The following is a 144,179-nucleotide window of genomic DNA, read 5'->3' as shown; positions in this document are numbered from 1 at the left end:
AAGAGGCAACCGGGCCAGGCGGTCTGTAGATAAGGAGACCCACAATGAGAATACAATTATTCTGTCGAATTTTAAAAAACAGGCCCTCACAGGACTTATGTAGAGAGTTTGCAGATTCCCACTGACAGGATAAGTGAGACCTACAAAGAATCGCTATCCCTCCTCCTCTACCCACGGTCCTATCCAATCTAAAAAAGGAATATCCTACAGGGGAGGCTTCAATAAAATCTGGGATGGAGTCTGCATTAGCCCAGGATTCAGTAATAAATAGACAATCCAATTGGTATAGATTGATCACATCAGCAATTTCAGTCTTGTGTTTGGGGAGGGAACGTGCATTTATCAAGGCACATACCACAGGTTTTTCACCCGCCGTCCGCTTCGGGTGGGCTCCCTCATTTACTACTCGCAGCGGCGTGCAAGGGGAAGTACGAGGTGCCCATCCACAGCGTTCACATACCCTATCTATAATCCTCCCAGTATATGGAAAGAGCGGATGTTTGAAGCAATGAAGGGTATGTGCTGAGTAGCAAATGCACCCTGAAATCTCCTTAGGAGGCGCAGAATACCCGGCCCCCGTACGTGCGCGGACGGGCGCAGACGGGCTTGCATTAGGCGTGCCCGCTGCGCGCGTCCGCTGCGCTCCCGCATCAGCCCAATTAAAATGGGAATCCCAGCCGAGGAAAGCCCCCACGTGACAGGCAGCCACTAGACAGCTAACCTGCCCAAATCCTTAACTCGACACGGATCATAAATGGAGGGCGGGCGGGCTCTAACCCGACCCACGCTTCCTCTATCACCACGGCGAACGGCCGTGAAGTCAAATACCCACACAAGTAAGGAAAAAGTGCCTTATATAAAATACACAGCCCAAGAGGCAGATAAAAAAATTAAGTGCAAAAGGTGAACTTTAAACACACAATCTAAAATGCGGAAAAATCGCCTACAGAGGACTCACTTTCATTCTCTGCTGCGCGGCCGCATCAGCCTGATTAAAATGTGAATCGCAGCCGAGGAAAGCCCCCATGTGACAGGCAGCCACTAGACTGCTAACCTGCCCAAACCCTTAACTAAACTCGGAGCGTTAATAGAGGGCCGGGCGGGCTCTAACAGACCCGACCCATCCTCCCCACGCTTCCTCTATCAGCACGGCGAACACCTGTGAAGTGAAATGCCCACACAAGTAAGGAAAAAGGGCCAGATGTATGAACAAAGCCCTCTGCGAATCGCAAATAGCGATTTTTAAGAAATCGCTATTTCTGAGTCGCAATATGCCATGTAACATATTTGCGATTCGGAATTAGCGTTCTCTTAAAAATCGCTATTTGTGGTTTGCGAGCCACAAATACCGAATCGCAAACATTTTGCGATTTGGGAATTGAAAATCACAAATTGCGAGAACGCACACCTGGCAGAGCCTGATGACATCACAAGCAGGAAGTGAGTCATCCCAGGCAGTTTGCAGGTGCCACACCCAAAGGAGCAGTGAGAGAGACACAGCCCAGCCACAGGGAGCAAGTCTGTGAACAAGGCAGGACTCCACATCACCATGGAAAACTCTGCACATGGAAAGGAGAAGGGAGAGAGGAAAAGAAAACTCAAGTTCAGTGAGCAGGAACTGGAGGTGCTCACTGAGGAGGTGGTGAGGAGCCATGACCGGCTGTTCGGTAAGAGCTCACTCCAGGTCCCTGAGAGTGAGAAGCGCAAACTCTGGGCGGACATACAAACACAAATCTGTGCTGTGGGGGTTGCGCAGCGCTCAGTGGAGGAGATCAAAAAGAGGTGGTACGACATGCGTTCCCGTGCCAAGGAGAGGGTGGCAAGAAGACTACAGGAGGCAAGGAGCACAGTAGGCGGACCATCCACTGAGACACCCTCCACCCCGATGGAAGACCTGATTGAGTCAACACTCCTCCCAGAAGCTGTCAGTGGGGTCACTGATATAGACACATCCGGCACACCAAGCACCAGTAAAGGTAAGTGCAATATCAAAATGTAACCACATATGTGTATGCATAAATGTCCCTTAGGAATTAGCAAGAAGTGCAAAGCATTATGATAAGTAGTCCATTCCACATTTTAGAAGCAGCACAACAATGCCTTATGGGAATGGTAGTCCACAACCCAGAGCTGAAAGTAGCACATAGAATGTAATTAAGCAGAGCGACACCCAGAAGAACACAACACCCACTACATAGTGATATGATGTTACTGTACATTTATTACCATTGTGTAACCTTTGGTGATACATACATAAATGACATGCTTCACATTGTCGTTGCAGATGGCCCAGGCCCAGCAGCATCAGCATGTGCCGTTGTGGGGGATGCTGAAACCCACCCTCCATCAGACTCCAACACCAGTGAGTCACTGAATATTGTGCCTATCAGACACAGGGCAAGGGCTGTACCGCTCCCCAAATTGAGCCAGTACTCAGACGACATGCGGGATGACGGCCACACTCCTTCCCCAGTCGGCAGATCCACTGTATTGCAGGAGTCCCAGCCCCAGCGTAACTCAACACCCCGCAGGAGGCCTCAGTATGCAGGCACACAGCACATGGAAGCAGGAGAGGGCCCATCAGTCTTCGGTGGCCTGGAATCCGTAATGCTGAAACTGCAGCGCCTGCAAAACAGGAAGATAATGGCAATGCATAGGCAGATGCAGGCACACAATGCCAACATGGGGGGGCTGCATCGGCAGTTGGAGTGCCTTAATTCTAACATTTCAAAGCTGCATGAGGGACAGATCACAGCTTCCGAGAACACCAGGGAGCTGACAATTGCAGTGAGGGAACTCTGCACAGAGCTAAGGCACGACCGAGTCAGCCACCGCAGGCAGGAGAGGCCATTTATGGGCATGTTTGGTGGATTCTGTCGATCGGTCAATCACCTTGCAACATCAACAGCCCTCATATCACGGCGTGCTGTGGCCGCACAGGTGGAGGCAGCGCACAGCAGTAGGGATGCAGCACAGGGACTGGTCCAGATAACTAATGTGCTGGATACTATGCTGGGTAACCGCTCTGCGACACCCAGTGAACTTGGACTAGGGGAGACTGAGGACTCATCTAGCCTCAGCAGCGTAGCAGTGTCCACCACTGATCCTAGGCGTCGCAGTGCCAAGCACAGCAGTGCCACTGGGGCAGATACCAGAGGTGCCGGTGAGGCCACTGCGCACTAGAGTGGCTTGCGTGCCCGTAGAAAGTGACTGTAATGGCCACAGGGGACTGTCTGCTTCTTTTGTTATACAGTAAACTATGAATAAATAGTGAGACACTCTTAACTGCTTATTTTATGACACATGTTTTTTTTCTTTTGCTAGTGACACTTATGTTACCTGACATTAAGGTAATAAAGGTTCCAACTACCAGTACACATGTCAGTGAAGTTGTGTTGTTATTACTTACATCTGAAATGGTTGTGCGTGATGTGTGCATGCCTTTGCCTGCCCTCTGCTGCACTGGTCCTGTCTGCTGGTTGTAGGGGGGTTATGGGATCATCATCCTCATCTGAGTCTGAATCAGATATTTCCACAGGTATGCCCCTGGTTGTAGCTGTATTGTGCAGGATTGCACATGTGGCCACTGTTCTACAGGTCGTGTCCGGGCTGTACTGTAGTGCCCCTCCACTTTTGTGGATGCACCGGAAGTGACTCTTCAGCAGCTCGAAGGTGCGCTCCACCACATTGCGAGTTTGCCCTGTGTGCTGAACTGTATACCCGTTCTTCTGGTGTTGTAGGATTGAGGTAGGGCGTCATCATGTAGGTGCGCACTGAGTAGGCACTGTCTCCTGGAAGGAACAGAGGGTATAATGAGTAAGTGAGCCATCTGACGTCACAATGCCATCAATGCACCAGTGTACAGAGGGACAATACCTAGTAGATATCCTTCACCAAACTCCCCAGCTAGCATTCTTTTGTGAATGCCGCTGTGACGAAAGATGTATGAATCATGTGTGCTCCCTGGGTACCTGGCCACAAGATCAGTTATGATGTAGGAGGCATTGCATATCACCTGTATATTCAATGAATGTTGGTATTTACGGTTGCGGTACACATACACTGTGGCCGATGGTGGACAGATTGCAACATGCGTCCCATCTATGGCACCCAGGACGTGGGTGAACTGTGCTATCCGGTAGAAATCTATTTTTGTCTGCTGTATTTCCTGTGGGGTGTGGGGGAACCTGATGTACTGGTATCCTACTCAGCATGGCGTTGATAAATGCATTGAAAAATCTAGAGAGGGCACTCTGTGATACTCCTCCAGCTGCTGCTATGACCCCTTTATAGCTCCCTGAGGCAAGTAGGTGGAGGGAGCATAATACCTGGACATGGGTGGGTATGCTATTAGTCCTATGTGTTGTGCGCTGCAGTATGGGTTGTAACTCAGCTATCAGGTCAAGTATCATGGCTGAGTTCAACCTGTACTTCTCAAATATCTCCTCCTCAGTCTGGTCAAAAAAGGTTATGCGCACTCTGAAAATGCGCTCCTGTCTCCTCCTCCCTCTCCTCAAACCTGCCAAGATCCTCATTCTCGTTGCCATGACGTAGAGTGCAGCCATTGTGGAAAAGAGTCTGAGGCATTCTGGGCCTCTTTATATAGGTTGCACCTGGTTACCACCTGGTTTCACCTAGTGGTAATTTGCATGTGCAAAGGCCATTCTGCGAAAATTAGCAATTTGCGAATTTTTGATGCATCGAATTGCGACATGGTTTTGCGTGTCGCATTTTGCGTCTCTCAATTTCCAACTTGAAATACTGAATCGCTTATAGCGATTCGGTATTTCATGTCGCAAATTGTGAGACGCAAAATGCGACACGCAAAACCATTTCGCAACGCAAAAAATCGCACTTTTTGCGATTCCTTATTGTTGGTCTGTGAATGCCTTTCATGAATCGCAGACCACGTTTTTGCATTCGCAAACGGCCAAATTTTGCGATTCGCACCGTTTGCGAATGCAAAATGGGTTGATACATCTGGCCCAAAGTGCCTTACATAAAATACACAGCCCAAGAGGCAGATAAAAAACTTAAGTGCAAAAGGTAAACTTTAAAACACACAATCTAAAATGCGGAAAAATCGCCTACAGAGGACTCACTTTCATTCTCTGCTGCGCGGCCACATCAGCCCGATTAAAATGGGAATCCCAGCCGAGGAAAGCCCACACGTGACAGGCAGCCACTAGACAGCTAACCTGCCCAAACCCTTAACTCGACACAGAGCATTAATGGAGGGTGGGTGGGCTCTAACAAACCCAACCCAATCCTCCCCACGCTTCCTACATCAGCAGGGCGAATGGCCGTGAAGTGAAATGACCACACAAGTAAGAAAAAAGTGCCTTACATAAAATACACAGCCCAAGAGGCAGATACAAAACTTAAGTGCAAAAGGTGAACTTTAAAACACACAATCTAAAATGCGGAAAGATTGCCTACAGAGGACTCACTTTCATTCTCACACTGCTACACATACGGATTGAGACAGTTCCCCATATACATAACAGATGTACAGGCAGACGGACCTTCCTACACTAAAACCTTCACCCCCACAACCAAGTTAGCCAGCTTACCTGGAGCAAGTTCAGTAGTGTAGGTACACGTATGCACATGAGCCAACTCGGTGAGGGCACAAAAATAGGTTTGCATAGAACTTGTCACACATGGGATAATTGAGCATTGTCAATTGTGAACACTTCAGTGCTGCCAACTGATGGAGATGTGTTGTGCATTGTCACTCAGCCAAATCAAAGGGTCTCACTGTTGCATTTCACCTGCAATTATGTATGTCAAATTGGATGGGATGTTCAGGCCATATAGTGCAACCATGTTACCACCACAGTGGAGTCGATTGTGTGTGTGTAAGTATCATGTCACGTCCAGTGAAGGCACACGGACACTTCTTTCACATTACATAACGCATGGGAGATACACATTGAACAGCAAGTTTCTAAATATACCACTAATATCATGTCAACCAGCCAAACACCTGTTTTGATAGTCAAACAACCCAATGTAGAAAGAACATTACAGAAGTCTAGGATCCCACACAATACCACAAACACAGATGAGTCACAGACGACACAAGATAACAACTACCATGCAAAGTGGCAATCACGGTGCAACCAACAACAAAATACTTATCCTCATTTTCTCTTTCAGCTGATCAGGGTTACGGGATCCTGCCATGGATCATGACCCCAATTGCCAACCCAAGCACAGCAGCAGAGCGTGCCTATAATGAGGCACATCTTAGGGCACGCACCATAGTCGAGCGGACTTTTGGCATCCTGAAGTCCAGATTCAGGTACCTGGACATCACCGGGGGCAGCCTCCTATATTCCCCTGAAATGGTCTGCAAGATCATTTTGACCTATGCCATCCTGCACAACATCTGTGTGAGGAGGAACATTACCCTATATGAACAGGATCAATAAATGCCTGAAGAGGAGGAAGAGGAGTATGCTGTCTGTGAAAATGAGGGCGAACATCCAAACACAGCTGCAGGATCGCGTCGGAGACAACACACTGTACAAAACTTCTTCTAACTATAGGCACCATCACCACTTTGTTATCATATGTAATTAATTAAACACCTCACTTCATCATGCAGTCATGCTCTGGGTAATTATTTATGCATCACATGATCCCTAGGAATCATAATCAGAGTTTAGCCTCATGGAGCTTTGCAGAAATTCAAATTTGCATACTGAAAAAGCCACATCACATTTGATGGTTATGTATGTACAGCAAACATCACACACAGTGTTAATTACATATATCCTGTCTATTTCACATTTGAAGGACAATATCAGAGGACCACAGCTATGAGACACATCCATGTTGCCAACATGATCCATTTCAGCATATGACAAACAACTAAGAAACCATCAATCATAAGGTAAAAAAGTGCTTCATACATGAAGCAGTGGATGTGTAATTGCATTGGTAACAGGAATGTATGACCAGACCCTTGACAGCAGTAAGAGTGACATCAGCTATCTCTACAAGGAGCATGTGTGACAAGGAGTGCATCAAATCTGAAAATGGATATGGTATGACAAACATTTCTCACAAGACATGCCCTCTGCAGTCCATCCGAGGTAACAAGTCCTGCCACTACCATGCTTTAAGTCTCTCCCCACCCTTCTCTAGGGGGCGCTGTAAATGAACTATCAGTACCCCGAGAATCTTCATCTACACACACCTAGACTCCCATTCTGACTCCTGTGTGCTTCCCTCTTCTGTATGGCATGCCATAGTCATAGTTCATCAGTCTGCATGGACTTCAGGTCCGATAATGCACTGCCTGTTAGTCGGTAAGACCTGTAGTTAGCTATCTATTGCTTCCCATATGAAAGGTCCAGTTGGCCCTTTGAACTTGATTCTCAACTCCAGGACTTGTGAGAGACTGAAGGTGCACACACCTGTGAGCACTTCCATGCAGACCAGCCATTTGAACCTGCCCTGCCCTTGCTGCTGCCTGGAACTGCTTAGAAGCTGCCATTTTCTGAATCTCCTTGTTGTGCATTGGCGTACAAATCACTTGTGTACCCGGGCCCTTGGGGGATTGTGTAATAGTGTAGAACACAGCAGAAACTGTTTTTTGTTCCCACAGTGTTGTTCCTGCTTGTCCCAGTCGGAGTCTGCTCACTGTGTATTTGCCTTGTTCATGTTTGTTCCTGACAGAGCCTGCATCCTGTTAGCCAGACTGCTTCCAATCTTTGCGTTAACCATAGAGGTTCCCTGTGGCTACATTTGTCTCATAGTTGCTTTCCATGCCCTCTGTTTCCTCTTGGGATATTGTGTCTGGTAGGTCAACGATGAATCCTCAAATGTACAGTATAGTTTAATCAGTTTACTTATCGTATTCTGTTCTGGGACATGTATTCAAATGGCCTAATCCAGCCCCCATCCCTTGTCTGGTTTTGCATGTATTCATTAGTGCTAAACAGTGACAGTGTGCTATGGCTGGTACAGTGCCTACAGCACAACAAACAAGGGTTGCTAGTGTGTATGTAAGGACAAAACATGTTTGTGCCCTGACGGTCCAGAACAAGATTCACTTCTGCTGCCACCTTCTGATGGGACTTGCGTGGTGACTAGCTGTGAGATTAATCAGCACAGAGGCACTGATGTTCCCTGTTGCAGTGGGAATTTTAGAGCCCACCCTGTGTACAAATGTTGTGATGAAACCTGCCTATTTCCTATTACTGATCCATAACGTATTAGAGCACACCAAGGTTGCTCTGTCATCAGCCTTATAAACGTTCTGCAGTGCCATAGCTGGACTAGCCCCATGTGTGTTGTTAGTTGATCTTTGGCTTTTGGTCAATTCTGCCTTGAAGGGCACTCTGTTAATTCAAGGGTTGGCTCCACAGACTCATGACTAGACCTGCACGTAACTGTGACAACATGGAGGCCAATACTGACACAGGGTACACATGGCCACACACTAGAACTGGACACCTTTGTGCAATGAACCACTGGAAATATGTGAACACATGCAGCATGGTCTGCTGGTCCTCCACAGCCACAGGAGAAACATAGGTCATTTACATGACTCAAACTGTGGTCTACATAACAATTTTAGGATTGGATTTGAGACTCTGTGTCACAAACACTGTACCTACCTAGCATGTTCAAATGATGGACTCATAAGTAGTATACACTCAAATGACCATGAAGTGGTATCCAAAATTTCATTACATGTGAGGGGTAACATATCTGACATAGCCATTATCAACCATCCTCGATCTATCCTGTGTATAGTGCGTCATGAGAAATGTTTTGTCCCCAAAGTCAAGGAAGTACACACAGCATAAGACGCAACAGATAGAACAAACAAATATCATGACTGATGTACCTCAATGAATGGCATCTGATTGTTATACACATTTATAACACATTCATACATGCACACTACGCCAACATTTTCTCGTGACATTTCCACAGAGGCACAACAATAATTTGAACAGCTAATTCATAGACATAAACACACAGGCCATGAGTCTATTTGTTTAGTTGCGTAGCCTTGCTGTCCTCTATTGATGCAACACGTGCTCAAAATAGAAAATACCAATTTTATTTCCAAAGTTTGTGTGGCTGTTGCGTCAGTTAAGAGAGCTAATTCTGCACAACAACATGAGTATTATGTGCCGCAGTAGTATGGTCTGCCACATGTGACCAAACACTAGAACACACACTGCAGGTCATACCATCCTGTCTTTGTATAGTTATAGGCTGCATGCATGTAAAAAATAGAAAAATCACACAAACACAGTTTAAGACAGAATTGTTTATGCAAACGCGTCAAAATATAATGCATAAAAAATGACGTTCACACACATTATACATCAATTGGTCCCTAGCGTTGATTCCAACACCGCACCCCAGGAAATCGGTTATCCATTTAAAATGTATTGATCCTTGAATGTGGGGGAATTTTCATCCATATGCGTAAAAATAATATTGACGCAAACCCTGTCAGCGTCATAAAATTACACACAATACAAAAAAAAAGGCCCGCAATTGAGACAGGAAGTGATGTAAAAGGATATCCTGTTTACAGAAATGGTACAGTGGGTGTACTTTCACTTTCACTTTGCAGTCTGTGATTATTCTAGACTGTGTGGCTGTGTCTTGAGTTGTCTCTGAATATTGTGAATTTGTCTCCTGTGTTCTATTGCTATTATATTTTGGTGTTTTGTAAGTGTCTGTGGTAATCTGTGTAAGTGTTTTTTTGTCATTTATTGTGATTAGATTTGCCTTTGTACTGTTGTGACTGTGCTTTTGGGTATTGTTATTTGGGGTATTGTTGGGCTGTCTGTGGGTTAGTTAAGTTTCCTTTACCTACCTCCTTTCCCTGTTTTCCCTCTTTACCCTTTTCTCCCCTATTTTTCTTGATATGTTGGGAAGGCCACGTCTGGGGTGAACGGGTGAGGAGAATCTAGGGGCATTTGTGCGGCTGGTATGCCACTCCCCCCACTGAAGTTGGAGGCTGGGGGCGGGAGGATACAGGGGTATCACACAGAGGCAAGGAGGCTCAGGTGGGCAAAGGTGCTGTTCCACCTAAGAAGAATATTCAACAGCCAGCGCAACGACCACCAGTTGAAGCATCACTGGTCTGACCTGGTGGCACGAGAGCAGGACCTGCTGGACCACCTGGGTGTGGTGATTGGTGGCCCTGTTGGTGAGTACAAATTTGACTAATGTGTACAGTACAATACTCTGGAGTGACAGTAGTAGATTTTGTGACATCCTGCATGCAATGTTTGTGGACATGTGGAATGCAAGTTGAACAATCTGTGGCCCTGATTTATACAAATTTTGCAACGCATTACCATTATTTGTTGACGCAAAAGCTACGCAAACTGACAAAAGACAAATTTATCTTGTAAATTAGTGCAGCTTTTGGTGTAAAATAATGACGCAAATGCAGCACTAAAAAAGTATAAATATGGCCCTTCATGTGCAATGACTACACCTGTGCCCATGCATTCTGTCACGGATGATCAAATTATATACTGTCAGCATACATCTTTTTGTTGTTGAGAATCAGATAAGTGGCCAATCCATGTTTAGCGTAACATTGTCATCAAGTAACATACAGGATCCCTGACATCATTTTGTCATAGGGCGCATATACGGCTCTGGGTACACTGCCAATGTGGCATATGTAACCTATATACAATACTGGCACACATATAATGAACCACTGAAAGCACAATAATTCCTGAATGCAAATCAACTCATTGTCCCATGATGCACAAGCCACAATACCTGAGTCATTGGTATTGCAGTGCACCAGGAATGTGGCATTGCATATGTCTCACAATTACAAATGATGAAATGGAGTAGCCTCTGGAATGAATTAAGCACAACATTGAGTATTCATGTTTGGCACCACATTATTGTTAGGGCCAGTGCATGTGTGCATATGTGTGTCTATCACTCACTGGAGTGACAGTGTCAATGCATGTTTGCAATAGTATGTCTGTGGGGGTGTCTACGTGCCTGATGTGGAGCTCTGTTATATAAAATGTCACACACAGTGATTTGTTGTTCCAAGTTTTGTACAGTGAGCAGACATTGAGCACATATCACCCTTCCATGTTTTACAGGTGGACCAGCCCCCTACACAATTGGTGAAGTGGCTCGATTTGCAGACCCAGACATATCCAGTAAGTGTTAATATGTTTGTCCTGTGTTGTGTTTGCAGCTGTTGTGTGATTGACTCTTGTGTGTTGGACTCATTGCAAGGTCTGATGTGCTGGCACGTGATCTGATATGTGACTTAACTGGAGGTTGAGATTTTCTTCCATGGTAGAGTTAGACATTCTGCGGCAGACAGTCATATATTGGGAGTCGAGTGTTGCGTAAGAGGCATAGGCAGGTGAACAAGGTTATTTGTTGCTACATGTATGCCAATCATTAATTTAGAGGTGGCCAGTATCATAATTTAGTCAACAAGTCATACCCTAATTCACACAGACCAGTGATGCATAACTTTTACACACAGACTTGCACATCCCTGTTAAGTAATGAACATGTAGGACTGTATGGGTGACTTCCCCGAAGCATCTAGCCCCACATGTTGTACTCCATTTACATGGCACTTGAGTGAAATGTCATAGGCGTGCATGCAGGTCAAGGCCAGATGGGTGCTTGCATCAATGTGAATGATTTTGGAATGGTGTCAGTGAGATCTAATTATGTTGACAATTGTCCGCAATTAGAAAAATAAATGTAGATGTGATTGTCCAATGGTTGACTCAGTCCTAGTTGGCAGGCCTACTTACCTGTGGTGGACTGACTAAACCCATGGACAGCTGTCCAAAGCTTCGTGGTTGTCCTTGATGTTTGAAAGTATGTGTTGCATGTCCATCCCCCCTGAGGCACAGGGTTAGGGCTAGAAAATATGTGTACCTAGGTGTGATGATCACAGTGTAGATGACAGACATGTAATTCAAGCATTCATGTGTTCCAAACTACAATACCCCCTAATGATTACCAACTGCATACCATCCTGGCAGTTCCATATGCAAATCACAGGTCTTGTGTGCCTTGATTTTGATCCTGAAGATAGTTATTAGTCGGCCTGGCACATGTTGAGGACTTGCAGCATTTGTTATGTGACTAATAGCAGTACAAATATGCACAGATCGTTTAATTAAGTACACACCTTGTTGTGCATTGCTGTGCTGTTAGATAGTTGATGGGCAGGCTGCGTTGGCATGTCAATCCTCAGGGACATTCTGTCATCTGTACTGTGATTTGGACTGCATGTGCTATTTTTGATGAAGTGTTAGAATATCATCTGTAGATGTATCACATAATGATGTTTGGCTGTCTCTATTTTTACAGCTGCCAACATGAATGCCCAGGAGATACGGGAATTTCAGAGGTGGGCAGTGCGGTACCGCCACATACTTGATGTGGAGGCTGGGTTCCGCAATATGGCATGGAGATATCGACATGAGAGAGCTGCAGGGGTATGGAGGGCATTTGCCCAAGGCGGGGGGCAGCATTGCCCACAACTGCCACCACCACCACAGCTCAGATCACAGTGGCCCCAGGGATGACAGCCACTCCAGCAGGTCCCTCGACCTCATCAGCTCAGGGCCCACAAGCAGAACCTTCTGCACCTCCCCCTCCAACCACGGCACCAGCACCAGCACCAGCTTCTACAAGTGGTACCCAGACAACCCCAGCTGCTGTAGTGGACATTACAGAATTCCAGACACTAAAATGTGAGATTCAACGTATGTTGCGCCGAATGGACAGGCTGCAGCAGGAGGTGGCCCGCAGTAGCAGGAGACTGCGGGATATTAAGAAGATCCTGCGGAGGGCCAATTTGTGACTTTTGGATCCTCACCCATGATTCTCTCCCCTCCATCCTCTTTCCTTGTTCTTTTCTTTAGTGGGTTTAGGGGGCTTAGTGTTAGGTTAGAGTAGGCTGTTAGTTTAGTTAGTATAAGTGGGTTGGGGTGGAGGATGTTATATTATTAAAAATATTTTGTGGGTGGGTGGATGGGGGATGATGTTGGGGTTTATGTGTATAAAAAAAAAAATAACAAAACAAAAAAAATACAAAAAAATATATATTTGTTTAGGATAAGTTAGTATGTGTTTAGGTTAGTATATGTTGTCCTACACATGTCCCGTCATATAAGAGGGGTGGGGGGTTGATGTTTAGAGTGTTTAGTTAAATGTGGTAAGTACGTTTGGCTTAGGTTAGTTAGGGCCAGTTGTGAGTAATGTATAGTTAGGATAGGTTAAGTTAGTTAAGGTGTTTCCCCTAGTTTAAGTTTTCTTGAATACTGATATAATAAAGTTTTAGGTACTCCTTTACAGTATGTGTTATATGCTTGAGGATCAGGGCCTTTGCATGGGTGTACAGTGTCAATTTAGTATTTGCATTTGTGTTCCATCCTGCATCCAAATCCCATTCTTGACATGGTTATTCCCACTTCCAAATGAGCTGTCACACTGGCAGCTACAACAAAGCTACTTCTCTATGCATCTGCCATCCATTGCACCCACCACTCAAGGTAACTATGGTTCCCAATGTATTGTAAAGGTTGGTGTGTTTTTAAATCTGTCATCGTTTGAGTCCTGTGTTGGAATCTTGGGCACTGTGGGACGTCTGCCTGCAGCCTGATGTTCACATGAACCCTGATAAGCTGAGTGATGTTATGATCTTATGAAGTTCTGTATACATAACTCACACCTATCATTTATTACATTGTACTCACAGGTTACATAATTGTCCATACACTCGTACACATCCATTCCTGCTGTATGGTGTGTGTGTGTGTGTAATTAAAGTTTACAGTCAGATGTCACACACATAATGATTGTCTTGAAGGGAATGTCGGCCACATTGAATTTCATCTTGTACATACTTTGAAGCTGACATTTTCAGTTCTACACAGCATTATACTTCAGAAATAAGCCTAAGGAAGCACAGATGATGATACAATCCAGACCCCAGTGCATAGCTATCAGCCCACATTCTTTCTACACTGTTGTATTGACATTCTGTGGCCATTGACATGTTACATACATCACAAATCTCCTACACAGTTGACGTGTCACATTACACAGAGACAAAGTGGTTGTGTAAGTGCTATTTATTTTAAAGTGCTCTAGTGCAATATTTACATAGTCCAGGATTGTAAGTCCATTAGTGTGACGCCTTCTATTTTGACGCAACACAAGTGCAATGGTGGGGGACATGCCATTGGACATGCTGTGATGAAGTGTAATTCAGTGCAGATGAACATGAATTGCCAATGAGGTAGTGAGAGACAATTGCAGTGCATAGTGGTAAGGTAAACAGTGTGCTGGAGAACAGTGCATGTTACCAACTGTAGCAAGACTGGCATGTTAACAAGCACAGGACATACGAAATCTGTGCCCATGTGGCATGGACTTGTGCTACCAGGTACTCCTACGGGTGAAGGTGATCTGTTCCACGTCTTCATCTTCTGATGTGTGTGTCGTCTCCTCTGCCCTTGGTGGTGGTGGGTTTGAAGGGGCAACACACACTTCAGTGTTTGAAGATGTGGAGTCAGAATTCCCAGTAGCTGCCAACTGTGGGGCTATTAAGGGCATTATTGCAGCAAGGAGGAGCTGCTGGTTCTTGAGTATAGCAGCTACATCACTGTGGAAGGCAGCCAGGCCGGCCCTGAGGTGGTCATGATTGAATTTGTGCAAGCAGTGAAAGGTTTGGGATGCCAGGTGTTGTGGAAACTCCCTAACTGCTGTGGTAAAGTCCCTCACACATTGTTGTAGTCCTTGCAGTTGGGATTGTTGCGCTTGCATGGCTGCTGACTGTTCTGCAGATTACATCATGCACATGCGCATCCCCTCAAGGCTGGCTGCCATATTTTGCATCCCCACCACTCCTCCTTGGCCAGCTCCCGCTGTACTCCCACTACTGTCCTCTCAAAGGTGGTACCAGTGTCATCAGAGTCCTCAACTGATTTGGAGCTGGCAGGTCGTATGATGGCAGCTGCATCTGTGCTCCTCCTTGCAGACTGGTGGGGTCTGGAGGGTTCCAAGGACATCTTGGAGGGTTTGCTGGCTAATGGTTGTCAGCTCGTCATCCATGTAGTCAGGGAAGTCCAGGACAGGCATATCCACAGGAGAGCCATCATCCTCTGCATTGAGATATTGTACAATTAGGCCCATATTTATACTTTTTTAGCCCCGTATTTGCGCTGCTTTTTGACGCAAAAACGGCACAAACTTACAAAATACAATTGTATTTTGCAAGTTTGCGCCGCTTTTGCGTCAAAAAATGACGCAAACGCGGCGCTAAAAAAGTATAAATATGGGCCTTAGTGTGTCTGTGTTGTGGTAGTTGTAATGTGACATCACTGACTTCCTATTAGTGAGACATTGTAATCTTGGTTCCTGTTCATTGTTCCTGTCATTAATATTAGCATTCTCACAGGCCTATGCCCCACCTGCATGTCACATGTAGTGTGGGCAGTTTGTGGAATTGTCTGCGTCACATCCTCTAGGTGTAGGTTCTGCCCAAACTGTGTGTTGCCACCTTCTTATCCTACTCAACCCTCCCTCTACTTCCATTAGCATGGTGAGGCCTTGCAATGGCTGTGGGTGTTCTGATGCCACTTGCAACACACTTAATATTATGGGACTGACCCAGTCTCTGATATTTCACTATACGTTGCTGAGACCAAGCACATAGTATGTATAGCATTGGCATGGCACGATACAGGTGTCAGCATTGGTAGTGGTCTTGTTGATGTTTGCAAATGTGTGCTACAATGGATTGCACTGATGGGTCTGGCAGTGTTCCATTTCCTCTTATGACTGTGCGGGTGTGTTTCACTAGCTAGACACGTATGTCCTCCCTCTCAATGCTGTTGTCTTAGCGGTATGACAGGTGGGATGTTGCAAGGTGGCATTGCAGCTATTGTAACACAGACACGGGGTGGACCCTGGAATGGGCAGCATGGGTATGACATTACTGCTGTGTACTTCATAATGTAAGTAACAATACCTGATGTTTATTGCGCCTATAGACATGAGCATTTGACAGGATTTACACTTTTCTAGGAATTAAAGGGGATTGATAACATCGTCATCCTGAATCCTCTATTTTGGGTGTGTTTGATCCATGGGCACCTAACTGCCATTTGCTACTTGACCAGCACACACAGCACAGGTGGTAGTGGCAACTGTTGTCAACGGTAGATGCCGCTTTCGGATATGGCCTGAGACTGGAAATTGAGACCTAGTTCATGTTGTGACAATACCAGCTGTCCTGTGACAGCAGGTCTGTTACCTACCCTCCTGGACTGGCTTGGCCTTTCCAACAGCCTTGGCATGGCAGAGTACCCCCATGCAAAGTGTTGTGCTGTGCCCCTGGTTTCCACTGCATAGCCCATGCCCCTGAGAAAATGTACATTAACTTAATCATACACCATAGCTGCTAGGCATCTGTTTATCTTTATTATGTTGCCATGTGCTCGGCAAACCTTCTGAACTTCAATGTTTGACCTTGTGCTTGCAGCCTTGGGCTGAAATCTGCTTATCGCTGCCATTTACTTTTTCCAATCACAGTTCCGAGAATTGTCGTGCTTAATCAGTAACTGCCAGAACAGGTTCGTACAGGTCGTTGCCACCTCCTGCCAGCTGCATCTGTACCTTCTCCCACCACACGTGTATCCCTGAAATATTCTGAAGGCCGCAGAGGACCTTGAATACGCCAGGGCTGGAGTTGTCCTCTGACTAAGCAGTTTTGTGTGTATATAAGGTTGGGTGCCCCAGAGTGAAGGGGCAGCCTCCGTAGAATAGTCACTTGACTGTCCTGGGACTCTGTATTAGCTCGAGCTATAATCCATGTAATAAACTTCTCTTTATTCCTCCAGTTGGTGACTCCGCCTGATTTGTGTACTCTCTGCTAAACGGACACTGAGGACTATGGTGTCCCTCCACCGCTGGGAAGGAGACCCCGGGTGGGGGTCTAATCTTTCCTGGTTCCTCAGTTGGCGCCCGAACAGGGACCCGAGTCAGGAATCCAGGGGACCGGCCCGGTGACGGAGGACTCACGATTGGACTTCCAAAGGAGGCGCCCAACACCAGATTCTGAGCTTCGTTCTCTGTCGTGGACCTGCGGATCTCCACAGTGTGTCTTCCAGCCGGCTCTACTTCTCCTGGCGCTGTCTGAATTCGGGTCTCTGTTTCCTGTGAACTACTGGAGTCCCCAACTGTCGGACCATAACAGAAGTGTCAGGTAAGGACGGGAGTTGAAAGTTTCCTGTCTAAAATCGGTCTGTGAGTATTGTACCGTTTCTATCGCTCTTTGCAAAGATCAACGTCAGTGGTAAGACTGACCCTAGTTGTCATTTAAATATATAGGAAGCAAAAGGCATATTTGCCATTTATTTGGTGTATTTAAACCACTGTTGTAAGTATTTTTAAAATCTTAATACTAAAAAAATGCCAGCGTTCTGTTGTTTCAGGAAATTATGTTGTTGTCTTTGCAGTACGGACTCCCGCCTGGAGGAAACATGCCCCGCTCCTCCGGCCGGGACTCTGAATCATGATATATATGTTAAATATGGCATAGGTCCGATTATTTGGTCTGATATATGAAGAAAAAGAACCAAAGGTAATTCTGATTTGCAATGGCCTATTCACGGGACGTTTGATAAAGATAAGTTAGACTATTTACAGAAATGTTTATTTGTGACAAAAAGTAGGCCAGGGATGTTTGACTCACTACGGACTTGGCAGAAAGAAGCAGACCAAAGATGTAGGAAGGCAGAGAAAGAATTACAGAGACATAAGACCAGGACGGTGACTGAAAAGGTATATGACTCTGACGCAGCTGAACATCAACAGAAAATTTTAGAACATGACGAAGGCTTCACTTACAAACTGATAAGTGTTATCCTTCTAGGACAGTAGTGGATAAGCCACCTGAGGAAGACCCGCTTTTAAACGATATGTTAGATAAACCCCCGTTATATACTCCACCAATATATCCTACACTACATCCTCAACCTGCACCAGATGACCCTATTGTGCCACCCCCGGTTGGATCTCAGACGAATGCTCCGCCACCCACCACCACCCCTCCTGTCACCAGACCTATAGAGGATACACCTTGCCCGACTGTACCCACCCCTCGACTGGCCCCCGTTTGGCCCACCCCTGACTCCTGTCCGGATACCACACATACCCCCTGTCCCATGACCCCGCGAAAGCGCACCCTCCGCGGACACTTGTTCTCTAATTTACAAGAGGAAGATGTCATTGGAGAAATGACTCGGAGGTGGATGACTAATTGCAATGAATATGGGGTCAGGGACATTGTCCACACTATGAAACAATGGGATGGTTTAGTTCAGTTACATGCAGCTACCCTTATCTGCAAAATTATAATACAAGAATATGAGGATGATGGTTCCTCAGCTCCCGCGGGACTGGTGGACCTCAGAAAACGCGCCTCTACTGGACTGCCTTTTGGTTCTGGTCTACATGATTATGTTGTTACTCTCCTCGCATACAGGGACCGCCTGTGGATGTGTAGTCCTTCTGTAAAGGCATCCATGTTTCCCATGAGAGAGGTTCCGCCGGTTTGGCGAGAGCCGCTGATGGATGCCCACTGGCCAAGTTATTACCGCAGGGCATTTTCAACAAATGTGGGTACACACCCCATGGAAAAGATCTGAAACGTATACACTAAAAGCCGCCTTACCTGACCCCCGTAAGAATCCTGCAGGATATTATAAAGAACTGCAACAAATTCTTGAATCCTGTACTATGACATTGTCCAATATTGACATGTTAATGGCAGCAGTAGTCCCGCAGGAAGTATGGTCAAAAGTACGGAGGCACGACCATGCTGAACTAGGGGGCCCGTGGGACCAATTGCAAGCAGCAGAAAGGGACAGGGTTGGGGGAGCGAAACCAGACCCACTTATATTGGCTCTCCCACTGCGTATTTTGGATTTAATGAAGATCATACTTGCACCACACAGGATAAATTGGGATAAATTGGCCGCCTGTAAACAGAAAAAGGACGAGGGTGTTTCAGACTTTTATACAAGGTTTGAGGGTGTCTTTTCTGATTACAGTGGCCAAGACATGACTACTGAAGGGGGGATAAGACTCTTTGTTGAAAAATTCATGGACAATTTATTACCAGACATAAAGGGAAAATTGAAATTGTGTGAAAGCATGTGGCCGGTCTCTACTGCCACTGGAATACTGACAATGGCCCAATATTATGAGAACAGGGAGATAGAAGAACAAGAAAAGAACGAGAAAAAAACGAAGGAGTTGAAAACGAAGGTGTTATTTCAGCAGGCCTACCCTCAGCCCCGTCAACAGCAGTCCAGATCAAGGTCACAAGGACCTCCCAATGACAGAAGGCAGTCCCAACGCCCTCCCCGTTCTTCCCTCTCCTACAATCAGTGTGCCTATTGCAAGCAGGAGGGCCACTGGAAGAATGACTGCCCCAATAAGGACAACTCTACAGGCCGTCCCATGCCCCCACTGCAACAGGACAACAGACCACGCAGTAGGTCTGGTCTTGCAGACAGACCCCGCCAGCAGGCCCCTCCGCGGTCCCACAGTACTCCCGCCCGAATTATTTTGATGCTTCATCCCAGCGTCAATATTTTAATGACGACTATGATGCGTATGAAGGTCAGGGGTCCTCCTTTGACTAGGACAGCCTTCGACAGAGGGGGGTGGGACCATTTTCTATTCCTGTTAGGCAGAATGGCCCTCACGTTGAGGTACAATTAGACAGTACTCCACATGATTTTTGGGTAGACACTGGGGTCACCAAAAGTTCTGTTAAATGGGAAGAGGTCCAAGGGGTCCCTCTGTCTGGCAATATTAATGTCTCTATGGGTTTTTCTGGTGTTCCGGTGGCTAACCCCGTCTCCCAGCCACTGCATGTTGCTATAGGTCCTTACACTATTAGCTCCCCTCTCATTCTTACTTCGGCCTGTAGTGAGAATTTATTGGGTTTGGACCTATTAAAGAAATTGGACGCCACCATTTATTGCTCTCCGGATGGAGTGCATGTCACTTTAGGTCCCAATATTTCCCCTTCACAATTTTTGTCAGACATTTTATGGGTCACACATAAAGACGATGTTGGATGTCTGGACATACCACTGTATGTCATACGCCTGAAAGCCAATGCCAAATTACCTCGTCTTCTCCAATACAAATTATCCCAACACATTGAACAACAACTCAAAAATATTGTGACCCAGTTGATTGATTTGGGTGTCATTGAAGAAACGCGTGGTAATGATTGTAACAGTCCTGTCCTTCCTGTTCATAAAAAATTATCTGATGGCACCGGGTCTCCAGAACTCCTATTAGTTATTGATTTACGGGCGGTCAATAAGATTGTAATACCCCAGTTCCCTGTTGTTCCTGACATTATGACATTATTAACAATGATACCTGCCTCCGCTACTTGGTTCTCTGTTATCGATCTTAAGAATGCATTCTTTAGCATTCCTATTCATCCAGATAGCAGACACATCTTTGGGTTTTCACTGGGTGGTCGCAGGTTCCGGTTCTGTCGCGCTCCACAAGGCTATACTGAATCGCCTAGCATTTTTAGCCAGGCCCTCAAGGGTCAATTAGATACACTTGTTTTTCCTTGCTCCTCGACGCTGGTTCAATGTGTGGATGACCTTTTAATAGCATCCACTTCAGAACAAAATTGTAAAACAGATACTGTAGCCTTATTGAAACATCTTGCACACCATCACCATAAGGTCTCCCTCTCCAAATTGCAATATTGTAGACAGGAGGTTATATACCTAGGACACCTCCTGTCTAAGGAGGGACGTACGTTAACGGCTGAGAGAATACAAGCTATACGAGACATACCGGTTCCAAGGACACAGAGAGAGGTTAGGGCCTTTATAGGTATTACCTCCTTCTGTCGTCAGTAGATTCCTAATTATTCTCTTTTGATAAAACCGTTTTTGCATCTCACCCACAAAGATTGTCCTGAAAAAATTGAATGGAATGACGATTTTCAGTTTGGTTTTGATGAATTGAAAAATACACTCTGCAGAGCACCTGTACTGGGTACGCCTGATTATCGTAAAGATTTTCAGTTATATGTGAGCGAGAGAAATGGATGTTCACTATCAGTGTTAACCCAAGAGCATGGTGGCAAACAACGCCCCTGTGCTTATTTTTCGGCCCTACTGGATCCAGTGGCCCGTGCACTCCCGAGCTGTCTACGGGCAGTAGCCGCTGCAGCGGTCGCAGTGCGCCAGTCGGCCGGGATAGTCATGGATTCACCCCTCACCCTGTTGGTCCCACACACTGTTGACGCATTATTGAACAAAACAAAAACACAGCATCTTACTAATGCACGATTGACTACTTATGAACTACCTCTTTTAGCAAGTCATAGAACATTAAAAAGGTGCAACACGCTCAATCCTGCCACTTTATTGCCAATTACTGAAAAAACTGAAGATTCCTATGATGACATACATGACTGCATCCTCCGGACGGAGGATGAAACAAAAGGGAGAGTGGACTTACAGGACACTCCACTGAAAGACCCTGATGGCATTTTATACGTAGATGGCTCATGCATCAAGCTACCCGATGGCACTACCTCTGCAGCCTATGCAGTTACAACAGCTACCACTGTAGTTGAAACAGCTAGAATACCACACAACTCTGCTCAGGCAGCAGAATTAATAGCTCTAACACGAGCCTGTGAGTTAAGTAAAGGACTTAATGTGAATGTTTACACGGACAGTCAGTATGCATTTGGCGTAGCACACAATTTTGGTCGCTTGTGGGCAGAACGAGGATTCCTCACCTCACATGGGACACGTATTCAACATGGGACCCTTATAACTAACTTACTTTCTGCCCTGGCATTGCCCAAAACAATGGCTATCATGAAGTGTAGTGCACACAAAAAGGTGACAGATGAAACTGGACGGGGCAACGCCCTAGCCGATCAGACAGCAAAAGATACAGCGCATGCAAAGACAGGACACATGTATGTGGTAGATAGTACAGAGAAGGTTCGTCCCCATGAAATATTTGGGAACACGGTAGAGAGTGTCAGGAAGATACAGGATGAGGCAACTGAACAGGAGAGAAAAGAATGGGAGAAAGGGAAGGCCCAGTTAGATGAAAATACGCTGTGCTGGACAGATCTGTCACAGAGGGAAAGATGGATGTTACCCGATGCATTCGTTCTGCCAGTAGTGACTATGGCCCATGGTCCTGCACACGTTAGTGCAAAAAGCATCTGTGATTTGCTTGATCCGGTTTGGTCTAATAAAATTATCAGAAGAGTAGCTGACCAACTGGTTCAATCCTGCATGATTTGTTTACAACATAACATAGGGAAGGGTGCCTCAGTCCCCGCTGGGCATTTTTCACCACCAACGTGACCAACGTATCCCTTTGAAGTACTACAAATGGATTATATTGAGATGGAAAGGTGTAACAACTTGAAATATGTCCTAGTTGTGGTCTGTATGTTTAGTAAGTGGGTAGAAGCTTACCCTACTAAAGATAATACTGCCCTTACTACCGCAAAGGTACTTCTGAAGGAGTTCTTCCCACGGTTTGGGGTCCCAAGGTGTGTCTGGTCAGATAATGGGAGTCATTTTGTAGGGCAGGTGATGAAAAGGGTGTGTGAAGGGTTGGGCCTCTGCCAGAAGTTTCATGCAGCTAACCACCCCCAGTCAGCAGGACTAGTTGAAAAATATAATGGCACACTTAAATTGAAGATGTCAAAAATATGCGCAGAACGCGGTATATGGTGGCCGGACGCGTTGCCCCTGGCTTTAATGTCTGTCAGGATGACGCCTCATTCTAGATCAGGGTTGTCACCCTATGAGATAGTGATGGGAAGGCCAGCAAATGTCTGGGGGGTCCCTCGACCTCACAAGTACTCAGAACTAGAACATCCTGTTTTGATGGGCTATTTAAATGAACTCACTAATTCTTTGCGTTCTATTCACCAACAGGTGCGTGAAGCACTCCCATCTGTATCCACTGATCCAGGTCAGAAGATTCTACCTGGCGAATGGGTCCTCACAAAGAATTTCCAGCGGAAAAAGAGTCTTGAACCTCAATGGAAAGGTCCGCGACAGGTCCTCCTTGCTACTCGAACAGCATTTAAAGTCGAGGGAGCTAAGAATTGGATACATGCATCCCACTGTAAGAAAGTACCCCTGTTCGTACCCTCTGATGAAATAAAAAGTGGTGACCACCCGACGACTAAGGACAGTTTCAGCAACACTACGCGGAGTGATAAAGAACAGAACGACAGTGTGCTGCAGGAGGTTCCCTCAAATTTTGGTCACACTGAACAATTGTTTCCTGACCATACCATACCACAGTCCACAAGATACGATTTTCGCCCACGAAAATTAGAAAATGAACAATGAACTGATTGCTTGTCCCCTGTACTAAGTCTGACGATATCTGCAGGGCCATGATTTTGTCTGTCGGGGCGGACCAGAGTGTGTCAATAGGACTGCTGGAATCACCCCACAGTGAAGCAACCACCAGTCACGGGCAGCACCTAGGTTGGACTGAACTGCTAGTGGGACAAGTAATAAAGTGAAATGGGTGTTATACAAGAAGACAAGAGAAAAAAGAAGAAAATAAGTAATTTAAAAAGACTATTAGGCCCACGCATCGCTTGTCTCACCATAACAATACTATTTTTGGTACTTCTGTCCTGCATTGGGTGGGTAATACATGATTCTGATTCAGAGGTCTCACCAACTACGCCACCGCCTTCAGAACACAGCCATGTTTCCTTACCACCCCATGAGGAAGGACGACGTAAGGAATATGAAAACAATAACTTCATATCAATGTTACATCAACATCAGCTGGCTGTAAATAGAACAAATTGTTGGATATGTGGCTTGCTACCGAGTTCCGTGCAAAGAAGGTTGCCATATATTTCATTCCCTTTTTCTTTTGATGGCTCCTGCAGCGCCTGGTATGAACTATCAGCCATTTGGACTACCTCAATGGATGCTACTAATTCTGGACTATTGGTCACCCAACTATACCGGTTATGCTGGCCCTCTGGAACGAGAGTTTATGGAACAAAGGAAGAAAAGTCAGAATATGCTGACCGACGAAATCGGTCTACTGACATATATTTTTTATCCTTTAATACCACACCCCGGATTGGCCGAAGATTTTTTGTAACACAGGTCAAGGCTCCACTTTGTTTTCATAAAAGTGGTAATAGAAGTGTAGGTGCCAGTAACTGTAATGCTACAGTAATATTGAATGGAACTGATTGGCCTACCATGATACCATCACAAAACTCGTATTTTGTTTGTGGTAATAATGCCTACACCTCCTTGGTACCCACCTTGACCGGGACGTGTTACATTGCTTGGTTACTACCACCAACTTACACAGCTGGCCCTCAACACCACAGGACTCGGAGAGGGGTAATATCTGCAGAAGATACCTCAACACAAGAAGCATTGGACTACTTTAAAGGAGTCCTTCCATTTTGGGGCCCTATGATGAACAGTAGGGATATCAGACATCTCACACGAGTCGTGGAAGCAACAATAAATGAAACAGCAGGAGCTCTGAGTAACATCACTGCAGAGCTCGCTGCTGACCGCCTTGTTACTCTTCAAAACAGAATGGTTCTTGACATCATCTTGGCGGACCGTGGTGGAGTTTGTACTTTGATCGGATCGAGCTGCTGCGTTTATATACCGGACAATGCCCCTACAGTGTATAGAGCCATTCAAAGGTTGCATACAATAGCGTCCACAATACACCAAGACGAAGGCACATGGTCCTTGACCGACTGGTTTTGGGGCTTGATTTCCCAATGGGGCTGGAAGATACTAATATTCCTTTTTGTGCTCGCTGCTGTATTCCTCACCTGTTGTCTTTGTGTACAGTGCCTACCTGCTTTGTGCGGTTGCTGTATGGCATCCCTTGCCCCCTGGCCTGTTCGCCCTCCTCAACACACGGCTATGCTGTCCCTTGAGCAGGAGATAAAAGACCTTATGTCCATTAACATAGACACTGAATGACGTTCAAGCTTGCCTCACAATGGCAAAAGGAGGGATTGAGAAAATGTACATTAACTTAATCATACACCATAGCTGCTAGGCATCTGTTTATCTTTATTATGTTGCCATGTGCTCGGCAAACCTTCTGAACTTTAATGTTTGACCTTGTGCTCGCAGTCTTGGGCTGCAATCTGCTTATCGCTGCCATTTACTTATTCCAATCACAGTTCCGAGAATTGTCGTGCTTAATCAGTAACTGCCAGAACAGGTTCGTACAGGTCGTTGCCACCTCCTGCCAGCTGCATCTGTACCTTCTCCCACCACACGTGTATCCCTGAAATATTCTGAAGGCCGCAGAGGACCTTGAATACGCCAGGGGTGGAGTTGTCCTCTGACTAAGCAGTTTTGTGTGTATATAAGGTTGGATGCCCCGAAGTGAAGGGGCAGCCTCCGTAGGATAGTCACTTGACTGTCCTGGGACTCTGTATTAGCTCGAGCTATAATCCATGTAACAAACTTCTCTTTATTCCTCCAGTTGGTGACTCCGCCTGATTTGTGTACTCTCTGCTAAACGTACCCTGAGGACTAGGGTGTCCCTCCACCGCTCAGAAGAAGACCCCGGGTGGGGGTCTAATCTTTCCTGGTTCCTCACCCCCTTGCTGTGCCCCTTTGCCCTTTTCCCTGCCTGTTTCCATGGCTGACATGCATTGTGTAGTAGATATGTACCTCCCCCTGCTTGCAGTTAACATTTAGGCATTTTTGTCCCCCATGCAACTTACCTTGCATCTGTGTTGTTTCCTGGTAGTCTGCGCTGTCCTGTCCTTGAATTCCTGTGATGATCTCCTCTGAGATGGTGGCTGCCACCATCTCCTCCATCTGGACCAGGGCCTCCTGCGGTGCTGGACTCCCACCTCCAGTCTGCAGTGCTGCCTTCCTGCTCCTTGCCATTTTTCCTTGGTCCTACGCTTGCAGTCATGCCAGCCTTTCTTGAACTCAGTGACTGTTCTCTGTACCTCTTCCACACTGTTTATCTTGTCCACAATTTGTTGCCAAATTGCCTCTCTCCTCCCAATTGGCAATTTTGAGGTGACAAAAAGCTGATGCTGGTGTTCCGTCACCTCTTTCACCAGTATTTCCTGCTCCTCTGCACTGAAACGACACTTCCTTTTCTTCTTCTCCCTCTGCTGGGTCTTGTCGGGTCCTCCTGGCTGGTCGATTGGGGTCTCCCTGGGGTCTTCCTGGCTCCATTTTGGGGCTCCTTAGCACTGTTTGCTGCATTTGTGCTGCTTTCTTACGCTGTTTCGGGGAAAAATTGCGCGTATCCAGTTTGCGACGTCGTAAACCGGATTAGAGTCATTTTCTCCGTGTTAACGTCGATTTGCTTTACAACGTGGTGCAATGGTTAGAGTAAAAAAAAATTACTCTAACCATGGTTTGTGCCACGGAGCGTCAAAGTATAAATTTGACGCCAGGGTGGCACAAAGAAATGGTGTTAGCTGGTGTTAAACTTTTTGACGCAAAACTGCGTTGGCACAATTTTGCGTCAAAAAGTATAAATATGGCCCCTAATGTGCACCATTGAGCTTTTTCTAAAGCCATGACACTCTTTCTTGCCAAAGGTAAGGTAGGTAGCTGGGTTTTAAGTTTATTTGTTATTGTAAAAATATGTTTATTGTCTGCAATGTTTTATGGACAACTGTCCTAATAAATTTGTATTCTACCTAGCTTTTTTGCCAAAATGGCATGCCTTGAAACCCCTGGTCGGCTTGACTGGACTGAAGCTGGTTTCTAGATTGGAAACAACGCTGCCTTTGTCTTACTATATCATTCATGTGAATCTTGCTCCCTCTGCTGGCCTATTGCTGTTGGACCTGTTTATTGCCTTTGATACAGTGGATCATTCCATCCTAATTACTCCTCTTAATTAAATCAGATTTGCCAATTCAGCCTTAAATTGGTTCAGTTTCTTTTTACAAGGCTGTTCGCGAACAGCCTTGCCACTCCCTTTCTGTTCTAAGGAATGCCTGTGTAGTGCAGCATTTCTCCCTCTCTACATCCAACGTCTGGGTGAGATGATCAGGAGTTTTGGGTTTAAAATGTTGCCTTATGCTGACAACACACAGATTATTTCCCTGTGTAGTAGTGTAACGTCACGTTTCCTGACCTCCTGCCTCTCAGAGAAGGTCGGCAGTACAGCCACAAGTGACAACCAACTTTTTAAAGTTGAACGTGATAAAATTGGCATTTTAATCTTAGGTGACAGCAAATTATTTTGGTCAGAAGATCTTTCTCCATCACCTGGGAGCTCTCTTGCTCAGTGCCAAAAGCTGGAAGATCAGGGGTTCTTGTCTGACCAAAACACTTTCTTTCAATACTTAGAACCAAAAAAATGTAACCTCTATGTTCTGGCACTCGAAGCCCTGAGACAAATCCTGCTCTTTCTCTTTTGGGACAGGTGGACAGTGGTCATCATTTATTTTGTCTTGGCTCTGCTATGGGCCTGCTGTCTGGCTCTGGTTTCCTGCAATCAAAGAACACACCCAGGTCAAGGTCCTCTGACTGGTTCATTGGGACCATTGTCTTAAAGTCCCAAACGTTTGACTTCTGTAATGTGTCTCTAGCCAGGGAAACTCCTTAGATCAGGTCGGTTTCACTGCTCTTCCTCCCAGGGACCGGTCATCTGGAACAAGCTTCCTCTTGACTGTCGCCACACATCCTCTTACCAGATGCTGCGTAGAAAGCTGAAAGCTTCCAGCTTCTTTTCTCCCCACTGATGTTTCTGCAAGGTTGCTTTTTTCGAGTCTGACTCTTGTGTCTTGCTGCCTTTGTTTTCCCTTCCTCGCCTCCCTCACTGTGTCTTCAGTTTTAGCAGCAGGATGCTTGCTGGTGAGAGTTTGTGCTCTATAAAATAAAATAAATCTGTATAGTTGGGGAGAGGAGGTTTTTATAGTTTGACCGAAGTGGGTTAAGTTTAGTTTTAAAACTGGACTGTGGGTGCGCGCCAGTCATTTTTCTGCAGGCTTGGCGTTGCACATAGTATGCTGGTTGACAGGGTTGCTGTTGTTGGTATGTACCATCTCCATTTGGGAGACTTTTGGTGGGTGGATCAGTTGTTGGCTCACTTAATAGTGCAGCGTATGATGCAGCGCAGCCAGGGCGGAGGAGCATCGCCCCCCGGCAGCAGCATTAGCTGCAAACCTTTTACTATAAAATGATAATAAACTCCGTTTATTATAGTTTTGTAGTAAAAGGGCCGGGCCACAAGCTGTGATAAGCACTGAGAGGGGTGCACTGTGCATTCCCCCTCACTGCTCATGTATGTTTGTCCGGCCATCTTGGGCTGGCCAAACACACATGCGCACAGGGCTCTCTCCAGCCCAGCACTGTGTTGCTGGGCTGGAGAGAGCAGGCACAGGCTCACAATCTGCCTGTGAGCACCCTGGTTGGGCACTCCCAGCCAGTCATAATGCTGCTCTAAGCTCCTGGTATGATGTATGCAGATCTAGAATGAAAGTGGTGGGTATGTATGGGTGTATCGCAGCTACTGGGTGTCATGCGGCTACTGATGAGTTTGGATCCAGGCACCTACACTGCTGGATTTTTACTCTCTTTTTTTCCTTCCTAGAAGTTACTGCATTCTGTACAAATACACCTTAACCTTTTGTTTTTATTTTGTTTTTTTTCTTACCTTTTTTTGTCTGTCTTTTATTGCATGTAAGTGAAATTGACCCAAGAAAGTGTCCTTTTTAGTAAGAGAGACTAGATGAGCATGTCAAGAGAAGTTGCAGGGAGGAAGTCTGGTGTTGGTGAGATCTGATCTCAGACACAAAATTGTGTGAAGGAAGCAGCCAAGCCTACTTTATGATATTGAACCGGAAATACCAGCGGCGGCCACCGCAAATCTCAAGGGTAGGGGTAGGCGGGGTGGGGGGAGACAGAGACAGGGGGTGGGGGAGGAGGATAAAAAATATTTTAAAACAACTTACCTCTTCCTGTCGCTACTGCCTCCTGCCACCTCACGCCTCTTATTCTGGTGTCCCAGCGTTCACTGGGACACCAGCACAGGCTCCCCAGCAGTCCTGGAGCTGCTTTCATGCTAAACCTAGCATGAAAGCAGCATCAGGATTGGTCTGAGCGGCTTGGACTGCCACTCAGACACTGCATTGGGGTCTGTGCAGTTTCTCCAGCCGGGCTATTCAACACAGCCGGGTTGGAGAAACCTAAGTGTGCACGTGTGTTTGGCCGGCCTAACACGGCCAGCCAAACACACAAGCACAATTAGGTGCACCCTAACTTCCTCCCCTCTCCCACCTCCTGTGGCCCAGCTCGCCCTCCCTTTACATGCTGCTGGCTGAGCCAGCAGATGAAAGATAAAACGATAAAGACATAGGCCCTCATTACAACCCTGGCTGTCAAAGACCGCAAGGGCTGTTTCGACGCAAGCACCGCCAACAGGCTGGCGGTGCTTCCCATGGGATCACGACCGCAGCAGAAGCGCCGCGGTCGCACCGCGGGGACTGGCGGTTTCCCGCCACATTGGTCCGGGCGGTTGTAATCCTCCAGGGCAGCGCTCCCCAGGGGATTACGAGTCCCCCTCCAGCCAGCCTTTACATGGCAGTATGAACCGCCATGAAAAGGCTGGCGGAAAGGGGAGTCGCTGGACCCCTGGGGGCCCCATAGAGCTTTTCACTGTCTGCATAGCAGACAGTGAAAAGCGCGACGGGTGCAGCTGCACCCGTCGCACCGCCGGCTCCATTTGGAGCTGGCTCCCGTGTTGCGGCCGAGATCCCCGCTGGGCCGGTGGGCGGAAACTAGGTTTCTGCCCACCGACCCACCAGGGATCTCCAAATGGCCACCGCAGGAGTGCGGCTGCATTGGCGGCCGTACGGTGAATTCAACTTGGAGGGCGGTGAGGGCCATATTGTTTTATCTTTCAGATTCTGGCTCAGCCAGGGGACGACATTCCTTCTCCATTGCGAAGGAGCTGCCCATGGGAACTGCCTAATGAACTGGTGATGATGCAACGGAGGGAATGATGTGTGACACACTGGAAATCTGAGAGCTGCGCTGATCACTTTCCGAAAGCTCTGCAAGAGAAAAGCCAGTAGAGGAACAATCCCAAGGAGATAAGATGCCCTGGACATCATTTTCTGAAGCCTGCTACCACTGGAGCCTGCTGGAAAGTGGTGGCATGCCTACAGCTTTTGCAGTCCTGTGACTGTTAACCCATCATGCATTTTAAAATGTTAAGGAGCTGTGCCTGCTTTTTTTCTCTCTATCGCTTTCTCGCTCTTGATTGGTGGAGGACAGTCAATGATTTAAATAAACTCTGATCAATATTAAATCAAAAACAGAAAAACACAAGGAACCCATCTCCAGCCTCCAACCCCGTACCTCCTTTCCTCCCTCCTTCCTTCCACCACCACCTTTCAAGCAGTGGCTCTTGGGAGCTCTCGGGAGGTGGCATGCATGAAGGTTCAAGCTCCACCTTTCTTATGCATAGTTGAAAGGGGTATTTCTGTTTGCTTTTCTCTTCCATGGGAGGTTGAAGGGACTGGCCACCAGTGCTGGAGGTGAGGAACAAGACCAACACAGGACGAGGTACTTATGCACTTTATAAATAATCAGAGACCCCGTACCCACAGATCACCATGTTGATTCTTTGAGAATCCACTACTGCCAAGCCTCCTGTCTTCCTGCACACCACAAGCTGCCACCCACTCCCACATCTAAACTTGAAACATTCTGGGTGCAGGCAAGCCCCAGCATTTGGAATTGCACGTCTTTGCCTGTCTCCTAGCAATTATGTCAACATTTCACTCTAACCTCGTGCAGTTTATGGCCTTGAGCTCACATTTTCTCTGCCTGGTCCTTCAACCGACAACAGATTCAGGGTCACACTGTCACTGGGTCACTGGTCTTATGCTCTTTCTTGACCCAGAGAAGTCACTTTTCCAACACCTCGTAACCTCTAGTCTCAAGGGCCTCTTCCCATAGGGCCTAGTTCAACTTTAAGAAAGATGTGCTCTTATGGGTCCTTCCATTCGTTTTTGGTGGAGCAGGGAGGTCAGCTTGCCTTAATTAGTTGGATTGGCTTAGCTTAGCTCGCAAGAGACGAGGCTAGCTTAGGTGGGTGCCTAATTTCCTACGTCAGCACACTTTGGGCCTTATTACAAGACTGTCTCACTTGCGTTGACACTCTGGACTGCCGCCAATGCGGTGGTCTGACTGCCACGTTACAACGCTGGCAGTCGGACCACCAGGGAACCACCTGCTTAGGCAGTGACGAAGATCCTAATCTGCCAGGACAGTGCTGCAGGCAGCACTGCCCTGGAGATTACAACCTCAATCTCAGCCAGCAGTTTCATGGTGGTAGGCTGTCAGAGAACAGGTGCAGGGAGCCACAGGAAGGCCCCTGCACTGCCCATGTACTTGGGTACTTGGGTCCCCCTGCCAGCACCCCACAGTTTTCACTGTCTGCTTTGCAGACAGTGAACATTGAAAGGGTGCTGGTGTACCCTGCAGGTGACAGCATTGCCACCAGCTCAATCACGAGCTGGAAACAATGCTGTAGCCTGTTTCCCGTTAGGCCAGCGGGTGGAAAATTAGGTTTCCACCCGCTGACCTAGCTGGAGACCCATAATAGCTCTGGCAGGGAGGTTGCCACGCAGATGGTGGCCACCCTGTCGGGAGTTTGAAGACTGAGTTTTCTGTCCACCAAACTCATAATGGGGCCCTTTGTCTCAAGTCCTAAAAAAAAAACTTAGTGCAGCACTAGAAGAAAGAATTGTTGCTGGGGGCTCTTAGTACACTGTGCTGTACCCCCTTTCATTTTTATATCATCGGTTTAATGGCTCTACATGAATGTAGCACTCAGAACATATACTCCTGCTTTGTTCTGAACACTACACGTAGTAAGAGAACGTTGTGTTTTTTTGTCACTCTTTCCCCAACCACAATTTTGTATGCCATAATTTTGATTTCTTTATTTCATATTTCCCAGTTTTGGGTTGATATATTTGTGTCATTATTTCAGAATTATTTTGTTTTTTTAAACAATGTGTGTGTGTGTGTGTGCTCGCACAGTTTGTGTTGTTATTGTCTTTTTCTTGAGGTGGACTAACTCCCTGGAAGAGAAAGACAGAAAAGAGTCACAAAGGGAGAAAGCATGAAAGCTGCAACAGTGAACTGAAGGGGCATGGAGTGGCTTTAAATGGATTAAAGACCTGAGTTGGCTTCAGGATTGGGCTGCCTCAGTATTCAGTGCTCGCACATTTAAATGACGCGGGTGTTTGAGAGGAGAGCTTTGGCCACTGGCACGTTTTTATTTACAAATTAACAAATTAAGTATATATATATCTATATATATCTATATATATATATATATATATATATATATATATATATATATATATATACATATATCTATAACATTTGTGCGTGTTGCTTTTTTGTGAGGATGAAAACTGCCTCCACCCGTCTTTTGTTTGTTTCTATACCACACACATACATACATACATACATCTTACACTTCTATCACATCAATACGTATTTGATCCGAAATAAAGGTAGAATGGAATTGTATTGGTTTGGTGGGAAGCAACTTACGACTCCCGAACCACACCCTAAAAAAATACAATGTGACCACTGTGCAGGAAGGCAAGCTAGTACCCGACCATTGCAGCTGGCTGAAAGGAGCAGTTTCTGGTGAGGTGGCATACGATTCTAAGACAAAATGAATCTGCAGTCTTTGAGTGAATACTGCATGCACTATATTCGGCTCTTAATTATTGTGTGCCATAACACTGCCACTTTAAAGTGCAAGGGGACATCAAGAATGTGGATATTCTTTTTCGAAACCTGCCACATTTCCATTTCCTTTGTGAGTCTGACACTTTAATGCATGACCCCTCATCCTCCAACACTGACAACACTCCATGGGACAGATCGGGTGGGGCCCTTGACAGCAGGCAATCCTAGTGGTGTAAAATCAGAAGAATAAAGAGATAACAGCAAGAAAAAAGTTCATTCTTATTTTTATAACTGACAGATGTTGAATAGTTTAAACCTAAATAGGATGACAGAGGCAGAGATCTTTTATGTGGAACATTGTGAAAATGAGAAATTGGACTAGGCTGTAATAATGATATGGTCTTGTATGTCTAATGAAGTTACAGTGTCTGCTCTACTGTCTGCCCATTTTTTTCTGTCACTTACTTTTTGTAGCTGTGGAACTGTAATTCTTGACTAACCCTCTTGTGGGCAGTGAGGGGTGACAGCCAATTGAACATCTTCCTGGCCTTCATTTAAATCAATTTTTCTCTCAGGGGATCTCATTGATAGCAATGAATAGCCCCACCCACATGCAGGGATCCCGGAGCACTTTTCCATAGTAAATCTTCTTAAGTGTAGATATTTGCCTTTCTTCAGAATGGTCTGTAGAAACACTTAAGATAAGAACATAAAGCAGCCTATAAGAAAGGCTACAATGGCCACATTCTTCAGATTGTACTTAAAAACAGGGTAATAAAACCCATATAGGTATATACATTTAAAGCCAAATACGCTCGTAGAAATCTTAAATCTCCTTCACAAATCCTTTGTTGTAAAAGTAAAGAGATGAAGGATAGAAGGACAGTGTAAGTCCTATAGGCTGCGATTATGTAAGTCTAAAAACAACATCTGTGCCTTTAAGGGCCCAGAGACCACCAGTATCCCATCATGCCCAGCAGGTGACAGTTGCTTCAGGTCTTTTTTTTGGCTCCTGGTGACAGGATCCTGGAGGATGAGCTCAGCCTTTTTGTTTTTTTCTCTTCAAAAATCTCTCATAGATGAGTTAAATACTGTAAAACAACTGTTTCATTCAATGGTTTTCAAGTGTTCCTTTCATTTTCTTTCTTTTTTTGACAGAACGTTTTGGAAGTTAGTCAAATAAAATGCAAGTGTCCTGCCTATGGGAGAAAGAAGGCCAAGTCAGACCCTCACAAGGTCTTCTCATCTGCCTTCCTGAGAGCCATGTTCCTGACAAATGCCAGCACTGCAGGGAGTTCTCCAGGCGTACCTTGAGTGAAAGAGAAGAAAATTCACCTCCATGGCACAGAAGAGCGAAGCAGGCAGCAGGTACAGTCTGAAGGTGGGACATCAGGAGATGGAAGAGAGGAATAGTCCTCTACCAGAGCTCTTCCACCTTCCTCTCAGGACTCCAGGCGTGGGAGATCCAAAAAAATAAGTACAGCCCAAAAATGACATAGCTCCAGGAGGTTTAATGTTGAGAAAAGGTACAGCTACAACTTCTTCTCCATCGAGGGCTGGGTAAATGTCGAAGAGGAAACAGAGAACAACATCGAGATGTGGTAAGTCGAGATCAAAGTTGACTACACCATTGAGGCACACAAGGAGTTTGACATCCAGGAGTGTGTTGATTATGAGACATAGGAGATGGTCGACATCGAGGAGTGTGTGGATGTAGAGAGCATCCAGGCATGCAGAGAAATCAAAGAAATGAAGGCAGAGGCATATTTTGTCATCTCCTGACTCAGAATTCTCAAACGTGTACTCTCCGATAGCGCTGCCAGACTCTCCAAATCCTCTGTCTCTATCTCCTACCCCTCCATCACCTACACCATCTTCACTGCATCCTCCATGACCTCCTCCTCTGGCACCACTTCCACTGACGCCAATTCCTCTACCTCAACCTGTAGAAGCCCCTGTTCTGTGGCCTAGAATAAACCACGACCATTGGGTTCAAGAACTCGCCATCATTCGCCCTCTTCACCCCGACCATCCTCCAGATGCTCTCACCATCATCCTGTGTCTGGATCTAGATCACGTACAAGATCAAGACAGCATTCAACCTACTATTCCACCTCCTCGTTCAGCACAGGGAGATACACTCTAACGCTGTCGGACTCTCTACAACTGCAGGTTTCACCAGTGGATGATGTCACTACCTTCCAGGAGGTCCTAGTGAGGTGAGCGGTAAAGTTAAACATCCCAATGTCGGTTCCAACACCTTACACATCAGTCATATTCGAGATGCTTTATCAAAGATCAGTGTCCAGGCCTTTCCTTTCTTTGGTTCCAAGTCTGTTGGAACCAGCGATGGACTTGTTCCTTCCTCCAGCTTCAGCAAAGTCTGCTCCACCAAGACTACAAAAGAAATACAGACTTTGAGAGCAGCACCTGCTCTTTCTTCGTCTGACCCGCCCCAAGATTCTGTGGTCCCCCTGGCGGCTAAAAAACATCATTCTACAACTCTCTTGTCTCCTGTACCACCAGACAAGGAAAGTAAGAAGCTGGATTCAGTGGTCCGTAAAGTATGCAGTACAGCTCCTACCACCATGAAGACAGAGAGTGCATAGGCTCTTTTGGGCAGGTATGACAGGGCCTTATGGAAGTCCTTGCAGAAATCTGCAGATGACCCCCACATAAACAATGGTAGGGCTTTCTTGAGGTTGGTAATTAGGGGTTAGTGGTCTCCAACTAGAATATCAGTGCTGCAGCAGATTCATTCTTGCTAGCAGCCGATGAGGGCTGTCAGAGGGTGCCATTACGTAGACATTCATTGCTCTGTCTCATGGCCCTCAAGCATGAATCCCAACAATGGATCCTTAATCTACCAGTCTTGGGATTCAACCTCTTCGGCAGTCACACAGATGATGAGATGGCTTGGATGAAGTCCAAAATGGAAACTCTCAAGGCAGCAGGCCTCGAAAAACAAATGGAACAATGGAAGTCCTACATTCCTACCACCGGCGCTTTTTCCCTAAGGGGTTCAAACCCCTCATTGGTACCAAAGTCAAAAGCAAACCCAACAGCAAATCCTTACCAGCAACAACAGAGGCGACAGATAAGCAGCCACTCAACAGCCTACTCAGGGTGGAAAGCCTACTGCAGGCTCCAAGCCATCAATCTTTACTCTTACCCTCTTCTGTTACCCACTCCGGTGGGGGGAAGTATTTCCCATTTTATTTTTTGAGGTGCATTCCATCACAAAAGACACCTGGGTAATAAATATTGTATGGAGTGGGGATTGCCTCAGGTTCACTAATCCTCCACTGAATATTCCACCAAAACCAACCAAACCACTATCTACAGATGCTGCGCTCGGAAGTTAACATCCTTCTGCAGAAGCATGCAGTGGAGACGGTTCCTCCCATTCAAAGGGAAACATGTATTTATCCCAGATACTTTCTGGTGAAAAAGAAAGGTCCCAGAAACGAGTTCAGACCCATTCTTAGTTTGAAAATGGACAACTAATGGATTTGATGAAAAAGGTTTTGAATGCTTGCACTGCATCAGATCAAACCCCGGTTACACTAGGGAGACCAGCTCTGCTCAATAGACCTCCAAGATGTGTACTTTCATATACCAATAGCCAAGAAGCATCACAAAGTTTTGAGGTTCATTGTGGGTCACAACAATTACCAGTACAAACTGCTTCTGTTTGGACTCAAATCAGCCCCCACAGTGTTCTCGAAGTGTATAGCAGTGGTAGCTGCTCACCACAGGAAGCATTGAGTTTTCGTCTACCCTTACCTAGATGACTGACTAATCAAAGCGTCGACTCCTCAGGAAGCCCATCTGCATTACCAGTGGACAAGCGATCTCATCCATAGATTAGGGCTGCATGTCAATCACAGAAAGTCAACATCTACTTCTATTCAGACACTACATTATTTGGAAGCCTCCATTGACACCAGTCGAGCAAGAGTGTCCCCTTCAAAGGAGAGATTGTCTTCGGAGGAGAGACTATCAGTCCATCTGAAGTGTTTTTCATGAAAGACTCTCACCCCACAGTGAGGGCAGTGTCATCTCTCCTTGGCTCTGTGGTTTCAAGCATCTTTCTAACTCCGAATGCCCATCTCCACATGCATCCTCTTCAGGAATGTCTCGAGGATCAGTGAGACCAACTCTCAGGCACTCAAGAGGAAAGAATCACATTTTACCACCATACAACACAGTCTCTGAAATGGTGACGCTCACCGACGAACATGCTTCAAGGGATGCCATTTCATCAGGATGTTCCTTCCCAACCAAAGTGTCAGATGCCTTGTTACTAGGATGGAAAGCACACATGGGTCACCTTCAAATCCAAGGAACATGGGGCCCGATGTAGCAAAGGTTTTTCCCCATTCTATGTCTATGGGAAAAAGTGTTCGTACATTTGGCCCATGGTCTCCGAGAGCGATGACCTACCACATCAATCTCCTTGAGCTCTGCGCAGTTCACCTGGCGTTGAAAGCTTTTCTCCCATTCTTCAGTAGTTAATCCCTGCTTGTTCAGACATACAACAAGACAACCATGTACTACTTCAATAAGCAGAGTGGTCCAGACCTTTATCCCACAAGACCCAGTCAATTTGCAAGTGACTTATAGCCAGAAACCTGTGGATCATGGCAACTCATCTCCCAGGTGTTCAAAATGTTCAAACAGTCACCAGAGTCCTGCAGGAAAACCACAAATGGACCCTTCACAATGACTTTGTGCAAGATATCTTCAAGCTGTGGAATGCTCTGCACATCAACTTGTTCACCACTGCAGAAAACTAAAAATACCCATGTTTTTGCCTTTTGCTTCGCCTTGAGGTTCTTCCAACCAGGGGACACTTAAAATGCCCTCTGGATCGACTGGTCTGGCAAATTGCTCTACGCCATTCCTCCGTTTCCCCTGATTCCATCAGTCCTCATCAAACAGTCTTAATCAAGAGCCAGAATTACCTTGATTGCTCCAGAGTGGCGACATCAGTAAAGCTTCTCCCGATGGATAATAAATTGCATCCTAAATGTTACCAAAAAGGTAATAAGAATTTGTTCGCTAGACCTAAAGCTCACTCTACTAGGAGGAAAGCATCTACTGCCGCTTCAATGAGAAATGTCCCTATAGCCGAAGTTTGCAAATCAGCTACATGGAAATCTGTTCTCACATTTACCAAACAATATTGTTTGGATTCGGATGCTAGAACGGATGCTCAAGTACGACAGGCCTCCCGGAGACGTTTATTTGCTTGATCTGGACTTTTGGTCATTCCTCTGTCTCTTCCTACGTTCTTGGTGGGGATAGGCTTGCTTCTCTACTCAGTGCTTATGGCTATCAGTGGCGATCCCTTGAAAGAGCAGAAATGGTTTCTTACCTGTACCCAGTTCTCTCTCAGGGGAATCTCCATTGAAGTCATAAGCAACTCTCCTGTCTCCCCAGTAGAGATGACAGAAGCAATTATTGGACCTATCTATCACTGCCACCTCTAGTCAAAAAGAACTGAAGCAACTGCCACCTGCTAGGTGTGATGGGATACTGGTGGCCTCTGGGCCCTTAAAGGCACAGGTGCTGTTTTTACACTTGCATAATGTCATATATATATGGGTTTCTTTACCCTTTTCTAAGTATAACCTGAAGAATTCTGCTTCAGCCATTGGAGCCTTTCTTATATGCTGCTTAATGTTCTTACATGTTTTTACAGACCTTCCTGAACAAAGGCGAATATCTACACTTAAGAAGACATACTATGGAAAAGTACTCCCGGATCCCTGCACATTGGCAGAACTATTCAGTGCTTATGACTTCTATGGAGATTGCCCCTGAGAGGCACAGGTGCTGTTTTTACACTTGCATAATGTCATATATATATGGGTTTCTTTACCCTTTTCTAAGTATAACCTGAAGAATTCTGCTTCAGCCATTGGAGCCTTTCTTATATGCTGCTTAATGTTCTTACATGTTTTTACAGACCTTCCTGAACAAAGGCGAATATCTACACTTAAGAAGACATACTATGGAAAAGTACTCCCGGATCCCTGCACATTGGCAGAACTATTCAGTGCTTATGACTTCTATGGAGATTCCCCCTGAGAAAGAATTTGGATTACAGGTAAGACACCACTAAGTTTCCTTTATGATAATCCATATCTATTATATACCAGAAAATATGGGACAGTCTGTGGACACCTAAAACCTTATTTTTGTGATGGATACTTCCAACCGATGATTCCTCCCAGTAGGACTAACCCGAGATGCCACACTGGTTTCAGAGAATTTTACAGCAATGCGCTTTTGGTTCCTAGGTGACTTTGTACTTCCCTGGAAGTAACAGAGTGCCACCCCTGCATGTTAACGTCCATGCCTTTCTTTCCATACCATTTGATGTGGGACCAGAGCACCAATCTCAACTTTGATGGTCTTTCAACAACTTCAAAACTTACATCAGACAGTGCGCCACGAATACTGTGTCCCCTGAAAACAGGATTCCATCTGTGCCTTGGTTCCAGGAAGCAGATATTGGTCATTGCTCCTCACAGTGTGTTCCTTTGGGCTGGGACTTAAGTGGCGAAAAAATAGCTGCGCCTAGGCTTCAGGAGCAGCAGATCAGCAGGAAAGCAGGGTCCCAATGTGCCAGCCCTGGTCCGAGTGACAAGGTGACCAGGTAAGGAGGTCAGATGTGGCCAGGTAGCTCATTCCCAGTGGCTGGTCTGGGAGAAGGAAATCATGGGGCCATGGGAGTAGCTGAGTTGGGCAGGGTGTGAGGCAGGAGAGACACAGGAGGCAGTATCAGGAAGAAGCAAGTGAGAAATCAACTCAGAGGAGCAAAAATGCAGGAAAAAAGCAGTAGTAAAGGGGCACAGAAAAGAAAGGAAAGACCAGCAGAGATGAGACAGAACGAGCAAATAAAGCAGCAAAAAGTGAGATAAGTGGAGGAAATAGGAGCACGAATAAAGGGGCGAAAAGCAGAGCGATGAAAAGTAGCAAAACGTGAGAGAGAAAAGAGAGTGAAGAACCGACAGCGTGAGAGTGCTCACTTCCTTTGCTTTTCGCCACAATAGGTTTCAAAAGTTTTTTTTTCGACTCCAAACCTGCAGGAGTCTAACCAGACTAGCACCATTTCCTACCGCACAACCACCAAAAACATGATTCCACGTCTTAGAAAAGACAGGAGTCATGCTCACTGCTGCTTCTAAAGGTTTTCGTGTATGTCCAGAAACAATATTTAAATACAAAGTAGGAGATTGCCAAGGAAGATGCACAGAGTAAAAGTAAAAAGGGGGTAAAGACTTGACCCCTGAGGAACCCACCACAGGAAGGTGAAAGAAACGAAGCTGAGTTCAGCCCTGACAGCAATAAAGAGTGATTACAGAAGAATGCTTTAAAACAACCCCAACTCTAAAATAATTGCTTCGTATAACAGTTTTTTCATCTATTTTTATAGTCAGTTTTATTTACACCCTCACTTTTTTATCTCGTTCACATGAAAACAGTTTTCTGAGATTTTCTGATTTTCTGCGGAGATATCATCATTTGTTTGTTAACAGTCTGTCCATCTGCAGACTTTAAGGTGCTGCTGGGCAGACTCGTCTGGGGCAACAGCTGCTGTGTCTCTGGGGACCTCTGGAAACGTAACACCATCATATCAAATGTGATGAAGAAACTGAGGGACTAAACGTGGATGTGAGTCCCTCTTTCATTGATCTCAGGGAGCTACCAGATGCAACAGTGCTGCGTTTTTAGTGAGAGAAAACAAAGCTGAAGTGTAATGGCCAATCACTAACGCCGTGTCACTCGCAGGCTGGCTTCGAGTAAGTGTAAAAGCGGGGCCGGGGGCTCCGAATAACTCTCAAACTCAATTTCCTATAATTCTGATATAGGATCACACTGCGGGTAGGTTTGCACTTTTAGCAAGACCTGGCTGCCAATAGAATGCTGGCAATCATGCAGTTTGATTGGAATGTTAAAGGGATAACTGACTATAATCGGAATGTTTGTCAGTTTTATAGAATAATTGTTAGAAAATATGTTTCTCATTCTGGGAGACTCCATAATTATGTATTTACACAAAGGAGGGTGTGGCGTTAAAAGGTTTGAAGACTACTACTTTTCACTGTAGAACCAGATTTGACTATAATGAGAAGGAGGCAAAGGCCGGTTGGTGATAAACTATAGGATAGGCAAGGGTTCCTGACTATTGTTCATGTTCAAACTTAGTTTATTTTGAGCTTTCTTTTGCAATTTCCAATATTCATGATGAGACGCTTTCAATTCTAAAATGGCTGCCCTTTTGAGATGTGCCTACCTTCACAGACCTCTTTCTGTTTTGGTGGTGGCATACTCTCTTCAGTGTCTATTCAACATGTATGTCTCACACCTTTTCCCGAACAAATTATACCAAAGCTTTGCGGAGTTTGAAGTACAACAAATAAAGTGGCGAAACTGGGGGAGCACGGGGATAGAAAATGTTGAGAGGGTGAGGGGATTGGTCATAATGGATTGTAGATCACATGCCTCTCAGGTGACTGGAAAACAAAGCTGTATCAATTACCCATGCAGAAATTAATATATATGCATTAACTGAATAAAAAATATTGTAACAATGAACATTTCTAAAATGTAATGAAACTATGACAATAAAGTAATGAAGCATGGTTCCTCATAGATGGTTGATCACTTCGACTTGTGTTTTGATTTCTTTTGCAGATGCTGGTTTACGCTGAAATCTGAAAGCCGGAACCATTCGGGGGCAAGCAGCTCAAATAGGAAACTCTGAAAGAAAGTCAATGGGAAATATGTTATTGTAGCCCCACTGTCGGGAAGAAGCAGCTGAGGCAATCACCCCACTCAAGGTCATCATAGACCCTGTCTCCAATCCTAAACTTAACACCTACACATCTTTGAGTTCAGGTTTGTTAGTTAATTCATTGGAAACAAAAGACGACGCACTCCCAGAATACATTAGCCTATCACACAAAAGTCTATGACTGGAAACAGTGTCCATAATGACCTGGATGGAGGTGGTTATCCTTGAGGAAGGAGTAAGCTTCAACATGTTGGTGGCTTCGAAGCACACTGAGCTTCAGTCACACTTTGTAGTGAGAGATTGGGTCATGTTGAGTGGGTGGACTTTACACCTGCTTGGGACTCAGCGGACGGTTTACTCCGTCACTACGGTGATGGATATCCCGTCCGCCTTAATCAAAATCCCATTCTGTCCTGTGGGATTTAGATTTCTACAGACGGGATATTCATCAGTATTGTGACAGATTAACTTGTCCACTGAGTTCTAACTCAGGCCCTTTATCTTCTCATGTGCTTGAAATTACCTTCTCCCATCTCTTTTTCCTATTTGTGTTCTTTTGGAAGAATGTATATTTCTACAAGACATGCAGCATTGTCCATTGTAAAATAGTGAAACTGATACATAAGAAGAGTCTCCTCTGGGAGTGTACATAGATGCTTGAGCTTAATGTTCAATAAGCAAGAATATACATAAACTGATGTCTTCATTTGTTATATATTCTATATTACACTTAAAGGGCACGTGATGGGGAGGGCAGAGGGAGAGGAGAGTCAGGCAATTATACAGAGCAGGGCAAGTCAACGCAGGAGTAGCTCACATTGGAGGAGGTAAGCCCTGAGAGTGGCATCAAAGGTAGGAACGAAGGGTGTAGATCCGAGGTCAAGTGGGGGGCTTTCTGATGAAGTAATGGAGAGGGCAGAGGAAGAGGAGGTCAGACAGAAGTATATAGAGTAAGGCAAATCCACATAGCAGGACTTCACATTGGAGAAGGTAAGACCTGAGAGAGGTTCTGAAAGTAGAAACGAAAGGTGGAGATCCGAGGTCTAGTAAAGGGCTTTCTGATGGAGTAATGGAGAGGGCAGAGGAAGGGGAGGTCAGGCAGAGGTATATAGAGCAAGGAAGGTCAACGCAAGAGTAGCTCACATTGGAGTATGTAAGCCTTGAGAGTGGCATCAAAGGTAAGAACAAAGGCTGTAGATCCGAGGTCGAGTAAAGGGCCTTCTGTTGAAGTGACGGCAGCTGTGGGAAGTGTAAGAATGTGGGTTTTGTGCAGGAAGCAGTTGGGAACAGTAGGAAGATGGAGGGTGAACGATCTGCGTAAAAGTTAGGAAGGTGAGAGACGGTTTCAGATATTAATTGGGTGGAGCGAAATCCATTAATCAACCCAAACACTAATGCACCAATTTAGAGTGTAGCAAAACTTGGGGATACTTACGGCACCTTGAAAGTGAAGTATTTAGAGGGTGTTGTAAAGATCTCTTATTCCAAGTGAATTAGCTAGATAAATGAGGAGCTTCCCACCCTTATTATTAGGTGTCAGAGTTTTCTGTCATATTCTCCTAATAAAGTCCAAGGGCCTGATTCTAATGTTGGCGGGCGGCGGGAGCCGCCCGCCAAGCTACCGCCGCTGAATGACCGCACCGCGGTCAAAAGACCGCGGCGGCCATTTAGACATTTCCTCTGGGCCGGCGGGCGCTCTCCAAAAGAGCGCCCGCCGGCCCAGAGGAAATGCCCCTGCAACGAGGACGCCGGCTCAGAATTGAGCCGGCGGAGTTGCAGGGGTGCGACGGGTGCAGTTTGCACCCGTCGCGTATTTCAGTGTCTGCTTAGCAGACACTGAAATACTTTGCGGGGCCCCCAGGGGCCCCGCGGCACCCCCTACCGCCATCCTGTTCCTGGCGGGCGAACCGCCAGGAACAGGATGGCGGTAGGGGGTGTCAGAATCCCCCATGGCGGCGCGGCAAGCTGCGCCGCCATGGGGGATTCAAAGGGCAGCGGTAAACCGGCGGGAGACCGCCGGTTTGCCTCTTCTGACGGCTGCGGTCAGAATGCCCTGCGGGGCACCGCCGGCCTGTCGGCGGTGCTCCCGCCGACCCTGGCCCCGGCGGTCTTAGACCGCCGGGGTCAGAATGACCCCCCAAGTGTTTTACCTGCTGGTATTTATCAGAGAGGGGAAATGCGGAGCATGGAAATTCATCAATTCGATCCCTGGAGAAACTGTTTGCATAGAAATCCTAATTAGCCTTCAGAGGTCTCTAGCTGGCATCTAATTGTACCAATATCTTGGTCACTCTGGAGACTTTCTCAGATCTTGTGACACGACGTTAGTCCTTTTTATTGTGCAATAGTCTCATTTTTTTGCACTTGGGATTTTAATGGCGATGTTGACTGTGTGTCAGGTACTGATTCTATTGCTTTATTGGATATAATGTCCTCTCTGAATTGCGTTTAGTCTTGTACACCCAATACGCATCAGACCGGCCACACAATTGTCATTTTATTTCCAAATTTCCTATGTCTGATAAGGACTCCTGTCCCCTGCCGTGGTCAGACCATGATCAGTTTTCATTGGCGGGTTCATACTAAGATTAATTAGAATTATCCAACCACTACTGATTTTTATTGGGCCTGGAATCGCATTAAGCGTACTGATTTTAGGAATCATCTTACTCGTTTCGTGCTTATTACATCAGGTAATCATGAATGGGAACACTATAGATGTGGATAACTTGCTCCAGACAGCAGCTAATACTCTAGCCCCTTTAACTTACTGTAAGTCTGGTACCCATGGCCCTTCAGCCTCCTGGTTTACGCAGGCCATGCCCTCGGAGAAGAATGCTTGTAAAAGGGCTGATAGACAATGGCGGAGTCATTATCGGATGGAGAATAAGGGAGTTTATAGAGATGCTTTAAGGAGATAGCGTGCACCTGTAAAGGTAGCTAAAGCTCCATTTTATGGTAAAAGAATCTCTAAGCCACTAATGGGCCACTGAAGGCTTTTAAAATAGTTTTTCATCACCGACAGTTTGCAGTAGTGGAATCGTTCCTTCTCAGTAGCTGTGTGATAAACTTTTGGATTTTTTTTAAAGGATTAAGGGCCAGATGTATGAAGAAACCACTTTGCGATTCTCTAATAGCGATTTTTAAGAAATCACTATTTCTGATTCGCAAAATGGTATGTATCATATTTGCGATTCGGTAATAGCGATTTCTTAAAAGTCGCAAATGCTATTACCGAATCGCAAATAGCGATTCTGAGCCCATTCGCACCTATGGGCCTGTATTTTTGCGAATTTTTTTAATTTCCCAAATTGCGAATTCCTAACTGGAATTCACAATTTAGGAAATGCAAAACCCCAGGGTGCTGGGGGCCTAAGGCCCCCTCTGCTGCACCCCAAAAAATATTTCAGGACATGTAAGGCGCACACATGCCAAAGGGGCATTGTGCGTTACATGTCAATTGAAAAAATGCATTTTTAATGCATTTTTAAAATTTGCACATGGTTACCACCAAGTTTTACTTGGTGGTAATTGCGATTCCTTATTGCCCAATTTGCATTAAAGAAAAGCTTGATACATGTACTTAAGAAATCGCAAATAAGGATTCCTTATTTGCGATTTCTTATTTAGAGAATCGCAATTTGCGATTCTCTAAACGGACTCGCAATTTTAAGGAATCGCTATTTTAGCGATTCCTTAAAATTGCATAGCGAATGCCCTTCATACATAATGAAAGGCAATTTTGCATTCGCAAATGGCCATTCGCACCGTTTGCAAATGCAAAAACGCTTGATACATGTGGCCCTAAGTCCTTAAGATTCAGGCTGGTTGGATCAACATTCCTATGATGGACAAGTGTGAAGTGCTTACACATTCCACCCCCAACTTTGATCATGTGCAATGTTTGTTTAAGTTTTTTAATTCCATCTCAATGAAGTACGCTCAGTCTGTCATTATGAGAATGAGGGCAATATCACCTGTTGATCCATGTCCACTTCTACTGTTGGCAATGGGGATGAAGGGAGTTAATCTGCTAATGAACTAGCTTTTTGAGGAACAGGCGATGAAAAAAGGATGTCTTGTAGATATGATCTCAGCCACTTCTCTGGAAACTACCCATCAAAGGAAGAAGGTCTGCATTTCTGCTAAGGCAACTGGTGTGATTTTGAAGATCTAAAGATATCAGTCACAGGACATGGTTTAGTCACAGAATTCCCCTTCCGCTGGTGCAGGTGATCTTAAAATGGACAATTGAATCTGTTTTGGAGATATTCAACCAGTCTGTGATGAAGTTGCTTTAATGTATTTGTTGCAGATTCCAAAATCCCCTCAGTAAATCATCCTTAGTCTTATTATCCTATGACTCTCTTCCCAGGGTGCAGGAGCACTTTTCTATGTTTGAGCACAGTCAACTGACGTCTAAGTGCCACAGGCTTGTCTATTGGAGCAACAGCTGGCTTGGGTGTCTGTAGGGCATAATGCCCACTTTCAGATGGTGCAAAAGTTCAATTGATTGTATCAAGAGGCCCAACAGCCACAGCCAAGTAATTTGAATGCCATGTGTGCGTGTAGGAGTTGAGGTAATTCCGAAGACCTCTGAAGGCAACAAGAAAGCTCACCTTGGCTCCCCCTGCAGGGGGGAAGCTCCTAGTCCAGCAGAGACCTGGACAGCCTTGGCATGCAGCCACACACATGTTAAGACCATAGGGCCAAGACCTCACACTCGCCCACATGCACACATGAATATTTATGCTCCAAACATGACCGAGATAAAGGACCATGGGTAGGGGAGGCCAATATGCATCACTCCCTGAAGACGAGAGGTCACAAAAGGCAGTCCATTTACTGCAGTTACACTTAGAGGTTGGACAAGTAGTTAAAGCTTTAGCCAGATGCCTGGCTCAGCTTGAGGTCCTCTTGGACCTTTGAGGCCAAACGAGCTGAGCTTTCATGTGCCGTCTGTCTGCCACAAACACTCTACCATCATGCACACAGAATCTAAAATAAAGCATAAACCATTGGTCTTAAGGAGAGAAATAGGTGTCCCTCTAGTGGATGAACTGCATAATGTGCAACCAGAAAGCCTGGTACCAATCCTGGCTTTCTTGTTGGACAAATATGTGTGAACCTTGGCTAATATTTTATTTTACAGAGCTTCTTTTTGATTCATTATTACGTAGGAAAGTACCTTCCAATATGTACTTTCATGGTGTGCGTGCTATACAAAAATAATCTGACGTATTAAGGTGAAATGGTTCCGCATGTTTAAAAAATATTTTTTTAACCTTTAGAGAGTATCACATTTTTACATGATGTTTGCTGTATGTTTTAGATCCCTACTATTTGTAGAGCTCGGCTTGGAGCCAGCCAGACACCTGGCTCAGCTCCCTCTGTTAGTTCGTTGGCTCGCCCACCTGTAGTCACGCTGCCATCACAGTTGGTCTCTGGTGGCCCTGGCAGAGAGGGCTATAGCTACGCTCTAAAAGGGAGGGGATGTAGTATATTGCTCAGACTGGCTAACTTTGGAAGTGGGGAACCAGGTTTGAGTCCTGGCCTCCGCTCAATGTTCTGTAATTCTGGCCAAATCACTTAATTTCCCTGTCCTAAAAAAATATGTTATATAATTTGGTGCCCGTGTAAAGTGCTCTAATGACCTCTGGCCAAGTTTGCGCTATATAAAACTGCAAAAAAAAAACATAAAAGAGTGGTGCACTTTGAAAACCCCCACGACCTAAGAGCTTGGCTAAGGGTCTCCAGGTCATGGGAGCCCACGCATTTACATTTCCATCGTGCCCTAGTAAGGTTGTTACATGGTATGGTGAGATGGTGCACCATGCCTGGTCAGTACCTGCAATGTCATAACAAAAGAGTACATGGTCTGCACACAGTTAGTTTCACCACCCTTTAACATAAGATTCACCTCCCCTGAACATAAGATTCACTTCCCCTGGACCTAAGATTTACCACCCCAGAACATAACATTCACCGCCCCTGAAGATAAGATTCACCGGCCTGGAATAAAAGATTCAACGCCCTTGAACACAAGATTCACCGCCTCTGAACACAAGATTCACCGCCCCTGAACACAAGATTCACTCCCCTGAACATAAGATTCACCCCCCTCATCATAAGATTCACCACCCCTGAACACAAAATTCACTGCCCCTGACCATAAGATTCTCCGCCCCTGAACAAAATATTCACCACCCTTGAACATAAGATTCACTTCCCCGGAACACACGAATCACCGCCACTGAACACAAGGTTCTCCACCCCTGAGCATAAGATTCTCCGTCCCTGAGCTTCAGATTCACCGCCCCTGAGCATAAGATTCACCGCCCCTGAGCATAAGATTCACCGCCCCTGAGCATGAGATTCACTGCCCCTGAACACAAGATTCACCGCCCCTGAACACAAGATTCACCACCCCTGAACACAAGATTCACCACCCCTGAATATAAGATTCACCACCCATGAACATAAGATTTTCCACCCCTGAGCATAAGACTCTCCGCCCCTGAACACGAGATTCACAGCACCTGAACACAAAATTAATTCCCTTGAACACAAGATTTACTGCCCCTGAACACAAGATTCACTGCCCCTGTACACAAGATTCACCGCCCCTGAATACAAGATTCACTGCCCCTGAATACAAGATTCGTCCCCCCTGAATACAAGTTTCACTGCCCGAATATAAGTTTCTCCACCCATAATCATAAGATTCACTGCCCACTAACATAAGATTCACAATAGACAACACAAGATTCACCGCCCCTGAACAAAAGGTTCACCGCCCAGAAAGATTCACTGCCCCTGAACACAATGTTCACCGCCCCGAACACAAGATTCACTGCCCTTGAATATAAGATTCACCACCAATGAACAGAAGATTTGCCACTCATGAACATAAGAGTCACCTCTCTTGAATATAAGATTCACGACCCGAACACACAATTCACCATCCCTGAATACAAGATTCACCGTCCCTGAACACAAGATTCACATACATACCAACTGCTCACATCAAGAAGGCCCAAAGTAGTAAAGATGAATGCTGAGAGAGGGTGGAGAGGTGACACCCACAGCAAGGATGTCCTGTGAAACAATACCCAAAAGGGTGGCAGTTTATAGTATCTTTGTAATTATCCAAAATTCCATAAGTAGGAACCAATCAAAGTTCTCCACTGGATAGTCAAGTAGGAAAGCTAATAAACGCACAAATTAAATTCCAAATGGATAGGCTTGTGAACTTCTGCACTTATGAGTAGGCTTTATAACAGTGAATTAGAGTGTGCAGATTACGGTCTATGTATATTTACCTTAAGATCTGGCCTTGTGGGTTTTATTTTATATATAAAATATGATTAATTCAGATGGTGTCTATAAAAAGGAGGAATATGTGGTATCCTGGGTTTTTAAGTGGTCATGTACTTTGAGTAAAAGGGGCGTTTTGACAGATTGAGGAAAAATACAATAAATTGGATCATGAATGATCTATGTTGCTTTCGGAGAAACTAGAGGTGGATTGACATCCGTAAGTGAACTTTAATATTGACATGAGCGTATTATTCTTTTAATTGATTGATGATCATTCTGGCAGCTTAACTAATGCAATCTTATTTCATTGATAGTGTAGATGTAATAGTCTGAGAGAATAATATAAAACAACAGTCAGTATTCACAAGAAAGACTGCGTTCAGTATGTAATTTATGAACATAGCGAAATGTTCTTTATGAGAGTTTTTGATACTTAGATTCCATAGGAAGATGAGTACATATATATATATGGGACACATTGATGGGTCTCTTTATCACTGATATGAATGATCGGATGGTCAAGGTGGAGGATAGGGTGAGCTGGATTAATTTACAAATGAGAATCAAGTGGGGTGATCTAGGCTAAAAAAGAAAAATGTTTTTTTTTAAGTTGAAAAATGTTTTTTAGGAAATTAAAAATGTATATTAAAAATCAAAAAATCCAGAACGTGTAATGGAGATGTTGATAGTTTTAATGCTGTATTGTATTACGTAGTTTGTGCATTTATTAGCTTTGCTACTTGACCATCCAGTGTAGACGTTTGATTGGTTCTTATCCATGGAATTTTGGGTAAATACAAAGTTAATATAAAATGCCTTTCCTTTGGGTATTGTTTCAAAATTGGATGGTTCTGGTGGGAGGTAGAACTTTTAGCAGTGCACAGAAGGACTTATTTATTGAGGTTAAAATACCAGTGTGGTGTGCTACATCACCACTGCAATTGGCCTAGACAAAGATGCCATGTGCCCTGCTACAAGGAAGGAAAATATTCCCTTTGACTGCTGTTGGAGTAGTTAAATAACATAACTATCAGGGTTCAGTGGGTCGCTCTGTGCCTAGTACCACTGCACTTGTTGCACCAAAGTTCACTACACCTCTGGGAGTGGTAACCATTTACCCGTTATTCCAAGGGTGGTTTCAACGAAAAGTATGTTGTTGCAATCAACATTTTGGGGCCTGGTATCTGATTCTTTCCTGTACCATGGAGAGAAGACTGATTAGAAGAGAGTTGAGCTTGACCAGGTTCTCACCAAATTACCCATTTAAGGAAATGACTCTTTGTATGATCACTCCTCAAAGTTTTGGACTGGTGCTGCTGGTGTTTCGACTCTGAACTGCACTGGGTCCTGGTCAGGCCCCATTGCATGTGTTCTGCATCCTCAAATGTTTGGCAATTGGCTAATCCCTGAGTGGCATATTAAACTCACATATGAGTCCCTAGTATATGGTGCCCAGGGCCTGTAGGTTAAAAGTCACTAGCAGACTGCATCACTTATATATGCCATCACTATAGTGACAAAGTGAAAACATGGCTCTATGTCTGGCAGTGCAGCCTAGTCGGGCAGCTTTTTAGCTGCCAACCCTACATGGCAAAATAACTCTTTTGCCAGGTCAAGACATTCCTTTTCATATCTTCATATGTCAACCTAAGGTAGACCTTAAAACCTAGTTGCAGGCTTTGTTTTTGACAGGCCTGCTTTCACATATGAGCTAATACATTAACACACTTATAAAGATAGTTATCAAGGTTACACAGTGCATATGTGTACTTGTTCCACTTGAAGAAATAGAGTAAATTGCCATAAAATGGTAGAGACAGGAGCCTGTTTTAAAATACATTTGTCTTGGTATTAGAAGAGGTGAAAACATTGGCAGTAAGTGGTCAAAGAGCACTTTGGTGTAATTTGAATCTTTTAGGCTTGCGTTAGCACCTTAGCAGCTTTGCAAGCTTTGCAGTTCTTTTGTGCGAAGCACCAACAGAATGGAGTTACACATGGACTGAAAAGCCCAAACAAGCATTGGCAAAACCAATAGGTCTCATCTATGCAAGAGCTATTGGCTTTGCCAATATGTTTTAGCCTTGTTGCACACCAGCGTGGCTGCTGTTCCGTATGGCTAAAAGTTAATGGGGTAAAGGAGAGTGGAGTGAAGTGTTACAAAGTGGAGTAGAGTGGACTGTTATGAAGTGGCATAGAGTGGTGTAGAGCAGGGTTGAGTGGCCTGAAGTGGCATGGAGTGTAGTGAGGGAGTAGAGTGATGTAAAGGGGAAGGGCGTAAAGTGGAGTAGAGTTGAATGATGTATAGTGCCAAAGTGAAGTAGAGTGTTGTGGAGTAGCATAGAGTGTTGTGGAATGGTGTAGAGCAGAGTGGAGTGACATAGAGGGTTTTGTATAGAGTGGATTCGAGTGTTGTACAGTAGAGTGGCATGGAGCAGAGTGGTCTGTCATAGAGGGGGCAGTGTAGGAGAGTGGGATGCCACTTCAAGTCGGGTAGAGCTGAGTGGCATAGAGTGAATTAGCATAGAGTGGTGTAGTGTCATATGGTAGAGTGAAGTGGCATGGAGTGGCATAGAGGGAGCTGCATAGAGCACTGTAGAGTGGAGTAGAGTGTTGTGGAGTAGCATAGAGTGTTGTGGAGTGGTGTAGAGCAGAGCGGAGTGACATAGAGGGTTTTGCATAGAGAGGAGTAGAGTGTTGTACAGTAGAGTGGCATAGAGCAGAGTGGTCTGTCATAGAGGGGGTAGTGTAGGAGAGTGGAATGCCACTTCAAGTCAGGTAGAGTTGAGTGGCATAGAGTGAAGTAGCATAGAGTGGTGTAGTGTCATATGATGGAGTGAAGTGGCATGGAGTGGCATAGAATGAGTTGCTGGGCTCTCTCCTCGACCAGGGTCTGCAGTGGCAGCTGGGGGTCACTGGAGAGGTTGTGGCTTCTCTTGGCTTTGAGTTAGTCCGACTGCGGCTTCCATTACTTGTTGCTCGGCAGCAGAAACACCATCTACTTCTGCACGGGGAGGAACACAAGAGCCTCAGCATGACATCAGGCAGAGGATGTCATGGACCTCTTGTGTTCATCCACCCAAGCCCCATTTATTTGGGAAACCCTGCTCAGGCTTTCTTTGGAAAGAGAGCATGCGTTTGCAAAGAAAAAAATCATTAATAAAACACATATTTGTGTTAATCCTTGTACAATATTCCTCACTGGAAAGCAAATCATTTGAAAATTAGTTCGTTTTTTTGGCTGACGCCAAACTTTCACCATGACAGCATTGTCAGTTTTTTCAGTTGAAATAGTCCTGGGTTGGTTGAGTCAGGGCGACCTGATGGAGCCACCTGGATGTGTGAAGAGAGTGGGGAGAAGGAGTGATGCTGAAGCAGCCAGAGAAAGAAGGGGGAGAGGCCAAGAATGTATCTGTAGCAAAATTCGGGAACAAGACAATGAATAGCTCCAGCAACCCCAGAGAGACTAGATGGGCATGCTGCAGGGAGGTTGTTTGCCAAAAAATAGTGCGCAGGAACAAGCATAAATTTACATAAATGGAAGGCCAGAAGTACTGGGATGCTGCTCTGTGGGAGTGATCAACTGACAAACAGGAGGGACAAATAAGACAGATTAACCACTCTGAAGCATATATTTTTAAAAGACAATGAAACAAACAGATGAAAAGCAATGGGTGAATGTTAAGCTCACAAAGTATATACAACAGGTCTCAAAGCTTGACCTAAAAATTCACTTTTGTCATGGCACGCCCAGAAAATGCCGCAGCACGCTGCAAAGCTTGTTTTCACCCCTCTGTATTAGCCATGCTGCATAGCCTCAGCGAAGCTGTGCAGCAGTGTAAAACAAGCATTGGCAAAGTTTGTTGTCTTTCTACTATGTTGTCATTTTTAAGAAAACATCCGGCCAGTTGATCAGGCAGCGGCTTTCCCTGTCTGGATACAGATTCCACTACTCTGTGAAGTGATGTGCTTGTGCCCCTTAACTATGACTAGAAAAAGGAGGCAGCTTGTTGCCTGCACGACAATGTGCTTGCTGCTCAGAAACCTACCAATCTCTTCTGCAGCTCTTGGCAGAAACATCTCCACCTCTCATCCTTCAGAAGTCCCTCATGGTGCCATCATAAGAGCATGAAAAAATTTGAGATGCACAGTTCCAAAGAAAGAGGCTACATGCTACCAACTAGGACAGGAATCACAAGGTCTCTGCAAGCATTTATATACTAGGAACAAGGGCCCTCACTCACCATCTGTGATATGCTTCATCATTGGGCCATGCTCCTAACAGGTATTGCAGTGTTGGTACTATAGTACTGCAACACACGTAGGGACCTTGTGACTCCTGCCCTAGTAGGTAGCATGGAGCCACTCTCTTTGGAACTGTCCATCTCATATGTTCTTATGTGACTAGGGAGACTGATGCACGGGACCATAAAATTGCCATAGTTGCCCCCTCTTTTCTTCTTTTTCCCATCATAAGAGCACCAGATGTTTGTAGCACCTGGAAGCTGCTAGCTCTGTTTCTGGTGCAGGTACCCACCTGAATGCCGTGAACTAGGCAGCCGTTGGTGTAGGTGGCGAAACCAATGGTGTTTACAGCCTCCCTGGCGAAGTCCTCAGCTGTCTTCACTGTCAGGCTCGGCTTCTTGTTCGGCACCAGCTTTGTGGCCACGAAGAGAGGTGTCACGCACTATGGGGCAGGGATTTAAACAATGAGAAAAACACAAAAGGCACAAAGCCAGATTAAAAATGAACGTAATAAATTTGGGAGGATATTTCGGGCAGCCTAAAAGGAAATAAGATCTGACAAGCCTTGACCTACTAGCCACACACGCTCTCTCTCTTTCTCTGCTCAGTCTGTCAGTGTGCTCAGCCGGGTCATCCCTTGTGACACACTGCTGCCTGCAGGCCTGCAATACAGTGCCTAACCAAGCCCTGAAGTCCTTCAGTGCACTGACTGTTCTCACTTGCACAGGGACAGGCTCCCGCTCCAACCCCAATGTGTGGGCACCTCCCCTGGCTCATCAGTGAGGTAAATAGAGGAGGGGGGTAGGAGGGACACTTCTCTGTGAGGAACGGGGGTAGGAGGAAGGCTGATTAGGAACAGAGATCTCTGCCTTCTTGGAACCGTGTAGCTGGGACTAGCGCTGCATGGATGTGGAGGTGCGGACGGGTCAGAACACCAGACCTCAACAGCTGTCTTGTTGCTTTTTTTTATTTATTTATGAAAAGGATGCTCTTACCTGGACAGTAATCCCCATGTTTCTGTATTCTGCCTCCAGCGCCTTTGAGAAGAAGTTCATGCAGGCCTGAAACAAAAACAAGAGCCAGAATCACACAGAGTGGGAGAAGACCAGCTAGAAAAGCTGTACATTAGCATCACAGAACAGAGGCGGTAACTCCCTCGCGGAGCTGTACATCAGAGTCAGAGAAGAGAGATATAATAACCGCCTTGCGGCGCTGTACATCAGAGAAGAGAGGTGGTAATTGTCTTGTGGCGCTGTACAGCACAGTCAGAGAAGAGAGGTGTTAACCGGCTCCAGGAACTGTACTTCGGAGTCAGAGAAGATAGGTGGTAACCGTCTCGGGGAGCTGTACATCAGAGTTAGAGCAGAGGGGTTGTATCTGCCTAGAGGGGGTGTACAGCACAATCAGAGAAGGGAGGTGGTAACGGACTCCAGGAACTGTACATCAGAGTCAGAGAAGAGGGGTTGTAACTGCCAGCAGTACAGCAGTCAGAGAAGAGACATGGTAACTGGCTCAAGGAGCAGTACAACAGAGTAAGAGAAGAGGGGTGGTAACTGCCTCAAGTAGCTGTATATCTGTGAAAAGAGGTATTATCTGCCTCGAGGAGCTGTACATCAGAGTCAGAGAAGAGAGGTCGTAACCGCCACGAGTAGCTGTACATCAGAGTCAGAGAAGAATGACAGTAACCGGCTAGAGGAGCTGTACGACAGAGAAGAGAAGTGGTAACTGCCTCGAGGAGCTGTACATCAGTCAGGGAAGAGAGGTGGTAACCACTTCGAGGAGCTGACCATGTGACACAGTGGACTACAGTGGTGTCCCTTTTTCGGACCACAGTTGGGCAGGCAGTCCGCATTTCAGGATGCCGGAACCACCGCTGCCTGTTTGTGCTCGTTTGGCATTTTTTGCTGCGATGCGGCCCAGGGGGTACATTTCGTGCTCCGGGTCGCACCGCAGCCACTGGCAGCCTCCCTGACTTTCCCTTCCTACTTACCTACTTGGACCCTTTCTCTTTTTTCTTTTTTTTCTCCTTTTTCTTCTATCTTCATGTCTTCTTTCTTCTTGGTCTTCCATATTGTCTTCTTCCTGTTTCCTTTTCCTTTTCTACTTGGTCTTTTTTCTCATTCATTTCTATGTGGTCTTTCCCAATTCAAGATGGTGTTGTACCTTCTTCCTGTTTTGTCACTTCCTGTTTCATGGTATATAAGCACTGCAGTTCCCTCCTCCCTTGCGCTGCAAACTCTTCTGTCTTGGTGGTGATCCTCGCTCCTGTTTCCAGTTTTCTATGCGCTCCTGCTTCTTCCCTGCAGAACTGACTTCTAATTTTTGCTGTTTTTCATTGTTTTTTCCTCTTATTCAGGGGTTCCTGTGATAGAGGTTTTTTCCCATTACTTGGGTTTTTCCTCTGGAACTCCTTCTGGAGGTTATGGTCTGCCGTGGCGTTTTTTCCAGTCGGCAGCACAGTGGCTACTAGAAGGGGTCGCCCTTATCTTGGCCAGTCCAGAACCAGTAAGAAACCAGGCATCCCTCCAAGGACTGCAGCCTACGGTGGTAAAAGACATGCAGATCATGACAGACAATCAGAGTCAGAGAAGAGACCTGGTAACCGCCTTGAGGAGCTGTACATGAGAGAAGAGAGGTTGTAACTGTCTTGAGGAGCTGTACATCAGAGTCAGTGAAGACAGGTGGTAACCGCCTCGAGGAGCTGTCCATCAGGCATGGAAGAGAGGTGGTAATGGCCTTGAGGAGCTATACATAAGAGAAGAGAGGTGCTAACTATCTTGAGGAGCTGTACATCAGAGTCAGAGAAGAGAGGTCGTGACTGCCTTGAGGAGCTGTATATCAGAGAAGAGAGATGTGGTAACCACCTTGAGGAACTCTAAGTCAGAGAAAACAGGTAGCAACCGCCTTGAGGAACTGTATGTCAAAGAAGAGAGGTGGTAACTACCTTGAGGAGCTGTACATCAAAGTCAGAGAATGCAGAGTTGGAGCTGTCATGGGCCCTGGCACCACCCTACATGTCCTGTGTGAAGCCATCTTTAAGACGCATTCATCATTTTGGTCCCCTGCAGCGAAAAAGCGAGAGGGCCTATTGATCACCCCCAGTCACCCACAGACTTGCATGTGGCCATATTTGGAAACGGCAGAGCAGAAGTGATCACTTTATCTCCCTGCGCCTCAGTTCCCAAACTTGGCCATTCACAAGTCTAAGGGTCATCATTCTTTCCATGCACCCCAACTTAAAGCTATAGAATTTGGTTATCTGCCAGCTTGTAGGTCATTGCGATCACTTTATCGACCATTCTCCTCAATTTCTAAATCTGCAAAAACTGAAGCAACTGAAAACAGGATGAACACCAAGCATTAAGAGGTAGAAGCTTCACTCCAGGAGCGGGTGTCAGTTACCTGGGAGAGAGGTGGCTCGATGTGGATAAGTGTGGCAAAATGGTTAGAGTGGCAGACCCTGATGCAGAGATCTGCCCCGGGACCAGGGTTCAATTCCCTTGGACCAGATAATTCTTGCCTCGGTGCCTAGTCTAATTAAAGGGTCCCACTCTGTAACTCTGGGCAATGGCTTGCTTAATCTCCACAACAGTGCTTGGATGCCTCTCTTCACCCTGGGGCTGTCCAGGAGTGGGTCCCTCTCAGGGAAAAGCCAAGAGGGGTTCCACAGCAGTATGTGTACAGTGCCTTGAGACCCTAATGGGTGAGTAGTGTGCTATACAAGTGCAAAGTTTACGGTTTTGTGTAACACCGCAAATGAAGCACGCCTCAAGGCACTTATTATCTTGTATAATGCCCCCCTTAACCCTCATACGAAGAGATCACAATAAGAGAGAATATGGTGTGGCAGTCTGGAATTTGAAGAGAAAGGATTAATGTCCAAGGATTGCCTGGCAGACTGTCCAGTGTCCTCCACACTTCCCCATGGTTGAAAACCCAACAACACCCCAAGGGCCAGAGTCTAATGGATGGCGGATGCAGGGTCCCTTGTTGGAGGATCTTTGATTGCTCCTGGACACGTTGTTTGTGGCTAAAAAAACTTTACAAGATATCAAGGGGCAGAATCATAGATATATAGGTGCAAACCGCATATATTTGTGTAAACTGTGATCCATCAGCAGCTTGTAGCCTGTGTCACCAACTCACAGCCTTGAAGACATGGTTAGATACTGCCAGGGCTTGCCTTGTTAGGGATTCCATGCTAACTATGTATAATCTCTGGAAGTGCAATGATAATGAAGTATTAGCACAAACCAAGGGTGTCCACCATGAGTCCACCCACCATGCCCCCTAAAGCTAACAAGGTCAGATTGATTATCTTTTTAACTGGTGACCAACAGAAAAGTATAGTACTGAAAACCTGTTTGATTTGTGACTTCACAGTAATATTGACCCCTATAATCATCAAGATTGTTCTTTTTGAGAGAGAGTGGGTGTCTTATTCCATCAAAAAGGGGCTCTGGAGTCAGTCTCTTGGTACCTCATGAGACCACTTCACTTTTGTTACAGTTTACCTGGCGTAGAGTCTGGACCCAATCCTGTATCTCTTGTAGGCATCTTCGCCGGTGGTCACTCTGGCCCACCCAGCTCTACAATGATATGGGGGTCACTAGCATTGTTTTCTTGTTGCCGCTCATAGATGTGTGCCATGGAGGGGACCAGAGGGGCAGAGTCTTTAGAAAGAGATTGTGAAGCCTGCCGCACTCTATAATTTATCAGGGAGACTTACTAAAGGAAGGGTTGCGCCTCTACTGCTGACGTCACACCTTCTAAAAGTGATCCACAGTGCTGCAGCACCCTGTTATTGCCCCATCCTTAACCACACCTCTTTATTGCCCCCACCATTAACCACACCCCTTAATTGCCCCAATCATTAACATCACAGTCTCCAGTAAAGCAGGATGCTTAGCTATGTCAGATGCAAGGGACATGTCCAGGAGGACTGACATGGCTGTCTGTGCTCATCAATAATGCAGTGAGCTCCCAGCAGAGAAAACCGATTTACATGTGACTGTGTTTGAGAGACCACCACCTGTGGTGTGCAGGAGGTTAGGGGCGATGGGGAGCGAGAACCGGTGGGGCGCTGAGCTGCACTGCCGCCTCTTACCTTTGTGGATGAATACAGGACGTGGAACGGGTGTGGGTGGGATCCAGCCTCCGAGGACATGTTAACAATGACCCCTCTTTTCCTGTATGTGAGAGAGATATAAAGAGGTGTTACTGCTGGACCTGCTGTGTATCACACATATATGTGCCAAGGTATCCTGAGCTCATATATGTCTATCTGTGGGCAGCAAGATTATGGAAACTTGAAGTCACACAAGTCCTAGGATATTTTGCTTCAGATAATCCTAAACTTGAAAGTAATTTTTTCAAAAATCACAAGGAGTCCAGATAAAGAACTAAAAAGCAATTTTGGTATAAAAGGACTCAGTTTAGACCAAACGTCAACGTTTAGACCTAAAATCTAATTTTACTCATAGTTTGGTCTAAGTTTAGACTTTTGGTCTACATTAGCAAGAACACTACTTTTTAAATTCCTCCATCTTGTTTGGAAGGAATTAGGCCACTAGGGTCAGGATTATGCCCACTTCCCAGCGGAAATGGTCATAAGAAGGGTGTAGTCACCCTGAAGGTGGTTAGCCTATTGGCTACCACCTGGCACTCCCTGTAGCACCCTTAAATTGAGTATTTAGGTGGCACGTTTGAACCCTAGAACTCAGATTCCTGATGATCGAAGAAGAGCTGGACACTACAGAGTCGCACCAGCAGAGAAGACTAGTGAAACAAACTGACTTGGTATCAGCCCTACCGGCCTGTCAGCAGCCCTCGACGATCCTGCACCAAACGACAACCCATCCTGCAGCCCAGCAACCTCCAAAGCTGTTTGAGGACCACCTGCCTTTGATAAAAATCAAGATCTCCCGAGAACAGCGGACCTGTTCAAGAAGAAACCAATTTTAAAAGAAAACGAACTCTGCCCTGAAGAACCGCAAAACTGTCACCTCTGCACATGGCGACCACGGCCTGAGTCCAAGTAGCCCACTGCTCCTGTGAAGGTTCCCCAGTGATTTTGAGTCCTAGTCAACCATGGGCTGACCCCTGCCGGACTCTACCTAAAAGCCTGCAGCCTCAAACCAAAGGCATACCCCTGACTGCCCGGTAAGCTGTTCCCGACACCAAAGGACACCCCTGCACCTGGAGACCCTACTTCCCTAGCATCAGAACTTACCTGGGCAGCTGTGAGTTTTCTTTGTTCTGCCTCCTGCCCGAGACTGCAGCCATTTTCCAAAAGTGATCTCCCCCATTGATTTGCTTTGGGTGCCCAACACTGTGTTGGCACTCTGCACTCAGCGGCCCCTGTGCCGCTGATGGTGTATGTTTGGTGCTACCTTGTGGCTCCCCTGTGCTTACCTCAACCCCAGGAGATCGACCCCTGACACTGCTTTACTCACCTTGAGCAGTGCATCGTCGGTTACCCCCAGTCTCTTTTGGTTAGCATTGGGCGCCCAATGCTGTGTTGAAACTCTGCAACCAGGTGCTTCTGTGCTGCTGAGGTTGTAAGTTTGGTGCTGCCTTGTGGCCTTCTTGTGCTTACCTCAACCCCAGGAGATCGACCTCTGACACCACTTTACACACCCATGATCAGCACATCTTCGTTCACCCACCGGTCAAAAACCCGGAAACCTGGATTTGTAAGTGGTGTACTTACTTGCAAAACTGCCTTCTTATTTTCCTCCCATAGGTTAACATTGCTGAACTGAAAAATTGCACTGTGTTGATTTTTGAAACTGCAAAGTATTTTTCTTTTTAAAGTTGCTTACCTTATAATGAAGTTATTTGGTTCAAAGCATATATGAAAGCAAATGTTATTTTTCTAAATTGGTCTCGGATTAATTAATTGTGTCTCATTTCTTGCCTCTGTTTGTACAACAAAAGCTTAAAATGACTATCTGATAAGCCTAACTGCTCACCCACATTACCACAAATACAGCACTAGACCTATCTACTTTTACATCTGCAATACCAATTGGGGAGCCACTAGACTCTGTGCACAGTGTACTTCATTTTAGTGCACTACATAGAGAGCCAGCTTCCTACAGCTCTTAATACCACATGAACATTCATTGAGATCTTTGGCCTGGGCCCTTCACCTAGCTCATCTTCTGCCCTCTCTGCTTCAAGTCACCCTTTCACATCTGCGGCTTACCTTTCCAGCATCCCAGGGAGCACAATCTGTGTCATCTGAAAGACAAGAGCAGGGGTGTTAGTAATGTGGTGAGAAGGAAGGGGGGAAGGGCCCTAAACCCACAGTTTGGGTCATGTAGTCTTGAGAAGGAAGACGCACATCCTGTCCCCACAAGCCAGGGTGTCCACTGAAGGCTCAGGAGAGCTGGAACCAAGCCAGATATTCAACAATTCCACAATGGATTTATACAGAACTCATTTACAGAGTCAGGGGCCACCCTGAGAATCTGAAGAAATCCGCCAGTCTTGGATTTTAGCTGGACAACTTGCCCTAAAGTGTGGGTCTGGTTAGAAGAAAAGGGGGTTTTGTCCAGGAGATCGTTACAGCTGATGGTTTCCCAATGAGAAGAACCAGTGTCCCCCTTACCTGTGTTAAAGTCTGCCTTCTCACGCCAACATCTGATATCACAGTGACCCCTTGACACAGACACCTACATAGGCCTCCCTTGAGCTTTTCCTGTGGGCTTCACATTCTCTGTCAGCTGGAGCTGAAGGCTGTAGTTTACGGGGTATTGGGGGTTCACAACCAGTGTGGCCCAAAGAGTCGTAATGCTGGGATTAGGGGCTACACCACCGACCCCCAGGGCAGCTCCTGCCCAGAGCATCACAACTTCATGCTTAGCAGAGACAGGGCAAGTTCAGCCAAACTCTCTGGGCCATAACAGGCTGTAACGAAAGGAGGATAACAAGGGTATATTACCTTGTATCCCCAAGAAGAATGTCAAAACAATACCTGTCCTCATTTGCAGTGATAAATTAAGACCCAACTAAAGCCCTTTCCAGTGTTTCCATCAAAAGACTTATCCCCCAACACCTCACCTCCAGAAAAAATAAGAATCGCCCCACATCCTGGGTGCGCACCCTGGTGCACTGTGAATATGTCACACCAAGGTCATGGCCAGGACAATGTCTAAGGGTGGTGTTACCATGAGGTTGGGTGTTCGTGCAGCTATGTGTGTGTCTGCTGTATAATGAATGAACTGTAGGATATCCCGACAAAGTCTGTGTACTACTCTAGTGACTGACTGACCTGCCCAGGCTGATGATGAGTGAGCTATAGGTCGGCTATGATGTTTTAGGTTTAAATCTATAATATCTGATAAAACCCCCACTGAAAGGGAAAAAGCCTTCATCGTTATCAACATAAAAATACTTGTACAACTGCAAGCTAAAATGCCATTCAAAGAAAGGGAAGTAAGGGAGAATAAGTCATTTTTATTCCTTAGTGAAGGGGCAACACAGTGTAATTCTGTTATAGAAGGTAGCAGTATGAAAGACTGGTTCTAAGGTTATTCTACTTGAGTTTCGCCCTTTAGGATTGTCAATAAAATATTGTTTCATCGTCCTTTAGTTTTTTCCAGCATTGTGTGCTTGAATAAAGGTGCAGAGTCTAGAAGCCTATTTTAATTGTGATCTAATTATTTTATACATTATAGAGAATCTGGGGATGTTAAAATCATGTTGATCTGTTTGCAGTGTTCAATTCTTTCTCTGATTGGTGAAATGGCTAGCTCATAAAAATCTTGGCCAACGTGCTCTGTCAAATTTACCCACAGACAAAGCCCTCTTTGTTTTAAAAAAAAAATCCAAATCAGTATTGATAGCAGGTCACCTGCCAAACCTGCCAAACACCCCAAGCTTTAAACACTCAATTCAAGGTTTAGTGACAGCTACCTGTGATAAGAGTGCTGTCACTATGCATCTGGAATAGCAGTGGAACCAATACACAATACTTTCCACATACCAATAAAATTCATATCTGTAAGGTGTCCCATTGATATGTGTTATACCTTCAGGTAATCTTGGCTTTTTGACCAACTACACTTTACTACTGGTGGTTTTGAACGAACAGTTATAATGTTAACAGCAAAATGACAATTCCCAGAATACAATGACATGTCTGTGAATAGGTCATGACTAACTTAAAATGAGGCATTGGCCACAGGGACATGTAGCAGCTATGAATGTCCACACAAGAGCAGCACCACATAATGTAGCCCGACAATGAGTGCAGAAAAGCAGTGGCGAGCATGCTTAAAGCATTACGTTGCAGGTGCATTGGAATGCAGGACTGCAAATTAGTCTGGTGTAGTTCAAAACTTTTAAGGTTTCATAATTAACTATGCTTTTGATAGAAGTGACTAACCATACAAACTCATAATATTAAGTAATAATTAGGTAAATGACCCACCAAATGTGTCCAGGAATGTTTTTATTGAAACCTTTGAACACAGAGCTCTTATTTATGGAATCCTTTATTAGTCCCATAAATAGTAACAGACTCCTGACAGAGTGAGTGTGAGAGGTAATGAAGGATGAGAGAGGTAGTGATAGTTATTGCCTTAGGTCAGGCTTGTGCATTGGCCTCCTAGAGTAGCGGAGGCTGCCATAGGCACAGGTAATGGTTATAATATGGTATATTTCAGAAGACACGTTGCTTGGTGAGACACAGGCTCGCTTTCCTATACAGAGGCGGATCACAATCGGCCTGTAAACTGGCATCTGGTAATGTGAGCATTATGCATTGGATTTCTAACCCAAAGACCTTGTCCACGATTTACGTCTACGATAAACCATGAGGAACAGACATTCAATGTACTTTGAGTATGTAGACCAGTATCACACACCCTAAAGTCATGTGAGGCGGACCCTCACTAGAGACGCTTACCTTGCACATTGAAAGTATGTTGCAATTGATGATATCCGGAATCTTCTGCAAGAAAACCAAAGATGAATAACTTTATCATTCTGTGACAGAGCACCTTGCATCTCTGGGAGAAATCAATACAGTGCTGGGACTGACAGTCATCGCCTCCTAGATCAATACAGCTCCATCACTTCACAGCATGAACAGAGGTGAGTCATCGTGGCCATCTTGTCCCAGAAGGGGGTTGGGGTGAGGTGTGCCCCCTGAACTGGGTAGTTCTTCCTAAACAAATCTACCTATCCCTTACAGCCACTGTACCTCCCACAAGTCTCTCAGGATTCAATGGTCCTCCACCCTTATGGTTAAAGCTGTACTACTTTAGGTTGAGAGATCATGCACGGATCCTTTTCATTGATGCTGGAGTGATACTGTGGTGGGCTGATCCCACACAAAGACACCCGACTGGGATACTCTTGTACAGGTAAGAAGGATAGCCTCTCTTGATATAGTTTATGAAGGCATCAAACACAGAAAGTCTAGTGGGACATAATCCAATTAGATGTCATGCGTTCATCATATAAATATGTATAAAGCAACTACCACTACTTTACCACTCCTTCACATGTACTTTCGAGACGGGAAGGAAAGAGTTTGATCATTCACTGAAACGCGAAATCCTTTTTGAACAGAAGACCAAGAATATTATTAATATCATTAATTTGATCAAAATTGGTATTATCACAATTAGTATTAATGTTATTATTATTTTTATCATTGTGACTAATTCTATTATGATTGCTATTTTGTATTACTATTATTAGCATTATTGTTATCATGCCTATTTATTACTGTTATTATTATTATTATTATTGCCATGTTTTATTATCATTATTTTCATTATCATTACTATTATCCCTACTTTTTATTATAATAATTATCATTGGTATCATTATTATTACTAGCATTATTATTATTAACATTATTAGTATTAATATTATTATTACCATATTTGCTCATTGTTATTATTATTATTATTATTATTAAAGGTGGTCTTGTAGACAGAGCCTGCAGTTGGTCCCACGATGGCTCCAGACCTCTTCAGGGGGTTCCTAGGTAATTAAAGCTACAGCTGCAGCAGGCGCATATCATCACTTTAGGGTGTAGGGAACACCCATTTCAGGACTTACCCCCACTCTTACCCCTATAGTTATTACATATCCTCAGCCGTTGTCTTTTCAGGACGCGGCCACGCAGGTGTGCATGACATCATCAGAAAGAGGTGTGTCCTCTCCGGTGCACTATGAACTTCGCCCCCACAGCTTCTTAGAGTTTCTTAGAGCCTCCTTTGCACCCCCTTCTTTCTCACATCACTACGCTACACCCTCACACAGAGGGGACCAACCTCGTCAACACCCACAACATACAGGAGATGGGTGAGTTGTGCATAGCAAACCTTCTAACACAATAATGCCCTCTTTACACTGTGACAGTGGCATCTGCAAGGAGGCCTCTAAAGTTTTGTTACACCACTGCACTGCAGAACATGCTTTGCAACCACGATAGCTCACCCCCTAACCAAACTGATCTAAGCAGGTAATTCACCCCATTACTTCTCTGACTCCTCACTGCCTAACCACTACAGTGTGAGGTCTACGGGTCACTCCCCCTCATAGCACCCGATAGCTTGCCACCACCAATATAGCAGGACTTCAGAAAGTCACAAGCCCCCGGCGCCCTGTTGCTTCACACCACCTCTTCTACCACCTGACAGCCTGGTCACAAACCTCTTCAATATTCTCAGCCTCCAGGTACCGGACGAATCTGTGCGTGGGAAGCATTCCGACATTGTTCACTGCAGTGGTGGAAAAAAAAAAAACATGTCAGTTGTGGAAAGTCCATCTTTTCACTGATGCTTCACTTTTTAGGTCTCACTGCTGACAGCTGTAGGTGTCTGGCAACCGTGTGTTGCAAATGCTTTTTAAAACAGCATGTAAGAAGCACAAATAAGAAGTTGTACAAAAACTGCAGGCTTTGAGTCCGCCCCTTTCAGCCATTGGCTTTTACTTCTTTTTCATGTTTTGCCATTTGTTGGATCGGCTGTACTTCGAGCCATTAGCATTTTGTGGAAGGTTATATTGTTCCATTATTGTTTCTGGTTAAAGGACAGAGCTCCAAGTAGTCCCTACTTTCCAAGCTGCTTGCTTCCTCCCATCCTCGCATTGCCTCCCTATTCCTCCCTGTTTTTCTCTCCTCAGGTCCCTCGCTGCTTCGCTATCACAGCAACAGAATGTTTCCCATCATGTCTCGCCTTAAGAGGTCTGCCCTCAGGTGGGCACTGACAGCATGCCTCCTAAGGGCCTGTTTGCCTCTGTGCCTCTGTCTGTAATAGGGCGCAGGATGAGAGGCAAAGCGATTCCATCATTTACCCAGGATCACACTGCCATGTAAATGAGTGAACACCTTCTCAAGAGAGCGCTGGTGCTATATGTGGGCAAGCGCCCTCAGTATTGCAGAAGAGGGAGGTTGGAGACAGAGCGAGAGAGAGAGAGAAAAAGTGAAAAAGAACAGGACTTCGACAGACTCTAGGACAGCAGAGAAATTAGGGTCTCATTTAGACGAAACTGGCACATCGATCACAGTGCGCCAGTTAGCTTGTGCCACCCTGCATCCCCTAAAAACACCATGGTGTGGCACTTTGCTGGACTAGCACACAAAATGTTGACGCTAATCCAGCAAATCTCAGGAGGCCCATTAAAAACAGCCTAGCATCACTTTAATGCCTTCCCTTGACTGTTAGAATGATGCAGTGAAATCTTCTAGATGTCACTGCACCATTCCTGCGGGCCTCCAAGCGGGGGAATGCCTCCCTTGCATACATTATACCTGGCGCAGGTATAATGTGGTACAAGGGTTTACAAACTGGCACAATGGTCCCATTGCCTCAGTTTGTAAATATGACGAGGGGTGGGAGACTGTTCTGCGCCACCATAGCATAAAACAAAATGATGTTACGGCGGCACAAGAAGCTTGTAATTGAGCCCCTGCTTACTTCCTTGGGAGACTGCATCAAGGTGCTGGTCTCATAAGAGAGCTTCCACCAAAACCTAATTCGATTTTCTTTTGGAGACAAGAGTGGTCACGTTGTGTGCTAAACTCCTGCATTTATTATGTGCTAAAATTGGATTAAAATTTGACCTGGGTGAAATTTAAATTACGCCACTGTCATTTCTGGAATTGCACATTACACATGTTACGCGGAATTCCCAAAATTATGCCATTACGTCATGTCAAGTAATTGCACGCTATTTGAGACATAATTTTACCACGAGCGAGAAGGAATAAACAGCCAGTATGCAAGCAGATGTCGCTTACACAATGTGTGTTTTCCACAAAATGTTTTTTTAAGTGCAATATGGTCCTCACATCAAAAACTGATGCAAGGACACGTTTTGACCTAAAATAAGATGGATTTGCATTTAATGTAAGTAGATATAATTTTGCATTATCTTCCGAAAAGTTTATATAATTACGCAAAAGAAAATTCGATGAGTTTTGCACATCCCTTCTTAAAATAACGCCTTAGAAATAAAAGTGTGGATTTTGTGTGTGGGTGCGCCTAGGGTGAAAAGTTGCCAGAAATCACAACAATAAATCAAAATCATGGCCGGCTTTAGGGCGCGCGGCTGCACCGGGCATTGACCTCGGGAGCAGCACTGACCTCAGGGGGGCGCTGTGGTTAGCAATACTTTAGGATTTAAAGGCACCTGCTGCAGTGTTCCTTGTGTGTCCAGCTTTCTGGCAACAATAAAAATGGCAAGTTAACTCTTGTGGTTAATGTATTTATTACAGATAGAGATAGAGCTTTGTTTAGTTGCAGTTTTAACTCTCCATAAAGTAGCGCAGAGGGTTAATATGCCTGCTGCAAATAAAAGATCTATATTTTATGTGTATAGCTGAGTGGGTTAGTAAGGCCAGCCTTTACCAGCAATTAAAAACAAATGAAATGTAAGTGAGAGACGGGCTATGGAGAGATAAGAAGCACTTTTGCAGGGTGGTAGTGAAGGAATACAAAGATGTGGTCATGGACAAGGTGGGCAGGGAGATGACAAAAAAGATTGTCACACCGGGTGCCACCAGTGCTAAAGACGGCCCTGATCAAAACGCCTGACAGTCTTTGACAGGTTTGCTACGTGCCCAAAACACATGGTCTCCAGGTAGGTTTGGGGAGATGTGTGGGTCACATGTTGCTGGTTCTTTTGCTCAGGCTGGTAAGTGGGTAGATCAAAACATTGTGAAAACATAACATCCCCCCACTGTTGTTTACCTCATAGGATTTGTGCCTAGAATGTTTTAGGCCCTTAATCACCACATGTCATTAGAATGACTACCTTACTAGGAATGTCAAATGGGATTTACGCAGAGATGAAGCCATTTGGAATTACCCAATATCCCAATGTTGAGGTCCTTCAGGCTGTGTTTGATTGGTTCGTAGATTTCTCGCCCTTTGCAGAAATCAGCCTGTATGGTCTTGGTTTTGCAACCATATGTCTCTTCTGCAAAACAAAGATTGTTATTCCGCATTTGACTACACACGTATCTTGAATCAACATTGCCAACTGCTTTCAACTCATCCCAGGCAGAGGCTCAGGAGTCACGAGGACCTTCAAAGGATCAGTCTTTTTCTGCTGAGCCTACAACAGCCCCACTGGAGTGATGGTACCCTGTTTCTCTGCTGTTCCTAAATTGCACCAATATCACTTTTTCAGATCTGTGCCTTGTACCTGGAATTTCCAACCCCAGATGGACTCTTTCAATCCAGTCTTTCCTCACCTGTCCACAATGTGAAACCCAAGTTGGATGTTGATTCTGTCCAGCCCTCTCTTCTCTAACTGTACCACAATATTTATTTACATTTTTAATATAGGCCAATACATCTACCTACATGTTGAGCCAATAACTGTCTTTCTAGCTCTTCTTATTTCTCACCCCAGATTCAGCTCTGGTTTTATTAATATTTCAACCTCTTCTTTTTTTGTGTGCCTGCACCCTGGTCTTCTTCTTGCTAAATTCTGGAATCCCTTCTTTCCATCTAAAGACCGCAAACCTATATCCCATGGTAGTTCCTCAGGTGATGCCTCTAATCCAGCACGTTCCTACCTTTTCTCTGTCCAGATCCTCCAGTTCTGATCTCCTCTGCCAGTTCTTTTTTAACATATTGCCTTTCCCCCCAAGGCTTTCTTACACATTTCCTTCACCCCAATACATTCTTAGACATTGCCTTTACCCCAATCCTTGCTCACCTATTTCTGCTGCCACCTTTTCCAGTAGCTCCCGCGTCCGGCTGACGAGTACCACATTCAGGCCTCTCTTAGCAAACTTGATGGGGTAGAGAATGGAAAAATAGGATTAATGTTCACAAATGGAAGCAGCAGTGCTTCTGGGTGATAGGAAGCAATGGTACCTTGTCTGATGGGCTAGGCATGCTGGCATTGAGATATGGGCTGTGAAAGAGTCTGGGGTTGCTTTATACATTGGCACTGAGGCATGGCACCTGCAGGGCAGCACTGGTAGGGTCACTGCATGACACTGACACGTGTTTGGGGACTCTTACTCATGGCTTGGGACTCAGGACCCCACCTCTGATTGGGGGTGGGGGTGAATCATGCCTTCTGTGGGGCTGCATGGCTCATACCACAGTAGAACTTGTGTGATCAGATGTGTCCATCCTTGAGTAAGGACCCTGGGCCGAATCAGTACCTTACAAGTGAACGTAAGTAGAGCTTACACCATTAGAAGGTCCGTGGGTTCCTACTGAGCCATTACCGAACCCCAGTGGACCCTTGGGTGCGCCCTGGCTCTGTCCAACATGCCCACCTTGGCACAGGCATTGAGGGAAAAGCTGATGCATTAGGAAAAGGAGCAGAAGTGATCCCTTATATTGATCATGGGGGGGTGATATACTCTTGGCCATCACGTCGCTCAATCAATGAAGCCACCATGCTACTGTGGATTTGGCCTGATAAACGGTTGGTGTGCTGACACTGTGTTGTGCATGGCCTTTGTGTCACACTGGAGTATGAGTGGCCCTGGGATACCACTATGAAGTGGGTCACTCAGAGGCCACTGGGTTTTGGAAAGACAGAAAGTCATTAAGTGTGCACTGGAGCATAGAGAGTGCATAGGTCACTGTGCTGTGACAGGAGTACAGGTAGGATGAGTGGTTTCAGGCTGGATTTGGATAGAACTGGCACTGCTGCTCCCACTGGGGTATGCATAGATCCGGGGCCAAGGGCTGACTGACTGAACAACAGGTTACTGTGGGACACTGAGACCTTGACCGATAGAGCGATGGGTCACGGGGTGGGCATTGATACCTTGTTTGATACAGTGATGGGTCACTGTTCCAGCACAAAGCCACTGAGTGATTGAATCGCGGGTCACTGAGCAGACACTGAGACCTTGTTTGATTCAATGATGGGTCACTGTGCGGACACTCAGACCTTGATTGACTGAATGATGGGTCAGTGTGCCAACACAGGGCCTTGATTGATTGAACGATGGGCCAGTAAGCCGACAAAGAGCCATTGATTGATTGAATGGTGGGTCATTGAGCCGACACTGGGACATAAAACAATCTTGGTCACCATCACGTTGGCCCTGGGCTATACAGCTTAGATGTCTCAGTGCAGATGCTGAATGGTGCCGAACTCACATACCAAGCATGGTGCTTCTGGATCATCGGTCCCCCATAGCTCCAAGGAGCAGTACTGTCAGTGATGATAGGGTAGTTGTATATGCATCCATGGTTACTTACTGGGTGGGTCACAATCCTGGCCTTAGGTGGTCTCTACGGATTGTGAAGTACATCAGTGCACAGGCAGCCTGGGTTGGACCCCGTGAGCTGGTTGACTGACACTGGGCCTCCTCCTGGGTGTACATCAGGGACAGGGAGTGATGGGTGACCACGGGTAGCGCTTGGTCATGGCCCCTAAAGAACTTTGTTGTTCATCATCTGTACCCTGTACCCTCAGTGGGTGTGTTCTAAGAGGCAATCACTGACTGATGCCCATGAAAGGCAGTGAGTTTGCACACTAGGTAGCAACTAAGTAGTACTTAATACCCTGAAGATCATTACCTCATGAGAGTAGGCTTTGCCAATCCCAGATGTCGCTCCAGTCACAACTGCAAGAGAAAAGAAAAGATTCCTGGGATCAGATGTTATCATATGACCTTCTTTAGGCAGAGGACACAGAGCGCAGTCAGGCCAATATCAAGAAATGAAAGGGGACAGACCACTGACATGGCTTTACCAAAATGCACAGCAAAGACACACCTGGGCTGAAGAATACCAGGAGATGGTGTGCAGAAATGCCCGTACCAAGACATAAGAGGCACAGACATGATACCAGTACCAGGGCATAGGCATGATAGCAGCACCAAGACATAAGGGGATACAGACATGATACCATAAAAGTAGCAAGACATAAGAGGGCATGGAGCATGGACATGATACCAGCACCAAGACATAACAGGGCACAGACATGCCAAAGCCAAGACATAAGAGGGCATAGATATGCCAAGGCCAAGACATAAGAGGGCACACAGCACACACATGATACTAGTACCAAGCTGTAATCGGACACGAAACACGCTACCAGTACCAAGAAAATAACCTTGGAGAAGGCATTCTTATACACCTGCTCTCAAAGTGGTTGTTTGGAGAACAGGGTGGCACCACCCAGCTTTAGCATGCCTAGCCATCTAGAAGAGGCAGGTAGGCATGGGTCTGTAGTCTTTCTCAGAGGCTGGAGGCTTACAAGGTAGACGCTCATCGCCCCTTCCCAGAGGGAATCACTGGCAATAGAACCCCTCAAAGTCAGTGCATACCTGAAGCATTGACTTTTTTTCTGTAGAAACAATGTTCTGTAGAAACAATGGGTCCCCCTGACTAATTTGGGTGTCTGTTCCTTCTAGGAACTACAGCCCCTGCACTAATACCAGTCTTCCATGGAGACCCGGCGTGGTCAACGAGTGACCTCCATGCTCCAGGACGTTCTAGGTTCCACTCCACCATCAGGTGCTCTACACCATGTATGTTTGTACAGCTGTCTGGAGCTGGGCACCAGTGTGTCTGTCTCCTTCCCCTGGGCCAAGGGCCACCCTGGGCTGCACTCACACCTCGTGTAGCATGAAGTACCACTTGTCTCCGTAGATGCACAAGGTCAAGAAGGAGAAAGGACGGGTAGGCCTCCTTTCTGGCGCCTCCACTTTATGAAATAATCCCCCTCTAAATCTGTTCTGCCCTTCCTCAGGACATTGAGGAGAAAACCTAATGCATTCCCTTTCACCTCCCCTAACCTCCCGCCGTCCTGAGCTCTCCCATGTCCCATCCACCGTTGAACATTTGTGTTTTTTTGGACCTTGCTACTTGGGGCTACTGATGGATACTTTGGTTTACTGACTGATTCTTTGTGTTACTGATTAATACCTGGTGTTACTGATTTATACTTGGGGTTACCGATTGATTCTTGGTGTTACCAATTGATTCTTGGTGTTACAGATTTATACATGGGTTTCCAGATTGATTCTCTGAGTTAGTCATTTATTAATGGTGTTACTGATTGATACTTGGGGTTACTGATTGATTCGCTGTGTTACTGATTGATTCTTTGTTTTACTGATTGCTACTTGGTGTTACCGATTGATTCTTGGTGTTACTGATTGATTTTTGGTGCTACTGATTAATACTTGGGGTTACTGAGTGATACTTGGGGGTTACTGATTGATTCTTTGTGTTATTGATTGGTTCTTGGTGTTTCTGATTGATACTTGGGGTTACTGATTGATTATTTGTGTTACTGATTGATTCATTGTGTTACTGATTGATATGGGGGTTACTCATTGATACTCTATGTTACTCCTTGACTCTTGGTGTTACTGACTGATAAATGGGTTTGCTGATGGATACTTGGTGTTACTGATTGATACTTGGTGTTACTGATTGAATGTTGGGGTTACTGGCTGATACTTGGGGTTACTGATTGCTTCTTAGTGTTACTGATTTATTATTGGTGCTACTGATTGATACTTGGGGTAACTGATTAACACTTGGGGTACTGGTTGATTCCTTCCGAGAATGTCCCACTGCTGCTCGTAAACTGATTGTGAACAGCATCTGCTTGTTCGTGCAAACGTGTGCTTGCCCTCGCTCCTCTGTGACTGTGTGTTGCATGTTTGCTTGTGTGTGGTATTTGTATAGCGCAAACCTAGCAGAAAAAGGCAGTGACGCACTGTAAAGGGTGGCACACAACTTATCGTTCTGTGTGAAGGACTCTAGCAGGGACAGGCCCCTGGCGTAGACAAAAACACCACATAAAATAAAATTATACAAAAACAAAGAACCCTTGGAGCCACCAGGGCTAACCGGGCGACGTCACAAACTTGTAAGTATACTCTGAGGGAGTAAAGAAACTACTGAGGTAAAGATTTGGCATCATTTTAGATCAGAAGAAGACACATATGTTCTGAAGTGTAGTAGACTCATAGCACGAAAACTATAAAGTTATCTTTATGACATAAGTGTGTTCGAGCCTAACCCTACCCAAGTACTCAAACCCATGTCCTCATGTCCATCAGGGAGACCAGGTAGACCACGTCAAATCTGGCCCTGGTTAACAACTACTACCCACCCTTTCTGAAACCCGGACTCCGTCCCCTTAAGCACTGGGATGTCAGAAGCCTGGCAGGTGGCCTGCACCTCTAGAGCCCACCTTACAACACATGGATATCTATGTACCGTAGAATCAACTTCTGGACACTTAAAGGTAGGGGAGGGGGGAGCTAACCAGGAATGTCAGATGTTTTTGCTGAGAAATCCATACATAAATTTCGCAGCAGGTGCAGCAGGGTCGCCTGAAGCAGCTGGGCCTGGAGACTTGTGCCCCCTTTGCCCACTCTTCTGATGACCTTAGAGCTGACGTAACGTGACTCAGGCCACATATTTACAGCTAATACTTCAAAGTTCAAAAGCCATGAAGAGTTTACAATAAGATTTTAACTTGTTTTCGGAACAAATTTTAAAAGGCAATAGGGCCCTGATTTATACTTGAGAGTACGTTATTTACTCTGTCAGGACGACAGGGTAAAATACTCCTGACTCACCGTCCTCCTTATTTAGTGATGTCTACCGGCCAAGGGGTAGCGGTGATGGTTTGAGGGAGGGTGCCGTCAAAATGACGTAACCGGTTGTCAACCTTTGAACATATGTTTGTACTTTGAAAAACAAATTGCAAAAAGGGATTTTGGCCCAAATTTAAGAAAAGTGGTGCTGCATCCAATGCACTTTTCTTGCACCCCTTAATGCCCCCCTACCACCACCATGTGCTCACCGTATTTCATATATAGTACACCATGGTGCAGGGTAGGGGAAATTGCGTCAAAATTTTGGACGCTACTGATGTACTGTGCAGGATTAGCACCAACATCTTGGCGCTAATTCTGGAGAGTAATTAGGGACCCATTGAAAATAAAAGTATGCCCCCTTTTAACGCCTGCTCTATGCAGGTGATAAAAATAGCTGCTAAAAATAGCGCAGTGGAATCTCTTATATTTCACTGTGTTGTTTTTGTGGTCCCCCTAACAGGGGAACGCCCCCTTGCATACATCATGCCTGGTGCAGGCATAATGTGGTGCAAGGGGTTACAAAATGGCGCAATGCATGCATTGCGCCACTTTGTAAATATGGTGGAGCAAATTTGGCCTCGTTGCGCCACATAAGCTTAAAAAAAAATGATGCTAATGTGGCACAAGGAGGCGCTAGGCCCTCTTCAATTTGGGCCTTTGTTTTTAAACTACAAAAAACGATACATCCTGGAGGTGGTTTTCCATGGTGTGGTGGTCATTTTGCAGTTTTCACTGCCCCTTACCACCTGGTGTCACTCAGGAGTGACAGACAGTGAAACCTGTTCATTTGCTCTAAATCGGGCAGTTGGTTGACTGGCTAAAAACACGACGGAGACAGAGTGCAACATTGCATCTTGTCAGGTGATGGGGTATATATAGTGCTCCTTTTAAGAGGATATTTCGAAGTGGATATCCATATTCAGACGAGCGGTGTGGTCCCTGATGATGCAGATGTGTATAGGAAGTGTGTGTGTCTTCTGTACATATGTCATTAACACAGCTCCTCGGTGAACAGGCTCTATCAGCAAAGGAACAGAGTAGAGGAAGTGGTAACAGAACTCTTTATGTTGTAAGAAACCTCTCTTTTCATTGATACAGGGATAGTGCCATAGTGAAGGCTCCAACCCAAGACTCACATCACTTTCATATTTCCAAAGTGTGGACGGAGGAGACGGACGCTGGTTTCCACGGGAAGCGGAGGAGGAGGAGGCAAACGGGCTGCGAGCAGGTTGGCGGGACAGGCAGAGGCAGTCGTCACGGTGGGTGGGGAGAGTGGGGGACTTCGGGGAGTCGGAGGCGCAGGATCAGGAGGGCTCCTGAAGGTGAAGAGGGGTTGGGTATTAGTGGCTGGTTGGGCTAAGCAGTCTGTCTAGTGGTGGCTCTGCGTGGTGGCGAGGGGAGGTGTGGTGTGGTGAGTAGGCTTGGTGGAGGTGGTAGACAGTTCATTTATACACAGCTGTACGGAGCCTGGGGTGCAGGGTTGGTGGGCTCAGTGGGTCTCCATCATTTTCCATCATATCCGCCACACATCTGGTGCTCGCCCGGGTGTGCATCCACCACATTGTAGCCCTTGCGCCCTGTGCCTCTCTCTATCATCGGCCCGCTCTCTGCCTCATTCTCTGCTTTGCCTTCTCCCCCTCCTGCTGCCCTCGTACTGCCCACCTCGTGTCACTCGTCACACACCACACTCCACACACCCCACACCCCATGCCCACGACCCCTGCTTCGCTCTTCTGCCCTGTCCTTCCCCGTCCTGCCCTGTCTGTTCCCCCTATTCTTTTCCCCCCTCTTCCCTCTCCGTGTTGGTGTCCACCCGTTCCACTCCCCCGCATCCCTGGCACCCCGTTCCCCGCTGCCACCATTGCTGCACCACTTGGGGTAGTTCCTGGCAGTTTAAGAAACCTCCAGTCATTGCATCGCTTCCCTAGGCCAGAAGAGGTCTGGGTGCAGCTTGAGAGTGACCTGAGTTTCCCGCTCATCTCCTGACCCCGAGCAGGACCGAGGCATAGCAGATATCCAAGACTCATTTCACGTCCAACCTCAACATTAATTTCAACTTCAACTTCAACCTCAACTTGAACTTCAAGATATTCAGGTGCAGTAAGGCCTAGTAGCAAGGCAGCAATAGGAACAGGAAGTAACAGGAAGATCATTTATTCGGCCACCTATCTGGCTTATTCGCTTGTCCCGATTGCCAGACTGTCTTGCTTACCCCCTGATCTGCCGGAAGGGTCAGCATTCAGATCTTTCTGTCTTTTGCCTCCAACAACCTCAAGATACCAGGCAGAAGTGGAGTGTGAGTTACCAGAGAAACTTAGGACCGATTCCCCAAGTCATCATGAGGTCTGGCAGAGTTAGGGTTCTTACGGAGGGCAAAACTAGGACCCAAAAACCCCAAAGGAGGGAGCAAAAGAAAGGGAAATGTTCCACACCAGGAGCACAAAACAGCGGACACAACCAACAGGCACTGTCTCTTACTCCTCTTCAGGTCTACCTCAAGAAGCCAGGAAACATTAATAAGTTTGCATTTTTAAAAGATCCAACTGCTACCATTTTTCAAATCCTTACAATATTGAGGGCCTTCCAACCCGACTGGTCCCGCAAATATTGGGTTCAGTGCAGACGCGGCAGGATGCATCAAGCAATGAAAACTCACCAAGAACTTTCACTTTCCCGACAGCCTCAGTTCAGCATTTGGAGCTGGAATTCCCCCTTCAAGAGGCTTCAGAGGATCAAACTGTTGTAGGACACAATGTATGCTTAGTCCGCGAGCCACCGAATGGCCCCCGGGATATGAGTTACACAACAGCATATAAGAACTCTCAGGTGTGCAGCACCCTGTTCACGGCTCAGGTTCATGCTCCGGCGCAAAGAATTCCTCAAGGTGACTGGCGACATGACATGACAGTCAATCTATGCAATACTCAGCTTCCAATCACTCTCGGAAATCTGACGGAGGCATTCAATGGCCCGGTGTTTGCAGGAACTTGCCAACAATCGACTCCCATGTTACGGTCAAGCCCTGCCATACAGGGGGCTAAGAGAGGTTGGACATCTGCATTGATGTATCTAAAGGAACAATGGAAGACACTTGGTTGCAGTCACTCTCTAAAACAAATGACAAAGCCCTAGTTGAGGCATTGGACCTGAAAACGTTTGACTTGTCAAACACTAATGAACAGTACCTGAGCCCACTACAACTATCGGAGAAGGCTAGTCAAAGTCCGGCTGTACTGCAACAAGAAAGATTTTCCAACTCGAGCATTGAAGTTTTAAATGACATGAGCAAATTACAAGATATAGGCATAATCGAGCTTAGCAACTTGGACACTCCAGCTAGTAAAATAGTCCTCCAGAGGGCAGCAACAGAACTAGCGAAACTCTCCCTAGAAGTCATCTCCCAGCTGATCTTTCCTGCTGCAAGATGAGGGACCTTGCCTGGCTACACGCCTCACTTCTAAATGCCCTCCATACATCAACAACAGTCCTCAACATGCAATCGGACAAACTAAATTTACAAATTGACCTAATGAATGTTATGGCCGCCCACATTGCAGATACTAATAGAAAACTGGATATGTTGGCTACCCGGCCACCGGTTCTAAAGGCCACTGTGGATCAACAGCAAGATACCTGCAAATGTGGACCGATCATCGACAAATTGACTACACTAACTAATATTTTAATAAACATGCTGGAAAAATTAAAAACAAATGAGAGTAACATTTTCCCTCCTAAACATCCTAAACAAGGAATATCCCATTCAGCGCTTCTGCAAAAGAAACTAGAAGAAGTGCCAACAAAAGATCACCAGGCTGTTCAGTAAAAAATGGGCCAAATGCTCCGGGCACAAGCTTCTGTGCAAATGATGACCCAAAAGTACGAAATAGGCCCTCTATAGTCTCAGGCACTCCAGATGTTCTTCATGCCAATGCAATGGGGACACAGATGGAAAAATCAGCATTGACAAATTCAAATTGTACAGACAAATTTACAGCACCAATACCTAAATGTCCATCTAAAAGGCAACAAAAATGAACCAGAAAGGCAAGAAAAAAACCACATAGTACAGACAGTAGTGGCTACTTTTACCCCATATTTTCAGTGCGATCAAAGCCACAAACATGGATCTCTGGTTCCTCAAGTAATTGCCAGGTTTCAAACTATGTGAAAGTTACATTGCAGGAGCAACCAATGGTTCAGTTCAGTTAATCTCCGACGACATACAATCTGCTGCCTCTCCACTATCTGCAAAGCACAAAGTGCACAGACCTTCACAGCATCTTCAGAATAATTTACACCATCCGGACCTGAGGGATGCGGAGCTCAAGGATCTGACTTCAGGTCAGGGGTGTATGATGTCGGCACCAGAAAACATGTTAGTATAGACAGGTAGCGAAAGACCAGAGGTACAACCAGTTGCCCTCCTATCTGTGCAGGACCCCCCAGGGATGCCACTTCTGCCTCAATTTCCATCAATACGGAAGAGATCGGACGCCATGGGCAAGCAAATGGTTGAGGCATTAGAGTATTTGAGTGTGAGGGTTTTAAATGGCAGGACCGAAGATGATATGCCACCTAGCTACATCCACTATAGCACAAAGGCAGCAACCATATTAGACTACATGGCTGTGTCTCTTCCCCTGCTATCGCGTGTGGAGAAATTAAAAATCAAAACTATTCTCCACAGCGATCACTCATACCAACATATAGAACTGGACTTCAATACCACATACTTCCTGCCTCTTGTCGCTGACCTAGGAAGTCTTGCATCTACCAAATTAAAACATCTGATTTGGTCAGAGTCTTCATTACGGTGGCTGTGTGAAAAGATAAAAACTTTGTTTCAATCTGAAACACTCCAGCACTCGCCTGCAGTCGAAGTGTGGGCTACCTTTCTAACTTTGTTATCTTCTCTCAGCTCTGCTATGCCCCCATCAATAAAAAATTGGTTGGTCTCCTCAAGTCTATCAGAGAAAATATTAAAATTAAGAAAGGAACTGAGGCATGAACTCAGAGGAATAAAAAAAGGTCCTTTCACAGGATCTACATGTGTCCAAATAAAGGCTCTTCGTAAAAACTATAAAAGTCAGGTATGGCGTGAACACATCAAGATAGAGGACAACTTCTGGCTTAAATTGCTCTATAACTAAAAAATGGCAAATTCCAGGGCCTTTTGGGCAGCAGTCAACGGCATTGATCAGCAGTCAAGAGTAATTTATTTTTCATCAATTCTCAAAAATAAATGGGTGGATTACCTGGCCAACATCTTTTTAAACAAGACTCACCTGAAGCAAACTCACACCTGAAGGAGCCTGCAAGTCCAAAGAACCTCTGTCAGTTTGAAATAGGATACATCGCTAAGGAAGTCTCCCTAGTGATTAGGAGGGGGCGTAGGGATGGTGTGCCCGGCCCCAATGGCCTTCCACAGGCAATATTTAAGGCTGATCCGGAGTATTGGTCAACTTCACTGGCAATTCTTTATACTGAAGTAGAGCGCAACAGAACCATCCCTGACAGATGGAGAGGATCTATTATCAATCCAATATTTAATGGGGGTGACAGAACAAATCCGGCCAATTACAGACTGATTGCTTTAATTGACAGTGAGGCCAAATTCTTTGCCTCGCTGATCTTGGATGATCTGCTCCACTGGTCCAATTCAAATAACCTCGTCCCCCTGAATCAAACCGGCTTCCGGAAGGGTTACGGTACAATGATCAATATTCTAGCACTAAGTGACATTGCCGACACAGCAAAATGCCTAAAAAAAAAAGCTACATCTATACTTTATAGACTTTAAAAGTGCTTTTAATTGTGTGGACAGAGCAATTCTTTGGCACAAATTGTGAACCTGGGGCCTGCAAGAACGGCTTCTCTGCAGCATGGAAATGCTATATGATAAAACCTGGGTCCAGATCAAGGTAGCAGATGGTACGAACGTTTCAGGTAGGATTCCAACGAATATAGGCTTAAGCCAAGGATGCGTTTTGGCCCCGCACCTGTTTAACCTTTTTATTTCCGATCTCGCCCCAAAGTTAGACGTGACCAACTAACATTCTACGAGGATGGGGAACCTGCTCATATCACATCCCTCATATGCTGATGATATTGCTTTATTGAGCCACACAAAAATTGGGCTACAGCGGCTAGTCAGCACCCTGGGCGATTTTGCAGCATCAAACAAATAAGAAATCAATACTACGAAGACAAAAACCATGTCTATAGGACACTTCTCTAACTCTGTAAATAAAATTAAGTTGGGCGGCATTAGCCCTGAAGAGACTCGCTGCTATAAATACTTGGGCTTTACTATAGACAACAAAGCTAACTTTATGCCGCAAAAGCAGTACATCACACAAATGCAAAGCTCTGACATTTGCTTTCTGTGCCCTTGCCAAAAGGTTAAAAGGGCCTTCGTACAAATCTTTACAGTCTGTCATGATGGCCAAATTCCTTCCTGAAACTACATATGGAAGCACAGCACTATACGGGAAAGACGCTTCGCTCCTGGATCAGCAACAAATAAAAATCTACAAACAAGTTTTCATTCTTCCCCGTACTGCTTCCCCTGCTCAAGTTAGGCTTGAATTTGGCCTCAAACAACAACAGTTGAACAGGAAAGTACATACGATTAAGACATGGTATAAAATAAGTGGAAACAATACTAGCCCTTTAGTGGCAGCTTTATGGAATTCAGTAAGCAATGACTAAAAGTCAGTATACAACAGGTACTTGCAGTATTCGCTGCAAGAGACACAAATGACATACCTTTGGGATTCTAATATGTCATATCCCCTTCTTTGCCTTGTGTTGAAAAAGGAAATAGGTCTGCAATCTTTGCTGGATGATAAACGCAAATTTGCACAACGCTCGCATGCCTGGCTTCTCATGCATACTTACACTACCCTGGCACCATCGCAATATTTGACCTCAACATTTTCAGTATACGTCAAACGCCACCTGCTTGCGATGCGGCTAGGATCCCTTCCATCAAGAGTGGATCAACCATTGTGAAAGAACGGGGGAGAGACGTCATGTAGGCTGTGCAATGCTGCCAGGGAGAACATGGTCCATCTGATCTGTATCTGCCTGGCTCTAACAGAAGCACCTTGCCAACTGCTGAAACCAGTTTTCAGCACAAATGGGATACGCTCTTGTCGGCCAGCAGCAATGAAAGTGTTTGATCCAACTGACCTGCAGATAAACTGTAGACTTGTTAAATTTTTGTCTGTACAAACCAAATGCCTAAACTTGCAGCCTGTGACTGTTAGTACATAAAGAATTAGTTTATGCCCCTGAAAAAATGCAGCACCAGGCACATTGAAAAGTTTGCGCTTTTTAATAATTGTTTAGTTCCTCTTATCATTGTTTTAGCATAAATGCAAGAATTTTATAGTGGATATTGAATTTTAACTGACTATTTTGCTAAGATTTTAATTAATCATGCAAATAAATAAATACACAGCTCCTTGGTACCTTCATACAACCTGACATTACACAGTTCATTTTGTTGCCTGAATAATCCTCGCTCCCCAAGAATGTTATCACTTCCTGTGAAGTCTGTCCTCTGTGATGTCATTGAGTGCTTGGTTACCTCTTCCTGTGAGGCTCTGCCTACCCATTGTGCTGTTAGGGAGCGCTTTGTTACCACTTCCTGTGACGTCAGGCCCAGTCTTGCCTTCTGTGATGTCACAGAGCTTCTCAGTACATTGATACAGCCTGCTCTTGCACATTTACAGTGTGTTTGTTGCCTGAATAATGCTCACTCCCCAAGAAAGTGATTACTTCTTGTAACATTTAGACTCAGTCTTGTCCCTATGATGTCGCAAAGCGGATAGTTACCTGTTCCTGTGACCTAAGTCTTGTCCTCTGTGATGTCACAGAGCGGTTCATTAGCACTTCTTATGTCGTCAGACTCAGTCTCATCCTCCGTGATATCAGAGAGCTCCTCAGTACCTTCATGCAACCTGGGGATAGATCTACAAACATTCTGCGCTGGGTTAGCATCACAAAAGTGATGCTAACCCAGCACAAGATTTTTTTTCCTGAGGTCCGCAAAAGATTCTGGGTAACAGAACCAGGTGAGAGTGCCACAAGTCACCCCATCCTGGTTTCTCATAGGTGTCTAGTTTTTAAAAAATCCACAGGTTTGCTAGGTTTCCTTAGGTGCCGGCTGAGCTAGAGGCCAAAGACCACAGCTAGGCACTTTCCAAAAAACACGTCAGATTTCAAAGTAAAAATGTGATGTGTCCATGTTGAGTTTCCCGTCGCAGGCAATAGGCCTACCCAAACACGTGAGGTACTATTTTTATCCAGAGACTTGGGGGAACACAGAATAGCACAACTAGTGTTATTGACCCTTGTCTTTCTCTACATTTTTTCCTTCCAAATGTAAGACAGTGTGTAAAAAACATGTCTATTTGAGAAATGCCCTGCAATTCACATGTTAGTATGGGCACCCCAGAATTCAGAGATGTGCAAATAACCACTGCTTCTCAACACCTTATCTTGTGCCCATTTTGTAAATACAAAGGTTTCCTTGATACATATTTTTCAGTCTTCCTATTTCACCAAATGAATTGCGGTATACCTGGTATACAATGAAAACCCATTCCAAGGTGCAGCTCATTTATTGGCTCTAGGTACCTAGGGTTCTTAATGAACCTACAAGCCCTATATATCCCCGCAACCAGAAGAGTCCACCAGATGTAACAGTGTTTGCTTTTGAAAATTTGACAACGCAGGAAAAAGTTACAGAGTAAAATATTGAGAAAAATTGCTGTTTTTTTTCAGCTCAATTTCAATATATTTTAATTTTAGCTGTTACTTTCAGTAGGAAAACCTTGAAGGCTTTATACAAGTGACCCTTGTTGAATTCAGAATTTTATCTACTTTTCAGAAATGTTTAGCTGTCTGGGATCCAGCATTAGTTTCACACCCATTTCTGTCACTAACCAGAAGGAAGCTGAAAGCACAAAAAATAGTAAAAATGGAGTATGTCCCAGTAAAATGCCAAAATTGTGTTGAAAAATGTAGTTTTCTGATTCAAGTCTGCCTGTTCCTGAAAGCTGGGAAGATGGGATTTTAGCACCACAAACCCTTTGTTGATCCCATTTTCAGGGAATTAACACATGCTTTCTTCTGCAGACCTTTTTCCCATTTTTTGGAAAAAAACAAAATTTTCACTGTATTTTGGCTAATGTCTTGGTCTCCTCCAGGGGAACCCACAAACTCTGGGTTCCTTTAAAACCCCTAGGATGTTGGGGAAAAAAGACGCAAACTTGGACTGGATAGCTTATGTGGACAAAAAGTTATGAAGGCCTAAGTGCGAACTACACCAAATAGCCAAACAAGGGCTCAGCACTGGGGGAGGAGAAGGCACAGCAGCTAAGGGGTTAAACAGGGTGCCCTTCAGCTTCAGGGTTCACTGCCCTGGTGTCACTGGCCGCTGGCTCTGCCTCTCCTGGACCCAGCTTTACCACTAACTTTGTTTTCAGAGTTACCGCAGGGCTGAGATAAGGCTTCGCTCCTGTTCTAGGAAAGTAGCTTCTTGTGTAAACTACAAAGCCACCGAATTCATTCGAATTTCCAGATATTTACCTGTGCTATCCGTGCACAGACTCATGTGTCCCCGAGTTGTGCAGTATAGGACACTTCAGGCCACGGAGAGAGCCTGTGCCAGGGACGGCATGGAGACATACCCCTGTACTCACTTGGGATACATTATTCTGTATTGTTCACAATGCAACCCTAGCTGTGTTATATACGAACACTACAGGCCACTGAAAGAGCCTTTGCCAGGGACTGCATGAGGACGTATCATACAGACACACAACTCTACAGCGGCACCTCAAAATGTACTTGTTGGGGGTACACTATTCTGTATAATGGCAGCATGATGGCAACCCGGGCTCTGAATATGTGAATATGTGCCTGGGGTTTGGGATAGAAATATCACTGCACTTTTTAGGTTTTTTCAATATTTTTAGAAGGGCAGCACTTGCCAATTGTTTTCAGTATGATATGCACTTCTTTGCTTTTTTTGTGTTTTTGTTTACAACCCTCTCAACGGAGAGAGCTCCAGTGGAGATTCTGGTGAGAGCTGAGAAGCTGAGGTGCAGGGTGATGTACTGAGGAGTTCTGGTGAATGCTGAGAAGTTGAGGTGCAGAGTGACCTCCTGGTGAGTTCTGATGAAAGAAGGGATGTTGAGGTGCTTGGTGAGTTCTGTTGAGAGCTGGGATGTTGAGGTGCAGGGTGACCTCCAGGTGTGTTCTGGTGAGCGCTGGGATGTTGAGGTGAAGGGTGACCTCCTGGTGAGTTCTGGTGAATGCTGAGAAGTTGAGGTGCAGAGTGACCTCCTGGTGAGTTCTGGTGAGAGCTGGGCTGTTGAGGTGCAGGGTGACCTCCTGGTGAGTTCTGGTGAGAGAAGGGATGTTGAGGTGCAGGGTGAGTTCTGGTGAGAGCTGGGATGTTGAGGTGCAGGGTGACCTCCAGGTGTGTTCTGGTGAGTGCTGGGATGTTGAGGTGAAGGGTGACCTCCTGGTAAGTTCTGGTGAGAGCTAGGATGTTGAGGTGCAGGGTGACCTCCAGGTGTGTTCTGGTGAGCGCTGGGATGTTGAGGTGAAGGGTGACCTCCTGGTGAGTTCTGGTGAGAGCTGGGATGTTGAGGTGCAGGGTGACCTCCTGGTGAGTTCTGGGATGTTGAGGTGCAGGGTGACCTCCTGGTGAGTTCTGGTGAGACAAGGAATGTTGAAGTGCAGGGTGAACTCCAGGTGAATCCTGATGAGTGAAGGGAGGTTGAGGTGCAGGGTCACTTCTTGGTGGTTCTGGTGAGAGCTCGAATGTTGAGGTGCAGGGTGACTTTCAAGTGCATTCTGGTGACAGAAGGGGATGTTAAGGTGCAGGGTGAACTCCAGGTGAGGTCTGGTGAGAGAAGGGAATTTGAGATGCAGGGTGACATCCTGGTGAGTTCTGGTGAGAGCTGGGATGTTGAGGTGCAGGGTGGCCTCCAAGTGAATTTTGATGAGTTGAGGTGCAGGGTGACTTCCAGGTGAATTCTGGTGACAGAAGGGATGTTAAGGTGCAGGGTGACCTCCTGCTAGGTTCTGGTGCGAGTTGGGATGTTGAGGTGCAGAGTGATCGTCTGAGGAGTTCATGTGGTAGCTGCATGTTGGAGTGCAGGGTGACCTTCTGGTGAGAGCTGGGATGCTGAGATGCAGGGAGACCTCCTGGTGAGTTCTGGTGAGACCTGGGATGCCGGGGTGCAGGATGACCTCCTGGTGGGTTCTAGTGAGATCTGGGATGTTGAGGTGCAGGGTGACCTCCAGGTGAGTTCTGATCAGAGAAGGGATGTTGAGGTGCAGGGTAACCTCCTAGTGAGTTCTGGTGAGACCTGGAATGCTGAGGTGCAGGGTGCCATCCTGGTGAGATGCTGGTTCAGGTGTGGCACGTGCCATGCTATAATAGTGCAGCCATAAGGTTACAGGGAAACCATTATAGTTGTGTAATGCTAAATGGTTTCTGCCTGCCCGAGACAAAAATGGTTCTAACAGGTAAGAGTGCAAATAGAATAAACATGACTTATTTGTGATCAAAAGAAAAAATCATGAAAGCAGGTGTATCAATTAATAATTATGTATTTAAAATAAAGTAAATCGTGGCTGTCCTGGGTACGGAGGCGTGTGGCGTGTGTGGGGGGGGATTTTAATAAACTTAAAAAAAATAAAACGTACCTCTGCTCTGCTTCTCCAGTGCCACCGCTCCTCAGTCTTGCAGTCAGGCACAGGCTCCCAGCCTGCCCAGCGGCCAATTCTGACGCTGCTCAGAGCAGTGTCAGCATTGGCTGGGAGCATCCTGGCTGGGCGCTCCCAGGCAGACTGGGAGCCTGTGCAGGCCGGCCATACACACATGCGCACTGGGAGGAGTGTATAGTGCACTCCCCTCGGTGCTCGTCACCCCATGGCCCGCCCCTTTCACAACAAAGAGATAATAAACTTTTGTTGTGAAAGCTTTGCAGCTTCTGCTGCTGGCGGAGGGTGACACTCCTCCGCCATAGCGGAGAAGCCACCACTGAAAAAAGTACATAATCAAATAGTACAAACAAATCAAACTGAAAGTACAAAGAAGATATAATATAGGGGTTGAACATGTTTCAAGCAGTGCTTAATTTGTGCTTGTTGTTTCGGGGCGGAGCACCGGCACTTATTTCTGAGGGCCGGCGCTTAGTTTTCTGTCTCAAGCATTTACTGCGAGCAAAGGACACGCTGGAAACACGGAGGAAGAGAAAAACGAAAAAGCGTCAGACAGGGGAAAAGCAGGAAGCTGACAAGTGAGCTGAAGGGGCAGGGAGTGGCTATAAATGGACTGAAGAGGCCCAAGGTGGCTTAAGGAGTACGCTGCCTCAGTATTATGTGCTCGCACTTTTAACTGCAGCAGCCGCATGTTTAAGAGGAGAGCTTTGAGCACTGGCACCTTTTTTATTTACAAAGTAAGCAGTGGTTTCAAGTACACCAACATTGATGAATCCGTTACAACTGTAACCTAATTCTGTTGACATATGTCAACGTACTAACAGCCCACTTTCTAGACGAACCAATTGTGTCCGATAAACATAACAAAAAGCTCAGATAAATGTTGCAAATTATTCCACAGAAAGATGGGTAATGCGTTGACTTTTCGGTCTTAAAACGTATTCATCCAGCTTTTTTGTTATGTCCTGCACTGAACCAAGTGCAGGGCTCTGCCAGCGTGCCGTGGCTCCTGAGACCCCAGGACTGGTACAGCCTGGGCTCTTCAGTACTGGAATAACAGGGTGTAGTGCACCACAGGACAGAGATGCGCTGTCGGAGCTGTGCTTAGGTTCAGTACAGGAATAGCAGGTTGTAGTGCCCCACAGGACAGAGGTGGATTATAAGAGCTGTGCCCAGGTTCACTTCTGGAATAAGAGGGTGTGATGCACCATGGGACAGAGGTGCATTGTAAGAGTTGTGCCCAGGTGCAGTACTGGAATCACTGTGTTTGGTGTACCATGGGACATAGGTGCATTGTAAGGGCTCCGCCCAGGTTCAGTACTGGAATAAAAGGGTGTGGTGCACCATGGGACAGAGGTGAATTGTCAGCTGTGCCCAGGTTCATTACTGCAATAATGGGAACAGAGGTGCATTATAAGAACTGTACCGAGGATCAGTACTGGAACCAGTGCTTAATTTGTAAATTAAAAGGTGCCGGTGCTCAAAGCTCTCCTATTAAACACGCGGCTGCTGCAATTAAAAGTGCGAGCACATAATACGAAGGCAACGTAATCTTGAAGCCACCTCGTGCCTCTTCAGTCCATTTATAGCCACTCCCTAATCCTTCAGCTCACTCTTGTAGCTTCCTGCTTTTCCCCTTTCTGACGCTTATTCGTTTTTCTCTTCCTCCGTCTTTCCTAGGTGTCTTTTGCTTGCAGTAAATGCTTGAGACAGAAAACTAAGCACCGGCCCTCAGAAATAGGTGCCGGTGCTCAGTACCGGAAAAAACAGGCACAAATTAAGCACTGACTGGAACAACTTGGTGTGGTGGTGTGGTGCACCGTAGGACAGAGGTGCATTGTCAGAGCAATGCCCAGGTTCACTTCTGGAATAACAGGGTGTAGTGCACCACAAAACAGGGGTGCATTGTCAAAGCTGTGACCAGGTTGAGTACTGAAATAACAGGGTGTGGGGCATGGCAGGACTGAGGTGCACTGACGGAATTCTGTGTGGGTCTCAGTACTGAAATTAAAGTGAGTGCTGCAGGCCAGGGTTGAGGTCCTTCAGGGGAGAAGTGTTTGGGTCATTCATACTCCTGGAATAGCTGTGTGTTGAAAACCAAGCTTGAGGTGCATTGCCAAAGAAGTGCGCGGCTCTCAGCACTTGAGTAACAGAAGTGATGCAGATCGGGACTGAGTTTTATTCTCTGAGCTTGTTGCAGCTCCCAGAACTGAGCTATCAGGGTGTGCTGCAGGCCATGATTGAGGTACACTGTAGAGATTACACAGATCTCCTTACTAACATAGAAAGGGTACTGAAGGGCAGGCCCGAGGAGCATTTACAGAGGATAGCATGGGTCTAAGCAATGGAAGAACAGGGGCTGCATGGTGTGGTTGAGGTCCATTGCCAGTTTGTGTTTCAGTACAGGAATGGCAGAGGCTGCTGCAGGGCATACTGGAGTAGCATTGCATTAGTGTTTGTGGGGGTGTCACACATTGCTGTAGGGCAGGATTAAGGTGCATTGGTAGAGCTGTTTGTGAGTTTCGGTGCAGGAAGGGCAGGGCAGCTGCAGGGCAGTATTAATGTACATTGGCAGAGCTGTTTGCAGGTCTCAGTACTGAGATGCACTGATAGAGCTGTGAAGGTTTCAGCACTCATCCTTGCCAATCTCTCCTTGGTAGCAGGTTTTGCCTGTGTACTGCTGCCAGGAGACTGCAGTGTTTAATTTTAAACCAGGGCACAAAGTCTTGCTCAGAAGCCTGCTGCTGGCCATATTGAAGGATAAAGTGCCAAATACTAAGGCTACATAGTCTTGACTTAACCTCACACCTCTTTAATCCACCACCAGACACTCCCTGGCTCTGTGTCTCACTACGGCAGGTTCATTCTCTTTTGTGCTTTCTCTCCGATTTCTATCTTTCCCCTCCTCTTTTATTTTCCCGTTTTGTATTTTACTTTGTTTTGCTTTGCATTAATGTCTGCAGAGTAACAATAAGTGTCTGTCCCAAAATGTAGTCACGGAGGGCCCGACCTGCATATTTAAGAGGGAAAAACAGAAGTGTCTGCTCGGTTTGCTACAGAAGATCTTGGTGCTTGCCGCAGGTAAGGGCATGGAGAAACTGAGAATTACTCAGTTGTCCAGCTCAGCATCAGTCCCATTCCATGATGGCTGCCGGCCCCAGCATGGAAAATGAAGGTCAACACAATCCAAGATGGTGGCCGTTTGTTTCTGGATCAAGACAATCAGTGGCAGCAGAGGAAATTGTAAGACTATATATCTGTATCTGACAGCTCTATGTTGGTAGTAGGGTTTCACCTTTTGTTTACCGGCATGGCCAGTATTTTATTGTCCCGGCCGGTAGGAAAATCACCTGAAGCTGGCATTTTTATCCCTTATCACTAACTACCTTAAACAGTATGCTTAGGGAGGTGCTTAAGGCCAGGAATGAGATGCATTACAAGAGCTGTGTGCTGCTTTCGGTACTGGAATAGGTAGTGGGCCTTTGGTGCATGGCAGGAGTGAGATGCGTTACAAGAGCTGTGTGCTGCTGCCAGTACTGGAATAGATAGCAGTGGGCCTTTGGTGCATGGCAGGAGTGAGGTGCGTTACAAGAGCTTTGTGCTGCTTTCGGTACTGGAATAGACAGTGGGCCTTTGGTGCATGGCAGGAGTGAGGTGCTTACTAGAGCTGTGTGCTGCTGTCAGTACTGGAATAGCAGTGGGTCTTTGGTGCATGGCAGGAGTGAGGTACATTGACATAGCTGTGTGCTGCTGTCGATACTGGAATAACAGTGGGTTTTCGGTGCATGGCAGGGGTGAGGTGCATTAACAGAACTGTGTGCTGCAGTCAGTACTGGAATAGCAGCGGGTCTTTGGTGCATAGCAGGAGTGAGGTGCTTACAAGAGCTGTGTGCTGCTGTCGGTACAGGAATAGCAGTGGTTCTTTGGTGCATGGCAGTAATGACGTGCATTACTAGAGCTACATGCTGCTGTCGGTATTGGAATAACAGTGGGTCTTTGGTGCATGGCAGGAGCGAATTGCACATACAGAGATGTGAGTGGGTCTCAGGTGGCGCAAGACAGTACTGGAAGTGCATTGGGTACTTGTGGCACAGCAGGAATCATGGTTACTGATGGAGTTGTGTATGACTGTCAGTACTTCCGGGGTACTGCAGGTTGGGAGTGGGGTGCATTGGTGAAGCTATGTACTGGTCTCAGTACTGGAATAACAGGGAGTACTACAGGTCGGGAGTGCATTGGTGAAGCTGTGTACAGTTCTCAGTACTGGAATAACAGGAAGCACTACAGGTCGGGAGTGAGGTGCTTTAGGTGAAGCTGTGTACAGGTCTCAGTACTGGAATAACAGTGAGTACTTCAGGTCTGGATTGAGGTGCATTGGTAAAGCTGTGTGCTGGTCTCAGTACTGGAATAACAGGGAATACTGCAGATCGGAAGTGAGGTGCATTTGTGAAGCTCTATGTATGAGACTCAGTACTAGAATAAATACGAGTACTTAAGGTCGAAAGTGAGGTGCATCTGTGAAGCCACGCATAGCCTCAGTACTGGAATAACAGAGAGCACTGCAGGCTGGGAGTGAGGTGCAGTAGTGAAGCCATGGACAGGTGTCAGTATTGGAATAACAGGGAGTGCTGCAGGTCGGTGTGAGGTGCATTGGTGAAGCTGTGTATGGGTCTCAGTACTGGAATAATAGAGAGTACTGCAGGTCGTGGTGAGGTGTGTTAGTAAAGCTGTGTACAGCTCTCAGAACTGGACTAAGGGGGGGTACTGCAGGTTGGGAGTGGGGTCCGTTGGTGAAGCTATGTACTGGTCTCAGTACTGGAATAACAGGGAGTACTACAGGTCGGGAGTGCATTGGTGAAGCTGTGTACAGTTCTAAGTACTGGAATAACAGGAAGCACTACAGGTCATGAGTGAGGTGCTTTAGGTGAAGCTGTGTACAGGTCTCAGTACTGGAATAACATGGAGTACCACAGGTCTGGAGTGAGGTGCATCTGTGAAGCCCTGTACAGGCCTCAGTACTGGAATAACAGGGAGTGCTGCAGGTCGGGAGTGAGGTGCATTGGTGGAGCTGTGTATGGCTCTCAGTACTGGAATAATAGGGAATACTGCAGTTTGCGGTGAGGTGTATTAGTAAAGCTCTGTACAGGTCTCAGAACTGGACAAAGGGGGGGTACTGCAGGGCGGGAGTGAGGTGCATTGGTGAAGCTATGTATGGGTCTCAGTACTGGAATAATAGGGAATACTGCAGGTCGCGTGAGGTGTGTTAGTAAAGCTGTGTACAGGTCTCTCAGAACTGAACTAAGGGGGGGTACTGCAGGTTGGGAGTGGGGTGCATTGGGGACGTTATGTACTGGTCTCAGTACTGGAATAACAGGGAGTACCACACGTTGGGAGTGCATTGGTGAAGCTGTGTACAGTTCACAGTACTGGAATAACAGGAAGCTCTAAAGGCCGGGAGTGAGGTGCTTTAGGTAAAGCTGTGTACAGGTCTCAGTACTGGAATAACAGGGAGTACTACAGGCCTGGAGTGAAATGCATTGGTATAGCTGTGTGCTGGTCTCAGTACTGGAATAACAGAGAATACTGCAGGTCGGAAGTGAGGTCCATTGGTGAAGCTCTATGTATGAGCCCCAGTACTGGAATAACAGGGAGTACTGAAGGTCAAAAGTGAGGTGCATCTGTGAAGCCGTGTATAGCCTCAGTACTGGAATAACAGGGAGTAATACAGATTGGGAGTGAGGTGCATTGGTGCAGCCATGGAGAGGTTTCAGGGCTGGAATAACAGGGAGTACTGCAGGTCAGGAGTGAGGTGCATTGGCGAAGCAGTGCACAGGTCTCAGTACTGGAATAACAGGGAGTACTGTTGGTAGGGAAGGAGGTGCATTGGTGAAGCTGTTTACAGTTCTCAGTACTGGACTAACAGGGAGTACTGAAGGTCGGGAGTGAGGTGCATTGATGAAGCTGTGTACAGTTCTCAGTACTGGAATAACAGGTAATACAGTAGGTCGGTAGTGAGGTGCATCTGCGAAGCCCTGTACAGGCCTCAGTACTGGAATAACAGAGAGCACTGCAGGTTGGGAGTGAGGTGCAGTGGTGAAGCCATAGACGGGTGTCAGTACTTGAATAACAGGGAGTGCTGCAGGTCGGGAGTGAGGTGCATTGGGGAAGCTGTGTATGGGTCTCAGTACTGGAATAATAGGGAGTACTCCAGGTCGCGGTGAGGTGTGTTAGTAAAGCTGTGTACAGGTCTCAGAACTGGACTAGGGGGGTTCTGCAGGTTGGGAATGAGGTGGATTGGTGAAGCTGTTTAGAGGTCTCAGTACTGGAATAACAGGGAGTACTGTAGGTCGGGAGTTAGGTGCATTGATGAAGCTGTGTATGGTTCTCAGTACTGGAATAACAGGTAGCACAGTAGGTCGGTAGTGAGGTGCATCTGTGAAGCCCTGCATAGGCCTCAGTACTGGAATAACAGGGAGCACTGCAGGTTGGGAGTGAGGTGCATTAGTGAAGCCATGGACGGGTGTCAGTACTGGAATAACAGGGAGTGCTGCAGGTCGGGAGTGAGGTGCATTGGGAAGCTGTGTATGGTTCTCAGTACTGGAATAACAGGTAGCACAGTAGGTTGGTAGTGAGGTGCATCTGTGAATCCCTGTATAGGCCTCAGTACTGGAATAACAGGGAGCACAGCAGGTTGGGAGTGAGGTGCATTGGTGAAGCCATTGATGGGACTCAGTATTGGAATAACAGGGAGTGCTGCAGGTCGGGAGTAAGGTGCATTAGTGAAGCTGTGTATGTGCCTCAGTACGGGAATAACGGAGTACTGCAGGTTTGGACTGAGGTGAGTAATGAGGCTGTGAACGGGTTTAGGTATTGGAATAACAGGTAGTACTGCAAGTCAGGAGAGAGGTGCATTAGTGAAGCTGTGTATGGTCGCAGTACTGGAATTACAGGGAGTACTTCAAGTCTGGAGTGAAATGCATTGGTGAAACTGTGTATGGGTCTCAGTACTGGAATAAGAGTAAGCACTGCAGGTCTGGAGTAAGGTGCATTGGTGAAGCTGTGTATAGCCTCAGCACTGGAATAACAGAGAGTAATGTAGGTTGGGAGTGAGGTGCATTGGTGCAGTCATTGACAGGTTTCAATACTGGAATACCAGGGAGTACTGCAGGTCAGGAGTGAGGTGCATTGGCGAAGCAGTGTACAGGTCTCAGTACTGGAATAACAAGAAGTACTACAGGTCAAGAGTGAGGTGCGTTGGTGAAGCTGTGTACAGGTCTCAGTCCTTGAATAATAGGGAGTACTGCAGGTTGGGAGTGAGGTGCATTGATGAAGCTGTGTACAGTTCTCAGTACTGGAATAACAGGTAGCAGAGCAGTTCGGTAGTGAGGTGCATCTGTGTAGCCATGTACAGGCCTCAGTAGTGAAATAACAGAGAATACTGCAGGTAGGGAATTAGGTGCATTGGTGAAGCCATGGACGGGTGTCTGCACTGGAATAATATGGAGTGCTGCAGGTCGGGAGTGAGGTGCATTGGTAAAGCTGTGTACGGGTCTCAGTACTGGAATATCAGGGAGTACTACAGGTCATTAGAAAGGTGCATTGGTGAAGCTGTGTACGAGTCTCAGTACGGGAATAACATGGAGTACTGCAGGTCGGAAGTGAGGTGCAGTGGTGAAGCTGTGTATAAGTCTCAGTACTGGAATAACATGGAGTACTGCAGGTTGGGAGTGAGGTGCATTGGTAAAGCTGTGTACGGGTCTCAGTATTGCAATAACAGGGAGTACTGTTTGTCGGGAGTGAGGTGCATTGGTGAAGCAGTGTACAGGTCTTAGTACTGGAATAACAGGGATCACTGCAGGTCAGGAGTGAGGTGCATTGGTGAAGCTGTGTACAGGTCTCAGTGCTAGGATAACAGGGAGTACTACAGGTCAGGAGTGAGGTGCATTGATGGAGCTGTGTACGGTTCTCAGTACTGGAATAACAGGTAGTACAGTAGGTCGGTAGTGAGATGCATCCGTGAAGCCCTGTATAGGCCTCAGTACTGGAATAACAGGGAGTACTGCAGGTTTGGAGTGAGGTGCATTGGTGAAGCCATGGATGGGTCTCAGTACTGGAATAAGAGGGAGTGCTGCAGGTCGGGAGTAAGGTGCATTGGTGAAGCTGTATATGTGCCTCAGTACTGGAATAACAGGGAGTACTGCAGGTCTGGAGTGAGGTGCATTCATGAAGCCATGGATGCGACTCAGTACTGTGATAACAGGGAGTACTGCAGGTTGGGAGTGAGGTGCATTGGTGAAACAATGGAGGGGTGTCAGTACTGGAATAACAGGGAGTACTGCAGGTCAGGAGTGAGGTGCATTGGTAAAGCAGTGTGGGGGTCTAGGTACTGGAATAGCAGGCTGCAGGTTGGGGGTGAGGTGTGTTAGTGAAGCTGTGTACAGGTCTCCGAACTGAAATAATAGAGAGTACTGCAGGTTGGGAGTGAGGTGCATTGGTGAAGCTGTTTACGGGTCTCAGTACTGGAATAGCAGAGAGTACTGCAGGTCTGGAGTGAGGTGCATTGGTGAAGCCATGGATGGGTCTCAGTACTGAAATAACAGGGAGGAATGCAGGTTAGGAGTGAGGAGCATTGGTGAAGCTCTGGACGGGTCTCAGTAATGAATAACAGGGAGTACTGCAGGTTAGGAGTGAGGTGCATTGGTGAAGCAGTGTGCGGGTCTCAGTACTGGAATGGTGAAAATGTGGACCAGAGATTCGTTTTAAAAAGTTTCTATCAGCATTAATATCAGTATTAATATCCCAGCACTAACGGAAAACTGACTTTGAACTGACTTTGAAATGGGCCATATATTAATGTACTTAACTTCACAGGCAACAACATGAATGTATTTCTCAGAAATGACTGTAAAAAACCTTAAAATAATCCACATCACCAATGAAGTCTCTGTCTCTATTCATATGTTAGACTTCATTCTCTATCCCATAAGAGTATTTGCTTTTTTCCAGATGGTCTGTTTCTGTAGTCTGTTTGATGCAACATGACTTTTGTAAAATATACATGGTAAACAAAGCCACCTCTAGGTGTCTGCTTGAGTACAGGTTGTGGGTGGATATTTATGACTGCAAATTTCTCACAGCCAGGCGCAGCTCCTCCGTTTGGGCAGAGGAGCGTTCACCCTCCCCCCCCTCCCCCCCCCCCCCACACACACACACACACATACACACACACACACCCCAGCAGCAAATGCTGCTAATCCTTTCACAAGGAAGGGATAATAAATTCTGTTTATTATCCTTTCCTTGTGAAAGGGGCGGGGCATTGGGGATGACGGGAACTAGGAGGAATGCACTGTTCACAGTCTTTGTCGGTGTTCAGATTGGCAGTTAATCTGTTTGCAAATAATAGAAAGTGGTCTGCTTGGTAACGACCTATTCTATTTCCAAGCACATGAGTCTCAAAATGGCCGAAAAGGCCGGGAAAGTGCAAAATCTCAGAACTACTCAGATTTCCCGCGGGGTTTGCATCAGGGTGGTGAACTGAGCATATGACTATGGCACGCTCGTCCCTCGTGGGTTTCACTGCTTGCTGAGTTAGTTCTTCATTCACCATAGAAACGTCAAACCTATTGGCTTTGCCAGTGCTTGTTTTACATAGTGCTTTATACAACAGTTTCTGTGTGGTGTTGACAACAGGTGTTACTGTTCTATTGTGTGGTTCGTGCTTAAAACCCTGGACCACCGGGAAGTGGCTCAGGGTGGCCTGTTTGAGAAGGGTATAAATAAGCAGTATTGGTGGGGGTCCTACCCAGTGGGGGTTCAAGGCTCTTTGAAGCCCCAAGTTTGCAGTTTGGTGCCACCCCTTTTGTGACACTGTAAGGCAATCGCCTCCTCTGACTTTAATGTAGCGCCCACAATGGCCTTACCTGCCCACTCCCCATACTTCTTGAGATCGGTCTTCCAGATGCTGGAGAGCAGGTACATCCGCACACCCCGCAGAATACTATAGGTGAACCGGATGGTGATGTACGCAGCGGTGAAGGCGCCTAGGTACATGAGCCCCTGGCTCCAGCCACATTCCGCCACCCGGGTGGTCATCTCTCCACTGCCACCTTCGGCTGCCACACACACGGCTGGCTTTGCTTCTTTAAGTTGGTCCTTCTTTACCAGAAGGTCCGATCACTGGCAGGAGATCAGACCAGGAGGAGCATCTTGGTGGCGGTGGCACAGTGATGGGTGTACCACGGGGGGCGGGAGGTGAGTCAAGCGAGTCCTCCAGCCAGCTGGCGTCTCCTCTCCCAGGAAGTGGGTTGTTTCCTCGACAGTTGGTGTCTCCTCTTACAAGTGAGCGGTGCCACCTGGCAGCTGAGGTCTTCTCTCACAAGCGGTCAGGCCTGGGTCCCTTCTGACAGCTGTGGTCCCCTCTCACATGTCAGGGTTCGCTCCTGACAGCTGGTGTGTTCTGTCACATGAAGTGTGCGGTCTCTCCTGGCAGCTGGTGTGTTTTGTCACAAGTACTGTTTGGTTGCTCCTGGCAGCTGAGGTCTCCTGTCACAAGAAGTGAGGGGTCCCGCCTAGCAGCTGTTGTCTTCTATCACAAGAGGTGAAGGGTCCTCCTGGCAGCTCGGGCTCCTCTCACAAAAGGTGAAGGGTCCCTCCTGGCAGCTTAGACTTTCTCTCACAAGTGAGGTGTCCCTCCTGGCAGCTGGTGTCTCCTCTCACAAGAGGTGAAGGGTCCCTCAAGGTAGCTGAGGCCTTCTCTCACAAGTGAGGGGTCCCTCCTGGCAGCCGAAGTCTTCTGTCAGAAGAAGTGAGGGTTCCTCCTGCCAGCTGGGGTCTCCTGTCACAAGAGGTGAATGGTCCCTCCTGGTAGCAGGTGACTCCTCTCACAAGAGATGAAGAGCCCCCTCTGGCAGGCGAGGTCTCCTGTCACAAGCGGTGAAGGGTCGCTTCTGGCAGCTGAGGTATCCTGTCACAAGTGAGGGGTCCCTCCTGGCAGCGGGTGTCTTCTCTCACAAGAGGTGCAGTGCTGGCATCCCGTCTAACAGAGGTGAGCTGTCGTGCCTCGTGGTGTTTTCTGTGTTAGGCGCTTCTCAGACGCTGTCGACTCGGGAAGTGCTTTGACAGGGCCGCTCGCGGGCTCTTATCTCGGCAGAGCGCCTCCAGCCTCTGGGTCGGAGTTCACCTGGTTAAACAATAACCACGCCGTACAAACCGTTGCCTGCAGCTAACTGAAAACCCCAATGCAGCCGCCTGTCTTGATGGACTTTGAAGGACATTGACACTATCTCAGAGACGATCTCGGATCGATTTAATGCGTACTGTGGAAATTGTTCCTATATCGGACTCTGTCATCGACTGCATCCACGGTTGAATTCTCAAGTCTAGCGCCTTAAAGCCCGCGAGCGCATTTTGGAGACTTTTTAAAAACAAAAAATAGTTATTATACTGCTTCAGGCGCTTGTGTAAAACAGAACATATTATTAAAGTTTTCAAAACAAAACAGATTAATAGTTCTTGTGCGATGACTGTGTTTTTTCGTTGTCACACCATATCAATCCCTTCCATAATATATCTCCTCCCTTGCTACCTCTAATGTCTGAATCTGGCTCTATGACCATTCATTCTCGCATGGCTGATGCCGAACCCACTGACTATATTATCCCTTCTAGTACACCTCAGTGATTATCAGTTGTTACCCAGGGGTGTCGTTCGCAACTGGGTAGATATAGTGGGAACTTTGTTTCCATAGGAAAGGCATTTTTTGGTGTGCTAATACCTTTGGCTCTGTTTGACGAACTTTCACGAAAGTTTCCCAAAAAAATTCATACACCTCAGCTCCTTCCTGGAAAGTTTCTGAGTGATCCATCAAGTAGGGGCAATAAAAATGGGGTCCCCTAAACCTGGTTTCCCCATGCAATTTTCCAGAGGGAAATTGAACAGCCATATTGCAAAAAAGACTGAACAGAACTATACCAAAATTAGCGGAAAGCTGATCTTGGTCTAGAAAGTGTGCTTTTTATGCAATGCTGTTCATTAGTTTTCGAGAAATAAAGGTTCAAAATATTTGTATATTTCACACCCTTAAGTATTGGCGGATCCGACAGATCTTAAGTTAAGATCTGATTGGCTGCCATTCCGGACTCAGGGGCTCAGTCCACTCTCCTAGAACAAAGTAAACCAAAAAAACAATTAGGGGGAAACAGTAGGGAAACCCTGCCCCCTAGGCCTGCTGGGACCCCTCCCGGAGCCAAAAACAGCAGTTTTTTTCCTGGGGATTGGCAGAGAATCCACAGATTTGTGGTGCCAATAAAAAAAAAAAACAGCCTTCTACCTTTTGTAAATAACCCCCCAGAGTGGGCTGTCATGAGGCCCAGTTTAGACCCGGGTTGGTCACCCTTGATTTAACTTAGTTTTACAGCTTATGTTTTTATTCACATTTTATTTAAATGAGCAAGGCTGCTTTTAAGCGATGGCTTTTTGCACATTTTATCAGTTTGCTTTTATTCTATGAAAGCAAGGAACAAGGTAGTTGTTTAATCAGACTTTGCACCATATATAATCAGTACACTTTATCCGAGGCTATGGAGAGAGGTACACAATATGCTAACTAGTGTTGCCAGTTCAGAAGACAGCTTCTATCGCCAAGACATAGCATTGCATCAGAACTGTCTTCCCAATGTGGTACGGTTTATTGAATAAACCCTGCACTGACCCAAGTAGGGTAGAGAGCATTGTGGTAATGACGATCCCTGGGATGGACGCCAGATTCTCTGGCGCTGATATGGCAACTCCCTGAGAGGGTTGCTATCTTCACCACAGGCCGACTCTTGACACTCAAACCAGGTGTGGGGTGGGGGCTCATTCCTTAGATTGGGACAGGCAGAGGGTACACCCACTATGCTCACAGATATAGGCATAGGTTTAGGTAGGAACCCCTACAACATCTAGAATCACATGCATCATAAGTTCACAATCGTAGGAATGACTGTCACCAAGCGACACATTGCGATTCACTGGTTGAGCACTAGATCCCTGGAGGAATTACCTTATAGAATGGGCAGGAGCAGAGGAAGCGCACATGAGACAAACCAGGGAGTATGACAGATTGGCGGATGATTTGCTTGCATGGGGAGGGATGATGCAGACATTAACAGTGTTGGACAATCTCATACAAAACTAACTGTTGATTCGGTACGTACAGGGTACTGTGCCCCAACTATAGACATATCAGAAGTCAAGAAGAAATGCAGCCCAAGAATGCTTTATAAATGCCACAGCAAATGCCATGCACTGCAACAAGTGGGAAGCCTTATAATGATTGTTTTTTCGGACTATTGTCTCAGAAAGATAGGGGGGTGGGAAGGGGTGGGGGAGTTTTAATGGGTTGTTCAACACATTACCAAAATGTTTTACTTTTTAGTGTTTCAGATTATGATGGAGTAGGTATTATCATCTTTGGTAAATACTTGTTGACTTATGTAGGATGGAGGGGATTATGCTTGTAATGGGGGTGTGAAGTGTAATGACAATATGATGCATTAATGATGGAAGTTATGTACCACTTTCATTCTTGTAGAGTACTTACTGTCAATGTTGAAATGCTAATAAAATATATATCATGGTCGGATTGTTTATCTTTTTTACCATGTTCGTAATGCTGATTACTTTGCTATATTTCATCTGCCTAATTATCACAGCACACTCTTTATATACTAGATTGCAATTGTTTCAATAAATGTATTGAAAACTTATCTCTCACCTTTGTCTCGCATTAGTATGCATGAATAATTAAGTGAAAAAGGTGCGATCTGTTTCCACGGTTTTCCTGTGGAGTCGGGTTGTCATGTTCAGGTTGGCATAATCACCTTTTACCTTGGCAGGTTTGGAAGTTTTGGGTGAGGCACTGTGAGCAAGCAAGGAGGTAGGCCGGCAGCTACTAACTGCATGGATATACATAGGCCCTCATTACAACCCTGGGGGTCAGTAACACCGCCAACAGGCCAGCGGTAAAAAAAATGGAATCATGACCATTGCGGTACCTGCCAACACAGACAGCCACTTTAACACACCGACCGCCACGACGGTAGCAACAAACACCGCGGCTGTAACCGCCAACAGCTGGATGGAAGACAATGTACCGCCCACTGAATTACAACATTCCTATCCGCCACCTTTTCCGGGGAGGTACCAACTCCATCAAAAGCACGGCAGAAACAGTACTCTGAAGGGAAACGAGTCACCTCTCGACACTCAAGGAAGAACCACGACGCCATGGAGCCGAGCTGCACTTTTGTCCAATGCTGGTGTACCTTCTCATACACTAGGAACACGAACGCCGGCAAAGAAGACAACGGTGAGTACTGCACCTAGCACACAAGGGGGTGGAGGAAAAAGAGAGTGACACACACACACACACAACACCCCCACCCCCAACACCATACACACAAGCAGATGCAACAACATTACATATACACCCCGTATTCCTCAGGAATAACTCAATGACAAAAGGAATGGAATAAAATGAGTGTAATAATACAGTTTTAGATATATACGTCCTTAAACAATAACCGGTATGTACAATATATACAATATATACAAAAGGAGGGACAATGCCCACTCCAAAATGTCCATGGCCCACGGGGCCATAACACAGAGGCCAAGGCCACACTTGACTCCTGCCTCAATACGGAGAGAACACTGCAGGGGCATCAGGTCGAAAAAACACAGGCACCTCAGGGGGACGGGGAATGGGGGGACACCTCAGCCGGAAGATGGTACAACACCACTGGCCTGAAGGGGGCTCCATGCCCACTGCTTGGTCCTGGGGAGTGCAAAGCCACAGTCTCTCTAGTGGATGGATTCTCCACTGGTTCTGGAGTGGGCTTTGTGCCCAGTGTGCTTCATCCTGCGAAGTAGGGGGTGAGTGGATGCCTTTTTCTATAGGTTCTGGAGGGGGCCTTGTGCCCAGTGTGCTTCATCCTGCCAAGGAAGGGGTGAGTGGATGCCTTCTTCCACTGGTTCTGGAGGGGGCCTTGGTCCCAGTGTTCTTCATCCTGCCAAGGAGGGGGTGAGTGGATGCCTTCTTCCACTGGTTCTGGAGGGGGCTGTGTGTCCACTGTGCTTCATCCTGGTTGGGGCAAGGTCACAGTCTGTCACCTGGGTGTCACACCAACAGGTGTTGCAGGGGCCAGGACGCACTGCAGCTCATGTAGTCACTACTACACACTGCTCGCCGGCGGTGATGGCTGCTCAGTGGATGTCAGTTGTGCTGCAGGTGGCAGTGCTGCCAGTGGTGGTGGTAGCCTCCAAGCCTTCACCTGCAGCCTCGGATGGCTGCCCACTGGGGCTGCTGCTGGCAGTGGTGCTGCTGGCGGCGGGGCAGGTGGCGGTGCTGGCCGCGGTGCAGGTAGCGGTGCTGGCCGCGGTGGTGGTAGCCTTCAGGCCTTCACCTGCAGCCTTGGACGGCTGCTCACTGGGGCTGCTGCTGCTGGCAGTGGTGCTGCTTGCGGCGGGGCAGGTGGCGGTGCTGGCTACGGTGCAGGTGGCAGTGCTGGCCATGGTGGTGGTAGCCTCCAGGCCTTCACCTGCTGCCTCGGACGACTGAAGTGCCATGGCTGGTGTAGTGTGCCCCTTCCTGCCCTTGGCAGATGGTGGTGCCTCCTTGCTTCTGCCACCTGGTGTCTTTTTCTTGCCCTTGCTAGCTGGTCGTTCCTCCTTCCCCTTGCTGGCTGGTGGTGCCTCCTTCCCCCTGCTGGCAGGTGTCCCCTTCTTGCCATTGCTAGGTGGCAGACCCTTCTTGGCCTTGGCAGGTGGTGCTGGCACACTGGCTGGGCAATTGCTGCAGAAACCACAGTGGCCGTGGACTGGGTGGCTGAGGTGCCGGGCTGGGTTCTGGCCACCCTGGCCCGAGGTGAAGGACGGGGAGTTGTTGTATAGGGAATAGGTCAATGTTGGTGAGGAAAAGCTTCTTAGGGACACTGGGGCGGGAAGAGGGTGAAGGTTTGGGTATGGAGGAAGAGGGAGTGGTTGTAGGAGGTGTCAGTCTGCTGTGTTTGGGTGCAGGTGCATGGGCTGGATGCTGCTGTGAAGTGGGTGGCTGTTGGGTGTCTGAGTGCTTGCGTTTGTGTACTTTGGGAGGAGGGGTCACAGACACCGTGGGAGAGGACACAGGGGACGTGTGAATGGATGTGGGGGTGGTCACTGCCAGTGAGGGGCGTGTAGTAATAGGCGTACTGGTGATGGAGGTAGTGGACGTGGATGTAGTGCATGCAGGTGTGAGTGGAGATGCTACTGGGAGGGAGGTGGACGACAAGGAGGAGGGGGACACAGTGGAAGCAGTGGATGTTGGTGTGTCTGCATGTGGAAGGTGCTTGTGTGAGTGCCTGTGAGATGAAGTGTGGTGCTTGTGTTTGCCCGAGCCACTTCTGTGTGTTGATTTGGGTGATTGCTGGTCTGAAGGTGTGCTTGAGATAGGCTGGAGTTGAGGGGATTGGGACTGGGTAGAGGAAGTTGGAGGAGGGGGCTGGAGACAGGGACAATGGCTGCCATCAGTGAGTTGGCCGGAGCCTGGAATGCTCTCTGTTGGGCCGCCACGCCAGAGTGAATGCCCTCCAGGTATGCATTTGTTTGTTGTAAATGCCCTTCTACACCCTGGATGGCATTCAGTATGGTTGACTGCCCAACAGAGAGGGATCTCAGGAGGTCAATAGCCTCCTCACTGAGGGCAGCAGGGCTGACTGGGGCAGGGCTGGAGGTGCCTGGGGCGAAGGAGATGCCCACCCTCCTGAGTGAGCGGGCATGGGAAACACGCTGAGGGGCTGCTGGGAGGGCGGTGCTGGTACGGGGGTGGTGGCTGTACCTGTAGTTGGGGTGGGCACAGAGGTGTCCGCCACCGCCAGGGAGCTTCCATCGGAAGAGGTGTTGCTGTCGGTATTGTCCCCTCCTGTCTCCGTCGTGGTGCTCCCCTCGCCCTCCGTTCCACTGGTGCCCTCACTGTCAGTGGATTCGGCCCATGTGATGCTAATGCACACAAGGACAGGGTGACAAAACAAAAAGGGGGGGGAGAGACAGAGGATACACTTGGTCAATACCAGCAACAACACTACCGTTGGCGTACACAACTCACAGGGAACAGCCCTATGCACTAGGCCATGCACTACCAGTTACAATGTTAGTCACCAGGCTATGGGGTACAATGCCTAATGCCATTAGCTGCACACCTGAAACCCACAGGACCCTGCCCAATAGTAGATGCCTACTAACATTATTGGGGTTGGAGTGCATCTGAGCTTGCCCATCATTGAACCTACCCTGCCGTGTTCACCCTGGCCTAGGTGCACCCACAGCCCACATCCCCCACCCAGGGAACACCTTAATGCGCGCAAAGTCATGATTCTGATTCTGTTCTCACACCCTTGTGGCTGCTGTGATGCCTTCAAGCGCCCATCCAACTCCGGATAGGCCACCACCAGGATGCGGAACATCAGGGGGGTCAGGGTACGACGGGCACCCCTTCCTCATTGGGAGGCGAGCCCCAGCTGGGCCTCCGCAGTCTTCCTTGCCCAGCGGCGCAGGTCCTCCCACTGTTTGCGTCAGTGGGTGCTCTGCCTGTCAAAGACCCCTAGGGTCCGCACCTCCTTGGCGATGGCACGCCAAATACCCTTTTTCTGATGGGCGCTGACCTGCAGAAAAAATGCAGCAGAAAAGGCATTAGTCATACCGTCATGAGTGTTATACTCATGGCCCACCATATCCCCCCATCCCCTTACGAACATACATTGACCACCATACATGGAGCACAGGACCCCTCAGACCCCCCCCACATGAGGCTTACACACACAGCAATACATACATTCATGATCCACGCATCATGCTCACAGTGTACTCACCTGTTTGTCTGGAGGACCATAGAGTAAAGGGTACTGGGGTAAGACCCCATCCAACAGTCTCTCCAACTCCTCCAAAGTGAAGGCAGGGGCCCTTTCCCCAGACTGTCGAGCCATTGTCGCTTCCAGACACAGGTCACAGCAGCACTTACAGTGTAGGTCCTCTCCTGTTGAAGGTCAGGTATAAAGTGAGTGAACAGATAGAAAATGGCGGTCACGTCCGCGCGGAGCGTACCATCACTGCCGGCGTACATCGGCATTGGCCCCTGGGACCCAAAGGCCCCAATGATAACCATTGCAGTGTTGCGCAGCAGTCAAGCGCCTAACGCAACGGCGCACAACGCCAGCGGAATTACCTCATTTCCACTTGTCCCTCCTCACAGGTCAGGCAGCCGCCATTTCAGGGTGGCACAGTCCATGGCACCTAACTGCGTCACATCAGACATTGGCACATCAACTGACGTACAAGTTCACATACTGTTTCTGTAAAGCAAAATTTGAGAAAATGTTTGAATATGACCTTCTGCTCACTGTTTTTGACCCTAGAGTTCAACCACTGAGGATGGATAGGAGATGGAGACATCCCCCCATGTACAGACCCCTGGTGGACCTGGCGACAATGGAGGATAGGCACATTCTCCTAACCTACAGACTCGATAGGGCCACAATCCAAGAACTGTGTGCCCAATTGGAGCCAGACCTGATTTCAGCTATCCGCCACCCCACAAGTATCCCCCCTCTAGTGCAGGTCTTGTCAGCGCTCCATTTCCTGACAAGTGGTTCCTTCCAAGCGACAGTGGCCATGGCATCAGGGATGTCACAGCCTATGTTCTCAAACGTGCTGAACAGAGTGTTGTCTGCCCTGATGAAACACATGCGCAGCTACATTGTTTTCCCCCAGGTGGAAGATTTGGCCACAGTGAAGGCTGACTTCAATGCCGTGGGACATATCCCCAACATCATTGGTGCCATTGATGGTACACATATTGCATTTGTCCCCCCCAAGAGAAATGAACAGGTGTTCAGAAATAGAAAAAGCTTTCACTCTCTGAATGTGCAGATGGTGTGTTTGACGGACCAGTACATCTCCTATGTCAATGCAAAGTATCCTGAGTCTGTGCATGATGCCTATATCCTGAGGAATAGCAGCATTCCATATGTGATGGCTCAACTCCAGAGGCACGGGGTGTGGCTAATAGGTGAGCCCATGGTCCCCACCCAGTGTATGTTGGTATATGGGTGATAGGTTGGCCCTAAGGGTGAATGTGTGGCTAACAGGTATCCCTTGATATTTGCAGGTGACTCCAACCTCTCATGGCTACTGATCCCAGTGAGGAAAGCCAGGACAAGGGCAGAGGAACGTTACAATGAGGCACATGGGAGAACAAGGAGGATGATTGAGCGAACCTTTGGCCTCCTGAAGGCCAGATTCCAGTGCCTCCATCTGACAGGGGGATCCCTGTACTACTCACCCAAGAAGGTGTGCCAGATCATTGTTGCATGTTGCACAACCTGGCCTTGAGATGCCAGGTGCCTTTTCTGCAGGAGGATGAGCCTGGGGATGGTCGTGTGGCAGTGGTGGAGCCTGTGGACAGTGACGAAGAGGAGGCAGAGGAAAAGGATGTGGGCAACAGAACTACACTAATTCAACAGTACTTCCAGTGACACACAGGTAAGACACTGTAATTTCACCTTCCATTGCAGTTTTGTGTTGGACATTGAACATGGCAGCCTGATTTTCCTATTTCTATGGCCACTTACTGTACCCTTTGGCATCTCTATTTTCAGATCTCTGTGCCCCACTCTGGCTCCTGGTGTGTTTACTGATGTCCACTACAGGTCATACCCACGTAAATATTCTGGTACATTCAAATTGCACCGTGGGAATGGTGGAACGCTCCCAGGATGTTGGTGAGTGCCTCGTGGAGAGTCGTTTCCCTGGGCCTGTCCTCCCCCTGTCGCACAGCAGTCCTCCCAGCTTCCCTGTTGTCCTGTGCCTCTGTCCCCTGAACCGTGTGCCCACTGACCCCAGGTCCCTGATCATCATGTGTTTGTGGGGTTGCCTGGCGACCCTGCACTGGTGGACACACTGCTGATTGACATGTCTTGGGGACAGAGGTATGGGCCCGCTGGGTGGGTGCTGTGGTGGTGGTGTTTCCTGAGGGTGGAGACTCTGTGGTGGGTTGGAAATGTGCCTGGGTAATCGACTGTCCAGAGGTCCCTGATGGGCCAGGATGGTCATCCTGATACAGGCGTGCAGAGCTGCTGTCATCACTGTGGGCCTCTTCTGGGGGGGGCCTGGACGTGGCTGGCACCTCCTCTTCGGTGACGTTGAGTGGGGGTCTTGTGTGGATGTAAATTCAGTGTTATTTTTCTGCGTGTGCCATCTTGTGTATGGGTATGTTTCCCTCTATGGTTGATATTACCAAGGCAGCTTTGGCTTGTGTGAGTTGTGATTCGGTTGGCTAAGTGATTGTCACTAGTGTGCATGCTGCTGTGAGGGTGTCCATGCAGGCCTGTGATGGGGGCCCATACATTGGTGTTGCATGCAGGGCTTGGTATTGGGATGGGTGGGTTGTGATGGTGGGGTATATGTGAGGTGGTGGGGTGATGTGGGTGAGGGTAGGGGTAGGTGTTTGTGATGGCATGCAGGTAGGGTGGGGAGAAAGTAGTAAAGTTTGAATTACCAGAGTCCAGTCCTCTTGCTACTCCTGCCAGGCCCCCAGGATGCATGATCGCCTAGACTTGCTATTCCCATGTTGTTAGTTGTGGGGGAGGAGGTGGGGGTCCAGCTCTGTACAGCTATCTGGTGTCTTGCAACCACAAAACGCACCTTCCCCCGTAGGTCATTACACCTCTTCCTGATGTCATCCTTGTTCTGGGGTGCTGTCCCAAAGCGTTGACCCTGTCCATGACTCTCCGCCATAGCTCCACCTTCCTTGCAATGGATGTCTGCTGCACCTGTGATCCGAATAGCTGTGGCTCTACCTGGATGATTTCCTCCACCATGACCCTTAGCTCCTCCTCAGAGAACATGGGGTGTCTTTGTGGTGCCATGGGTGTAGTGTGAGTGGTATGTGTCAGGGTGTGTGGGGTGATGTGTTGGGGTGTGTGCTGTGAGGTGTGTGGATGGTGTATGGGTGATAGTGTTTTGTGGCTCAGATTTGGTGGGTGCTCCAGGCTTGTCTCTCTCGGACTTGCCAAAATATTTGGGTCATAAGGGGTTGTGGGTAGTGTGTGTGTGTGTGTGTGTGTGTTTTATAGTGGTGTGTGTGTGTGTGTGTGTGTGTGGTGTGTGTATTTTGAATTGTCCAATGTGGTGTAGTTTTGTTAGTGTGTGTGTATTTTGAGCTGTGATTTGTGGGTCATGATGCTGTGGGCGTATTTCTGTTGGTGTAACGCTGGTGGTTTTGGTACTGCCATTTTATCACTGACCTTTGGGCTGGCGGACTTGTGTGGGTGTCTTACATGTAGTAAAAGGGGAGTTCCAGGCCTGGCAAGTAAATTTAGATGCCAGGTCCCTGTGACAGTAAACTGTGCATGCAGGCCCTGCGCTAGCAGGCCGAAAGAGGTTTGAAAGGCTACTTCTGTGGGTGGCACAAGCAGCTCTGCAGGCTCACTAGTAGCATTTAATTTACAGGCCCTTGGTATAGGGATACCACTGCGCAAGGGACTTACAGGTAAATTAAATGCACCAATTAGGTCTAAGCCAATCATACCAACTTTAGAAGGGAGAGCACCTGCACTTTAGCAGTGATCAGCAGTGATCAGCAGTGATAACGTGCTCAGAGTCCTAGAGCCAACAGCAAGAGGTCAGAAAAAATAGGAGGAAAGCAAAAAGTTTGGGGATGACCCTCCAAAAAGGACCAGGTGCACCAAAGTGGATCTGGGTGGATCGCCAACCACTCCCAAATATTGCAGAATCCATCACTATGCTGGTGTATATGGTGTATGATGTATATCTCCTAGCTGTATGTTTACCCTTTTCTTTTTCTTTTTTTATTGTTATGTAAAGGAGATGTATTATCATTAGAGGTTAAGTAAATTTCTCTTTAAGTAAGTACAGTAGCTCATGTAAGGAATGTTCACGGTCTCCATGGTAGTAATGTTCCATGAAGTTCAGATGGAGACTGGGAGCTGACTAGAAAGCTGCTATAGTTAGGATGAAGACAGTGATTCTCATTATCTTAACAATCAGCCTTTGGAACCCCGTTTCCTGGGGCCTGATATGAAAGCATTTTTTTAGGGAGTCTATCCCCAGGACACTGCTGTTTTCCTCCCGGGAGAGTGTGAGCATACTCTGAAAAATGCTGCTTCTGCGTGGGCCTGAGCAAAGATAGTTAGTCTGCTCTCACCAGAACCATTATGGTTGCTGGCTGAGAAGTCGGCAGGGACTACAGATCCTTGGGGCTCCCCCTGCAACTCCCAACAAAGCCTGGATTGTGGGTGAACCCGCTGGGCTCCGGGGCACCCACCCAAAAATGAAAAAGCCACCAGAATTATAAAAAGGTGGGTGGACAATGCGGCACCTAAAAAATAAACAAAAAATAAAAAAAGAAATAATAATATATATGTATGTTGATGTGATAATCCCTTGATAAAGCCAATAGACCCACCAGTTCTTGGATTTTGACCCTTTGACAAAGCCAGTAGGTCTGCCTTACTTAAACTAACACCTTTTATTTAGTTACATAACATAGTCAGCTCTGTGCTACAATGAGGGGTTGGGTGCAAGGCCTGGCATTCAGGGTCTCAAGCCGCATATGGTCAAAGACCATGCAGTTGGTAGTTGGGTGCCTGCAAGGGGTTTTAGAGCAGGGCCTGGCCACATGCCTGTCACTATGCCCAACCCCACACCGTACATCAACACCTTACTATACGTTACAAAAACATAGAAATTCACTGAAAAAAAACAAAGGTTGAAGTGATGTTATGGTTACGAATTGTAATATCATGTTACTTTATATTTTTTAAAACGTAGAAATCCACTGGTAAAAAAACAAAGGTAGAAGGTCAAAACATACAATTTTAAACAAACAAAACCACTGAAATTAACCCCCTCGCTACCAGGCCTTTTCCCCTTCAGGTGGCAGGCCTTTTTTTGGTTATTTGGAGCAGTGCGCTTAGGCACTCATAACTGTTTGTTCCCATAAGCTGCCCACGCCAAAAATTGCATCCTTTTTTTCCAACATCCTAGGGATTCTAGAGGTACCCATACTTTGTGGGTTCCACTGGAGGAGATAAAGAAATTAGCCAAAATACAGTGAAAAGTTTGTTTTTTAAAACATAATGGGAAAAAAGGGCTGCAGAAGAAGGCTTGTGTTTTTGTTCCCCTGAAAATGGCATCAACAAAGGATTTGTGGTGCTAAACTCCCCATCTTCCGAGCTTTCAGGAACAGGCAGACTTGAAGCAGAAAATCAAATTTTTCAACACAATTTTGGCATTTTACTGTGACATACCCCATTTTTACTATTGTTTGTTCTTTTAGCCTTCTTCCAGATAGTGACAGGAATGGGTGTGAAACCAATACTGGATCCCAGAAAGCAAAACATTTCTGAAAAGTAGACAAAATTCTGAATTCAGCAAGGGGTCATTTGTGAAGATCCTACAAGGTTTTTGTTGTGTGCGTGTGTATTCTCATAGTTGTGTGCGTACGTATTCTCATTCCTAGGGTGGAATGTTATGGCGGGTGACACGAGGGGATTCCAGTGTTTATGACGTGTGGAGTCTCCCCGAGTCAGTTGAGCCTTGGTGTGCAACGGACCTGACTTGTTTCCTTTTTGGACCAACTTACCTTGAATTAAGAGGAAGCATAACTTACCTGTGGTTCCTGTTCTCCTTCGACCGTCACCACTACAATTTTCCTACAGAAAATAACAGCTGAAATAAAAGAATATTGAAATTGAGGTGAAAAAACAGCTATTTTTGTTCACATTTTACTCTGTAACTTTTTCCTGCGATGTCAGACTTTTTAAAGCAATAAACCATTACATCTGCTGGACTCTTCTGGTTGTAGGGATATATACGACTTGTAGGTTCATCAAAATCCCTAGGTACCCAGAACCAATAAATAAGCTGCACCTTGCAATGGGTTTTCCTTGTATACCGGATATACAGCACTTCATTTGCTGGTTTGATGAAATATAAACAGTGAAAAATAGGTATCAAGGAAACTTTGTATTTCCAAAATGAGCACAAGATAAGGTGTTGAGAAGCAGTGGTTATTTGCACATCTATGAATTCCGGGGTGCCCATACTAGCATGTAAATTAAAGGGAATTTCTCAAATAGACGTCTTTTTTACACTCTGTCTTACATTTGGAAGGAAAAAATTTAGAAGGGGCAATAACACTTGTTTTGGTATTCTGTGTTCCCCCAAGTCACCCGATGAAAATGGTACCTCACTTGTGTAGGTAGGCCTAATGCCTGCAACAGGAAACGTAACATGGACACATCACTTTTTTACATTGAAAACTGATGTGTTTTTTGGAAAGTGCCAAGCTGTGGATTTTGATCTCTAGCTCAGCCAGCACCTAGGAAAACCTACCAAACCTGTGCATTTTTTAAAACTAGACATCTAGGGGAATCCAGGATGGGGTGACTTGTGGGTCTCTCATTAGGTTCTGTTACCCAGAAACCTTTGCAAACCTCAAAAATTGGCCAAAAAAACACTTTTCTCTCACATTTTGGTGACAGAACGTTCTGGAATCTGAGATGAGCCACAGATTTCCTTCTACCCAGCGTTCCCCTAAGGCTCCCGATAAAAATGATACCTCACTTGTGTGGGTAGGCCTAGTACCTGTGACAGGAAATGCCCCAAAACAAAACATGATCACATCACATTTTCCCAAAGAAAACTGAGCTGTTTTTTGCAAAGTGCCTAGCTGTGGATTTTGGCCTCTAGCTCAGCCAGCACCTAGGGAAACCTACCAAACCTGTGCATTTTTTAACACTAGACACCTAGGGGAATCCAAGATGGGGTGACTTGTGGGGCTCTCACTAGGTTCTGTTACCCAGAATCCTTTGCGAACCTCAACATTTGGCCAAACAAGCGCTTTTCCCTCACATTTCGGTGACAGAAAGATCTGGAATCTGAGAGCAGCCACAAATTTCCTTACACCCAGTATTCCCCCAAGTCTCTCGATAAACATGGTACCTCGCTTGTGTGGGTAGGCCTAGTACCTGTGACAGGAAATGCCCCAAAACACAACGTGGACACCTCACATTTCCCCAAAGAAAACAGAGCTGTTTTTTGCAAAGTGCCTAGCTGTGGATTTTGGCCTCTAGCTCATCCGGCACCTAGGGAAACCTACCAAAACTGTGCATTTTTTAAAACTAGACACCTAGCGAAATCCAGGATGGGGTGCCTTTTGGGGCTCTCACAACGTTCTTTTACCCAGAATTGGCCATAAAAACGCTTTTTCCTCACATTTCGGTGACCGAAAGTTCTGGAATCTGAGCGGAGCCACAAATTTCCTTCCAGCCAGCGTTCCCCCAAGTCTCCCGATGAAAATGGTACCTCACTTGTGTGGGTAGGCCTAGTGCTCGCGAAAGAAAATGCCCCAAAACACAAACTGGACACATAAAAATTATCAAACACAAAACTACCCGTTTTTGGTCCTGGGCTCAGCAGCCATATAAGAGGGAAACCTACCAAACCCAAACATTTCTGAAAACTAGGAATCCGAGGGAGTCCAGGGAGGTGTGACTTGCGCGGATCCCCCAGTGTTTTCTTACCCAGAATCCTCGGCAAATCTCAAATTTAGTTAAAAAAATCAAATGTTTCTCGCATTTCCGTGTGGGATCACCGCACTGGGACAAATTTCCTACCACCGAACGTTCCCCTCAGTCTCCTGGTAAAAATGATACCTCACTTGTGTAGGTGGGCCAAGTGCCTGTGACAGGGAAGAGCCAAAAACATGTTGAAATTAATGGGGAACCAAAGCTGATCCAAAAGGGCAGTTTGGAAAAAAATATTTTTAGGCTGACAAGTGGGGCAGAATTTTGTATCTGTATAGATTCGACAATGCTGGGTGGTAGGAATTTTGTGGATTCCTGAAGATTCCGTAAAGTTCCATCACAAAAATGTGGGGAAAATGTGTGATTTCCTGCAAAATTGGAGGTTTGCAGGGCATTGTGGGTAAGAAAATGGTGCGGGATGCATGTGAAGCACTCCTCCCTGGACTCACCCAGATGTTTAGTTTTCAGATGTGTCTAGGTCTTGTGGATTTTTCACAATGGCAGCGTCGCAAAGTCCAAAAAGTGCAGCTTTCACCATTCCAAGTGGGACGATTTTGAGAGTTAGCCAAGCTCTCATGGCCCAAATGTGAAACCAAAACCCAAAATAATCAAATGTCCTCTTGCTTGCTGTGGGATAACATGTTTTAGTGTTCAGGGGAGATCTGAAAGACTGTTACCCCCTTCAGTAGGGGTGGGGGCATAACCATGCCCATACTGGTAGGTAGCCACCAGCCCACTATTTGTTTTCTAATTCCCTGGCATCTAGTAGGCTTTCTGCCGCCCCCGAGAGTGGATCGGGAGTAATTGCCCGATCCTCTGTCCCCATTTATTTGAGGTGGGGGTATGGCCATATCCCCATCCTCTTTTTTTAAAAGAATTCTTCCATGGAGTCTGGCGGGGTTTCTGCGCCCCTGGGGGGCAGATGAGCCTTACAAAAATAGGCTCAGGCTTAAAATAAATTTGCCCTGAGGGGAGTAACCCTTGCCTAAGGGGTGGCGCCCCTTGCATGAAATTGGCAGAAAAATTAAACCCTAGTGTCTAGTGGCTTTTGCCCCCCATGGGGGCAGACTGTCCTAAGAAAAATAGGCCGATCTGCCCGCAAGGTGGGCAGAAGTGGCATAAAATAAATTTGGCCCCCAGGGGAACGACCCTTGCCTAAGGAGTCTCACCCCATCTGTAAAAAAAAAAAAAAAGAAAATCCATGGTGCCTAGTGGTTTCTGCACCCTGTGGGGGCAGATCGGCCTAATTAAAATAGGCAGATCTGCCCCGAGGGGGGCAGAAATGGCCTAAAATAAATTCCCCCCCCCCAGGGGAGCAACCCTTGCCTAAGGGGTTGCTTCCCTTGGGTGAAACTGACCTAAATAAAATCCCTGGTGACTAGTGGTTTCTGTACCCTTGGGTGCAGATTGGCCTAATAAAAATAGGCTGATCTGCCCCTAAGGGGCAGAAATGGCCTAAAACCAATTGCCCCCCCCCCCCCCCCCGGGAGCGATCCTAGCCTAAGGGGTTGCTCCCCTTTTCAATGTAAACAAATTAAAAAAAATCCCTGGTGTCTAGTGGCTTCAGACCAATCAATATAGGCCAATCTGCACCCAGGGGCAGAAAAGGCCTAAAAAAAAATCCCTGGTGTCTAGAGGCTTCTGACCCCTGGGGGCAGATGAGCCTAATCAATGTAGGCCGATCTGCCCCCAGGAGGGGCAGAAAAGGCATAATAATTATTTGCCCCCCTGAGGAGCGCCCCTTGCCCATGGGACCGCTCCCCTTATGTAGTAAAACACAAACAAAAAAAATCCCTGGTGCCTGGCGGGCATTTCTGCAGCCCAATCGCATCGCGATTGGGCTGCAGAAATGCTTACAGATACATGAAAGGAAAGAAAAGGCCTTTCCTTTCCTTTCATGCCTCTGCCTGCCCCCTCCTCCTGAGCAGAAGAGAAATGCTTAGCATTTCTCTTCCACATTGTACTGGAAGCATGCTTCCAGCGCGATCAGAGGTGACCTCTGGGTTTCAGGGATGGAAGGGGGAAGCGATTCCCCTACCATCCCTGATGGCGGTTGTGGGTGGGAGGCCCATAGGGGGAGCGCTAGCGCTTCCCCTGTGGGCCGGGTGCAGGTCGAGCTGGGCTTGTCCTCGGCACACAGCAACCGTGGCCGAGGGCGAGCCCAGCTCGTCGCAGGCACCCGAGGGGTTAACCAGTTATAGTAATGTCAAGTAAAAATAACTCAGGTCCCAAAGTAACTGTAACTCAAACCCTCACCATGCACAGCCAATTACCTCACATATTACATCACTCAGGATATGTTCCTTGACACCAGTGGTAACATCAATACAACATCTGAAATTACATCATTGATGACAACATTGTGCATGGCGGGCATGGTGGGGACAAAACCCACTGGTCACGCTCTACCAGGTAAGGCAACACCATTTTCAGATGGTTGGCCAGGACTTTGGCCACAATCTTGGTATCCACACTAAGGAGAGAAATAGGTCTATAGATGGTGCAGTTCAGTGGCTCTTTACCCAGCTTGAGTAGAAGTGAAGGTTTGGCTCTGTTTTGTTCCTTTAAGGGAGTAGTGTCTTGGACCTCCCTAAAGGCTCCTTGTAGTAAAGAGGCTAGGCAGTCCTCATTGATTTTGTAGTATTTGGTTGGGTAGCCATCGACCTCCAATGCTTTGTTATAGGGAAAGCCATCTGTTACTCTCCAGAGTTCATCTTCTGTAATCTTGTCTTTTAGACTTCACATCTGTTTTGGCACCTGACTGGTGGATATGAATTTGTCTGACAAAGTAGTGAGGTGAATAAGTGTGCTCATTGTACTGTTTCCGACTACCGTAAATACAACTGTTGCTAATATTCAATGTAATGCTTCTCGGCGTATCACCCTTGGAAGAATAAAAGGCTGAGTTGGCCCTGCCAGCACTGTAACTTGTCACCTGCACTAAAATATTCCTGTGGGCGAGTTCAAAATATGACTGGCAATGTCTCTGGCCAATGGCTGAAGGTCAGCTAGCTAAATAAATGAATGGCAGGAGGAGGCTGAACCTGAGCCAGGCGAAGAAACAAACATTTTACTGTGCTACGTCATATAGAAGTTTTGGCTACTCCCCATGCAAGAGTTACTGTGTTATTAGTACTCCAAAGTTGAAGGACATTTAAAAATAGCTTACACTAGTAAATGCACAAAGGTGAACCAACGTTAACTCAAGACAATACAAATCCTTCAACAAACAATGCAAAGCCAGTAAGTCAATGCGAGCGCTGAACTATCATTGACTTTGCCAATGCTTGTTTTTTTTGGCTTGTTAAAAAGTTAAAAACAGACATTCAAGCTGGCCACCTGTACGTCACAGTCCATCTGCACCCCTGTACAAGCACTGGCCACGGAATACAGGAGGAGACCACTATGTGAGTAGGCATGTGGTGTAAAGACATCTCACCAACCATGGTGTCAGCATGGGCCATGGGTAGTCCCTACCTGTGGCCAGGAAACAGGGTACTTCGGGAGCCCTGCACGAGTAAACACACAGGGAAGAAGGTGCACCTCTCATGCCTCCTTTACACACCTGTGTGGAGCCGGTAGGGTTGTGGCTAGCCTGTGAAGAGGTCGTTGGGTGACCACAACCCAAGCCTGGGAGGTCTCTAAGATGTATCCAGCTGCTGTACCTTCCAAGGAAGGCCTGGCACAAACAGCGTCTGCTCACGTGGGAGAAAGAAGTGTAGGTCTGTCACAATACCAAGTGTGGCACTTTCGGACTGGGTTAGATACTAGGGGACACACTGCATTGCACACACACTCTTATAGGACAGGAAGCTCTCTACTGCCCTGCCCCAAGGGTCCCGCCACCTTTAAACCTTGCTTGATTCTGGTAGAGATCGAGCTTTGTTGTCTGTGCTCAGCAGCACTGCCAAAAAAGACGCATAGCTGCGCAGGGCCATGTGGCACCAGCCATTTTGGCTTTTTTTTTTTTACTGTTCCAAAATGGCAGATGCTTACCTTTGAGTGTTAAATGATAACAAAATCCCAACAAAAGGCACATGAGAATGCATTCAAATTGCAGCCGTTGGCCCCCTCAAGGAAATCTTTAGAAAAGGATGGGTGGGGTGGACAGGAATGCAAGGAGGAGCAGGGGGAGGCAAGGCAAGCAACTCAAAAGCAAGTGACTATGCTCTGCAAGAAGGGGAGGATGGGCAATGGAGAAGCTGTAGGGTGGTGTAAAAAGCAAGTGCTAAGCAGGATGGTGCAAGGGAAGCAAGGGACGAGCCGGTCGTGGAGAGGAGCAACAGGAAAAACACAGGGGACCGGAGGGAGAGAGCAACCGTTAGGGAGTGGGCAAGAAAACACATGCATCCCCATAGAGTGCTGCAGAATGATACAAAATGAAAAAAGTAGTTCCCTGAATGTATGCAGTGGAATGATACAAGTGAGCAAATCAAAAGGAGGGTAAAGAAGCTGTAATGAGGGACAAACTCAAAAAGAGGCTAGCAAGCCATCAAACAAGAAGCAAGTGAATGAGATTTAAAAGAAAGCCGACCATTTATGAGGAATGGACTGATTCAAAGCCCACTCTAAGTGTTGGTATTGTAAACAAGAGGTCTTTCTAGCGAGACTGAATAAAAAGGTTGTCGCCGGATGCCAAGTCTTTGTCAGTCTGTGATATCCCGAGACCGAATTAAAAACCACATTCCGGGAAAGTATCTGCTGATCATTTGGAGGTGGTCCAAGCAAAGGGTAAAGACCGCAAGCGCAGGTTCACGCTCTTGTTGATGTGACCTCTCTCCCGGGTGACAAACCGATGCCCTTTATGTTCTGTATTTGTATAAAGAAGGGGCGGGGTCAAACTTAGAAAAGGTATGCTTCGTCCAAGCGGTGGCCTTGGTGGGAGTCATTGCAAACACAGTGATGCTTGAATCCTGCTCTCAGCTTGTTTGTCAGCAAGACTGAGCCTGCCTGCATGTTTGGTGAAGGTCGGTTACTGATAGACTGAACTGCTATCTGTTGTGGAATTCTATCTGACTGTGGGAAGCCTTGATACTTTTCCCATGGATGGGGAGTGTTTGGGGGTGAGCGGAGACACCCTACAATGCCTGTGAGTGTAATAAGAACTTTACCAGTCGAGACAGATCTACGCTCCTCACCCTGGCACTGGATGTTGATTGTAAACTCTAGCACCCTTGGGACAGTGTGTGTCACATGACCCCTATAGAGTCTTAAGGACTGAGCCTCGCGCTGCTGGGGTGCCCGTGAGGACGAAAGTCCATACTTGTGTGAACCAGCTGTCTCATTCCACAGTATATCCATGTGACCCATGAAGTTTTCCCTGTGTCTTTTTTACTACTGACTATGGCCCTCATTCCAACCCTGGCGGTCATGGACCGCCAGGGTGGAGGGACACGGAAGCACCGCCAACAGGCTGGCGGTGCTTCCAGGGCCATTCCGCGGTCAGAAAAGGGGATCCGGCGGTTTCCGGCCCGTTTTCCCCTGGCCCTGAGAATCCTCCATGGCGGCGCTGCTTGCAGCGCCGCCATGGAGATTCCGAACCCCTTCCCACCAGCCTGTTTCTGGCGGTTTACACTGCCAGAAACAGGATGGCGGGAACGGGTGTCGTGGGGCCCCTGGAGGCCCCTGCACTGCCCATGCCACTGGCATGGGCAGTGCAGGGGCCCCCTAACAGGGCCCCATAAAGATTTTCACTGTCTGCTTTGCAGACAGTGAAAATCGCGACGGGTGCAACTGCACCCGTCGCACCCCTGCAACTCCGCCGGCTTCCTTGTTGCAGGGTCTTTCCCGCTGGGCCGGCGACGCCCTTTTGGCAGTCGCCCGCCGGCCCAGCGGGAAAGTCGTAATGACCCCCGCGGTCTTCCGACGGGGTTACTTTGGCGGGCGGCCTCTGCCGCCCGCCAAAGTCGGAATGACTCCCTATGTCTCTCTCAGAGACTCTCCAACTGCAAATCTTGTACTTGCAAGGGAACCCCCAGGCTGAACGGTGGAACAGGCAAGACCCTTAACTTCTGGGACAATTTTGGGCCCAGGGAGGGGGGCTGTGTGTGTCCTCCCCCCTTTTAAGTATGTCCGGGCCCCCTCCGAGTTTATTTGAAAGGCTGGGCCCCAGGTAATGGGGCCCCCAGGGCTAAAATCAGCCCAGGGAGAGGGCCTGGCGCCCCCCCCCACTTACTTATAATCGGTCAGGCCCCTGACCACAATGTCCTGTGATTCATGAGGCAGGAGGCACAGGAATTTCCTGGACATACTAAGAATCCATAAGCATGATATAACTACCACCAATACCTGGGCACTAAAGGAGACTTGTTAGTCAAGCATAACACCCAGATTACTGACCACAGCATTTGGAGGGGGTGGGAGGAGATGTTGTTGAGCCAGACTCATGGCCATCCATGGAGAGGGTTCAACCCAAACAACAAGATGTCAGTTTTGTTTAGGTTGCACTGTAATTTATATGCCCTCAGCCAGTCAAGTAGTGCCTTCATGCAAAGTGCAAATGTTTCTTTTGTTCTCGCTGAGTCCCCGTCGTAAGGGAGCAGAAGCTGCATATCATCCACGTATGATTTGACCTTAATGCCAAAGGATTCGACTAAAAATCACAATGGGGTCATATATATATATGTTAAAAAGAGTAGGACTCAGGCAGGACCCCTGAGGGATCCAACATTTTGCTCTGGAGGCCAAGGTCTTCATCCAGACTACCTGCTTTCATCTCTCCAGAAAGGAGCCCAGCCAGCCGAAGGCTGAACCCAACAGCCCTAAATGTTCTACCCTTTAATCAAAATGTTGTAGTCCACCGTGTCATATGCTGATAATAGGTCCAACAACACCAGAGCCACATTGAGTCCTGAGTCAAGGATGGTCTTAATGGTACAGAGACCTCCAGTAATGCCATCTCAGTGCTGTGACATGCTCTAAAACTGGATTGGGATGGGTGTTACAACTTGATTTCGGCCAAAAAGGTTGGGAGCTAGCAGTTCACCACATTTTCCACAATCTTGGTGGCTGCTTGGAGAAGAGAGACTGGTCTGAAGTTTGCTAATATTTCAGGATCAGCTTTTGAATTTTTAACCCTTTCGCTGCCAGGCCTTTTCCCCGTCAGGTGCCAACCCTTTTTTTGGCTATTTGGAGCAGTTCGCACCTGGGCCCTGATAACTTTTTGTCCACATAAGCTACCCACGCCATATTTGCGTCCTCTTTTGCCCAATATCCTAGGGATTCTAGAGGTACCCAGACTGTGTGGGTTCCCCTGAAGGAGACCAAGAAATTTGCCAAAATACAGCAAAACATTCGTTTTTTTAAATAAAAAAAAATGGGAAAAAAGGGCTGCAGAACAAGGCTTGTGGTTTTTTCCCTGAAAATGGCATCAACAAAGGGTTTGCGGTGCTAAAATCACCATCTTCCCAGCTTTCAGGAACAGGCAGACTTGAATAAGAAACCTCAATTTTTCAACACAATTTTGGCATTTTACTGGACATTCCCCATTTTTACTATTTTTTGTGCTTTCAGCCTCCTTCCAGTTAGTGACTGAAATGGGTGTGAAACCAATGCTGGATCCCAGAATGCTAAACATTTCTGAAAAGTAGACAACATTTTGAATTTAGCAAGGGGCAATTTGTGTAGATCCTACACGGTTTTCCTACAGAAAATAACAGCTGAAATAAAAAAATATTGAAATTGAGGTGAAAAAAACAATTTTTCTCCATGTTTTACTCTGTAACTTTTTCCTGCGATGTAAAATTTTTGAAAGCAATATACTCTTATGTCTGCTGGACTATTCTGGTTGGGGGGATATATATGGCTTGTAGGTTTATTAAGAACCCTAGTTACCCAGAGCCAGTAAATGAGCTGCACCTTGCAATGGGTTTTCATTCTGCACTGGGTATACAGCCATTCATTGCTGAAATATAAAGAGTGAAAAATAGGTCTCAAGAAAACCTTTGTATTTCCAAAATAGGCACAAGATAAGGTGTTGAGAAGCAGTGGTTATTTACACAGCTCTGAATTCCGGGGTGCCCATACTAGCATGTGAATTACAGGGCATTTCTCAAATATACGTCTTTTTTTACACACTGTGTTATATTTGGGAGGAAAAAATATAGAGAAAGACAAGGGGCGAAAACACTTGTTTTGCTATTCTGTGTAAACCCCAAGTATCCCGATAAAAATGGTACCTCACTTGTGTGGGTAGGCCTAATGCTCGCAACAGGAAACGCAACATGGAAACATCCCATTTTTACATTGCAATCGGACGTGGTTTTTGCAAAGTGCCTAACTGCAGATTCTGGCCTCTAGCTCAGCCGGCACCTAGGGAAACCAACCAAACCTGTGCATTTTTGAAAACTAGACATCTAGGGGAATCCAGGTTAGGGTGACTTGTGGGGCTCTCACCAGGTTCTGTTACCCAGAATCCTGTGCAAACCTCAAAATTTGGCAAAAAAACATTTTTTTCCGCACATTTCGGTGGCAGAAAGTTCAGGAATCTGAGAGGAGACACAAATTTCCTTCCAACCACCATTCCCCCAAGTCTCCAGATAAAAATGGTACCTCACTTGTGTGGGTAGGCCTAGCTGTGGATTTTGGCCTTGCTAACGCGTCCCTTTATGATAATTTATTACACATTAGGACTCGTTTTAGGCCAATGAATCTTTTGACCCAGTTGAGAGACACCTTAGGACAAGATAGCTAATCAATATGTCGAATCAATACGTCCATAATGTAATCAATATTTATTACCACAATGCATTTCACTTTAGTCAAAGATATTACTCGATTCAAGACACCACCATGATCTTGCAGTCATGAATAACCACACCAGTTTAGTAGAATTTTCTGAGTTTTATTCCCTATTTAGTTACAATTCTAAAAGTAGATGTGTTAATCTCAAAACCAAGAAACAAAACAGCATAGTCACAATATGGCAACCCTGATAAGATTTCATTAAGGCAAGAATCGCGAACATCAGAACATAACACGACGTGTACATAGACCGACTTTAGCAGAGTGTCATCAGTGCGTCAGCTCAACAAAGCATAGATTCAGTTGTTTGTCTATTTGCGTCAGTGTAGTGAACATCTGTCCTAACCACTGATTAGCATTGGCATGTTGGGCTTCATGCAAAACAATTTAGAACAACAATTTGGAAAACATCTAGCTATGTTCTCTGTCAGAAGTAAGCAGTTGGTACCTAGAAAGGAAAAGCAAACAGACAAATCACAATTTCATTGTCATAGTTACCCTCCAAGGTTTAGGTCAGCACTCAGGTTCAGTCTTCGCCTTCAGGACATCAGTCGATTCCCATCAGTCAAAACTCAGCTCTAGGGTAAAAAGGGGGACTTCCCTCATAAGGAGGCAAAGTGTAAAATGGGCAATCTAAGGACGAGGATGGTTTTAAGTAAACCAATAAGTCACCAAACAGAGTGACAGAGTTTCTGGATAAAATCAATAGCATTCCCTAACCCACCAAAATGGCTCCCCGTGTCATGGGTTTTTATCCCTTTTTTGTTGTACATTCCCCTAAAACTTAATTGGTTGAACATTATACCCCACTATCTCTACCTTATTAGAAAACAGATTATGTCATTAATCTTTCACCCCATATTAATTTACAGACATTTTATTGGTCCATATGATTGACATCTTCAGAGGTAGCACGTCCGGTATGATTTCATCCTTCTATAATTCTTTGCACATCTTTTGGTCAGTAGCTCCATTGTCTTCACCGGTTAGAACGACCTTGTACATTATATTAATCTACACTGTTGCATTTTAGCTAAATATTTCTACAAGCAAGATGATTTTCATGAGTACGGATCCACTATGGTTACATTCAGCTTCTAGTTGAAGAAAAACAAGAGGTCATGTCCTTTTGCGAGTCAGCACACTGCACGTTTAGGAAAAACACATTTAATATGAGAGCCAGGCAGCTAAGCTTCGGCTCATGCAAACTTAAGGCCTACAAGATTCATTTAGCATAACTGTAATAACATAATCATTAATAATTAGTACAAAACCATACTTTAATACAAATATTCATAAGCATTAGTCAATTTCATTAGTCCTCGTATACATTGGCGGCCACTCCCCATGGTCACATTTCAAGTGCACGTTTTAAGCAAATCACATTAATTCAGTTTCTATGCAGCATTATCACACATTATTTCATAAACATTTCATGTTAATATAGATTATATAAACTACACTCTCTCAGTCCCTCCTCTGATGACGTTCATCATCACACAAACTTTCCTTTTTAACCTTTCACTTTCAATTTTTTACACTTTACGCATAATGCACATTTCAACATCTTGTCCTTTGTGTGAACTTTCCCAAATTTCATTACACATTTTCTCCCTTTCATTTTCTTCATTCCTCTTGTTACGGTTGGTCCAATTTCTTCTCATTCTTTCATTAATTTTGCATGCTCCCCATAAACCCAATAAACAAATTAAGACAATTAATAGACTCCCTAATATTTTTGCAAGCACCCCGTTCCAAATATTACTAAACCAGTTCCCTACTCTGGCAATTCCTTTTCCAACTTTTTCCCAAACTCCAGGTTCCTTCAAATCTTTCAAATCTGCACTATCTCTAGTTAAGTTAGTAAGCATACCTCTAATCTTTTTACTATTATCCGGAATAAAGGAGCAACAATGACGCTCGTTGAGCATCTTGCAGACTCCGCCGCTCTTTGCTAAAAGAATGTCTAAAGCCAGCCGATTTTGAAGAGTCATAGCTCTTTCCGCAGCAAGTTCAGTATCCATCAGGAGTATAGCCCCTGTGAAGTTTGTCAGCACAATAGTAGACAACTTTTGAATCTTTATGGAGTTTAAGATAACCCCTACTGAAGGAATTATGGCCCCAAATATGTCACCAACGACAGCAGCTGCTGTCTCTCGTTTTAGTCTAGCATGTTGTAATTCAGACATTTTAAGTATTTATTTTAAGTCATCAATCTGGTAGATCTTTGGGAAAACTATCCCCAAATAAGATGTCCCATACCATCCTTTAGGGAGAAGGTAATAAGCATTAAGTCCACATATATAATAGATCCCAGGGATCGCTGGATCCTGTCCATTTAACATGAATGTCCATTTGCTCTGAAACAAAAACACATGCCTGCATTCACTCGTTCCCACAAATAAAGTGTCATGGTCAGATTTTGGCCTATATATACAAAGCCTTCCTACATGTAATGCATCTATAGCTAATTTGCCTTGTGTCTTTATTGCGTAAGCAGAATCACTTGCATATGTCTGTTTCTCTAATCCCTTTTCTAGCCTTTCTTTGAGTGTTTTGCGTCTATCATCAGTGTGATCTAAGAAGCTTTTCTCCACAGGTTAGCAGACAGGTCAAATTATTGCAATGTGCATAAGCTTTTCCAAAGGTTAGTGTTGGCTCAAAGAAACCTCTAACTAATTTTATGCTATGCTCTTTAGCTAACTTGTCCAGAAACTCAATCACAGGCACAAAGGAAAACACCACATCCAAATTTGAATAAAAATATTGCACATGCTCCTGATCATAGAATCTTGTTACCAGAAGACTACAGCTTATCCCGTAAGTTAATGGCAAGCTATGATAAGTGACCCCTCCTGTACTGATGAAGGAATCTTTGTGCACACATAACAGTTTTTCGCATCCATTGTATCAACATACTCATTCAGCAAGCGATAGAAGACATTAGTGGAGAGTTCCCCCTTTGAATTAGTTCCCTCATGCAAGTGTTGTATATCTTGCTCAAACTTTTCCCACGGAGTTAGTGTAGCAGTCTCAGGTTTTGAAGCATTGTTAGTCGCTTTCTTTTTCAACCACGGCATTCCCACAATCACACCCACAATTATTATTGCACACACAATACCTAGAATAACACTTAACCAACCACACACTTTACACTTTTTGCTACTACCTCTATTGTAAGCCATGGTCTGTAAAGAATCAGATAGCAGAATAACTCGAAGCAAACAATCAACTTAAGTACAATTTAAAAGCTCTTTTTTTTTTTCAAAGTCTCTCTTTCTCTCTGCGTATATTTACAGCGTTTCGCTCACCCCGGGACCCTTTTGTCAAATCAGGTTAGCAGCTTGTCATATTCGGTTTTTCATTTGCATTTTTGAAAGCTAGACACCTATGGGAATCCAAGATAGGGTGACTTGTGGGGCTCTCACCAGGTTCTCTTACCCAGAATCCTGTGCAAACCTCAAAAATTGGCAAAAAATCACTTTTTCCTCACATTTCTGTGGCAGAAAGTTCGGAATCTGAGAGGAGCCACAGATTTCCTTCCACCCAGTGTTCACCCAAGTCTCCCGATAAAAATGGTACCTCACTTGTGTGGATAGGCCTAGTGGCTGCGACAGGAAATGCCCCAAAACACATGTGGACACATCACACTTTCCCAAAGAAAACAGAGCTGTTTTTTGCAAAGTGCCCAGCTGTGGATTTTGGCCTCTAGCTCAGCCGGCACATAGGGAAACCTACCAAACCTGTGCATTTTTTAAAGCTAGACACCTATGGGAATCCAAGATGGGGTGACTTGTGGGGCTCTCACCAGGTTCTGTTACCCAGAATCCTGTGCAAACCTCTATAGTTTGCAAAAACAAACCTTTTTCCTCACATTTCTGTGACAGAAAGTTCTGGAATCTGAGAGGAACCTCAAATTTGCTTCCACCCAGCATTCCCCCAAGTTTCCCGATACAAATGGTACCTCACTTGTGTGGGTAGGCCTAGTGTCCGCAACAGGAAATGCCCCAAAACACAACGTGCACACATCACATTTTCCCAAAGAAAACAGAGCTGTTTTTTGCAATGGGACTAGCTGTCGATTTTGGCCTCTAGCTCAGCCGGCATCTATGCAAACCTTCCAAACCTGTACATTTTTTAAAGCTAGAAAGCTAGCGGGATCCAAGATGGGGAGACTTGTGGGGCTCTCACCAGGTTCTGTTACCCAGAATTCTGTGCAAACCTCTATATTTTGCAAAAAAAAACACTTTCCCTCACATTTCGGTGACAGAAAGTTCTGGAATCTGTAGGGAGCCACAAATTTCCTTCCACCTAGCGTTCCCCCAAGTCTCCCGATAAAAATGGTACCTCACTTGTGTGGGTGGCCCTGGTGCCTCCAACAGAAAAAGCCCAAAACCCTGCCGAGATTGAGGGGATAGCACAGCGAGTTGATAAGCACATATTTTTCTTTTATACATCTTTAGGCTGACTCTGCTTTGGGGACCCACACAAGTGAGGTATCATTTTACTGGGGAGACTGAGGGGAATGCTTGGTGGTAGGAAATGTGTGTCAGAGGGGTGATCCTACAAAGAAAAGTGAGGAAAATATGTTTTTTTGAGCAAATTTTGAGGTTTGCAGAGGGGAATGGGTAAGAACATGTTGGGGGATCCATGCAAGCCAGACTCCTTGGGGTGTCTAGTTTAACAAAATGTCTGGGTTTGGTAGGTTTCCCTAGATGAAGGCTGATCCTGGGATCAAAAACATAGGTGCCCCCCAAACACAGGTCAGAGATCATAGATCATTTTGATGTGTTCACCACGTACTTCTGTGATGTTCCAAACACTAAAATTGTGAAAAGAAACGCACTTAGGTTATGTTAAAAAGAACCATCACCCACCAACCAAGTTGGTGGCATGCTTGATCATCGAGGTCCCACCCGAGACACCTTGCGTGTCACGAGTGTGCTGTGATGCCTGATTACAGCGGAGCAGGTTTTGTCATTTTTACCACACATAATGGTTCGATTTGGCACGAGGGTGAGTGATGGTTCAGTAGATCAAATTTTATTAACAAGAGATTTCACAAAAGTGAAATGCACTGTTAATAACTGAAAGGCCAAAAAACTAAACCAAGGACTCACAGCTCGTGAGCTGTAAAGCCGCGTCAAGGCACCCACTGCTTTATAGTCCATTCGCACACCTTTCATACATGACATGCACAAGACCATTCATGCCGCCAGCCGCAGGCCCAGCACATTAGTACACTCACATCAACCGACAGCGCTATTCAAAGGCCTATAACTTTCATACGCCCACATGCCTGATACAGCAATCACACCAGCTGATGGGAGTGTGTGGACTGGCGTTTGGCTGGCACCGCCAGCCAAGTGCCACTCCACACACACTGCCAGCCAAGCTCCACCCTACACACACCGCCAGCCAAGCGCCACTCCACGCACATGGCCAGCCATGTGCCACCCCACTCACACCGCCAGCTAAGCGCCACTCCACGCACACCGTCAGCCAACTGCCATCCCACACACACTGCCAGCCAAGCGCCACTCCACACACACCACCGGCCAAGCACCACTCCACACGCACCGCCAGCCAAGCGCCACTCCACACACACCGCCAGCCAAGTGCCATCCCACACACACCGCCAGCCAAGCGCCACTCCACACACACCACCAGCCAAGCACCACTCCACATGAACCGCCAGCCAAGCGCCACTCCACACACACCGCCAGCCAAGAGCCAGTCCATGCTCACTGCCATCACTTTTTTTGTTTTGAAACAACAAAGAAACCACTAATTATAAATAAGTACCAAACTATAAACACAAAAGCTCTAACTGAATATATGACAGTAATGCCAACTGTGAAACTGGACGTATGAAAATATAAAACAGCAGTTTACACTCACGGTATTTCCCAATAATTCTTCTGTGTGTGGTAGGTCCTGAAACAGCCACTCACACACAGCCCAGGCTTTGAAGGACAATCAGGGCAGTACATCCTAGTCTCCTACCTGATACCTCCTCAAGCACAGTCTTTACATCTCTTAGCAGGAAAGTCTTTTTTGGCTGTGGGAGGATTGTGCTCAGCAAAGTGACGATCTTTCAAACTAGCCACATCCTCCACCACTGCTTCTCTAGGGACTCCTGCCTGTTCCAGCACAACAAGGCTCGCTATGATAGACTCCTGAAATTTCAGAAATGTCATCCTTGACTCTGGAGAACTATTCTTGAATGCAACAAAAGCATTAAAAGTTGCCGAGTGGAACAGGTGAACCGCTAATTTCTTATACCAAACATAAGCCTTACGAGCAGCAGTGTAAGGTTCCAACCTCTGATCTGCTCTATCAACACCACCCATGTGCTTATTGTAGCCTAAAATGCACACAGGTTTGCACACTTCAACAACTTGACCCCAAACAGCCACAGGTGAAGCAGTCTCATCATGGATGGCAGTTAGCATGTACACATCCCTCCTGTGTACTTATTTCAGAGCTAGCAGCTCATCATTCCGCAGGGCACTGCACTGTTCCTTCTCAAGTTTTTTTACAGACAATCTTCTTGGATAGCCTTTCCGATTAGAGCGGATTGTGCCACAAGCAGCAGTGTCCACTCTGAACAATTCCTTGAATGACTCCAGTGTAGAAGTTATCTACATATAAATGGTGACCTTTGTTAAACAGTCGTCTATCAAGTTCCCACACAATTTTCTCACTAACTCCAAAAGTGGGCTGACAACCAATAGGGTCAATACTGGAATCCCTACCAGTGTAGACCCCGAAATTATAAACATATCCTGTACTACCTTCAGACAGCATATACAATTTAATTCCATACCGTGCCCTCTTGCTAGGAATGTACTGCCTAAAAACCAAACAACCCTTGAACAGGACCAAAGGCTTATCTACAGATATTTCTTTGCCTGGAACATAGATCCCTGAAAACCGATCTACAAAATGATCAAGGACAGGTCTAATCTTAAAAAGACGGTTGGAATAAGGGTGATCTTGTGGCAAGGCTAAAGCATTATCAACAAAATTCAACATCCGAAGAAAAAGCTCATACCGGTTACGACTCATGATTGCAGGAAGTATAGCAGTTGCCATCAAGGGACTAGTAGACCAATATGAAGGCAGTGATGGCAGCCCCATCAAAAAAGTTTAACCCAATAACTTTTTCAACTCTTCCAGATTTGAGGGAATCCACCGGGTAGCTCTAAAGTGTGGCCTAAGTCTGTCAATGTTGTCCCTCAAATACTGTTCTGTATACAAATTAGTCTGCTCAACAATCTCTTCCAAAAATACATCGTCCATAAACAACTCAAAGAGGTTGACAGGCAAAAGGTTTTCCGTATTTACTCTACACCCTGGGAAACCAGTAAAGGCAAGCAACTATGTCTGCTCCATGTTTGGTGCAACCAAGGTGTCAGGTCTTCCAACGGAAAGCCTTTCAGCCGCTGGCTGCTGCACCATTGGCACATCAGTGTCCTCCTCTAAAACAGGCACTTCATCAGCACTGAGAGTGGCTTCATCATCAGATGATTCTTCTCTGACAGAAAATTGACTTCCATAATCTTGCACTTCCTCCTCTGCCTCAGATGCAGAGTCAGTCTCATAAGCATGGTCAGAAGACGACTTAAGAAGCACACCAACAACCTGCTGAGCAGTCATCCTACAGCTCGCCATGATCCTTCCTACTAAAAGTACCTGGACAAATGCACCACCAACAACCAGCACTGTGTCAGATAAGTAATAAACAAAGTGTGGCTTTATCACTAGGAGTCATGAACTCAAAAACTATACCGCTCACTTGCCTGTAAAAGCTAGACTCACCAGCAACTACTCTGCACAGCCACAGCAATCACCAATGATATCCCACTAAAAAGAAAAAAGAAAAAAGAAAAACTAATTAGACATGACAACACAGATATCATTGTGCATAATCTAAGGACAATTTCACACACAATCCTGCATTTAGTACACCACCTACAAACATGTCATTCATGCATGGCAACAATACTCATTTGGAGTAAATGTATTTACTTACCTAAAACATGCAACTACGCAAACCACAGGACAACCACTGCCAAAACCACAACAAGCCACCGAAAAGGAAGCGCAAGCTTTGAATCAGAACAAAAAGGAGAAATAAACTGTTATAATCACAAATGCAAATACTTCGCCAGTTGACAAACACCCTGCCACCAAACAGTTATAAATTTTCCCTGGGGTCTAGTGTTCTCTTGGGCCTAAAACAAATAGGCCAATCTGCCCCCAAGGGGGTCATAAATAGCATGGAATATATTGCCCCCTTTGGGGGGCGACCCTTGCCAAATGGGGCACCCCCCCAACCACAAAAAAAAACAAAGGAAAGAAAAAAAATCCCTTGAGTCTTTATGGCTTCTGCCCCCCTGGGGGCAAATGGGCCTAAAAAAAAATAGGCCATTCTGCCCCCAAGGGGGGCAGAAATGGCATAGAATATATTGCCCCTTTTGGGGGGCGACCCTTGCCCAAGGGGCTGCCCCCCAACACAAAAAAAACACACAAAAACAATCCCAAGTTTCTAGTGGCTTCTGCCGCTCTTGGGGGCAGATCGGCCTAAAAATAAAAGGCCGATCTGCCCCCACGGGGGCAGAAATGCCAATAAGTACATTGGCCCCCCAGAGGGATTGACCCTTGCCCAAGGGGTCACTCCACCACACTATAAACACACATACACAAATCCCTGGTGTCTAGTGGTCATTCCTGCTGCCCGATTGCATCGTGATCGTGCAGCAGGAATGCTGAAAGAGACACTGAGGGAAAGGAAAACCCTTACCTTTACCTTGATGCCTCTTTTTTAGTAATCCCCACTGGCCCGGAGGAAAAACTCATCTCCTTCTTCCTGGACTTACTTTAAGCAAATGACTTCCAGCGCGTCTGGCACCCTCTGATGGTGTCAGCGCGCGATTGCGCGCTGATATTATTGGGGGAGTCGGGGTGGAAGGGGAAGCACTAACGCTTCTCCCAGGTGCCGGTCCTAGGATGTAATGGTTACGTCTGAGGTGCCTAAGCGACCCATCCACGGACGTAATCATTACGTCCTTGGCGGGGAAGGGGTTAAGCACAGGGATTATGTTTTCCCTTTTACAGACATCTGGTATAACACCGGAATGGAGGGAGATAGAGTATAGCTCCTGGTACATAGGGGTAATAATATCTGCGATACCCCTTAGGATATGTGGTGGCAAAGGGTCGTCATGGGACCTTGATCTGCAGTTAGCAAACAGCGTCTTCAGTTCCTCCGTTGTGATTGCACAGGAAAGCATCAACTTAGATGCTGCTGAAGGCCCTGCTTTGTCTTCAGCCCCTGGAACATACACCAAGTTGTTGAGACCCACCAGGTTAGCCGGAATTTATAAAGATCTTATCCTCAAAAAGTGTCACTATCAAGGATAGGAATTTGATTGATATCTGACGGTGGGGCCAGTTTTTGGATCCATAGAGCTAGAGACAATTTTAAAACATTTCTTCCCATTGTTATCTGTGTCTTTGATGCATTGGGAATAAAAAGAGTAACATGCATGTTTTATATTTTTATGCTATGCATTGAGGGCTAGCTTGTAATATATTTTGCCTCCCAATAGTGGTGACACAACACTCCTTCCAGCGTTTTGCATAATGCTCTCTCTAGGACCAGCTCCTGGGAAAACCATTGGGCTGAATGGGCCATAACTCCTTTACTAGGGGCCTGCGCTGCCGCTAGGCAGCAATTTGTGCACTGTGCAGGGGGAAAGGACAGAAATGCACTGTATCTTGTAAATCCAATGCATTTCTGCCTTTTCCATGGGGCACAGGGCAGCGCAACAAAGTTACTTGCTGCGCTGTCCTGCACCACGGGGCTTGTAAATATGACCCTTAATTTTGAATTTCTTTAATCCATCTAAATAATTAAATTAAATAAAAATTATCTTATGATTAATAAATAAACAGAATTTTTTTATTATCCATTAATAACTACACCTTTTTGTTGTTTTTTTAAACATTTTTTCAGAGTCAGAAAAGAATGAAGAGTTTTGAAGTTCGAACAGTCGCAGTATGTGTTATTTAGTTTTTTGGTGCTCAACGCACGGATCTACCTTGAGAACATCAGATTGTCTTTTCCATTTGTGATCAGTCACTGACTTGGTGGTGTTTAGATTTTGGCCCATGAATGTGTGTCTGATGAGTTGCGGTGGATAGACACATGTACTTCAGTAAGACTTTCTGTCTTTTTGCTGTTACCTCCATTGGAGTGTCACCAAGACAGTGACCGTGTGTATCTTCATGTGTGGCCTTGACTTTGTGTCTGTGTGAGTGACAGTGCATTTTTTTCTGTTACACTGTCACTTTTGACATTTAATCTTTTTTTGGAGATGAGGGTCATATCTAAGTCAGTATACATTTGTGGGTTTTTCTTAGAGACATTGTCTTGCGCTTTATTTTTAAAAATACTTACATTATTTTGTATCTATTAATGTTTTTCAGCACTTCTGTGGTTCCATCATGAGGCCAGCCTTCTGTTTCTGGAACAAATCCACCTTCTGCTGCTGGAGTTTCTGTAGGTCCTGGGCTGTCCATTGCATCTGGGGCTCCTGTAGTGACCCCGCCTGAGGAAGAGATCCCTAGCACAGAGGAAGAGGAGGAGAAGTAAGAGGAGGAGGAGGAGGAAGACGAGGAGGAAGACGGAGAAACAAGAGGGACAGGAGGATTAGGAAGAAGAGTAGGAGGAGTAGTAAGAGGAGGAGGAGGAACAGGAGGAGGAAGAAAAGGAGAAGGTAGAATAACAGGAGGAGGAGGAAGAAGAGGAGGATGAAGAAGAGGAGGAGGGTGAAGAGGAGGAGGATGAAGAAGAGTAGGAGGAGGAAGAAGAGGAGGAGGATGAAGAGGAGGAGAAAGAAGAGGAGGAGGAGGAGGAAGAAGAGAAGCATGAAGAAGAGGAGGAGGATGAAGAAGAGGAGGAGGATGAAGAGGAGGAGAAAGAAGAGGAGGAGCAGGAGGAGGAAGAAGAGAAGCATGAAGAAGAGGAGGAAGATGAAGAAGAGGAGGAGAAAGAAGAGGAGGAGGAGGAGGAAGAAGAGAAGGATGAAGAAGAGGAGGAGGGTGAAGAAGAGGAGGAGGAGGAAGAAGAAGAGGAGGAGGAAGAAGAGAAGGATGGAGAAGAGGAGGAGGAGAAAGAAGAGGAGGAAGAGAAGGAGGAAGAGGATGAAGAAGAGGAGGAGGATGAAGAAGAGGAGGGGGAGGAAGAAGAGGAGGAAGAGGAGGAAGAAGAGAAGGATGAAGAAGAGGAGGAGAAAGAAGAGGAGGAGGAGGAAGAAGAGGAGGAAGAGGGAGAAACAAGAGGGACAGGAGGATTAGGAACAAGAGGAGGAGGAGGAACAGGAGGAGGAAGAAAATGAAGAAGAGGAAGAGGATGAAGAAGAGGAAGGAGGATGAAGAAGAGGAGGAGGAGAAGGAGAAAGAAGAGGAGGAAGAGAAGGAAAAAGAGGAGGAGGATGAAGAAGAGGAGGAGGAGGAGGAGAAAGAAGCTGGGCCATCTGCTGCTCTTGCCCCCGGAGACCGGTGCAGGTCACATTCATGGACACGGGCCCATTGTTCACTGCCTCCCAACACAAGGCACGGCATGCACAGACAGTGCTGTGCGACCACAGCCAGGCACATGTCAAGCATGGGTTGGCTGTTAAGTAATTCTCCCTCACTAGAACGCAGGCCAACCTCCTGCTCAGAATACACCTCCTGCGCTCTTAACTTCCTGCTAGTCAGTCTGCTACCTCTTCAGATGTCCCACCAGTGGCACAACCTGCCCCCCCCCCCCACCACCACCTCATCCTTGACCGGTAGAGCCCCTCATGAACATGGTGAAAGTGTCCGGAGAGACCGGCCTTCGGTGTGGCACAATGATGGTTTGCGGTGAGACATCCATGCAAGCTTGTATTGCTACTCTAGAAGCACACAAGCCCGCCACTGCTTTATTTTTTCAATAAAATTGTTTTGTTTAATCAAAATTTGAAGACTAATTTTGTTTCTAAATGTATATTTCTCCTCCCACCCCACATATTTTTTTTAGACATCATTTTCTTTTTAATTTTGGATAGCATTTCCTTTTAAGTTTGTTTCTTTTTCAAATGGTGTCCAAGCCCAGGTAACTTCCAAACTCAATAGTTCTTTTTGGGACTCCCTCAATAACTATCAAGAGATTATTCACATGAAATGTCCATATGTTTGCTCTCCTTTCCCTTTTATATGCTACGTTATTTCTAACATTTTGTCCAGCTGTGCTTTCGTTTGGGTAACACTGTCTAACTTATAAAGTGTTGACTAGCTGGAATTGAGATGGTATCATTGTGCTTTTTGGTATAAATAACTTTGAGTAAGTCTCTGCCCTAAAACAAATGTGACTTTTCCTACACCTCATGGGTAAAAAATATTCTCATGGAACTGCATTGGACACCTCACTGTACCTTTTCTTCTAACGGAGTGTTCATATCTCTGAGTGTGACCTGCGCTGGTCACCCACCGCCTCATAGTGCCTTTGCCCTGAGCCAGCACTTAATTTGAGCCAGTGGTTACTGGTGGGGGCCACAGGACCTGCACTTATTTTTCCTCCTCAGGTATTTACCAAGTGCAATATACTGTAGAGAAAACAAACAAAGCGGAGAGACTTAGGACGAGAAAAAAGGTAAAATCACCACAAAGTGAGACAGCAAGAACCCACAAGAGTGAGAGAAAGGACAAAGGAGTGTCTCGCAGTGGATGTAAAAGACCTGAAGTGGATTGGACACTATGCAGTAATCGGTACGCCATTGCTGGCTGTGAGCTTCTGAGGAGAGCTTAGGGCACTGGCACTTATTCTTCTACAAACTAAGCACAGGCCCGAGTGTGTGTCTGAGTGAGTGGGAGTGGGCCGTAAACCTGGACCTGCATTGCACACTTTCCACCTCGCTGTACCTTTGGCGCTAACAGAGTCTTCATGTCCTTAAGTGCTGCCCTGAGTGTGCAAGTGAGAAGGCGGGGGTGTGCGTAACCCTGCACCAGCATTGGATGCCCTCCACCTCACTGTAACTTTGCCCCCAGCAGAGTGTTCATGTTTCTGAATGTTGCCCAGAGTGCACAGAGTGCGCGTCTCTCCGAGTGAGTGGGGGTATTCGAAAAGCTGGGCCTGTGGTGGTTACCACCCACCTCACTGAACCTCTGGCCTGAGCCTGTATGGGAGTGAGTGGGGATGTGTGTAAACCCTGACCTGTATTGGGCACCGTCCGCTCCAATGTACATTTACATCCACTGGAACCCTCAAATCCCGAATTGTGCTTTTAGTGCTGTAATGGGTGAATGGGGGTGTGCGTAAGCCTGGGCCTGCATTAGTGACCCACCTCCTTGAGTAATTTTGACCTGAGTGTGTATCTGAGTAAGTGCAGCAGTGTGTAATCTTGTACCAACATTAAATGCCCCCCACATGCCTTTGTCACAAACAGGGGGATCAACAGTATTGCCCTGAGTGTGTATGTGAGTTAGTGGGGTGTGCGGAAACCTGCACCTAAGTTGGACACTCTCCACCTCATTGTACAGTTCCCTCTATTGGATAATTCATATTTCTCTGAGTGGTTATCTGAGTGATTGAGAATGGGTGTGTGTAAACCTGGACCTACACTGGAACACCCTCAGCCTCACAGAACCTTTGCCTTAATCGGACGATTAATATCACCATGAGTTGTCCTGAATGCATATCTGTGTGAGAGTGGGTGTCCCTAAACCATACCTACGTTGGACACCCTTCGGGCATTTGCTTCCATCAGAGCCTATCGCTGTGAATTGTGTTATGTGCGTATCTGAGTGAGTTTGGGTGGGAGAAAACTTGGATCTGCATTGAAAGCTCTTTGTTTGACTCTATTTTTGCTGCTAGGGGGCCCTCCACAAATGTATTGGTTGTAGCCCTGAGTGTCGCCATGGGTAAGTGAGGTGTGTGCGTCAGCCTGGACCTGTGTTGGACACCCTCCCCTTCTCTCTACTTGTCTTGTTGTTGAGGAGCTCACCTAAACTCCTGGTCATGGCACTGAGAGATGGTGGGGGAGAATTGGGTGAGTGCATCAACCTGGACTTACACTGGGCACCCTCTACCTCTTTCTACTTTTGTTCCTATTGGGGCGCTCCCCAAGTCCCTCGCCCTTAGTGCTGATGTGGCAAGTGGGGTGTGTTCATAAACCTGGACCTGCTTTGGCCAACCTCCCACACATGAAAGCCAGACTCTCAATTTAGAGCCTGGCTTTTTTAAGCATTGGATTAAGCTTGTAATTAAGAGATGACCCAAAAGTCAGGGTCAAAACACTGATCTAATCCTGCTCTTATGTGGCTTCTGGCTAGCTCTGACCCAAGAGTCACCTGTTGAAAACATTGCTTTTTTGTTAGGAGTGGCTTTTCCTCTAATCTTTTCCTAGTATCCCTCCTCACTGCCCTTGGGGTTGGTCACCTTTGTGGTTGGTCCCCTATGGCTGTGATTTTTTTTCTCAGTGCAAAACTTTCAAATTTGGGCAGGCTAGCATGTTTCAAGATGGCTGAAGAAAATTAGCTCTTTCTTTAATCAAACACATCGTATAAAACATTTTAAAAATGTGATTGAAAATATTCATTTGCAGCTGGCCAAGGACTCTAATAGCAACTGTGTTACTCTTGGCTGTGACGTCAGATCCACTTACAATGAGTTTAAGAGGTGCATGCCCTTCTAAACAACTCCTCAAGACTATAGTTGTAGCCCCCTTTGGATGTCTCCACCTTCTTGGTCCTTTTACAGTCTATTAAATCTGGCTCGCTGCTAGATTCCTTACCATCTTCTAAGCTCGGGCTTGTGGACCTGGAACTACTACAGGTAATGGTGAACCTTCTCAACTCTTCTCTTCATGAGGGCCTTGTTCCAGACAGCTGGAAACACAATATAGTTTTTCCATGCCTAAAGAAACCAAGCTTAGATTTGAACAACTGGTCGAATTTCCATCACATTTCTTTGTTGCCCTGCCTCCCCAAGGTCTTGGAGAACCATGTAAATGCCTCGCTATTATCTTATGAGGATATTCAAAATTGTTTACATCCTTCACAGTCAGGCTTTAGGTTGTGGCATCGTATGGAATCTGCCCTCCTGGGAGTTACTGATGATCTTATAAAGCTTCTAGATGAAAGTGGAACTGCGGCCATCATTTTACTTGATCCGAGCGTGGCGTTTGACACCATGTCCCACTCTATCCTGATTGAGAAGTTGACAGCTTTGGGACTTAAAGGAACTACGCTGGCCTGGCTGATGTCATTCTTATATAAACAGACCTTCCAGGTCTTTTCAGCTAACGCAGTGTCAGAAACTCAGGGGAAAATTTGTGAAAAGTGACGCTGCACCTAGTGCAGCGCCTCTTTTCTTATGCCTCTTAGCGCCCCCTAGCGCCACTATATGTGCGCTGTATTTAAAGTACGGTGCACCATTTCGGTAGTCAGGGGGACTAGCGTCATAATTTCTGGTGCTTTGAAGGATTAGCGTCAACAATGATGACGCTAATCCTGCAAAGTACCCAGAGGCCAAATGAACACAATTGGAGCCTCTTTTTAACATCTGCACTTAGCAGGTGTTGAAAAATGCCGATATAAATGGTGCAAAGGAATCTCAGAGATTCCTTCACACCATTTTTATGCCGCCCCCAGCATTGGAACCACTCTCTTGCATACATTATGCCTGGCGCAGGCATAATGTGGCGCAAGGGGTTACAAACTGGTGCAATGCAAGCATTGTGCCACTTTGTAAATAGGGTGCAGCGTTTTTGGCCTTCTAATACCACATTAGTGTAAAAAAATGACACTAATGTGGCGTTAGAATGGCTCTAGGCCCACATAAATCTGGGCCTCGATTCTTAACATCTGGTGTCCCGCAGGGCTAAGTGCTCAGTTCACTGTTGTTTCACATCTATGTTTGTTTGCTAGCAGATGTAGTGGAGAGTTGTCGTCTGACCCTTTTTTTCTTGCAGATGACACCCAAATTGTATTTTCCTTGTCATCTGCACAGGGCCAGGGTCCCTCCGATCTCAACCAGGCCTTGAGGCTTATTGCCACTTGGATGAGTAATAACCCTCCCAAGCCTCATAGGGATTAGACGAAGGTGGTGATCCTGGGTAACAATCCTCAACTTTGGGCCCCCCAACACTGTCCTACTTATCTTGGGCCTCTCCCTCCTTTGTCTTCCAAGGTTAGGAATTTGGGCTTTGTACTGGACTAAAATCTCTTGATGAAGCTGCAGATGGTGAAGGTGAGGAAGAGCAAATCAACCAAAGACAGCACATCCTACAAGAATGCAGTTACTATGCACCACCAGAACATCAGAGCAACCAAAAAAGCCGCCATTCAAGCACGCCTCAGCACCAGCGCCCACAACAGTAAAGAGCTCTTCACCATAGTCAAAGAGTTCACGAACCCCGGGACAGACACCTCATCCATCCCTCCCTTCCAAGACCTCCCAGGACCTCTGCAACGACCTTGCCACCTTCTTTCACTGAAAAATCCAGGATATTTACGAAGGCTTCAGGAACCAAATCCCCCCATTGCTCACCACCATGGACGCAGCACCTTACCAGATCCTGAATTCCAATCATCAAAGAGGACAACTAAAGACTCATGAACTCCATCCACTTAGGAGCACCCTTGGATCCGTGCCCTCATCATATCTTCAACATGGCAACACCACCATGGCACCGGAGCTCTGCCGAACTATCAACCAATCCTTCAAAACCGCCACCTTTGCATCACACTAGAAGGACGCTGAGATCAACCCGCTGCTCAAGAACCCCACCACTGACCCAAGGGAGCTGAAAAACTACAGACCCATCTCTTTGCTCCCTTTCCCAGCCAAGGTAACTGAGAAGGGCGTCAACCAGCAACTCACTGAATTCCTTGAGACACACCAAATCCTAGACCCATGCCAATCCGGATTCGGAAACAACCACAGCACTGAAACCGCACTTCTAGCAGCCTCCGACGACATACGTATCATACTAGACCACGGAGGCATGGCCGCACTCATCCTCCTCAACCTTTCCACTGCATTTGACACAGTCTCCCACTCCACCTTCTGTGCCAGACTACACAATTCCGGCATTCGAGATAAAGCACAGGATTGGAGCAGGTCCTTCATCACCGGAAGAACACAGAATGTCAAACTACCACAGTTCACGGCAGAACTCAAAGACACATGCTGTGTAGTTCCCTATGGATCCTCACTCAGCTCGACACTTTTCAACATTCACATGGCCCTGCTTGCCAAGATCATCAAACAACATGTGGTAAACATAGTCTCCTATGCCAATGATACCCAACTGATCCTCTCCCTATCCGAGGACTGTGCAAAGGCCAAGAGAAATTTCCATAAAGCGATAAGAGCAGTTGCCTCTTGGTTGGAAGCCAGCTGCCTCAAACTCAACTCGGACAAGACAGAGATCCTCATAATCGGCTCCACCCCTTCTGCCTGGAACAACTCCTGGTGTCCCACCGCAGAAGGTAACACTCTGCCCCTAGAGACCATGCACACCACCTGGGCATCATCCTGTACTCCTCTCTCTCCATGACCCACCAAGTTAATGCCATCTCTTCATCATGCTTCCACACCCTCTGAGTCCTGCAAAAGATTTTCAAGTGGATTCCCTCCGAAATGAGGAAGACAGTCATCCACGCAGTCGTCACTAGCAAACTGGTCTACGGTAACGCACTCTATGCCGGCATAACCAAGAAACTTCAATCAAGATTACAAAGAATCCAGAATGCAGCATCCAGACTCATCCTGGACATCCCCTTACACAGCCACATCTCCTCCTACCTCAGAGACCTACACTGGCTCACATTCAACAAGCGCATCACATTCAAACTCCTGATCCACACCTACAAGACACTGCATAACATAGGACCAGCATACCTCAACCATCACCTCGCTTTCTACGTACCCAACAGACATCTCTGTTCTTCCCAGCTCGCCCTTGCAGCCATCCCCAAGATCCGGAAAGGCAGAGCTGGAGGAAGATCCTTCTCCTACCTAGCAGCCCGGACATGGAACACGCTACCTCTCAAGCTCGGGCAGATGGCATCACTCAAGCAGTTCAGGAAGGACCTCAAGACCTGGCTCTTCGACTGAGCAGCACGCCCACAAACAGCACCTTGCGACCCTATGGATAATTAGCAGCGCTCTACAAGTCTCTGATTGATTGATTGATACAGGCTTCGCTGTGCTCAAGTGGCTGAAAAAGATCATCTGAATGATTCACTTGTCAACCCAAAAGATAGTGATCCATGCCCTTATTTTGCCTAGATTGGATTATAGTAATATCCTCTCTTTAGGAATAGATCAAGAGTCTAGCCGCCAACTCTAATCAGTTCAGAATGCAGCAGTAAGACTCCTGTTCTAGCTCCTGAAGCAGGCTTCAGTTGCCTGTCTCCTTCAACAGCTTCATTGGTTCACGGTTACAAAACGTATTCATTTTAAAGTATTGTGCTACGTTTATAAAGCTAGAGCCCGATCTGGCCCTCGCTACATTCAGGAGCTGGTGGTGCCCTATCAGCCTGCTCATTCACTGAGATCACAGAACATGGCTCTGTGTATTGTGCCTAGGTTTCGTCTGACCCGGATGGGCGAGCGTTCCTTCTCAGTCCTGGGTCTGAAGCTCTGGAACTCCATCCCAGTTGCCTTAAGAAATTGCTCAACGCTGTTAGCACGTCTGACCTTAATGAGTAAACTTACAAGGGGACGCAAATAGGTCAATGAACCTTTTGACTCACAATTAAGATGTTCCCACAATAATTCCAGTACATGCAGATCAAGAACCAATACACAATTCAATAATCAATAACAGTAATAATCAATAGAGTCAGGTATTGTCATGAACCATGACCTTTCAGCCATGAATGACCACACCTTTTAGTAAAAGTAAAATATTTGTTTCCCCATATTTAACACTCCTAAAGGCATGTGAATTAACCTCAAAATCAAATGATACACATACAGAAACAACACTGGCTGTCCAAAGCGACTGAAGAAATATAATCTAATTAAAGCTTGAACTATTACACATTCTAAGGTTACAGTGCAACTTAATAACAAGAAAAATTTCGCTACCAGATCACCTATAAGTAGATTCAGCAAAGAAACTTATCAAGCATTATTCCCTATTAGCATATTTCCATTAGTGAGGATCATTAACTAACACTAGATTAGCATAAGCATGTTGGGCTTCATGCAGAATAATTTAGTAACACAAATTTGGAAAAACATCTAACTATGGCTCTATCAAAACAGTGCGGTTGGTACGTAGCAAGAAAAAGCAAATAGACACAACAGACACGTAGGTACAATTACTACGTCTCCTCAATTGGATCTGCAGGAGAAGATAGTCTTCGTCATCAGGACATCAGTCGATCTGCAAGGCATCAGGATTCAGCATCAAAGTTTAGAAAATGGAAAGTCTTTAAGCAATAAAGTTAAGCATGTCTCTTGTCAAGACGCACAAGAAAATATTGAACTTTAGGCCAGCAAGAAAATGGGAAATGACGGTGTCTTCTCTTGGTGCAGTCTCGTTATGTTGAATTCACTAAAACTATTTCCCAAATCCCTATTGGTCAAGGAATTGCATGTTCACATTTTGTCCAATAAAAGTAAAACTCCAAATCTATGAATTCTACCATTTCTCCGTTCACATGTCATTGATTGGTTGTCCTGCAATGTCCTCATCATCCGGCTCATCAGATAACAATATTGCTGCAACTTCTACTCCAGTCAGTGTCTCCATTGTTCTCCTCCTGAGAAAGTCAGTCTTACACACATTACGCACATAGGCCCTCAATAGGACTTTTGCGGCAAATGCCGCCTACCGCCATGGCGACAGCTGCCAACATACTGTTGCCGTGGCTACTGACCGTCCATGGCATTATGACCGTAGACGGAATTCTGCCAGAAGGCTGGCGGAATTCCGTCTACGTCATGGCGGCGGTAAAGCACCAGCAAAACACCGCCTACCGTATCAGGTTCCATGACATGGCCTGGTGGTGTTTTGCTGGCAGACACTGCTGCTGGCAGCAGCGTCACGTCCCGTCTCCTGCTGGAGGACCCCCTGCAAGCAGGTAAGTCAGTTCTCCGACAGGAGAGGGGGGTGAGGGGTGTTGTGTGCGTGTGTGGGGGTGTGTGTGAATGTGTGCATGCGTGTGTAATGCGTGTGTTCATGAGTCGGTGTGAGTGTACATGCATGTTGTGTCATGAGATTGCATGTGTGCCTGGATGTATGTTCGTGAGTGTTGCTTTGAGTGTCTATGAATGTATGAATGCGTGGGTGAATGTGTGTATGGGTGTGTGTACGGGTGTGTATGTATGTGCGTGTATGTGTGTAAATGTGCGTGGGTGTCGGCAGAAGGAGGGGAGGGTGGGGGAGGGCTCTGCGGTGGGGGCGTGCGGAGACCCCTATCAGTGCCAGGGAAAGTATTCCCTGGCACTGATAGTGCCAACCGCCATGGTTTCAGTGGTGGTACAGAGACCACTAAAACCATGGCGGTGGGCGGGGTCATAATACCATGGGCAGCCTAGTGACGGCCGCCGGGCTGGAGATGAAGTCTCCAGCCCGGTAGTCGTTACCGCAGTGGAGGCGGTGTGGTACATTTATAATAGTGGAGATAGGTACCGCTAGTGTGTTGGCGGTAATACCTCCACTATACCACTGACCGCCGGGGTCGTCATGACCCTCATCATGTTACATTTAGCAAGAACAGCATCTTCTAGCAGTCGGTTCTCATAAGAAAAGACTCTGTGCGCACATTTACACAATACAATGGAAATTCACAGTTTAACTCTCTAGGACAGCCATTTATTAAATGTTAAGAAATACAGCTTGACATGAGGCTTGACAAGTAGGCCAAGACCTTCGCTAAGTTAAGGCCTACAATTAATAAAGCTAATAAATAATACATAACCTTTAATATTACATATTACCACATTAATCAAACAAATGCTCAATATTTCATAGTATTAGACTATGGAGCCATGGGGGGCCACTAGAAAGATGGGTTGTGGAGCAGCAGGATTCCAAGGGATACTTTGTGAACAGTAGTGTACAAATGTCTGCAAGACCACCTATTGAACCTGGGTGGCAAGTGACGCAACACTCATAAGCCTTTCCTGGGAGCCTTATGTACCAGTGTCCAGGGTCCTGATGCCCCCTCTGCTCATTCATTGGGAATGAGTGCATTTGACCACCACTTGCTTCAACTCAGCCATTGAGGGTGGCTTTTCCTGCTTGGAGTGCTAGCCCGATATGTTTTTTTAATTATTACTTTTTGTAGTTTTATATAGTGAAAACTTGGCCCAAGGGCTTTAAAGTGCTTTAAATGAACACCAGATTACACAAACCATGCTGTTGCGGTGCCACCAGGCAGCAGTGAAATTGTTAACGAAAATATATATCAGGAACTTTGTCAAATGCAACATAAAACCACATGAGCCTAATTGTGGATGAAAGGAAATTGTTCTTCTTTCGTGTGTCTATATATCAGCTGCTGTGTATGTGCTATTTCTCAAAAGTGATTATTGCATCTTTCCTGGGTGCATTAGCTGGACACCCAGAATTTCTTTTTTTTTATCCATTGATCTTCCTTTTATTTATTGATTTCCAATTGGATACTAACAAGTGCCAGTGGAACAAATTAAGTCTGGAGGATTTTTATCATCAGCTCGAGAAGGCTCCTTTAGGTCCGCTCACCGAGGTCGTTTGTGGATACGACTCCTTCTGTGAGTGGATTTCTGGTGCCCTCGATTCCCTGATTCCTATGTGTTGGTCTAAGTGTCACCGGAAGGAGCCGAGCCCTTGGTATGACACTTCCTTGGCATCTCTTAAGAGGGTCTGTAGACAGGCCGAAAGATTATGGAGGAAGTCATATGACTCTGATCTGAAAATATGTTATCTTGCTAAAATCAAGATTTATCACAGGGCAGTGTGTCAAACTCGTGCCTCCTTTTATGCTCAACAGTTTCAGAATTCTACCAATCCATCGAAACTTATTTTTAAAGTATTAAAGGACCTGATGGCGAAGAGAGTAATTGCAGGGGAAATATGCTCGGATTCACATTGTGAGGGTTTGGCCTCTTTCTTTCATGAAAAAGTGCAAGCCATCTATCGCACTTTCCCAACGGGTTCCCTGATGTTAGAGCAGGTTGGTCGCACCTTAGGTGAGGGGGAATGTCTTTCCATCTTACCCCCCTTATCTCTGGAGATGTTTGACTATCTCAGCGCCAAAATTAAGTCTGGCTCTCCGGCTGATCCGTTGAAACCGGCCCAATTTAAGACTCTGGCACCGGTTTGCCGCTCCCCGGTACTGTCCTTGATCAACCTGTCTCTTTCTTCTGGTGTGGTTCCCGTCAGATGGAAGCAGGCAGTAGTTACGCCAATTCTGAAGAAGGCGACCCTTGACCCCCTTAAACCTGAAAGCTACCGCCCTATCTCCCTTCTTCCTTGGGCCACGAAAATAGCAGAGGCCCATGTGAATGCCACTCTTACAGACCACCTTGGTAGGTTTAACATTCTTGATCCTACCCAGAACGGGTTCCGCGCGGGTCATAGTACGGAGACGGCCCTCCTCTCGATGGTCGAGCATCTGCGCTCCGTGATGGATTCCGGTCGGACGGCAGCACTGTTGTTGTTAGATCTTAGTGCCGCCTTCGACACGGTCTCGCACGGAGTTCTGGTTCGGCGTCTTGAGGAGGTGGGCGTTTCGGGCTCCGCCTTGCACTGGTTTCGTTCCTTCCTTATGGATAGGTCATTCCAGGTGGCAATCCCGCCCGGTATGTCGTCACTCTACCCGTTAGACCAGGGAGTCCCACAGGGGTCTTCACTGAGTCCCACCCTTTTCAATCTGTATGTGAGACCGTTGGCTGCGGTCGTCAAGCGGTGGGGCCTAACCATGGTATCCTACGCAGTTGATACGCAGCTGGCGGTCACACTGAGTGGGGACTCAGACCTGGAGGCTCCCAGGTTTTGTGATGGTCTGCGGGAAGTGGCTACCTGGATGAAATCCAACTGTCTCCAGTTAAACACCAAAAAGACGGAGATTATGGTGGTTGGTAAACAGGTGGTTTTGTGGGAGGATAAATGGTGGCCTTCGGAGTTGGGTGTGACTCCCCTTCCAGCGGCAGAGATAAAAAACTTGGGGGTATGGTTTGATTCTTCTCTGAGTTTCATCTGTCATACCAAGAAGGTGGCGGCTTCTTGCTATGGCATCATCAGAGGACTTCGACCTATCCTCAAATTCTTTGACGCACCTACAAGACAGCTGGTGGTTCAAGCATCAGTGCTGTCTAGGTTGGACTATGCCAACTCCCTACTGGCGCGGATTAACCAGTCAGAATTTCGGCGGCTCCAGCGGGTTCAAAACGCTGCGGCCCGACTGGTGACTGGTCTCCCCAGGCGATGTTCGGTGTCCAATACTCTGCGCTCTCTCCACTGGCTTCCTGTGCAGCAGAGGATTAGATTTAAGGTTCTCTGTTTTGCATTTAAAATCTTAAAGGGTACTTCCCCGCAAATCATGGAGAAATTGCTGATTCCTTATGTTCCCTCTCGCACTCTTAGATCGTTAGGCCAGAACTTAGCAGTGGTTCCGCGCTTTAAGCTGAGCAGAATTGGGGGCCGCTCTTTTCGAGTCCTGGCAGCGAGTTGGTGGAATTCTCTTCCTCCACAAATTCGGGCCATTGATGAGCTCCTTCAGTTTAGGCGGGCTATTAAGACCTTTTTATTTGTCTAAGCTTATCTGTTGTGTTTTGTCTTCTTTTGCCCGCTTTTAGTGCTGTGTTGTGTTTACCTTCTCAAAGCGCCGGGACGCCCCTTTGCTGGGGCAGCTGTGCGCGGTACAAATAAAAATAACATAACATAACAGTGTCCGTACAGTCGTATTGAAGATTTGTCCTCAATTTAATGAGTAGTGCTCAGTGATTTAAAAATTGACATCAAATATGAAAAGTAAATGTGTCTAATAATTGATTAGGAATAGGTGCACTTTTTTGTACCACAGTCCCCCCTTGTTGCTAATACATTGGCTGGCAGGCACTGCTAGCCTGAGGGCTCAGTGATGTTTGGTGACGTCATAACACGAATGACACGTTCCTCATTGTGACGTATTCAGCATCACAAGACATGTTTCTGATCGATGTTACCAGTATCTCGCTGTTCTTTATAGCGAAAGTTGTGGTTGTTGGTTCCTTTGGGTACAGTTTCCTCATTTGACGGTAGATTTTTCCTCAGTTTTATTAATCAGGGTTTTGTACACGCAGAAGATAAGGTACAAGTTAAGTGAGCTGATGGGCTTCCCTGCATGAGTGTTGTAGGAGATTTACTCAGGAGTGATAGAAATTGTATTCCTGGTGTTACAGTGCCTGCTAAAACCTAACTAAATAGTTATAAAGTTCACTTTTGTGAAATTGTGCAGTAAGTTGTAAAGCTACTCAATGCTGGAAAGTAAACTCCTGCGTGTTCGCGTCCACTGTGTTTGTTGAATGATGTTAGCGAGATGATGCCATGTCTGACATGTTTCTTTGTTGGCAGATTCCACTGTATGTGGGATATGGGCGGCGATTTTAGTAAAATTGGGAACTTCTCATGTCGATGTTGCAGTTACATGTGTTCACTGCATGTGTAGAGTGCTGCCTCTCATGTATGACCCCATTTGCTGCGATTAGTTGAGTTCACCAGGGGTCACCGAGAGGATTAACTTATTTATGTTGGCAGTTTTTTTTT

The 144,179-nt window shown here is 46.3% G+C and overlaps 1 protein-coding gene across 1 annotated transcript; it reads right to left on the bottom strand.

The window, feature by feature from the left end:
• Window positions 1-40,267: 40,267 nt before the first annotated feature.
• On the bottom strand, window positions 40,268-96,126 carry LOC138300560 (very-long-chain 3-oxoacyl-CoA reductase-like). Its single transcript, XM_069240099.1, has 11 exons — window positions 94,951-96,126; window positions 70,227-70,273; window positions 68,392-68,467; window positions 67,534-67,644; window positions 64,876-64,943; window positions 63,113-63,157; window positions 60,407-60,441; window positions 58,304-58,385; window positions 54,192-54,257; window positions 53,489-53,638; window positions 40,268-41,600 (listed from the first exon to the last, which is right to left on the bottom strand). Exons 1-11 carry the CDS (start codon window positions 95,120-95,122, stop codon window positions 41,502-41,504), a joined length of 951 nt encoding a protein of 316 aa, XP_069096200.1. The 5' UTR covers window positions 95,123-96,126; the 3' UTR covers window positions 40,268-41,501.
• Between the last annotated feature and the right edge of the window lie 48,053 nt (window positions 96,127-144,179).

The sequence above is a fragment of the Pleurodeles waltl genome, chromosome 6, assembly GCF_031143425.1.
Source record: "Pleurodeles waltl isolate 20211129_DDA chromosome 6, aPleWal1.hap1.20221129, whole genome shotgun sequence".
NCBI lineage: Eukaryota > Metazoa > Chordata > Amphibia > Caudata > Salamandridae > Pleurodeles > Pleurodeles waltl.
Note: the sequence above shows the minus strand (reverse complement) of the source record. Positions and strands in the feature narration are given on the sequence as shown.

What these genes read in the sequence shown, in the direction of transcription:
- LOC138300560 (XM_069240099.1), bottom strand. Translation starts at nt 95,122, where the DNA reads ATGACCACCCGGGTGGCGGAATGTGGCTGGAGCCAGGGGCTCATGTAC. An exon ending in CCTCAACATTGGGATATTGG is followed by an intron (nt 64,944 to 67,533) that starts GTAATTCCAAAT and finishes CCACCACTGCAG; the next exon opens with TGAACAATGTCGGAATGCTT. An exon ending in ACATACTTTCAATGTGCAAG is followed by an intron (nt 60,442 to 63,112) that starts GTAAGCGTCTCT and finishes CTTGTCTTTCAG; the next exon opens with ATGACACAGATTGTGCTCCC.